We start from the raw sequence: 142,564 nt of genomic DNA on the forward strand, positions 1-142,564 counted from the left end.
TGTGAGAGAGTGAGTGTGTGAGACAGTGTGAGAGAGTGAGTGTGTGTGAGACAGTGTGAGAGTGTGAATGTGTGTGAGACAGTGTGAGAGAGTGAGTGTGTGTGAGACAGTATGAGAGAGTGAGAGCGTGTGAGAGAGTGAGTGTGTTTGAGGCAGTGCAAGAGAGTGAGTCTGTGTGAGACAGTGTGAGAGAGTGAATGTGTGAGAGAGAGTGAGTGTGTGTGAGACAGTGTGAGAGAGTGAATGTGTGTGAGACAGTGTGAGAGAGTGAGGGTGTGTGAGGCAGTGTGAGAGAGTGAGTGTGTGAGACAGTGTGAGAGAGTGAGTGTGTGTGAGGCAGTGTGAGAGAGTGAATGTGTGTGAGACAGTGTGAGAGAGTGAGTGTGTGTGAGACAGTGAGAGAGTGAATGTGTGTGAGAGTGAGAGAGTGAGTGTGTGTGAGGCAGTGTGAGAGAGTGAGTGTGTGTGAGACAGTGTGAGAGAGTGAGTGTGTGTGAGACAGTGTGAGAGAGTTTGTGTGTGTGTGAGTGTGAGAGAGTGAGTGTGTGTGAGACAGTGTGAGAGAGTGAGTGTGTGTGAGACACTATGAGAGAGTGAGTGTGTGTGAGGGAGTGAGTGTGTGTGAGACAGTGTGAGAGAGTGAGTGTGTGAGACAGTGTGAGAGAGTGAGTGTGTCTGTGGCAGTGAGAGAGAGTGAGTGTGTGTGAGACAGTGTCAGAGAGTGCGAGTGTGCGCGACAGCATGAGAGTGAGTGTGAGAGAGGTGAGTGTGCGAGACAGTGTGAGAGAGTGAGTGTGTGTGAGGCAGTGTGAGAGAGTGAGTGTGTGAGACAGTGTGAGAGAGTGAGTGTGCGTGAGGCAGTGTGAGAGAGTGAATGTGTGTGATACAGTGAGAGAGTGAGTGTGTGTCAGACAGTGTGAGAGTGAGTGTGTGTGAGACAGTGTGAGAGTGTGTGTGTGTTTGTGAGTGTGAGAGAGTGTGTGTGTCTGAGACAGTGTGAGAGAGTGAGTGTGTGTGAGACACTATGAGTGAGTGAGTGCGTGTGAGAGAGCGAGTGTGTGAGAGAAAGTGTGAGAGAGTGAGTGTGTCCGAGGCAGTGTGAGAGAGTGAGTGTGTGTGAGACAGTGTGAGAGACTGAGTGTGTGTGAGACAGTGTGAGAGAGTGAGAGTGTGAGACAGTGTGAGAGAGTGAGTGTGTGTGAGGCAGTGTGAGAGAGTGAGTGTGTGTGAGACTGTGTGAGAGAGTGAATGTGTGTGAGACAGTGAGAGAGTGAGTGTGTGTCAGACAGTGTGAGAGTGAGTGTGTGTGAGACAGTGTGAGAGTGTGTGTGTGTGTGTGAGTGTGAGAGAGTGAGTGTGTCTGAGACAGTGTGAGAGAGTGAGTGTGTGTGAGACACTATGAGTGAGTGAGTGCGTGTGAGAGAGCGAGTGTGTGAGAGACAGTGTGAGAGAGTGAGTGTGTCCGAGGCAGTGTGAGAGAGTGAGTGTGTGTGAGACAGTGTGAGAGACTGAGTGTGTGTGAGACAGTGTGAGAGAGTGAGAGTGTGAGACAGTGTGAGAGAGTGAGTGTGTGTGAGGCAGTGTGAGTGAGTGAGTGCGTGTGAGAGAGCGAGTGCGTGAGAGACAGTGTGAGAGAGTGAGTGTGTCCGAGGCAGTGTGAGAGAGTGAGTGTGTGAGACAGTGTGAGAGACTGAGTGTGTGTGAGACAGTGTGAGAGAGTGAGAGTGTGAGACAGTGTGAGAGAGTGAGTGTGTGTGAGGCAGTGTGAGAGAGTGAGTGTGTGTGAGACTGTGTGAGAGAGTGAATGTGTGTGAGACAGTGAGAGAGTGGGTGTGTGTGAGGCAGTGTGAGAGAGTGAGTGTGTGTGAGACAGTGTCAGAGAGGGAGAGTGTGTAAGGCAGTGTGACAGAGTGAATGTGTGTGAGACAGTGTGAGAGAGTGAGTGTGTGTGAGGCAGTGAGAGAGAGTGAGTGTGTGTGAGACAGTGTCAGAGAGTGAGAGAGTGCGCGACAGCATGGGAGTGTGTGAGAGGTGAGTGTGCGAGACAGTGTGAGAGAGTGAGTGTGTGTGAGGCAGTGTGAGAGAGTGAATGTGTGTGAGACAGTGTGAGAGTGAGTGTGTGTGAGACAGTGTGAGAGAGTGAGTGTGTGAGACAGTGTGAGAATGTGACTGTGTGTGAGATAGTCTGAGAGAGTGAGTATGTGAGACAGTGTGAGAGAGTGAGTGTGTGTGAGACAGTGTGAGAGAGTGAGTGTGTGAGACAGTGTGAGAGAGTGAGTGTGTGTGAGACAGTGTGAGAGTGTGAATGTGTGTGAGACAGTGTGAGAGAGTGAGTGTGTGTGAGACAGTATGAGAGAGTGAGAGCGTGTGAGAGAGTGAGTGTGTTTGAGGCAGTGTAAGAGAGTGAGTCTGTGTGAGACAGTGTGAGAGAGTGAATGTGTGAGAGAGAGTGAGTGTGTGTGAGACAGTGTGAGAGAGTGAATGTGTGTGAGACAGTGTGAGAGAGTGAGTGTGTGTGAGGCAGTGTGAGAGAGTGAATGTGTGTGAGACAGTGTGAGAGAGTGAGTGTGTGTGAGACAGTGAGAGAGTGAATGTGTGTGAGAGTGAGAGAGTGAGTGTGTGTGAGGCAGTGTGAGAGAGTGAGTGTGTGTGAGACAGTGTGAGAGAGTGAGTGTGTGTGAGACAGTGTGAGAGAGTTTGTGTGTGTGTGAGTGTGAGAGAGTGAGTGTGTGTGAGACAGTGTGAGAGAGTGAGTGTGTGTGAGACACTATGAGAGAGTGAGTGTGTGTGAGGGAGTGAGTGTGTGTGAGACAGTGTGAGAGAGTTTGTGTGTGTGTGAGTGTGAGAGAGTGAGTGTGTGTGAGACAGTGTGAGAGAGTGAGTGTGTGTGAGACATGATGAGAGAGTGAGTGTGTGTGAGGGAGTGAGTGTGTGTGAGACAGTGTGAGAGAGTGAGTGTGTGAGACAGTGTGAGAGAGTGAGTGTGTCTGTGGCAGTGAGAGAGAGTGAGTGTGTGTGAGACAGTGTCAGAGAGTGCGAGTGTGCGCGACAGCATGAGAGTGAGTGTGTGAGAGGAGAGTGTGCGAGACAGTGTGAGAGAGTGAGTGTGTGTGAGGCAGTGTGAGAGAGTGAGTGTGTGAGACAGTGTGAGAGAGTGAGTGTGCGTGAGGCAGTGTGAGAGAGTGAATGTGTGTGATACAGTGAGAGAGTGAGTGTGTGTCAGACAGTGTGAGAGTGAGTGTGTGTGAGACAGTGTGAGAGTGTGTGTGTGTGTGTGAGTGTGAGAGAGTGAGTGTGTCTGAGACAGTGTGAGAGAGTGAGTGTGTGTGAGACACTATGAGTGAGTGAGTGCGTGTGAGAGAGCGAGTGTGTGAGAGACAGTGTGAGAGAGTGAGTGTGTCCGAGGCAGTGTGAGAGAGTGAGTGTGTGTGAGACAGTGTGAGAGACTGAGTGTGGGTGAGACAGTGTGAGAGAGTGAGAGTGTGAGACAGTGTGAGAGAGTGAGTGTGTGTGAGACTGTGTGAGAGAGTGAATGTGTGTGAGACAGTGAGAGAGTGGGTGTGTGTGAGACAGTGTGAGAGAGTGAGTGTGTGTGAGGCAGTGTGAGAGAGTGAGTGTGTGTGAGAGAGTGAGTGTGTGAGAGACAGTGTGAGAGAGTGAGTGTGTCCGAGGCAGTGTGAGAGAGTGAGTGTGTGTGAGACAGTGTGAGAGACTGAGTGTGTGTGAGACAGTGTGAGAGAGTGAGAGTGTGAGACAGTGTGAGAGAGTGAGTGTGTGTGAGGCAGTGTGAGAGAGTGAGTGTGTGTGAGAATGTGTGAGAGAGTGAATGTGTGTGAGACAGTGAGAGAGTGGGTGTGTGTGAGACAGTGTGAGAGAGTGAGTGTGTGTGAGGCAGTGTGAGAGAGTGAGTGTGTGTGAGACAGTGTCAGAGAGTGAGAGTGTGCGCGACAGCATGGGAGTGTGTGAGAGGTGAGTGTGCGAGACAGTGTGAGAGAGTGAGTGTGTGTGAGGCAGTGTGAGAGTGTTTGTGCGTGTGTGAGTTTGAGAGAGTGAGTGTGTGTGAGACAGTGTGAGAGAGTGAATGTGTGTGAGACAGTGTGAGAGTGAGTGTGTGTGAGACAGTGTGAGAGAGTGAGTTTGTGAGACAGTGTGAGAATGTGACTGTGTGTGAGATAGTCTGAGAGAGTGAGTATGTGAGACAGTGTGAGAGAGTGAGTGTATGTGAGACAGTGTGAGAGAGTGAGTGTGTGAGACAGTGTGAGAGAGTGAGTGTGTGTGAGACAGTGTGAGAGTGTGAATGTGTGTGAGACAGTGTGAGAGAGTGAGTGTGTTTGAGGCAGTGTAAGAGAGTGAGTCTGTGTGAGACAGTGTGAGAGAGTGAATGTGTGAGAGAGAGTGAGTGTGTGTGAGAGTGTGAGAGAGTGAATGTGTGTGAGACAGTGTGAGAGAGTGAGGGTGTGTGAGGCAGTGTGAGAGAGTGAGTGTGTGAGACAGTGTGAGAGATTGAGTGTGTGTGAGGCAGTGTGAGAGAGTGAATGTGTGTGAGACAGTGTGAGAGAGTGAGTGTGTGTGTGACAGTGAGAGAGTGAATGTGTGTGAGAGTGAGAGAGTGATTGTGTGTGAGGCAGTGTGAGAGAGTGAGTGTGTGTGAGACAGTGTGAGAGAGTGAGTGTGTGTGAGACAGTGTGAGAGAGTTTGTGTGTGTGTGAGTGTGAGAGAGTGAGTGTGTGTGAGACAGTGTGAGAGAGTGAGTGTGTGTGAGACACTATGAGAGAGTGAGTGTGTGTGAGGGAGTGAGTGTGTGTGAGACAGTGTGAGAGAGTGAGTGTGTGAGACAGTGTGAGAGAGTGAGTGTGTCTGTGGCAGTGAGAGAGAGTGAGTGTGTGTGAGACAGTGTCAGAGAGTGCGAGTGTGCGCGACAGCATGAGAGTGAGTGTGTGAGAGGTGAGTGTGCGAGACAGTGTGAGAGAGTGAGTGTGTGTGAGGCAGTGTGAGAGATGAGTGTGTGAGACAGTGTGAGAGAGTGAGTGTGCGTGAGGCAGTGTGAGAGAGTGAATGTGTGTGATACAGTGAGAGAGTGAGTGTGTGTCAGACAGTGTGAGAGTGAGTGTGTGTGAGACAGTGTGAGAGTGTGTGTGTGTGTGTGAGTGTGAGAGAGTTAGTGTGTCTGAGACAGTGTGAGAGAGTGAGTGTGTGTGAGACACTATGAGTGAGTGAGTGCGTGTGAGAGAGCGAGTGTGTGAGAGACAGTGTGAGAGAGTGAGTGTGTCCGAGGCAGTGTGAGAGAGTGAGTGTGTGTGAGACAGTGTGAGAGACTGAGTGTGTGTGAGACAGTGTGAGAGAGTGAGAGTGTGAGACAGTGTGAGAGAGTGAGTGTGTGTGAGGCAGTGTGAGAGAGTGAGTGTGTGTGAGACTGTGTGAGAGAGTGAATGTGTGTGAGACAGTGAGAGAGTGGGTGTGTGTGAGACAGTGTGAGAGAGTGAGTGTGTGTGAGGCAGTGTGAGAGAGTGAGTGTGTGTGAGACAGTGTCAGAGAGGGAGAGTGTGTAAGGCAGTGTGACAGAGTGAATGTGTGTGAGACAGTGTGAGAGAGTGAGTGTGTGTGAGGCAGTGAGAGAGAGTGAGTGTGTGTGAGACAGTGTCAGAGAGTGAGAGTGTGCGCGACAGCATGGGAGTGTGTGAGAGGTGAGTGTGCGAGACAGTGTGAGAGAGTGACTGTGTGTGAGGCAGTGTGAGAGAGTGAGTGTGTGTGAGACAGTGTGAGAGAGTGACTGTGTGAGACAGTGTGAGAGAGTGAGTGTGTGTGAGACAGTGTGAGGGAGTGAATGTGTGTGAGACAGTGTGAGAGAGTGAGTGTGTGTGAGGCAGAGTGAGAGAGTGAATGTGTGTGAGACAGTGTGAGAGAGTGAGAGCGTGTGAGAGAGTGAGTGCGTGTGAGGCAGTGTGAGAGAGTGAGTCTGTGTGAGACAGTGTGAGAGAGTGAATGTGTGAGAGAGAGTGAGTGTGTGTGAGACAGTGTGAGAGAGTGAATGTGTGTGAGACAGTGTGAGAGAGTGAGGGTGTGTGAGGCAGTGTGAGAGAGTGAGTGTGTGAGACAATGTGAGAGAGTGAGTGTGTGTGAGGCAGTGTGAGAGAGTGAATGTGTGTGAGACAGTGTGAGAGAGTGAGTGTGTGAGACAGTGAGAGAGTGAATGTGTGTGAGAGTGAGAGAGTGAGTGTGTGTGAGGCAGTGTGAGAGAGTGAGTGTGTGTGAGACAGTGTGAGAGAGTGAATGTGTGTGAGACAGTGTGAGAGTGAGTGTGTGTGAGACAGTGTGAGAGAGTGAGTGTGTGAGACAGTGTGAGAATGTGACTGTGTGTGAGATAGTCTGAGAGAGTGAGATTGTGAGACAGTGTGAGAGAGTGAGTGTGTGTGAGACAGTGTGAGAGAGTGAGTGTGTGAGACAGTGTGAGAGAGTGAGTGTGTGTGAGACAGTGTGAGAGTGTGAATGTGTGTGAGACAGTGTGAGAGACTGAGTGTGTGTGAGACAGTGTGAGAGTGTGAATGTGTGTGAGACAGTGTGAGAGAGTGAGTGTGTGTGAGACAGTGTGAGAGAGTGAGTGTGTGAGACAGTGTGAGAGAGTGAGTGTGTGTGAGACAGTGTGAGAGTGTGAATGTGTGTGAGACAGTGTGAGAGAGTGAGTGTGTGTGAGACAGTATGAGAGAGTGAGAGAGTGTGAGAGAGTGAGTGTGTGTGAGGCAGTGTGAGAGAGTGAGTCTGTGTGAGACAGTGTGAGAGAGTGAATGTGTGAGAGAGTGTGAGTGTGTGTGAGACAGTGTGAGAGAGTGAATGTGTGTGAGACAGTGTGAGAGAGTGAGGGTGTGTGAGGCAGTGCGAGAGAGTGAGTGTGTGAGACAGTGTGAGAGAGTGAGTGTGTGTGAGGCAGTGTGAGAGAGTGAATGTGTGTGAGACAGTGTGAGAGAGTGAGTGTGTATGAGACAGTGAGAGAGTGAATGTGTGTGAGAGTGAGAGAGTGAGAGTGTGTGAGGCAGTGTGAGAGAGTGAGTGTGTGTGAGACAGTGTGAGAGAGTGACTGTGTGTGAGACAGTGTGAGAGAGTTTGTGTGTGTGTGAGTGTGAGAGAGTGAGTGTGTGTGAGACAGTGTGAGAGAGTGAGTGTGTGTGAGACACGATGAGAGAGTGAGTGTGTGTGAGGGAGTGAGTGTGTGTGAGACAGTGTGAGAGAGTGAGTGTGTGAGACAGTGTGAGAGAGTGAGTGTGTCTGTGGCAGTGAGAGAGAGTGAGTGTGTGTGAGACAGTGTCAGATAGTGCGAGTGTGCGCGACAGCATGAGAGTGAGTGTGTGAGAGGTGAGTGTGCGAGACAGTGTGAGAGAGTGAGTGTGTGTGAGGCAGTGTGAGAGAGTGAGTGTGTGAGACAGTGTGAGAGAGTGAGTGTGCGTGAGGCATTGTGAGAGAGTGAATGTGTGTAATACAGTGAGAGAGTGAGTGTGTGTGAGACAGTGTGAGAGTGTGTGTGTGTGTGTGTGAGAGAGTGAGTGTGTGTGAGACAGTGTGAGAGAGTGAGTGTGTGTGAGACACTATGAGTGAGTGAGTGCGTGTGAGAGAGCTAGTGTGTGAGAGACAGTGTGAGAGAGTGAGTGTGTCCGAGGCAGTGTGAGAGAGTGAGTGTGTGTGAGACAGTGTGAGAGACTGAGTGTGTGTGAGACAGTGTGAGAGAGTGAGAGTATGAGACAGTGTGAGAGAGTGAGTGTGTGTGAGGCAGTGTGAGAGAGTGAGTGTGTGTGAGACAGTGTGAGAGAGTGAATGTGTGTGAGACAGTGAGAGAGTGGGTGTGTGTGAGACAGTATGAGAGAGTGAGTGTGTGTGAGGCAGTGTGAGAGAGTGAGTGTGTGTGAGACAGTGTCAGAGAGGGAGAGTGTGTAAGGCAGTGTGACAGAGTGAATGTGTGTGAGACAGTGTGAGAGAGTGAGTGTGTGTGAGGCAGTGAGAGAGAGTGAGTGTGTGTGAGACAGTGTCAGAGAGTGAGAGTGTGCGCGACAGCATGGGAGTGTGTGAGAGGTGAGTGTGCGAGACAGTGTGAGAGAGTGCGTGTGTGTGAGGCAGTGTGAGAGAGTGAGTGTGTGTGAGACAGTGTGAGAGTGTGAGTGTGTGTGAGACAGTGAGAGAGACTGAGTGTGTGTGAGACAGTGTGAGAGTGTGAATGTGTGTGAGACAGTGAGAGAGACTGAGTGTGTGTGAGACAGTGTGAGAGTGTGAATGTGTGTGAGACAGTGTGAGAGAGTGAGTGTGTGTGAGACAGTGTGAGAGTGTGAATGTGTGTGAGACAGTGTGAGAGAGTGAGTGTGTGTGAGACAGTATGAGAGAGTGAGAGAGTGTGAGAGAGTGAGTGTGTGTGAGGCAGTGTGAGAGAGTGAGTCTGTGTGAGACAGTGTGAGAGAGTGAATGTGTGAGAGAGTGTGAGTGTGTGTGAGACAGTGTGAGAGAGTGAATGTGTGTGAGACAGTGTGAGAGAGTGAGGGTGTGTGAGGCAGTGCGAGAGAGTGAGTGTGTGAGACAGTGTGAGAGAGTGAGTGTGTGTGAGGCAGTGTGAGAGAGTGAATGTGTGTGAGACAGTGTGAGAGAGTGAGTGTGTGTGAGACAGTGAGAGAGTGAATGTGTGTGAGAGTGAGAGAGTGAGAGTGTGTGAGGCAGTGTGAGAGAGTGAGTGTGTGTGAGACAGTGTGAGAGAGTGACTGTGTGTGAGACAGTGTGAGAGAGTTTGTGTGTGTGTGAGTGTGAGAGAGTGAGTGTGTGTGAGACATTGTGAGAGAGTGAGTGTGTGTGAGACACGATGAGAGAGTGAGTGTGTGTGAGGGAGTGAGTGTGTGTGAGACAGTGTGAGAGAGTGAGTGTGTGAGACAGTGTGAGAGAGTGAGTGTGTCTGTGGCAGTGAGAGAGAGTGAGTGTGTGTGAGACAGTGTCAGATAGTGCGAGTGTGCGCGACAGCATGAGAGTGAGTGTGTGAGAGGTGAGTGTGCGAGACAGTGTGAGAGAGTGAGTGTGTGTGAGGCAGTGTGAGAGAGTGAGTGTGTGAGACAGTGTGAGAGAGTGAGTGTGCGTGAGGCATTGTGAGAGAGTGAATGTGTGTAATACAGTGAGAGAGTGAGTGTGTGTGAGACAGTGTGAGAGTGTGTGTGTGTGTGTGAGTGTGAGAGAGTGAGTGTGTGTGAGACAGTGTGAGAGAGTGAGTGTGTGTGAGACACTATGAGTGAGTGAGTGCGTGTGAGAGAGCTAGTGTGTGAGAGACAGTGTGAGAGAGTGAGTGTGTCCGAGGCAGTGTGAGAGAGTGAGTGTGTGTGAGACAGTGTGAGAGACTGAGTGTGTGTGAGACAGTGTGAGAGAGTGAGAGTGTGAGACAGTGTGAGAGAGTGAGTGTGTGTGAGGCAGTGTGAGAGAGTGAGTGTGTGTGAGACAGTGTGAGAGAGTGAATGTGTGTGAGACAGTGAGAGAGTGGGTGTGTGTGAGACAGTATGAGAGAGTGAGTGTGTGTGAGGCAGTGTGAGAGAGTGAGTGTGTGTGAGACAGTGTCAGAGAGGGAGAGTGTGTAAGGCAGTGTGACAGAGTGAATGTGTGTGAGACAGTGTGAGAGAGTGAGTGTGTGTGAGGCAGTGAGAGAGAGTGAGTGTGTGTGAGACAGTGTCAGAGAGTGAGAGTGTGCGCGACAGCATGGGAGTGTGTGAGAGGTGAGTGTGCGAGACAGTGTGAGAGAGTGCGTGTGTGTGAGGCAGTGTGAGAGAGTGAGTGTGTGTGAGACAGTGTGAGAGAGTGACCGTGAGAGACAGTGTGAGAGAGTGAATGTGTGTGAGACAGTGTGAGAGAGTGAGGGTGTCTGAGGCAGTGTGAGAGAGTGAGTGTGTGAGACAATGTGAGAGAGTGAGTGTGTGTGAGGCAGTGTGAGAGAGTGAATGTGTGTGAGACAGTGTGAGAGAGTGAGTGTGTGTGAGACAGTGAGAGAGTGAATGTGTGTGAGAGTGAGAGAGTGAATGTGTGTAAGACAGTGTGAGAATGTGACTGTGTGTGAGATAGTCTGAGAGAGTGAGTATGTGAGACAGTGTGAGAGAGTGAGTGTGTGTGAGACAGTGTGAGAGAGTGAGTGTGTGAGACAGTGTGAGAGAGTGAGTGTGTGTGAGACAGTGTGAGAGTGTGAATGTGTGTGAGACAGTGTGAGAGAGTGAGTGTGTGTGCGACAGTATGAGAGAGTGAGAGCGTGTGAGAGAGTGAGTGTGTGTGAGGCAGTGTGAGAGAGTGAGTCTGTGTGAGACAGTGTGAGAGAGTGAATGTGTGAGAGAGAGTGAGTGTGTGTGAGACAGTGTGAGAGAGTGAGTGTGTGTGAGGCAGTGTGAGAGAGTGAGTGTGTGAGACAGTGTGAGAGAGTGAGTGTGTGTGAGACAGTGTGAGGGAGTGAATGTGTGTGAGACAGTGTGAGAGAGTGAGTGTGTGTGAGGCAGTGTGAGAGAGTGAATGTGTGTGAGACAGTGTGAGAGAGTGAGAGCGTGTGAGAGAGTGAGTGTGTGTGAGGCAGTGTGTGAGAGTGAGTCTGTGTGAGACAGTGTGAGAGAGTGAATGTGTGAGAGAGAGTGAGTGTGTGTGAGACAGTGTGAGAGAGTGAATGTGTGTGAGACAGTGTGAGAGAGTGAGGGTGTGTGAGGCAGTGTGAGAGAGTGAGTGTGTGAGACAATGTGAGAGAGTGAGTGTGTGTGAGGCAGTGTGAGAGAGTGAATGTGTGTGAGACAGTGTGAGAGAGTGAGTGTGTGTGAGACAGTGAGAGAGTGAATGTGTGTGAGAGTGAGAGAGTGAGTGTGTGTGAGGCAGTGTGAGAGAGTGAGTGTGTGTAAGACAGTGTGAGAGAGTTTGTGCGTGTGTGAGTTTGAGAGAGTGAGTGTGTGTGAGACAGTGTGAGAGAGTGAATGTGTGTGAGACAGTGTGAGAGTGAGTGTGTGTGAGACAGTGTGAGAGAGTGAGTGTGTGAGAAAGTGTGAGAATGTGACTGTGTGTGAGATAGTCTGAGAGAGTGAGTATGTGAGACAGTGTGAGAGAGTGAGTGTGTGTGAGACAGTGTGAGAGAGTGAGTGTGTGAGACAGTGTGAGAGAGTGAGTGTGAGTGAGACAGTGTGAGAGTGTGAATGTGTGTGAGACAGTGTGAGAGAGTGAGTGTGTGTGAGACAGTATGAGAGAGTGAGAGAGTGTGAGAGAGTGAGTGTGTGTGAGGCAGTGTGAGAGAGTGAGTCTGTGTGAGACAGTGTGAGAGAGTGAATGTGTGAGAGAGAGTGAGTGTGTGTGAGACAGTGTGAGAGAGTGAATGTGTGTGAGACAGTGTGAGAGAGTGAGGGTGTGTGACGCAGTGCGAGAGAGTGAGTGTGTGAGACAGTGTGAGAGAGTGAGTGTGTGTGAGGCAGTGTGAGAGAGTGAATGTGTGTGAGACAGCTTGAGAGAGTGAGTCTGTGTGATACAGTGTGAGAGAGTGAATGTGTGAGAGAGAGTGAGTGTGTGTGAGACAGTGTGAGAGAGTGAATGTGTGTGAGACAGTGTGAGAGAGTGAGGGTGTGTGAGGCAGTGCGAGAGAGTGAGTGTGTGAGACAGTGTGAGAGAGTGAGTGTGTGTGAGGCAGTGTGAGAGAGTGAATGTGTGTGAGACAGTGTGAGAGAGTGAGTGTGTGTGAGACAGTGAGAGAGTGATTGTGTGTGAGAGTGAGAGAGTGAGAGTGTGTGAGGCAGTGTGAGAGAGTGAGTGTGTGTGAGACAGTGAGAGAGTGAATGTGTGTGAGAGTGAGAGAGTGAGAGTGTGTGAGGCAGTGTGAGAGAGTTTGTGTGTGTGTGAGTGTGAGAGAGTGAGTGTGTGTGAGACAGTGTGAGAGAGTGAGTGTGTGTGAGACACGATGAGAGAGTGAGTGTGTGTGAGGGAGTGAGTGTGTGTGAGACAGTGTGAGAGAGTGAGTGTGTGAGACAGTGTGAGAGAGTGAGTGTGTCTGTGGCAGTGAGAGAGAGTGAGTGTGTGTGAGACAGTGTCAGAGAGTGCGAGTGAGCGCGACAGCATGAGAGTGAGTGTGTGAGAGGTGAGTGTGTGAGACAGTGTGAGAGAGTGAGTGTGCGTGAGGCATTGTGAGAGAGTGAATGTGTGTAATAAAGTGAGAGAGTGAGTGTGTGTGAGACAGTGTGAGAGTGTGTGTGTGTGTGTGTGAGTGTGAGAGAGTGAGTGTGTGTGAGACAGTGTGAGAGAGTGAGTGTGTGTGAGACACTATGAGTGAGTGAGTGCATGTGAGAGAGCGAGTGTGTGAGAGACAGTGTGAGAGAGTGAGTGTGTCCGAGGCAGTGTGAGAGAGTGAGTGTGTGTGAGACAGTGTGAGAGACTGAGTGTGTGTGAGACAGTGTGAGAGAGTGAGAGTATGAGACAGTGTGAGAGAGTGAGTGTGTGTGAGGCAGTGTGAGAGAGTGAGTGTGTGTGAGACAGTGTGAGAGAGTGAATGTGTGTGAGACAGTGAGAGAGTGAATGTGTGTGAGAGTGAGAGAGTGAGTGTGTGTGAGGCGGTGTGAGAGAGTGAGTGTGTGTGAGACAGTGAGAGAGTGGGTGTGTGTGAGACAGTGTGAGAGAGTGAGTGTGTGTGAGGCAGTGTGAGAGAGTGAGTGTGTGTGAGACAGTGTCAGAGAGGGAGAGTGTGTAAGGCAGTGTGACAGAGTGAATGTGTGTGAGACAGTGTGAGAGAGTGAGTGTGTGTGAGGCAGTGAGAGAGAGTGAGTGTGTGTGAGAGAGTGTCAGAGAGTGAGAGTGTGCGCGACAGCATGGGAGTGTGTGAGAGGTGAGTGTGCGAGACAGTGTGAGAGAGTGAGTGTGTGTGAGGCAGTGTGAGTGAGTGAGTGTGTGTGAGACAGTGTGAGAGAGTGACCGTGAGAGACAGTGTGAGAGAGTGAATGTGTGTGAGACAGTGTGAGAGAGTGAGGGTGTCTGAGGCAGTGTGAGAGAGTGAGTGTGTGAGACAATGTGAGAGAGTGAGTGTGTGTGAGGCAGTGTGAGAGAGTGAATGTGTGTGAGACAGTGTGAGAGAGTGAGTGTGTGTGAGACAGTGAGAGAGTGAATGTGTGTGAGAGTGAGAGAGTGAATCTGTGTGAGACAGTGTGAGAGAGTGAATGTGTGTGAGAGTGAGAGAGTGAATGTGTGTGAGACAGTGTGAGAGAGTGAGTGTGTGTGAGACAGTGAGAGAGTGAATGTGTGTGAGAGTGAGAGAGTGAATGTGTGTGAGACAGTGTGAGAGAGTGAATGTGTGTGAGACAGTGTGAGAGTGAGTGTGTGTGAGACAGTGTGAGAGAGTGAGTGCGTGAGACAGTGTGAGAATGTGACTGTGTGTGAGATAGTCTGAGAGAGTGAGTATGTGAGACAGTGTGAGAGAGTGAGTGTGTGTGAGACAGTGTGAGAGAGTGAGTGTGTTAGACAGTGTGAGAGAGTGAGTGTGTGTGAGACAGTGTGAGAGTGTGAATGTGTGTGAGACAGTGTGAGAGGGTGAGTGTGTGTGCGACAGTATGAGAGAGTGAGAGCGTGTGAGAGAGTGAGTGTGTGTGAGGCAGTGTGAGAGAGTGAGTCTGTGTGAGACAGTGTGAGAGAGTGAATGTGTGAGAGAGAGTGAGTGAGTGTGAGACAGTGTGAGAGAGTGAATGTGTGTGAGACAGTGTGAGAGAGTGAGGGTGTGTGAGGCAGTGTGAGAGAGTGAGTGTGTGAGACAGTGTGAGAGAGTGAGTGTGTGTGAGACAGTGTGAGAGAGTGAGGGTGTGTGAGGCAGTGTGAGAGAGTGAGTGTGTGAGACAGTGTGAGAGAGTGAGTGTGTGTGAGGCAGTGTGAGAGAGTGAATGTGTGTGAGACAGTGTGAGAGAGTGAGTGTGTGTGAGACAGTGAGAGAGTGAATGTGTGTGAGTGTGAGAGAGTGAGTGTGTGCGAGACAGTGTGAGAGAGTGAGTGTGTGTGAGACACTATGAGAGAGTGAGTGTGTGTGAGGGAGTGAGTGTGTGTGAGACAGTGTGAGAGAGTGAGTGTGTGAGACAGTGTGAGAGAGTGAGTGTGTCTGTGGCAGTGAGAGAGAGTGAGTGTGTGTGAGACAGTGTCAGAGAGTGCGAGTGTGCGCGACAGCATGAGAGTGAGTGTGTGAGAGGTGAGTGTGCGAGACAGTGTGAGAGAGTGAGTGTGTGTGAGGCAGTGTGAGAGAGTGAGTGTGTGAGACAGTGTGAGAGAGTGAGTGTGCGTGAGGCAGTGTGAGAGAGTGAATGTGTGTGATACAGTGAGAGAGTGAGTGTGTGTGAGACAGTGTGAGAGTGAGTGTGTGTGAGACAGTGTGAGAGTGTGTGTGTGTGAGTGTGAGAGAGTGAGTGTCTGTGAGACAGTGTGAGAGAGTGAGTGTGTGTGAGACAGTGTGAGAGTGTGAATGTGTGTGAGACAGTGTGAGAGAGTGAGTGTGTGTGCGACAGTATGAGAGAGTGAGAGCGTGTGAGAGAGTGAGTGTGTGTGAGGCAGTGTGAGAGAGTGAGTCTGTGTGAGACAGTGTGAGAGTGTGTGTGTGTGTGTGTGAGTGTGAGAGAGTGAGTGTGTGTGAGACAGTGTGAGAGAGTGAGTGTGTGTGAGACACTATGAGTGAGTGAGTGCATGTGAGAGAGCGAGTGTGTGAGAGACAGTGTGAGAGAGTGAGTGTGTCCGAGGCAGTGTGAGAGAGTGAGTGTGTGTGAGACAGTGTGAGAGACTGAGTGTGTGTGAGACAGTGTGAGAGAGTGAGAGTATGAGACAGTGTGAGAGAGTGAGTGTGTGTGAGGCAGTGTGAGAGAGTGAGTGTGTGTGAGACAGTGTGAGAGAGTGAATGTGTGTGAGACAGTGAGAGAGTGAATGTGTGTGAGAGTGAGAGAGTGAGTGTGTGTGAGGCGGTGTGAGAGAGTGAGTGTGTGTGAGACAGTGAGAGAGTGGGTGTGTGTGAGACAGTGTGAGAGAGTGAGTGTGTGTGAGGCAGTGTGAGAGAGTGAGTGTGTGTGAGACAGTGTCAGAGAGGGAGAGTGTGTAAGGCAGTGTGACAGAGTGAATGTGTGTGAGACAGTGTGAGAGAGTGAGTGTGTGTGAGGCAGTGAGAGAGAGTGAGTGTGTGTGAGACAGTGTCAGAGAGTGAGAGTGTGCGCGACAGCATGGGAGTGTGTGAGAGGTGAGTGTGCGAGACAGTGTGAGAGAGTGAGTGTGTGTGAGGCAGTGTGAGTGAGTGAGTGTGTGTGAGACAGTGTGAGAGAGTGACCGTGAGAGACAGTGTGAGAGAGTGAATGTGTGTGAGACAGTGTGAGAGAGTGAGGGTGTCTGAGGCAGTGTGAGAGAGTGAGTGTGTGAGACAATGTGAGAGAGTGAGTGTGTGTGAGGCAGTGTGAGAGAGTGAATGTGTGTGAGACAGTGTGAGAGAGTGAGTGTGTGTGAGACAGTGAGAGAGTGAATGTGTGTGAGAGTGAGAGAGTGAATCTGTGTGAGACAGTGTGAGAGAGTGAATGTGTGTGAGAGTGAGAGAGTGAATGTGTGTGAGACAGTGTGAGAGAGTGAGTGTGTGTGAGACAGTGAGAGAGTGAATGTGTGTGAGAGTGAGAGAGTGAATGTGTGTGAGACAGTGTGAGAGAGTGAATGTGTGTGAGACAGTGTGAGAGTGAGTGTGTGTGAGACAGTGTGAGAGAGTGAGTGCGTGAGACAGTGTGAGAATGTGACTGTGTGTGAGATAGTCTGAGAGAGTGAGTATGTGAGACAGTGTGAGAGAGTGAGTGTGTGTGAGACAGTGTGAGAGAGTGAGTGTGTTAGACAGTGTGAGAGAGTGAGTGTGTGTGAGGCAGTGTGAGAGAGTGAATGTGTGTGAGACAGTGTGAGAGAGTGAGTGTGTGTGAGACAGTGAGAGAGTGAATGTGTGTGAGAGTGAGAGAGTGAGAGTGTGTGAGGCAGTGTGAGAGAGTGAGTGTGTGTGAGACAGTGTGAGAGAGTGACTGTGTGTGAGACAGTGTGAGAGAGTTTGTGTGTGTGTGAGTGTGAGAGAGTGAGTGTGTGTGAGACATTGTGAGAGAGTGAGTGTGTGTGAGACACGATGAGAGAGTGAGTGTGTGTGAGGGAGTGAGTGTGTGTGAGACAGTGTGAGAGAGTGAGTGTGTGAGACAGTGTGAGAGAGTGAGTGTGTCTGTGGCAGTGAGAGAGAGTGAGTGTGTGTGAGACAGTGTCAGATAGTGCGAGTGTGCGCGACAGCATGAGAGTGAGTGTGTGAGAGGTGAGTGTGCGAGACAGTGTGAGAGAGTGAGTGTGTGTGAGGCAGTGTGAGAGAGTGAGTGTGTGAGACAGTGTGAGAGAGTGAGTGTGCGTGAGGCATTGTGAGAGAGTGAATGTGTGTAATACAGTGAGAGAGTGAGTGTGTGTGAGACAGTGTGAGAGTGTGTGTGTGTGTGTGAGTGTGAGAGAGTGAGTGTGTGTGAGACAGTGTGAGAGAGTGAGTGTGTGTGAGACACTATGAGTGAGTGAGTGCGTGTGAGAGAGCTAGTGTGTGAGAGACAGTGTGAGAGAGTGAGTGTGTCCGAGGCAGTGTGAGAGAGTGAGTGTGTGTGAGACAGTGTGAGAGACTGAGTGTGTGTGAGACAGTGTGAGAGAGTGAGAGTGTGAGACAGTGTGAGAGAGTGAGTGTGTGTGAGGCAGTGTGAGAGAGTGAGTGTGTGTGAGACAGTGTGAGAGAGTGAATGTGTGTGAGACAGTGAGAGAGTGGGTGTGTGTGAGACAGTATGAGAGAGTGAGTGTGTGTGAGGCAGTGTGAGAGAGTGAGTGTGTGTGAGACAGTGTCAGAGAGGGAGAGTGTGTAAGGCAGTGTGACAGAGTGAATGTGTGTGAGACAGTGTGAGAGAGTGAGTGTGTGTGAGGCAGTGAGAGAGAGTGAGTGTGTGTGAGACAGTGTCAGAGAGTGAGAGTGTGCGCGACAGCATGGGAGTGTGTGAGAGGTGAGTGTGCGAGACAGTGTGAGAGAGTGCGTGTGTGTGAGGCAGTGTGAGAGAGTGAGTGTGTGTGAGACAGTGTGAGAGAGTGACCGTGAGAGACAGTGTGAGAGAGTGAATGTGTGTGAGACAGTGTGAGAGAGTGAGGGTGTCTGAGGCAGTGTGAGAGAGTGAGTGTGTGAGACAATGTGAGAGAGTGAGTGTGTGTGAGGCAGTGTGAGAGAGTGAATGTGTGTGAGACAGTGTGAGAGAGTGAGTGTGTGTGAGACAGTGAGAGAGTGAATGTGTGTGAGAGTGAGAGAGTGAATGTGTGTGAGACAGTGTGAGAATGTGACTGTGTGTGAGATAGTCTGAGAGAGTGAGTATGTGAGACAGTGTGAGAGAGTGAGTGTGTGTGAGACAGTGTGAGAGAGTGAGTGTGTGAGACAGTGTGAGAGAGTGAGTGTGTGTGAGACAGTGTGAGAGTGTGAATGTGTGTGAGACAGTGTGAGAGAGTGAGTGTGTGTGCGACAGTATGAGAGAGTGAGAGCGTGTGAGAGAGTGAGTGTGTGTGAGGCAGTGTGAGAGAGTGAGTCTGTGTGAGACAGTGTGAGAGAGTGAATGTGTGAGAGAGAGTGAGTGTGTGTGAGACAGTGTGAGAGAGTGAATGTGTGTGAGACAGTGTGAGAGAGTGAGGGTGTGTGAGGCAGTGTGAGAGAGTGAGTGTGTGAGACAGTGTGAGAGAGTGAGTGTGTGTGAGACAGTGTGAGGGAGTGAATGTGTGTGAGACAGTGTGAGAGAGTGAGTGTGTGTGAGGCAGTGTGAGAGAGTGAATGTGTGTGAGACAGTGTGAGAGAGTGAGAGCGTGTGAGAGAGTGAGTGTGTGTGAGGCAGTGTGTGAGAGTGAGTCTGTGTGAGACAGTGTGAGAGAGTGAATGTGTGAGAGAGAGTGAGTGTGTGTGAGACAGTGTGAGAGAGTGAATGTGTGTGAGACAGTGTGAGAGAGTGAGGGTGTGTGAGGCAGTGTGAGAGAGTGAGTGTGTGAGACAATGTGAGAGAGTGAGTGTGTGTGAGGCAGTGTGAGAGAGTGAATGTGTGTGAGACAGTGTGAGAGAGTGAGTGTGTGTGAGACAGTGAGAGAGTGAATGTGTGTGAGAGTGAGAGAGTGAGTGTGTGTGAGGCAGTGTGAGAGAGTGAGTGTGTGTAAGACAGTGTGAGAGAGTTTGTGCGTGTGTGAGTTTGAGAGAGTGAGTGTGTGTGAGACAGTGTGAGAGAGTGAATGTGTGTGAGACAGTGTGAGAGTGAGTGTGTGTGAGACAGTGTGAGAGAGTGAGTGTGTGAGAAAGTGTGAGAATGTGACTGTGTGTGAGATAGTCTGAGAGAGTGAGTATGTGAGACAGTGTGAGAGAGTGAGTGTGTGTGAGACAGTGTGAGAGAGTGAGTGTGTGAGACAGTGTGAGAGAGTGAGTGTGAGTGAGACAGTGTGAGAGTGTGAATGTGTGTGAGACAGTGTGAGAGAGTGAGTGTGTGTGAGACAGTATGAGAGAGTGAGAGAGTGTGAGAGAGTGAGTGTGTGTGAGGCAGTGTGAGAGAGTGAGTCTGTGTGAGACAGTGTGAGAGAGTGAATGTGTGAGAGAGAGTGAGTGTGTGTGAGACAGTGTGAGAGAGTGAATGTGTGTGAGACAGTGTGAGAGAGTGAGGGTGTGTGAGGCAGTGCGAGAGAGTGAGTGTGTGAGACAGTGTGAGAGAGTGAGTGTGTGTGAGGCAGTGTGAGAGAGTGAATGTGTGTGAGACAGCTTGAGAGAGTGAGTCTGTGTGATACAGTGTGAGAGAGTGAATGTGTGAGAGAGAGTGAGTGTGTGTGAGACAGTGTGAGAGAGTGAATGTGTGTGAGACAGTGTGAGAGAGTGAGGGTGTGTGAGGCAGTGCGAGAGAGTGAGTGTGTGAGACAGTGTGAGAGAGTGAGTGTGTGTGAGGCAGTGTGAGAGAGTGAATGTGTGTGAGACAGTGTGAGAGAGTGAGTGTGTGTAAGACAGTGAGAGAGTGATTGTGTGTGAGAGTGAGAGAGTGAGAGTGTGTGAGGCAGTGTGAGAGAGTGAGTGTGTGTGAGACAGTGAGAGAGTGAATGTGTGTGAGAGTGAGAGAGTGAGAGTGTGTGAGGCAGTGTGAGAGAGTTTGTGTGTGTGTGAGTGTGAGAGAGTGAGTGTGTGTGAGACAGTGTGAGAGAGTGAGTGTGTGTGAGACACGATGAGAGAGTGAGTGTGTGTGAGGGAGTGAGTGTGTGTGAGACAGTGTGAGAGAGTGAGTGTGTGAGACAGTGTGAGAGAGTGAGTGTGTCTGTGGCAGTGAGAGAGAGTGAGTGTGTGTGAGACAGTGTCAGAGAGTGCGAGTGAGCGCGACAGCATGAGAGTGAGTGTGTGAGAGGTGAGTGTGTGAGACAGTGTGAGAGAGTGAGTGTGCGTGAGGCATTGTGAGAGAGTGAATGTGTGTAATAAAGTGAGAGAGTGAGTGTGTGTGAGACAGTGTGAGAGTGTGTGTGTGTGTGTGTGAGTGTGAGAGAGTGAGTGTGTGTGAGACAGTGTGAGAGAGTGAGTGTGTGTGAGACACTATGAGTGAGTGAGTGCATGTGAGAGAGCGAGTGTGTGAGAGACAGTGTGAGAGAGTGAGTGTGTCCGAGGCAGTGTGAGAGAGTGAGTGTGTGTGAGACAGTGTGAGAGACTGAGTGTGTGTGAGACAGTGTGAGAGAGTGAGAGTATGAGACAGTGTGAGAGAGTGAGTGTGTGTGAGGCAGTGTGAGAGAGTGAGTGTGTGTGAGACAGTGTGAGAGAGTGAATGTGTGTGAGACAGTGAGAGAGTGAATGTGTGTGAGAGTGAGAGAGTGAGTGTGTGTGAGGCGGTGTGAGAGAGTGAGTGTGTGTGAGACAGTGAGAGAGTGGGTGTGTGTGAGACAGTGTGAGAGAGTGAGTGTGTGTGAGGCAGTGTGAGAGAGTGAGTGTGTGTGAGACAGTGTCAGAGAGGGAGAGTGTGTAAGGCAGTGTGACAGAGTGAATGTGTGTGAGACAGTGTGAGAGAGTGAGTGTGTGTGAGGCAGTGAGAGAGAGTGAGTGTGTGTGAGACAGTGTCAGAGAGTGAGAGTGTGCGCGACAGCATGGGAGTGTGTGAGAGGTGAGTGTGCGAGACAGTGTGAGAGAGTGAGTGTGTGTGAGGCAGTGTGAGTGAGTGAGTGTGTGTGAGACAGTGTGAGAGAGTGACCGTGAGAGACAGTGTGAGAGAGTGAATGTGTGTGAGACAGTGTGAGAGAGTGAGGGTGTCTGAGGCAGTGTGAGAGAGTGAGTGTGTGAGACAATGTGAGAGAGTGAGTGTGTGTGAGGCAGTGTGAGAGAGTGAATGTGTGTGAGACAGTGTGAGAGAGTGAGTGTGTGTGAGACAGTGAGAGAGTGAATGTGTGTGAGAGTGAGAGAGTGAATCTGTGTGAGACAGTGTGAGAGAGTGAATGTGTGTGAGAGTGAGAGAGTGAATGTGTGTGAGACAGTGTGAGAGAATGAGTGTGTGTGAGACAGTGAGAGAGTGAATGTGTGTGAGAGTGAGAGAGTGAATGTGTGTGAGACAGTGTGAGAGAGTGAATGTGTGTGAGACAGTGTGAGAGTGAGTGTGTGTGAGACAGTGTGAGAGAGTGAGTGCGTGAGACAGTGTGAGAATGTGACTGTGTGTGAGATAGTCTGAGAGAGTGAGTATGTGAGACAGTGTGAGAGAGTGAGTGTGTGTGAGACAGTGTGAGAGAGTGAGTGTGTTAGACAGTGTGAGAGAGTGAGTGTGTGTGAGACAGTGTGAGAGTGTGAATGTGTGTGAGACAGTGTGAGAGGGTGAGTGTGTGTGCGACAGTATGAGAGAGTGAGAGCGTGTGAGAGAGTGAGTGTGTGTGAGGCAGTGTGAGAGAGTGAGTCTGTGTGAGACAGTGTGAGAGAGTGAATGTGTGAGAGAGAGTGAGTGAGTGTGAGACAGTGTGAGAGAGTGAATGTGTGTGAGACAGTGTGAGAGAGTGAGGGTGTGTGAGGCAGTGTGAGAGAGTGAGTGTGTGAGACAGTGTGAGAGAGTGAGTGTGTGTGAGACAGTGTGAGAGAGTGAGGGTGTGTGAGGCAGTGTGAGAGAGTGAGTGTGTGAGACAGTGTGAGAGAGTGAGTGTGTGTGAGGCAGTGTGAGAGAGTGAATGTGTGTGAGACAGTGTGAGAGAGTGAGTGTGTGTGAGACAGTGAGAGAGTGAATGTGTGTGAGTGTGAGAGAGTGAGTGTGTGCGAGACAGTGTGAGAGAGTGAGTGTGTGTGAGACACTATGAGAGAGTGAGTGTGTGTGAGGGAGTGAGTGTGTGTGAGACAGTGTGAGAGAGTGAGTGTGTGAGACAGTGTGAGAGAGTGAGTGTGTCTGTGGCAGTGAGAGAGAGTGAGTGTGTGTGAGACAGTGTCAGAGAGTGCGAATGTGCGCGACAGCATGAGAGTGAGTGTGTGAGAGGTGAGTGTGCGAGACAGTGTGAGAGAGTGAGTGTGTGTGAGGCAGTGTGAGAGAGTGAGTGTGTGAGACAGTGTGAGAGAGTGAGTGTGCGTGAGGCAGTGTGAGAGAGTGAATGTGTGTGATACAGTGAGAGAGTGAGTGTGTGTGAGACAGTGTGAGAGTGAGTGTGTGTGAGACAGTGTGAGAGTGTGTGTGTGTGAGTGTGAGAGAGTGAGTGTCTGTGAGACAGTGTGAGAGAGTGAGTGTGTGTGAGACAGTGTGAGAGTGTGAATGTGTGTGAGACAGTGTGAGAGAGTGAGTGTGTGTGCGACAGTATGAGAGAGTGAGAGCGTGTGAGAGAGTGAGTGTGTGTGAGGCAGTGTGAGAGAGTGAGTCTGTGTGAGACAGTGTGAGAGTGTGTGTGTGTGTGTGTGTGAGTGTGAGAGAGTGAGTGTGTGTGAGACAGTGTGAGAGAGTGAGTGTGTGTGAGACACTATGAGTGAGTGAGTGCATGTGAGAGAGCGAGTGTGTGAGAGACAGTGTGAGAGAGTGAGTGTGTCCGAGGCAGTGTGTGAGAGTGAGTGTGTGTGAGACAGTGTGAGAGACTGAGTGTGTGTGAGACAGTGTGAGAGAGTGAGAGTATGAGACAGTGTGAGAGAGTGAGTGTGTGTGAGGCAGTGTGAGAGAGTGAGTGTGTGTGAGACAGTGTGAGAGAGTGAATGTGTGTGAGACAGTGAGAGAGTGAATGTGTGTGAGAGTGAGAGAGTGAGTGTGTGTGAGGCGGTGTGAGAGAGTGAGTTTGTGTGAGACAGTGAGAGAGTGGGTGTGTGTGAGACAGTGTGAGAGAGTGAGTGTGTGTGAGGCAGTGTGAGAGAGTGAGTGTGTGTGAGACAGTGTCAGAGAGGGAGAGTGTGTAAGGCAGTGTGACAGAGTGAATGTGTGTGAGACAGTGTGAGAGAGTGAGTGTGTGTGAGGCAGTGAGAGAGAGTGAGTGTGTGTGAGACAGTGTCAGAGAGTGAGAGTGTGCGCGACAGCATGGGAGTGTGTGAGAGGTGAGTGTGCGAGACAGTGTGAGAGAGTGAGTGTGTGTGAGGCAGTGTGAGTGAGTGAGTGTGTGTGAGACAGTGTGAGAGAGTGACCGTGAGAGACAGTGTGAGAGAGTGAATGTGTGTGAGACAGTGTGAGAGAGTGAGGGTGTCTGAGGCAGTGTGAGAGAGTGAGTGTGTGAGACAATGTGAGAGAGTGAGTGTGTGTGAGGCAGTGTGAGAGAGTGAATGTGTGTGAGACAGTGTGAGAGAGTGAGTGTGTGTGAGACAGTGAGAGAGTGAATGTGTGTGAGAGTGAGAGAGTGAATCTGTGTGAGACAGTGTGAGAGAGTGAATGTGTGTGAGAGTGAGAGAGTGAATGTGTGTGAGACAGTGTGAGAGAGTGAGTGTGTGTGAGACAGTGAGAGAGTGAATGTGTGTGAGAGTGAGAGAGTGAATGTGTGTGAGACAGTGTGAGAGAGTGAATGTGTGTGAGACAGTGTGAGAGAGTGAGTGCGTGAGACAGTGTGAGAATGTGACTGTGTGTGAGATAGTCTGAGAGAGTGAGTATGTGAGACAGTGTGAGAGAGTGAGTGTGTGTGAGACAGTGTGAGAGAGTGAGTGTGTTAGACAGTGTGAGAGAGTGAGTGTGTGTGAGACAGTGTGAGAGTGTGAATGTGTGTGAGACAGTGTGAGAGGGTGAGTGTGTGTGCGACAGTATGAGAGAGTGAGAGCGTGTGAGAGAGTGAGTGTGTGTGAGGCAGTGTGAGAGAGTGAGTCTGTGTGAGACAGTGTGAGAGAGTGAATGTGTGAGAGAGAGTGAGTGAGTGTGAGACAGTGTGAGAGAGTGAATGTGTGTGAGACAGTGTGAGAGAGTGAGGGTGTGTGAGGCAGTGTGAGAGAGTGAGTGTGTGAGACAGTGTGAGAGAGTGAGTGTGTGTGAGACAGTGTGAGAGAGTGAGGGTGTGTGAGGCAGTGTGAGAGAGTGAGTGTGTGAGACAGTGTGAGAGAGTGAGTGTGTGTGAGGCAGTGTGAGAGAGTGAATGTGTGTGAGACAGTGTGAGAGAGTGAGTGTGTGTGAGACAGTGAGAGAGTGAATGTGTGTGAGTGTGAGAGAGTGAGTGTGTGCGAGACAGTGTGAGAGAGTGAGTGTGTGTGAGACACTATGAGAGAGTGAGTGTGTGTGAGGGAGTGAGTGTGTGTGAGACAGTGTGAGAGAGTGTGTGTGTGAGACAGTGTGAGAGAGTGAGTGTGTCTGTGGCAGTGAGAGAGAGTGAGTGTGTGTGAGACAGTGTCAGAGAGTGCGAGTGTGCGCGACAGCATGAGAGTGAGTGTGTGAGAGGTGAGTGTGCGAGACAGTGTGAGAGAGTGAGAGTGTGTGAGGCAGTGTGAGAGAGTGAGTGTGTGAGACAGTGTGAGAGAGTGAGTGTGCGTGAGGCAGTGTGAGAGAGTGAATGTGTGTGATACAGTGAGAGAGTGAGTGTGTGTGAGACAGTGTGAGAGTGAGTGTGTGTGAGACAGTGTGAGAGTGTGTGTGTGTGAGTGTGAGAGAGTGAGTGTCTGTGAGACAGTGTGAGAGAGTGAGTGTGTGTGAGACAGTGTAAGGGTGTGAATGTGTGTGAGACAGTGTGAGAGAGTGAGTGTGTGTGCGACAGTATGAGAGAGTGAGAGCGTGTGAGAGAGTGAGTGTGTGTGAGGCAGTGTGAGAGAGTGAGTCTGTGTGAGACAGTGTGAGAGAGTGAGTGTGTGAGAGGTGAGTGTGCGAGACAGTGTGAGAGAGTGAGTGTGTGTGAGGCAGTGTGAGAGAGTGAGTGTGTGAGACAGTGTGAGAGAGTGAGTGTGCGTGAGGCAGTGTGAGAGAGTGAATGTGTGTGATACAGTGAGAGAGTGAGTGTGTGTGAGACAGTGTGAGAGTGAGTGTGTGTGAGACAGTGTGAGAGTGTGTGTGTGTGAGTGTGAAAGAGTGAGTGTCTGTGAGACAGTGTGAGAGAGTGAGTGTGTGTGAGACAGTGTGAGAGTGTGAATGTGTGTGAGACAGTGTGAGAGAGTGAGTGTGTGTGCGACAGTATGAGAGAGTGAGAGCGTGTGAGAGAGTGAGTGTGTGTGAGGCAGTGTGAGAGAGTGAGTCTGTGTGAGACAGTGTGAGAGTGTGTGTGTGTGTGTGTGAGTGTGAGAGAGTGAGTGTGTGTGAGACAGTGTGAGAGAGTGAGTGTGTGTGAGACACTATGAGTGAGTGAGTGCATGTGAGAGAGCGAGTGTGTGAGAGACAGTGTGAGAGAGTGAGTGTGTCCGAGGCAGTGTGAGAGAGTGAGTGTGTGTGAGACAGTGTGAGAGACTGAGTGTGTGTGAGACAGTGTGAGAGAGTGAGAGTATGAGACAGTGTGAGAGAGTGAGTGTGTGTGAGGCAGTGTGAGAGAGTGAGTGTGTGTGAGACAGTGTGAGAGAGTGAATGTGTGTGAGACAGTGAGAGAGTGAATGTGTGTGAGAGTGAGAGAGTGAGTGTGTGTGAGGCGGTGTGAGAGAGTGAGTGTGTGTGAGACAGTGAGAGAGTGGGTGTGTGTGAGACAGTGTGAGAGAGTGAGTGTGTGTGAGGCAGTGTGAGAGAGTGAGTGTGTGTGAGACAGTGTCAGAGAGGGAGAGTGTGTAAGGCAGTGTGACAGAGTGAATGTGTGTGAGACAGTGTGAGAGAGTGAGTGTGTGTGAGGCAGTGAGAGAGAGTGAGTGTGTGTGAGACAGTGTCAGAGAGTGAGAGTGTGCGCGACAGCATGGGAGTGTGTGAGAGGTGAGTGTGCGAGACAGTGTGAGAGAGTGAGTGTGTGTGAGGCAGTGTGAGTGAGTGAGTGTGTGTGAGACAGTGTGAGAGAGTGACCGTGAGAGACAGTGTGAGAGAGTGAATGTGTGTGAGACAGTGTGAGAGAGTGAGGGTGTCTGAGGCAGTGTGAGAGAGTGAGTGTGTGAGACAATGTGAGAGAGTGAGTGTGTGTGAGGCAGTGTGAGAGAGTGAATGTGTGTGAGACAGTGTGAGAGAGTGAGTGTGTGTGAGACAGTGAGAGAGTGAATGTGTGTGAGAGTGAGAGAGTGAATCTGTGTGAGACAGTGTGAGAGAGTGAATGTGTGTGAGAGTGAGAGAGTGAATGTGTGTGAGACAGTGTGAGAGAGTGAGTGTGTGTGAGACAGTGAGAGAGTGAATGTGTGTGAGAGTGAGAGAGTGAATGTGTGTGAGACAGTGTGAGAGAGTGAATGTGTGTGAGACAGTGTGAGAGTGAGTGTGTGTGAGACAGTGTGAGAGAGTGAGTGCGTGAGACAGTGTGAGAATGTGACTGTGTGTGAGATAGTCTGAGAGAGTGAGTATGTGAGACAGTGTGAGAGAGTGAGTGTGTGTGAGACAGTGTGAGAGAGTGAGTGTGTTAGACAGTGTGAGAGAGTGAGTGTGTGTGAGACAGTGTGAGAGTGTGAATGTGTGTGAGACAGTGTGAGAGGGTGAGTGTGTGTGCGACAGTATGAGAGAGTGAGAGCGTGTGAGAGAGTGAGTGTGTGTGAGGCAGTGTGAGAGAGTGAGTCTGTGTGAGACAGTGTGAGAGAGTGAATGTGTGAGAGAGAGTGAGTGAGTGTGAGACAGTGTGAGAGAGTGAATGTGTGTGAGACAGTGTGAGAGAGTGAGGGTGTGTGAGGCAGTGTGAGAGAGTGAGTGTGTGAGACAGTGTGAGAGAGTGAGTGTGTGTGAGACAGTGTGAGAGAGTGAGGGTGTGTGAGGCAGTGTGAGAGAGTGAGTGTGTGAGACAGTGTGAGAGAGTGAGTGTGTGTGAGGCAGTGTGAGAGAGTGAATGTGTGTGAGACAGTGTGAGAGAGTGAGTGTGTGTGAGACAGTGAGAGAGTGAATGTGTGTGAGTGTGAGAGAGTGTGTGTGCGAGACAGTGTGAGAGAGTGAGTGTGTGTGAGACACTATGAGAGAGTGAGTGTGTGTGAGGGAGTGAGTGTGTGTGAGACAGTGTGAGAGAGTGAGTGTGTGAGACAGTGTGAGAGAGTGAGTGTGTCTGTGGCAGTGAGAGAGAGTGAGTGTGTGTGAGACAGTGTCAGAGAGTGCGAGTGTGCGCGACAGCATGAGAGTGAGTGTGTGAGAGGTGAGTGTGCGAGACAGTGTGAGAGAGTGAGAGTGTGTGAGGCAGTGTGAGAGAGTGAGTGTGTGAGACAGTGTGAGAGAGTGAGTGTGCGTGAGGCAGTGTGAGAGAGTGAATGTGTGTGATACAGTGAGAGAGTGAGTGTGTGTGAGACAGTGTGAGAGTGAGTGTGTGTGAGACAGTGTGAGAGTGTGTGTGTGTGAGTGTGAGAGAGTGAGTGTCTGTGAGACAGTGTGAGAGAGTGAGTGTGTGTGAGACAGTGTGAGAGTGTGAATGTGTGTGAGACAGTGTGAGAGAGTGAGTGTGTGTGCGACAGTATGAGAGAGTGAGAGCGTGTGAGAGAGTGAGTGTGTGTGAGGCAGTGTGAGAGAGTGAGTCTGTGTGAGACAGTGTGAGAGAGTGAATGTGTGAGAGAAAGTGAGTGTGTGTGAGACAGTGTGAGAGAGTGAATGTGTGTGAGACAGTGTGAGAGAGTGAGGGTGTGTGAGGCAGTGTGAGAGAGTGAGTGTGTGAGACAGTGTGAGAGAGTGAGTGTGTGTGAGACAGTGTGAGGGAGTGAATGTGTGTGAGACAGTGTGAGAGAGTGAGTGTGTGTGAGGCAGTGTGAGAGAGTGAATGTGTGTGAGACAGTGTGAGAGAGTGAGAGCGTGTGAGAGAGTGAGTGTGTGTGAGGCAGTGTGTGAGAGTGAGTCTGTGTGAGACAGTGTGAGAGAGTGAATGTGTGAGAGAGAGTGAGTGTGTGTGAGACAGTGTGAGAGAGTGAATGTGTGTGAGACAGTGTGAGAGAGTGAGGGTGTGTGAGGCAGTGTGAGAGAGTGAGTGTGTGAGACAATGTGAGAGAGTGAGTGTGTGTGAGGCAGTGTGAGAGAGTGAATGTGTGTGAGACAGTGTGAGAGAGTGAGTGTGTGTGAGACAGTGAGAGAGTGAATGTGTGTGAGAGTGAGAGAGTGAGTGTGTGTGAGGCAGTGTGAGAGAGTGAGTGTGTGTAAGACAGTGTGAGATAGTTTGTGCGTGTGTGAGTTTGAGAGAGTGAGTGTGTGTGAGACAGTGTGAGAGAGTGAATGTGTGTGAGACAGTGTGAGAGTGAGTGTGTGTGAGACAGTGTGAGAGAGTGAGTGTGTGAGACAGTGTGAGAATGTGACTGTGTGTGAGATAGTCTGAGAGAGTGAGTATGTGAGACAGTGTGAGAGAGTGAGTGTGTGTGAGACAGTGTGAGAGAGTGAGTGTGTGAGACAGTGTGAGAGAGTGAGTGTGAGTGAGACAGTGTGAGAGTGTGAATGTGTGTGAGACAGTGTGAGAGAGTGAGTGTGTGTGAGACAGTATGAGAGAGTGAGAGAGTGTGAGAGAGTGAGTGTGTGTGAGGCAGTGTGAGAGAGTGAGTCTGTGTGAGACAGTGTGAGAGAGTGAATGTGTGAGAGAGAGTGAGTGTGTGTGAGACAGTGTGAGAGAGTGAATGTGTGTGAGACAGTGTGAGAGAGTGAGGGTGTGTGAGGCAGTGCGAGAGAGTGAGTGTGTGAGACAGTGTGAGAGAGTGAGTGTGTGTGAGGCAGTGTGAGAGAGTGAATGTGTGTGAGACAGTGTGAGAGAGTGAGTCTGTGTGAGACAGTGTGAGAGAGTGAATGTGTGAGAGAGAGTGAGTGTGTTTGAGATAGTGTGAGAGAGTGAATGTGTGTGAGACAGTGTGAGAGAGTGAGGGTGTGTGAGGCAGTGCGAGAGAGTGAGTGTGTGAGACAGTGTGAGAGAGTGAGTGTGTGTGAGGCAGTGTGAGAGAGTGAATGTGTGTGAGACAGTGTGAGAGAGTGAGTGTGTGTGAGACAGTGAGAGAGTGAATGTGTGTGAGAGTGAGAGAGTGAGAGTGTGTGAGGCAGTGTGAGAGAGTGAGTGTGTGTGAGACAGTGTGAGAGAGTTTGTGTGTGTGTGTGAGTGTGAGAGAGTGAGTGTGTGTGAGACAGTGTGAGAGATTGAGTGTGTGTGAGACACGATGAGAGAGTGAGTGTGTGTGAGGGAGTGAGTGTGTGTGAGACAGTGTGAGAGAGTGAGTGTGTGAGACAGTGTGAGAGAGTGAGTGTGTCTGTGGCAGTGAGAGAGAGTGAGTGTGTGTGAGACAGTGTCAGAGAGTGCGAGTGAGCGCGACAGCATGAGAGTGAGTGTGTGAGAGGTGAGTGTGTGAGACAGTGTGAGAGAGTGAGTGTGCGTGAGGCATTGTGAGAGAGTGAATGTGTGTAATAAAGTGAGAGAGTGAGTGTGTGTGAGACAGTGTGAGAGTGTGTGTGTGTGTGTGTGTGAGTGTGAGAGAGTGAGTGTGTGTGAGACAGTGTGAGAGAGTGAGTGTGTGTGAGACACTATGAGTGAGTGAGTGCGTGTGAGAGAGCGAGTGTGTGAGAGACAGTGTGAGAGAGTGAGTGTGTCCGAGGCAGTGTGAGAGAGTGAGTGTGTGTGAGACAGTGTGAGAGACTGAGTGTGTGTGAGACAGTGTGAGAGAGTGAGAGTGTGAGACAGTGTGTGAGAGTGAGTGTGTGTGAGGCAGTGTGAGAGAGTGAGTGTGTGTGAGACAGTGTGAGAGAGTGAATGTGTGTGAGACAGTGAGAGAGTGAATGTGTGTGAGAGTGAGAGAGTGAGTGTGTGTGAGGCAGTGTGAGAGAGTGAGTGTGTGTGAGACAGTGAGAGAGTGGGTGTGTGTGAGACAGTGTGAGAGAGTGAGTGTGTGTGAGGCAGTGTGAGAGAGTGAGTGTGTGTGAGACAGTGTCAGAGAGGGAGAGTGTGTAAGGCAGTGTGACAGAGTGAATGTGTGTGAGACAGTGTGAGAGAGTGAGTGTGTGTGAGGCAGTGAGAGAGAGTGAGTGTGTGTGAGGCAGTGTCAGAGAGTGAGAGTGTGCGCGACAGCATGGGAGTGTGTCAGAGGTGAGTGTGCGAGACAGTGTGAGAGAGTGAGTGTGTGTGAGGCAGTGTGAGTGAGTGAGTGTGTGTGAGACAGTGTGAGAGAGTGACCGTGAGAGACAGTGTGAGAGAGTGAATGTGTGTGAGACAGTGTGAGAGAGTGAGGGTGTCTGAGGCAGTGTGAGAGAGTGAGTGTGTGAGACAATGTGAGAGAGTGAGTGTGTGTGAGGCAGTGTGAGAGAGTGAATGTGTGTGAGACAGTGTGAGAGAGTGAGTGTGTGTGAGACAGTGAGAGAGTGAATGTGTGTGAGAGTGAGAGAGTGCATGTGTGTGAGACAGTGTGAGAGAGTGAATGTGTGTGAGAGTGAGAGAGAGAATGTGTGTGAGACAGTGTGAGAGAGTGAGTGTGTGTGAGACAGTGAGAGAGTGAATGTGTGTGAGAGTGAGAGAGTGAATGTGTGTGAGACAGTGTGAGAGAGTGAATGTGTGTGAGACAGTGTGAGAGTGAGTGTGTGTGAGACAGTGTGAGAGAGTGAGTGCGTGAGACAGTGTGAGAATGTGACTGTGTGTGAGATAGTCTGAGAGAGTGAGTATGTGAGACAGTGTGAGAGAGTGAGTGTGTGTGAGACAGTGTGAGAGAGTGAGTGTGTTAGACAGTGTGAGAGAGTGAGTGTGTGTGAGACAGTGTGAGAGTGTGAATGTGTGTGAGACAGTGTGAGAGAGTGAGTGTGTGTGCGACAGCATGAGAGAGTGAGAGCGTGTGAGAGAGTGAGTGTGTGTGAGGCAGTGTGAGAGAGTGAGTCTGTGTGAGACAGTGTGAGAGAGTGAATGTGTGAGAGAGAGTGAGTGAGTGTGAGACAGTGTGAGAGAGTGAATGTGTGTGAGACAGTGTGAGAGAGTGAGGATGTGTGAGGCAGTGTGAGAGAGTGAGTGTGTGAGACAGTGTGAGAGAGTGAGTGTGTGTGAGACAGTGTGAGAGAGTGAGGGTGTGTGAGGCAGTGTGAGAGAGTGAGTGTGTGTGAGGCAGTGTGAGAGAGTGAATGTATGTGAGACAGTGTGAGAGAGTGAGTGTGTGTAGACAGTGAGAGAGTGAATGTGTGTGAGTGTGAGAGAGTGAGTGTGTGTGAGACAGTGTGAGAGAGTGAGTGTGTGTGAGACACTATGAGTGAGTAGAGTGTGTGTGAGGGAGTGAGTGTGTGTGAGACAGTGTGAGAGAGTGAGTGTGTGAGACAGTGTGAGAGAGTGAGTGTGTCTGTGGCAGTGAGAGAGAGTGAGTGTGTGTGAGATAGTGTCAGAGAGTGCGAGTGTGCGCGACAGCATGAGAGTGAGTGTGTGAGAGGTGAGTGTGCGAGACAGTGTGAGAGAGTGAGTGTGTGTGAGGCAGTGTGAGAGAGTGAGTGTGTGAGACAGTGTGAGAGAGTGAGTGTGCGTGAGGCAGTGTGAGAGAGTGAATGTGTGTGATACAGTGAGAGAGTGAGTGTGTGAGACAGTGTGAGAGAGTGAGTGTGTGTGAGGCAGTGTGAGAGAGTGAATGTGTGTGAGACAGTGTGAGAGAGTGAGTGTGTGTGAGACAGTGAGAGAGTGAATGTGTGTGAGTGTGAGAGAGTGAGTGTGTGCGAGACAGTGTGAGAGAGTGAGTGTGTGTGAGACACTATGAGAGAGTGAGTGTGTGTGAGGGAGTGAGTGTGTGTGAGACAGTGTGAGAGAGTGAGTGTGTGAGACAGTGTGAGAGAGTGAGTGTGTCTGTGCGAGTGAGAGAGAGTGAGTGTGTGTGAGACAGTGTCAGAGAATGCGAGTGTGCGCGACAGCATGAGAGTGAGTGTGTGAGAGGTGAGTGTGCGAGACAGTGTGAGAGAGTGAGTGTGTGTGAGGCAGTGTGAGAGAGTGAGTGTGTGAGACAGTGTGAGAGAGTGAGGGTGCGTGAGGCAGTGTGAGAGAGTGAATGTGTGTGATACAGTGAGAGAGTGAGTGTGTGTGAGACAGTGTGAGAGTGAGTGTGTGTGAGACAGTGTGAGAGTGTGTGTGTGTGAGTGTGAGAGAGTGAGTGTCTGTGAGACAGTGTGAGAGAGTGAGTGTGTGTGAGACAGTGTGAGAGTGTGAATGTGTGTGAGACAGTGTGAGAGAGTGAGTGTGTGTGCGACAGTATGAGAGAGTGAGAGCGTGTGAGAGAGTGAGTGTGTGTGAGGCAGTGTGAGAGAGTGAGTCTGTGTGAGACAGTGTGAGAGTGTGTGTGTGTGTGTGTGAGTGTGAGAGAGTGAGTGTGTGTGAGACAGTGTGAGAGAGTGAGTGTGTGTGAGACACTATGAGTGAGTGAGTGCATGTGAGAGAGCGAGTGTGTGAGAGACAGTGTGAGAGAGTGAGTGTGTCCGAGGCAGTGTGAGAGAGTGAGTGTGTGTGAGACAGTGTGAGAGACTGAGTGTGTGTGAGACAGTGTGAGAGAGTGAGAGTATGAGACAGTGTGAGAGAGTGAGTGTGTGTGAGGCAGTGTGAGAGAGTGAGTGTGTGTGAGACAGTGTGAGAGAGTGAATGTGTGTGAGACAGTGAGAGAGTGAATGTGTGTGAGAGTGAGAGAGTGAGTGTGTGTGAGGCGGTGTGAGAGAGTGAGTGTGTGTGAGACAGTGAGAGAGTGGGTGTGTGTGAGACAGTGTGAGAGAGTGAGTGTGTGTGAGGCAGTGTGAGAGAGTGTGTGTGTGTGAGACAGTGTCAGAGAGGGAGAGTGTGTAAGGCAGTGTGACAGAGTGAATGTGTGTGAGACAGTGTGAGAGAGTGAGTGTGTGTGAGGCAGTGAGAGAGAGTGAGTGTGTGTGAGACAGTGTCAGAGAGTGAGAGTGTGCGCGACAGCATGGGAGTGTGTGAGAGGTGAGTGTGCGAGACAGTGTGAGAGAGTGAGTGTGTGTGAGGCAGTGTGAGTGAGTGAGTGTGTGTGAGACAGTGTGAGAGAGTGACCGTGAGAGACAGTGTGAGAGAGTGAATGTGTGTGAGACAGTGTGAGAGAGTGAGGGTGTCTGAGGCAGTGTGAGAGAGTGAGTGTGTGAGACAATGTGAGAGAGTGAGTGTGTGTGAGGCAGTGTGAGAGAGTGAATGTGTGTGAGACAGTGTGAGAGAGTGAGTGTGTGTGAGACAGTGAGAGAGTGAATGTGTGTGAGAGTGAGAGAGTGAATCTGTGTGAGACAGTGTGAGAGAGTGAATGTGTGTGAGAGTGAGAGAGTGAATGTGTGTGAGACAGTGTGAGAGAGTGAGTGTGTGTGAGACAGTGAGAGAGTGAATGTGTGTGAGAGTGAGAGAGTGAATGTGTGTGAGACAGTGTGAGAGAGTGAATGTGTGTGAGACAGTGTGAGAGTGAGTGTGTGTGAGACAGTGTGAGAGAGTGAGTGCGTGAGACAGTGTGAGAATGTGACTGTGTGTGAGATAGTCTGAGAGAGTGAGTATGTGAGACAGTGTGAGAGAGTGAGTGTGTGTGAGACAGTGTGAGAGAGTGAGTGTGTTAGACAGTGTGAGAGAGTGAGTGTGTGTGAGACAGTGTGAGAGTGTGAATGTGTGTGAGACAGTGTGAGAGGGTGAGTGTGTGTGCGACAGTATGAGAGAGTGAGAGCGTGTGAGAGAGTGAGTGTGTGTGAGGCAGTGTGAGAGAGTGAGTCTGTGTGAGACAGTGTGAGAGAGTGAATGTGTGAGAGAGAGTGAGTGAGTGTGAGACAGTGTGAGAGAGTGAATGTGTGTGAGACAGTGTGAGAGAGTGAGGGTGTGTGAGGCAGTGTGAGAGAGTGAGTGTGTGAGACAGTGTGAGAGAGTGAGGGTGTGTGAGGCAGTGTGAGAGAGTGAGTGTGTGAGACAGTGTGAGAGAGTGAGTGTGTGTGAGGCAGTGTGAGAGAGTGAATGTGTGTGAGACAGTGTGAGAGAGTGAGTGTGTGTGAGACAGTGAGAGAGTGAATGTGTGTGAGTGTGAGAGAGTGAGTGTGTGCGAGACAGTGTGAGAGAGTGAGTGTGTGTGAGACACTATGAGAGAGTGAGTGTGTGTGAGGGAGTGAGTGTGTGTGAGACAGTGTGAGAGAGTGAGTGTGTGAGACAGTGTGAGAGAGTGAGTGTGTCTGTGGCAGTGAGAGAGAGTGAGTGTGTGTGAGACAGTGTCAGAGAGTGCGAGTGTGCGCGACAGCATGAGAGTGAGTGTGTGAGAGGTGAGTGTGCGAGACAGTGTGAGAGAGTGAGTGTGTGTGAGGCAGTGTGAGAGAGTGAGTGTGTGAGACAGTGTGAGAGAGTGAGTGTGCGTGAGGCAGTGTGAGAGAGTGAATGTGTGTGATACAGTGAGAGAGTGAGTGTGTGTGAGACAGTGTGAGAGTGAGTGTGTGTGAGACAGTGTGAGAGTGTGTGTGTGTGAGTGTGAGAGAGTGAGTGTCTGTGAGACAGTGTGAGAGAGTGAGTGTGTGTGAGACAGTGTGAGAGTGTGAATGTGTGTGAGACAGTGTGAGAGAGTGAGTGTGTGTGCGACAGTATGAGAGAGTGAGAGCGTGTGAGAGAGTGAGTGTGTGTGAGGCAGTGTGAGAGAGTGAGTCTGTGTGAGACAGTGTGAGAGAGTGAATGTGTGAGAGAAAGTGAGTGTGTGTGAGACAGTGTGAGAGAGTGAATGTGTGTGAGACAGTGTGAGAGAGTGAGGGTGTGTGAGGCAGTGTGAGAGAGTAAGTGTGTGAGACAGTGTGAGAGAGTGAATGTGTGTGAGACAGTGTGAGAGAGTGAGAGCGTGTGAGAGAGTGAGTGTGTGTGAGGCAGTGTGTGAGAGTGAGTCTGTGTGAGACAGTGTGAGAGAGTGAATGTGTGAGAGAGAGTGAGTGTGTGTGAGACAGTGTGAGAGAGTGAATGTGTGTGAGACAGTGTGAGAGAGTGAGGGTGTGTGAGGCAGTGTGAGAGAGTGAGTGTGTGAGACAATGTGAGAGAGTGAGTGTGTGTGAGGCAGTGTGAGAGAGTGAATGTGTGTGAGACAGTGTGAGAGAGTGAGTGTGTGTGAGACAGTGAGAGAGTGAATGTGTGTGAGAGTGAGAGAGTGAGTGTGTGTGAGGCAGTGTGAGAGAGTGAGTGTGTGTAAGACAGTGTGAGATAGTTTGTGCGTGTGTGAGTTTGAGAGAGTGAGTGTGTGTGAGACAGTGTGAGAGAGTGAATGTGTGTGAGACAGTGTGAGAGTGAGTGTGTGTGAGACAGTGTGAGAGAGTGAGTGTGTGAGACAGTGTGAGAATGTGACTGTGTGTGAGATAGTCTGAGAGAGTGAGTATGTGAGACAGTGTGAGAGAGTGAGTGTGTGTGAGACAGTGTGAGAGAGTGAGTGTGTGAGACAGTGTGAGAGAGTGAGTGTGAGTGAGACAGTGTGAGAGTGTGAATGTGTGTGAGACAGTGTGAGAGAGTGAGTGTGTGTGAGACAGTATGAGAGAGTGAGAGAGTGTGAGAGAGTGAGTGTGTGTGAGGCAGTGTGAGAGAGTGAGTCTGTGTGAGACAGTGTGAGAGAGTGAATGTGTGAGAGAGAGTGAGTGTGTGTGAGACAGTGTGAGAGAGTGAATGTGTGTGAGACAGTGTGAGAGAGTGAGGGTGTGTGAGGCAGTGCGAGAGAGTGAGTGTGTGAGACAGTGTGAGAGAGTGAGTGTGTGTGAGGCAGTGTGAGAGAGTGAATGTGTGTGAGACAGTGTGAGAGAGTGAGTCTGTGTGAGACAGTGTGAGAGAGTGAATGTGTGAGAGAGAGTGAGTGTGTGTGAGATAGTGTGAGAGAGTGAATGTGTGTGAGACAGTGTGAGAGAGTGAGGGTGTGTGAGGCAGTGCGAGAGAGTGAGTGTGTGAGACAGTGTGAGAGAGTGAGTGTGTGTGAGGCAGTGTGAGAGAGTGAATGTGTGTGAGACAGTGTGAGAGAGTGAGTGTGTGTGAGACAGTGAGAGAGTGAATGTGTGTGAGAGTGAGAGAGTGAGAGTGTGTGAGGCAGTGTGAGAGAGTGAGTGTGTGTGAGACAGTGTGAGAGAGTTTGTGTGTGTGTGAGTGTGAGAGAGTGAGTGTGTGTGAGACAGTGTGAGAGAGTGAGTGTGTGTGAGACACGATGAGAGAGTGAGTGTGTGTGAGGGAGTGAGTGTGTGTGAGACAGTGTGAGAGAGTGAGTGTGTGAGACAGTGTGAGAGAGTGAGTGTGTCTGTGGCAGTGAGAGAGAGTGAGTGTGTGTGAGACAGTGTCAGAGAGTGCGAGTGAGCGCGACAGCATGAGAGTGAGTGTGTGAGAGGTGAGTGTGTGAGACATTGTGAGAGAGTGAGTGTGCGTGAGGCATTGTGAGAGAGTGAATGTGTGTAATAAAGTGAGAGAGTGAGTGTGTGTGAGACAGTGTGAGAGTGTGTGTGTGTGTGTGTGTGAGTGTGAGAGAGTGAGTGTGTGTGAGACAGTGTGAGAGAGTGAGTGTGTGTGAGACACTATGAGTGAGTGAGTGCGTGTGAGAGAGCGAGTGTGTGAGAGACAGTGTGAGAGAGTGAGTGTGTCCGAGGCAGTGTGAGAGAGTGAGTGTGTGTGAGACAGTGTGAGAGACTGAGTGTGTGTGAGACAGTGTGAGAGAGTGAGAGTGTGAGACAGTGTGAGAGAGTGAGTGTGTGTGAGGCAGTGTGAGAGAGTGAGTGTGTGTGAGACAGTGTGAGAGAGTGAATGTGTGTGAGACAGTGAGAGAGTGAATGTGTGTGAGAGTGAGAGAGTGAGTGTGTGTGAGGCAGTGTGAGAGAGTGAGTGTGTGTGAGACAGTGAGAGAGTGGGTGTGTGTGAGACAGTGTGAGAGAGTGAGTGTGTGTGAGGCAGTGTGAGAGAGTGAGTGTGTGTGAGACAGTGTCAGAGAGGGAGAGTGTGTAAGGCAGTGTGACAGAGTGAATGTGTGTGAGACAGTGTGAGAGAGTGAGTGTGTGTGAGGCAGTGAGAGAGAGTGAGTGTGTGTGAGACAGTGTCAGAGAGTGAGAGTGTGCGCGACAGCATGGGAGTGTGTCAGAGGTGAGTGTGCGAGACAGTGTGAGAGAGTGAGTGTGTGTGAGGCAGTGTGAGTGAGTGAGTGTGTGTGAGACAGTGTGAGAGAGTGACCGTGAGAGACAGTGTGAGAGAGTGAATGTGTGTGAGACAGTGTGAGAGAGTGAGGGTGTCTGAGGCAGTGTGAGAGAGTGAGTGTGTGAGACAATGTGAGAGAGTGAGTGTGTGTGAGGCAGTGTGAGAGAGTGAATGTGTGTGAGACAGTGTGAGAGAGTGAGTGTGTGTGAGACAGTGAGAGAGTGAATGTGTGTGAGAGTGAGAGAGTGCATGTGTGTGAGACAGTGTGAGAGAGTGAATGTGTGTGAGAGTGAGAGAGTGAATGTGTGTGAGACAGTGTGAGAGAGTGAGTGTGTGTGAGACAGTGAGAGAGTGAATGTGTGTGAGAGTGAGAGAGTGAATGTGTGTGAGACAGTGTGAGAGAGTGAATGTGTGTGAGACAGTGTGAGAGTGAGTGTGTGTGAGACAGTGTGAGAGAGTGAGTGCGTGAGACAGTGTGAGAATGTGACTGTGTGTGAGATAGTCTGAGAGAGTGAGTATGTGAGACAGTGTGAGAGAGTGAGTGTGTGTGAGACAGTGTGAGAGAGTGAGTGTGTTAGACAGTGTGAGAGAGTGAGTGTGTGTGAGACAGTGTGAGAGTGTGAATGTGTGTGAGACAGTGTGAGAGAGTGAGTGTGTGTGCGACAGCATGAGAGAGTGAGAGCGTGTGAGAGAGTGAGTGTGTGTGAGGCAGTGTGAGAGAGTGAGTCTGTGTGAGGCAGTGTGAGAGAGTGAATGTGTGAGAGAGAGTGAGTGAGTGTGAGACAGTGTGAGAGAGTGAATGTGTGTGAGACAGTGTGAGAGAGTGAGGATGTGTGAGGCAGTGTGAGAGAGTGAGTGTGTGAGACAGTGTGAGAGAGTGAGTGTGTGTGAGACAGTGTGAGAGAGTGAGGGTGTGTGAGGCAGTGTGAGAGAGTGAGTGTGTGTGAGGCAGTGTGAGAGAGTGAATGTGTGTGAAACAGTGTGAGAGAGTGAGTGTGTGTAGACAGTGAGAGAGTGAATGTGTGTGAGTGTGAGAGAGTGAGTGTGTGTGAGACAGTGTGAGAGAGTGAGTGTGTGTGAGACACTATGAGTGAGTGAGTGTGTGTGAGGGAGTGAGTGTGTGTGAGACAGTGTGAGAGAGTGAGTGTGTGAGACAGTGTGAGAGAGTGAGTGTGTCTGTGGCAGTGAGAGAGAGTGAGTGTGTGTGAGACAGTGTCAGAGAGTGCGAGTGTGCGCGACAGCATGAGAGTGAGTGTGTGAGAGGTGAGTGTGCGAGACAGTGTGAGAGAGTGAGTGTGTGTGAGGCAGTGTGAGAGAGTGAGTGTGTGAGACAGTGTGAGAGAGTGAGTGTGCGTGAGGCAGTGTGAGAGAGTGAATGTGTGTGATACAGTGAGAGAGTGAGTGTGTGTGAGACAGTGTGAGAGTGAGTGTGTGTGAGACAGTGTGAGAGTGTGTGTGTGTGAGTGTGAGAGAGTGAGTGTCTGTGAGAAAGTGTGAGAGAGTGAGTCTGTGTGAGACACTATGAGTGAGTGAGTGCGTGTGAGAGAGCGAGTGTGTGAGAGACAGTGTGAGAGAGTGAGTGTGTCCGAGGCAGTGTGAGAGAGTGAGTGTGTGTGGGACAGTGTGAGAGACTGAGTGTGTGTGAGACAGTGTGAGAGAGTGAGAGTGTGAGACAGTGTCAGAGAGGGCGAGTGTGTAAGGCAGTTTGACATAGTGAATGTGTGTGAGACAGTGTAAGAGAGTGAGTGTGTGTGAGGCAGTGAGAGAGAGTGAGTGTGTGTGAGACAGTGTCAGAGAGTGAGAGTGTGCGCGACAGCATGGGAGTGTGTGAGAGGTGAGTGTGCGAGACAGTGTGAGAGAGTGAGTGTGTGTGAGGCAGTGTGAGAGAGTGAGTGTGTGTGAGACAGTGTGAGAGAGTGACCGTGTGAGACAGTGTGAGAGAGTGAGTGTGTGCGAGACAGTTGTGAGGGAGTGAATGTGTGTGAGACAGTGTGAGAGAGTGAGTGTGTGTGAGGCAGTGTGAGAGAGTGAATGTGTGTGAGACAGTGTGAGAGTGTGACTGTGTGTGAGATAGTCTGAGAGAGTGAGTGTGTGAGACAGTGTGAGAGAGTGAGTGTGTGAGACAGTGTGAGAGAGTGAGTGTGTGTGAGATAGTGTGAGAGAGTGAGTGTGTGTGAGACACTATGAGAGAGTGAGTGCGTGTGAGACAGTATGAGAGAGTGAGAGAGTGAGAGAGTGTGAGAGAGTGAGTGTGTGTGAGGCAGTGAGAGAGAGTGAATGTGTGTGAGACAGTGTGAGAGAGTGAGGGTTTGTGAGGCAGTGTGAGAGAGTGAGTGTGTGAGACAATGTGAGAGAGTGAGTGTGTGTGAGGCAGTGTGAAAGAGTGAATGTGTGTGAGACACTATGAGAGAGTGAGTGTGTGTGAGACAGTGTGAGAGAGTGAGAGTGTGAGACAGTGTGAGAGAGTGAGTGTGTGTGAGGCAGTGTGAGAGAGTGAATGTGTGTGAGACAGTGTGAGAGTGTGACTGTGTGTGAGATAGTCTGAGAGAGTGAGTGTGTGAGACAGTGTGAGAGAGTGAGTGTGTGAGACAGTGTGAGAGAGTGAGTGTGTGTGAGACAGTGTGAGAGAGTGAGTGTGTGTGAGACACTATGAGAGAGTGAGTGTGTGTGAGACAGTGTGAGAGAGTGAGAGTGTGAGACAGTGTGAGAGAGTGAGTGTGTGTGAGGCAGTGTGAGAGAGTGAATGTGTGTGAGACAGTGAGAGAGTGGGTGTGTGTGAGACAGTGTGAGAGAGTGAGTGTGTGTGAGGCAGTATGAGAGAGTGAGTGTGTGTGAGACAGTGTCAGAGAGGGCGAGTGTGTAAGGCAGTGTGACAGAGTGAATGTGTGTGAGACAGTGTAAGAGAGTGAGTGTGTGAGAGGCAGTGAGAGAGAGTGAGTGTGTGTGAGACAGTGTCAGAGAGTGAGAGTGTGCGCGACAGCATGGGAGTGTGTGAGAGGTGAGTGTGCGAGACAGTGTGAGAGAGTGAGTGTGTGTGAGGCAGTGTGAGAGAGTGAGTGTGTGTGAGACAGTGTGAGAGAGTGACCGTGTGAGACAGTGTGAGAGAGTGAGTGTGTGTGAGACAGTTGTGAGGGAGTGAATGTGTGTGAGACAGTGTGAGAGAGTGAGTGTGTGTGAGGCAGTGTGAGAGAGTGAATGTGTGTGAGACAGTGTGAGAGTGTGACTGTGTGTGAGATAGTCTGAGAGAGTGAGTGTGTGAGACAGTGTGAGAGAGTGAGTGTGTGAGACAGTGTGAGAGAGTGAATGTGTGTGAGACAGTGTGAGAGAGTGAGTGTGTGTGAGACACTATGAGAGAGTGAGTGCGTGTGAGACAATATGAGAGAGTGAGAGAGTGAGAGAGTGTGAGAGAGTGAGTGTGTGTGAGGCAGTGTGAGAGAGTGAATGTGTGTGAGACAGTGTGAGAGAGTGAGGGTGTGTGAGGCAGTGTGAGAGAGTGAGTGTGTGAGACAATGTGAGAGAGTGAGTGTGTGTGAGGCAGTGTGAGAGAGTGAATGTGTGTGAGACAGTGTGAGAGAGTGAGTGTGTGTGAGACAGTGAGAGAGTGAATGTGTGTGAGAGTGAGAGAGTGAGTGTGTGTGAGGCAGTGTGAGAGAGTGAGTGTGTGTAAGACAGTGTGAGAGAGTTTGTGCGTGTGTGAGTTTGAGAGAGTGAGTGCGTGTGAGACAGTGTGAGAGAGTGAATGTGTGTGAGACAGTGTGAGAGTGAGTGTGTGTGAGACAGTGTGAGAGAGTGAGTGTGTGAGACAGTGTGAGAATGTGACTGTGTGTGAGATAGTCTGAGAGAGTGAGTATGTGAGACAGTGTGAGAGAGTGAGTGTGTGTGAGACAGTGTGAGAGAGTGAGTGTGTGAGACAGTGTGAGAGAGTGAGTGTGTGTGAGACAGTGTGAGAGTGTGAATGTGTGTGAGACAGTGTGAGAGAGTGAGTGTGTGTGAGACAGTATGAGAGAGTGAGAGAGTGTGAGAGAGTGAGTGTGTGTGAGGCAGTGTGAGAGAGTGAGTCTGTGTGAGACAGTGTGAGAGAGTGAATGTGTGAGAGAGAGTGAGTGTGTGTGAGACAGTGTGAGAGAGTGAATGTGTGTGAGACAGTGTGAGAGAGTGAGGGTGTGTGAGGCAGTGCGAGAGAGTGAGTGTGTGAGACAGTGTGAGAGAGTGAGTGTGTGTGAGGCAGTGTGAGAGAGTGAATGTGTGTGAGACAGTGTGAGAGAGTGAGTGTGTGTGAGACAGTGAGAGAGTGAATGTGTGTGAGAGTGAGAGAGTGAGAGTGTGTGAGGCAGTGTGAGAGAGTGAGTGTGTGTGAGACAGTGTGAGAGAGTTTGTGTGTGTGTGAGTGTGAGAGAGTGAGTGTGTGTGAGACAGTGTGAGAGAGTGAGTGTGTGTGAGACACGATGAGAGAGTGAGTGTGTGTGAGGGAGTGAGTGTGTGTGAGACAGTGTGAGAGAGTGAGTGTGTGAGACAGTGTGAGAGAGTGAGTGTGTCTGTGGCAGTGAGAGAGAGTGAGTGTGTGTGAGACAGTGTCAGAGAGTGCGAGTGAGCGCGACAGCATGAGAGTGAGTGTGTGAGAGGTGAGTGTGTGAGACAGTGTGAGAGAGTGAGTGTGCGTGAGGCATTGTGAGAGAGTGAATGTGTGTAATACAGTGAGAGAGTGAGTGTGTGTGAGACCGTGTGAGAGTGTGTGTGTGTGTGTGAGTGTGAGAGAGTGAGTGTGTGTGAGACAGTGTGAGAGAGTGAGTGTGTGTGAGACACTATGAGTGAGTGAGTGCGTGTGAGAGAGCGAGTGTGTGAGAGACAGTGTGAGAGAGTGAGTGTGTCCGAGGCAGTGTGAGAGAGTGAGTGTGTGTGAGACAGTGTGAGAGACTGAGTGTGTGTGAGACAGTGTGAGAGAGTGAGAGTGTGAGACAGTGTGAGAGAGTGAGTGTGTGTGAGGCAGTGTGAGAGAGTGAGTGTGTGTGAGACAGTGTGAGAGAGTGAATGTGTGTGAGACAGTGAGAGAGTGAATGTGTGTGAGAGTGAGAGAGTGAGTGTGTGTGAGGCAGTGTGAGAGAGTGAGTGTGTGTGAGACAGTGAGAGAGTGGGTGTGTGTGAGACAGTGTGAGAGAGTGAGTGTGTGTGAGGCAGTGTGAGAGAGTGAGTGTGTGTGAGACAGTGTCAGAGAGGGAGAGTGTGTAAGGCAGTGTGACAGAGTGAATGTGTGTGAGACAGTGTGAGAGAGTGAGTGTGTGTGAGGCAGTGAGAGAGAGTGAGTGTGTGTGAGACAGTGTCAGAGAGTGAGAGTGTGCGCGACAGCATGGGAGTGTGTGAGAGGTGAGTGTGCGAGACAGTGTGAGAGATTGAGTGTGTGTGAGGCAGTGTGAGAGAGTGAGTGTGTGTGAGACAGTGTGAGAGAGTGACCGTGAGAGACAGTGTGAGAGAGTGAATGTGTGTGAGACAGTGTGAGAGAGTGAGGGTGTCTGAGGCAGTGTGAGAGAGTGAGTGTGTGAGACAATGTGAGAGAGTGGGTGTGTGTGAGGCAGTGTGAGAGAGTGAATGTGTGTGAGACAGTGTGAGAGAGTGAGTGTGTGTGAGACAGTGAGAGAGTGAATGTGTGTGAGAGTGTGAGAGTGAATGTGTGTGAGACAGTGTGAGAGAGTGAATGTGTGTGAGAGTGAGAGAGTGAATGTGTGTGAGACAGTGTGAGAGAGTGAGTGTGTGTGAGACAGTGAGAGAGTGAATGTGTGTGAGAGTGAGAGAGTGAATGTGTGTGAGACAGTGTGAGAGAGTGAATGTGTGTGAGACAGTGTGAGAGTGAGTGTGTGTGAGACAGTGTGAGAGAGTGAGTGCGTGAGACAGTGTGAGAATGTGACTGTGTGTGAGATAGTCTGAGAGAGTGAGTATGTGAGACAGTGTGAGAGAGTGAGTGTGTGTGAGACAGTGTGAGAGAGTGAGTGTGTGAGACAGTGTGAGAGAGTGAGTGTGTGTGAGACAGTGTGAGAGTGTGAATGTGTGTGAGACAGTGTGAGAGAGTGAGTGTGTGTGCGACAGTATGAGAGAGTGAGAGCGTGTGAGAGAGTGAGTGTGTGTGAGGCAGTGTGAGAGAGTGAGTCTGTGTGAGACAGTGTGAGAGAGTGAATGTGTGAGAGAGAGTGAGTGAGTGTGAGACAGTGTGAGAGAGTGAATGTGTGTGAGACAGTGTGAGAGAGTGAGGGTGTGTGAGGCAGTGTGAGAGAGTGAGTGTGTGAGACAGTGTGAGAGAGTGAGTGTGTGTGAGGCAGTGTGAGAGAGTGAATGTGTGTGAGACAGTGTGAGAGAGTGAGTGTGTGTGAGACAGTGAGAGAGTGAATGTGTGTGAGAGTGAGAGAGTGAGTGTGTGTGAGGCAGTGTGAGAGAGTGAGTGTGTGTGAGACACTATGTGAGACTGAGTGTGTGTGAGGGAGTGAGTGTGTGTGAGACAGTGTGAGAGAGTGAGTGTGTGAGACAGTGTGAGAGAGTGAGTGTGTCTGTGGCAGTGAGAGAGTTTGTGTGTGTGTGAGTGTGAGAGAGTGAGTGTGTGTGAGACAGTGTGAGAGAGTGAGTGTGTGTGAGACACTATGAGAGAGTGAGTGTGTGTGAGGGAGTGAGTGTGTGTGAGACAGTGTGAGAGAGTGAGTGTGTGAGACAGTGTGAGAGAGTGAGTGTGTCTGTGGCAGTGAGAGAGAGTGAGTGTGTGTGAGACAGTGTCAGAGAGTGCGAGTGTGCGCGACAGCATGAGAGTGAGTGTGTGAGAGGTGAGTGTGCGAGACAGTGTGAGAGAGTGAGTGTGTGTGAGGCAGTGTGAGAGAGTGAGTGTGTGAGACAGTGTGAGAGAGTGAGTGTGCGTGAGGCAGTGTGAGAGAGTGAATGTGTGTGATACAGTGAGAGAATGAGTGTGTGTGAGACAGTGTGAGAGTGAGTGTGTGTGAGACAGTGTGAGAGTGTGTGTGTGTGAGTGTGAGAGAGTGAGTGTCTGTGAGACAGTGTGAGAGAGTGAGTGTGTGTGAGACACTATGAGTGAGTGAGTGCGTGTGAGAGAGCGAGTGTGTGAGAGACAGTGTGAGAGAGTGAGTGTGTGAGAGACAGTGTGAGAGACTGAGTGTGTGTGAGACAGTGTGAGAGAGTGAGAGTGTGAGACAGTGTGAGAGAGTGAGTGTGTGTGAGGCAGTGTGAGAGAGTGAATGTGTGTGAGACAGTGAGAGAGTGGGTGTGTGTGAGACAGTGTGAGAGAGTGAGTGTGTGTGAGGCAGTATGAGAGAGTGAGTGTGTGTGAGACAGTGTCAGAGAGGGCGAGTGTGTAAGGCAGTGTGACAGAGTGAATGTGTGTGAGACAGTGTAAGAGAGTGAGTGTGTGTGAGGCAGTGAGAGAGAGTGAGTGTGTGTGAGACAGTGTCAGAGAGTGAGAGTGTGCGCGACAGCATGGGAGTGTGTGAGAGGTGAGTGTGTGAGACAGTGTGAGAGAGTGAGTGTGTGTGAGGCAGTGTGAGAGAGTGAGTGTGTGAGACAGTGTGAGAGAGTGAGTGTGTGTGAGACAGTGTGAGAGAGTGAGTGTGTGAGACAGTGTGAGAGAGTGAGTGTGTGTGAGACAGTGTGAGAGTGTGAATGTGTGTGAGACAGTGTGAGAGAGTGAGTGTGTGTGAGACAGTATGAGAGAGTGAAAGCGTGTGAGAGAGTGAGTGTGTGTGAGGCAGTGTGAGAGAGTGAGTCTGTGTGAGACAGTGTGAGAGAGTGAATGTGTGAGAGAGAGTGAGTGTGTGTGAGACAGTGTGAGAGAGTGAATGTGTGTCAGACAGTGTGAGAGAGTGAGGGTGTGTGAGGCAGTGTGAGAGAGTGAGTGAGACAGTGTGAGAGAGTGAGTGTGTGTGAGGCAGTGTGAGAGAGTGAATGTGTGTGAGACAGTGTGAGAGAGTGAGTGTGTGTGAGACAGTGAGAGAGTGAATGTGTGTGAGAGTGAGAGAGTGAGTGTGTGTGAGGCAGTGTGAGAGAGTGAGTGTGTGTGAGACAGTGTGAGAGAGTGAGTGTGTGTGAGACAGTGTGAGAGAGCTTGTGTGTGTGTGAGTGTGAGAGAGTGAGTGTGTGTGAGACAGTGTGAGAGAGTGAGTGTGTGTGAGACACTATGAGAGAGTGAGTGTGTGTGAGAGAGTGAGTGTGTGTGAGACAGTGTGAGAGAGTGAGTGTGTGTGAGACAGTGTGAGAGAGTGTGTGTGTGTGAGACAGTGTGAGAGAGTGTGTGTGTATGTATGTGAGTGTGAGAGAGGGAGTGTGTGTGAGACAGTGTGAGAATGTGAGTGTGTGTGAGACAGTGTGAGAGAGTGAGTGTGTGAGACAGTGTGAGAGAGTGAGTGTGTGTGAGACAGTGTGAGAGTGTGAATGTGTGTGAGACAGTGTGAGAGAGTGAATGTGTGAGAGAGAGTGAGTGTGTGTGAGACAGTGTGAGAGAGTGAATGTGTGTGAGACAGTGTGAGAGAGTGAGGGTGTGTGAGGTAGTGTGAGAGAGTGAGTGTGTGAGACAGTGTGAGAGAGTGAGTGCATGTGAGGCAGTGTGAGAGAGTGAATGTGTGTGAGACAGTGTGAGAGAGTGAGTGTGTGTGTGAGTGTGAGAAAGTGAGTGTGTGTGAGGCCGTGTGAGAGTGAGTGTGTGTCAGACAGTGTGAGAGAGTGAATGTGTGTGAGACAGTGTGAGAGAGTGAGTGTGTTTGAGACAGTGAGCGAGTGAATGTGTATGAGTGTGAGAGAGTGAGTGTGTGTGAGACAGTGTGAGAGAGTGAGTATGTGTGAGACAGTGTGAGAGAGTGTGTGTGTCTGTGAGTGCAAGAGAGTGAGTGTGTGTGAGACAGTGTGAGAGAGTGTGTGTGTGTGAGACACTATGAGAGAGTGAGTGTGTGTGAGAGAGTGAGTGTGTGTGAGACAGTGTGAGAGAGTGAGTGTGTGTGAGACAGTGTGAGAGAGCTTGTGTGTGTGTGAGTGTGAGAGAGTGTGTGTGTGTGAGACAGTGTGAGAGAATGAGTGTGTGTGAGACACTATGAGAGAGTGAGTGTGTGTGAGAGAGTGAGTGTGTGTGAGACAGTGTGAGAGAGTGAGTGTGTGTGAGACAGTGTGAGAGAGTGTGTGTGTGTGAGACAGTGTGAGAGAGTGTGTGTGTATGTATGTGAGTGTGAGAGAGTGAGTGTGTGTGAGACAGTGTGAGAATGTGAGTGTGTGTGAGACAGTGTGAGAGAGTGAGTGTGTGAGACAGTGTGAGAGAGTGAGTGTGTGTGAGACAGTGTGAGAGTGTGAATGTGTGTGAGACAGTGTGAGAGAGTGAATGTGTGAGAGAGAGTGAGTGTGTGTGAGACAGTGTGAGAGAGTGACTGTGTGTGAGACAGTGTGAGAGAGTGAGTGTGTGTGAGGCAGTGTGAGAGAGTGAGTGTGTGAGACAGTGTGAGAGAGTGAGTGCATGTGAGGCAGTGTGAGAGAGTGAATGTGTGTGAGTCAGTGTGAGAGAGTGAGTGTGTGTGAGACAGTGAGAGAGTGAATGTGTGTGAGACAGTGTGAGAGAGTGAGTGTGTGTGAGACAGTGTGAGAGAGTGTGTGTGTGGGTGAGTGTGAGAAAGTGAGTGTGTGTGAGGCCGTGTGAGAGTGAGTGTGTGTCAGACAGTGTGAGAGAGTGAATGTGTGTGAGACAGTGTGAGAGAGTGAGTGTGTTTGAGACAGTGAGCGAGTGAATGTGTATGAGTGTGAGAGAGTGAGTGTGTGTGAGACAGTGTGAGAGAGTGAGTATGTGTGAGACAGTGTGAGAGAGTGTGTGTGTCTGTGAGTGCAAGAGAGTGAGTGTGTGTGAGACAGTGTGAGAGAGTGTGTGTGTGTGAGACACTATGAGAGAGTGAGTGTGTGTGAGAGAGTGAGTGTGTGTGAGACAGTGTGAGAGAGTGAGTGTGTGAGACAGTGTGAGAGAGTGAGTGTGTCTGTGGCAGTGTGAGAGAGTGAGTGTGTGTGAGACAGTGTGAGAGAGTGTATGTGTGTGAGACAGTGTGAGAGTGAGTGTGTGTGAGACAGTGTGAGAGAGTGAGTGTGTGAGACAGTGTGAGAGAGTGAGTGTGAGTGAGGCAGTGTGAGAGAGTGAATGTGTGTGATACAGTGAGAGAGTGAGTGTGTCTGAGACAGTGTGAGAGTGAGTGTGTGTGAGACAGTGTGAGAGTGTGAGAGCGTGTGAGAGAGTGAGTGTGTGTGAGGCAGTGTGAGAGAGTGAGTCTGTGTGAGACAGTGTGAGAGAGTGAATGTGTGAGAGAGAGTGAGTGTGTGTGAGACAGTGTGAGAGAGTGAATGTGTGTCAGACAGTGTGAGAGAGTGAGGGTGTGTGAGGCAGTGTGAGAGAGTGAGTGTGTGAGACAGTGTGAGAGAGTGAGTGTGTGTGAGGCAGTGTGAGAGAGTGAATGTGTGTGAGACAGTGTGAGAGAGTGAGTGTGTGTGAGACAGTGAGAGAGTGAATGTGTGTGAGACAGTGTGAGAGAGTGAGTGTGTGTGAGACAGTGTGAGAGAGCTTGTGTGTGTGTGAGTGTGAGAGAGTGAGTGTGTGTGAGACAGTGTGAGAGAGTGAGTGTGTGTGAGACACTATGAGAGAGTGAGTGTGTGTGAGAGAGTGAGTGTGTGTGAGACAGTGTGAGAGAGTGAGTGTGTGTGAGACAGTGTGAGAGAGTGTGTGTGTGTGAGACAGTGTGAGAGAGTGTGTGTGTATGTATGTGTGTGTGAGAGAGTGAGTGTGTGCGAGACAATGTGAGGCAGTGAGTGTGTGTGAGGCAGTGTGAGAGAGTGAGTGTGTGTGAGACAGTGTGAGAGAGTGAATGTGTGAGAGAGAGTGAGAGTGTGTGAGACAGTGTGAGAGAGTGAATGTGTGTGAGACAGTGTGAGAGAGTGAGGGTGTGTGAGGCAGTGTGAGAGAGTGAGTGTGTGAGACAGTGTGAGAGAGTGAGTGTGTGTGAGGCAGTGTGAGAGAGTGAATGTGTGTGAGACAGTGTGAGAGAGTGAGTGTGTGTGAGACAGTGAGAGAGTGAATGTGTGTGAGACAGTGTGAGAGAGTGAGTGTGTGTGAGACAGTGTGAGAGAATGTGTGTGTGTGAGGCAGTGTGAGAGAGTGAGTGTGTGTGAGACAGTGTGAGAGAGTGAGTGTGTGTGAGACAGTGTGAGAGAGCTTGTGTGTGTGTGAGTGTGAGAGAGTGAGTGTGTGTGAGACAGTGTGAGAGAGTGAGTGTGTGTGAGACACTATGAGAGAGTGAGTGTGTGTGAGAGAGTGAGTGTGTGTGAGACAGTGTGAGAGAGTGAGTGTGTGTGAGACAGTGTGAGAGAGTGTGTGTGTGTGAGACAGTGTGAGAGAGTGTGTGTGTATGTATGTGAGTGTGAGAGAGTGAGTGTGTGTGAGACAGTGTGAGAATGTGAGTGTGTGTGAGACAGTGTGAGAGAGTGAGTGTGTGAGACAGTGTGAGAGAGTGAGTGTGTGTGAGACAGTGTGAGAGTGTGAATGTGTGTGAGACAGTGTGAGAGAGTGAATGTGTGAGAGAGAGTGAGTGTGTGTGAGACAGTGTGAGAGAGTGAATGTGTGTGAGACAGTGTGAGAGAGTGTGGGTGTGTGAGGCAGTGTGAGAGAGTGAGTGTGTGAGACAGTGTGAGAGAGTGAGTGCATGTGAGGCAGTGTGAGAGAGTGAATGTGTGTGAGACAGTGTGAGAGAGTGAGTGTGTGTGAGACAGTGAGAGAGTGAATGTGTGTGAGACAGTGTGAGAGAGTGAGTGTGTGTGAGACAGTGTGAGAGAGTGTGTGTGTGTGTGAGTGTGAGAGAGTGAGTGTGTGTGAGGCAGTGTGAGAGTGAGTGTGTGTCAGACAGTGTGAGAGAGTGAGTGTGTGTGAGACAGTGTGAGAGAGTGAATGTGTGTGAGACAGTGTGAGAGAGTGAGGGTGTATGAGGCAGTGTGAGAGAGTGAGTGTGTGAGACAGTGTGAGAGAGTGAGTGTGTGTGAGGCAGTGTGAGAGAGTGAATGTGTGTGAGACAGTGTGAGAGAGTGAGTGTGTGTGAGACAGTGAGAGAGTGAATGTGTGTGAGACAGTGTGAGAGAGTGAGTGTGTGTGAGACAGTGTGAGAGAGTGTGTGTGTGTGAGGCAGTGTGAGAGTGAGTGTGTGTCAGACAGTGTGAGAGAGTGAATGTGTGTGAGACAGTGTGAGAGAGTGAGTGTGTTTGAGACAGTGAGAGAGTGAATGTGTATGAGTGTGAGAGAGTGAGTGTGTGTGAGACAGTGTGAGAGAGTGAGTATGTGTGAGACAGTGTGAGAGAGTGAGTGTGTGTGAGACAGTGTGAGAGAATGTGTGTGTGTGAGGCAGTGTGAGAGAGTGAGTGTGTGTGAGACAGTGTGAGAGAGTGAGTGTGTGTGAGACAGTGTGAGAGAGCTTGTGTGTGTGTGAGTGTGAGAGAGTGAGTGTGTGTGAGACAGTGTGAGAGAGTGAGTGTGTGTGAGACACTATGAGAGAGTGAGTGTGTGTGAGAGAGTGAGTGTGTGTGAGACAGTGTGAGAGAGTGAGTGTGTGTGAGACAGTGTGAGAGAGTGTGTGTGTGTGAGACAGTGTGAGAGAGTGTGTGTGTATGTATGTGAGTGTGAGAGAGTGAGTGTGTGTGAGACAGTGTGAGAATGTGAGTGTGTGTGAGACAGTGTGAGAGAGTGAGTGTGTGAGACAGTGTGAGAGAGTGAGTGTGTGTGAGACAGTGTGAGAGTGTGAATGTGTGTGAGACAGTGTGAGAGAGTGAATGTGTGAGAGAGAGTGAGTGTGTGTGAGACAGTGTGAGAGAGTGAATGTGTGTGAGACAGTGTGAGAGAGTGTGGGTGTGTGAGGCAGTGTGAGAGAGTGAGTGTGTGAGACAGTGTGAGAGAGTGAGTGCATGTGAGGCAGTGTGAGAGAGTGAATGTGTGTGAGACAGTGTGAGAGAGTGAGTGTGTGTGAGACAGTGAGAGAGTGAATGTGTGTGAGACAGTGTGAGAGAGTGAGTGTGTGTGAGACAGTGTGAGAGAGTGTGTGTGTGTGTGAGTGTGAGAGAGTGAGTGTGTGTGAGGCAGTGTGAGAGTGAGTGTGTGTCAGACAGTGTGAGAGAGTGAGTGTGTGTGAGACAGTGTGAGAGAGTGAATGTGTGTGAGACAGTGTGAGAGAGTGAGGGTGTATGAGGCAGTGTGAGAGAGTGAGTGTGTGAGACAGTGTGAGAGAGTGAGTGTGTGTGAGGCAGTGTGAGAGAGTGAATGTGTGTGAGACAGTGTGAGAGAGTGAGTGTGTGTGAGACAGTGAGAGAGTGAATGTGTGTGAGACAGTGTGAGAGAGTGAGTGTGTGTGAGACAGTGTGAGAGAGTGTGTGTGTGTGAGGCAGTGTGAGAGTGAGTGTGTGTCAGACAGTGTGAGAGAGTGAATGTGTGTGAGACAGTGTGAGAGAGTGAGTGTGTTTGAGACAGTGAGAGAGTGAATGTGTATGAGTGTGAGAGAGTGAGTGTGTGTGAGACAGTGTGAGAGAGTGAGTATGTGTGAGACAGTGTGAGAGAGTGTGTGTGTCTGTGAGTGCAAGAGAGTGAGTGTGTGTGAGACAGTGTGAGAGAGTGGGTGTGTGTGAGACACTATGAGAGAGTGAGTGTGTGTGAGAGAGTGAGTGTGTGTGAGACAGTGTGAGAGTGTGAGTGTGTGAGACAGTGTGAGAGAGTGAGTGTGTCTGTGGCAGTGTGAGAGAGTGAGTGTGTGTGAGACAGTGTGAGAGAGTGAATGTGTGTGAGACAGTGTGAGAGTGAGTGTGTGTGAGACAGTGTGAGAGAGTGAGTGTGTGAGACAGTGTGAGAGAGTGAGTGTGAGTGAGGCAGTGTGAGAGAGTGAATGTGTGTGATACAGTGAGAGAGTGAGTGTGTGTGAGACAGTGTGAGAGACTGAGTGTGTGTGAGACAGTGTGAGAGTGTGTGTGTGTGTGTGAGTGTGAGAGAGTGAGTGTGTGTGAGACAGTGTGAGAGAGTGAGTGTGTGTGAGACACTATGAGAGAGTGAGTGTGTGTGAGGCAGTGTGAGAGAGTGATTGTGTGTGAGACAGTGTGAGAGAGTGAGTGTGTGTGAGACACTATGAGTGAGTGAGTGCGTGTGAGATAGCGAGTGTGTGAGAGACAGTGTGAGAAAGTGAGTGTGTCCGAGGCAGTGTGAGAGAGTGAGTGTGTGTGAGACCGTGTGAGAGAGTGAATGTGTGTGAGACAGTGTGAGAGAGTGAGTGTGTGTGCGACAGTGTGAGAGAGTGAGAGTTTGAGACTGTGTGAGAGAGTGAGTGTGTGTGAGGCAGTGTGAGAGAGTTATTGTGTGTGAGACAGTGTGAGAGAGTGAATGTGTGTGAGACAGTGAGAGAGTGGGTGTGTGTGAGACAGTGTGAGAGAGTGAGTGTGTGTGAGGCAGTGTGAGAGAGTGAGTGTGTGTGAGACAGTGTCAGAGAGGGAGAGTTTGAGACAGTGTGAGAGAGTGAGTGTGTGTGAGGCAGTGTGACAGAGTGAATGTGTGTGAGACAGTGTGAGAGAGTGAGTGTGTGTGAGACAGTGTGAGAGAGTGATTGTGTGTGAGACAGTGTGAGAGAGTGAATGTGTGTGAGACAGTGAGAGAGCGAGTGTGTGAGAGACAGTGTGAGAGAGTGAGTGTGTGTGAGGCAGTGTGAGAGAGTGAGTGTGTGTGAGACCGTGTGAGAGAGTGAATGTGTGTGAGGCAGTGTGAGAGAGCTATTGTGTGTGAGACAGTGTGAGAGAGTGAATGTGTGTGAGACAGTGAGAGAGTGGGTGTGTGTGAGACAGTGTGAGAGAGTGAGTGTGTGTGAGGCAGTGTGAGAGAGTGAGTGTGTGTGAGACAGTGTCAGAGAGGGAGAGTTTGAGACAGTGTGAGAGAGTGAGTGTGTGTGAGGCAGTGTGACAGAGTGAATGTGTGTGAGACAGTGTGAGAGAGTGAGTGTGTGTGAGACAGTGTGAGAGAGTGATTGTGTGTGAGACAGTGTGAGAGAGTGAATGTGTGTGAGACAGTGAGAGAGCGAGTGTGTGAGAGACAGTGTGAGAGAGTGAGTGTGTGTGAGGCAGTGTGAGAGAGTGAGTGTGTGTGAGACCGTGTGAGAGAGTGAATGTGTGTGAGACAGTGTGAGAGACTGAGTGTGTGTGAGACAGTGTGAGAGAGTGAGAGTTTGAGACAGTGTGAGAGAGTGAGTGTGTGTGAGGCAGTGTGACAGAGTGAATGTGTGTGAGACAGTGTGAGAGAGTGAGTGTGTGTGAGGCAGTGAGAGAGAGTGAGTGAGTGTGTGACAGTGTGAGAGAGTGAGTGTGTGCGCGACAGCATGAGAGTGTGTGAGCGGTGAGTATGCGAGACAGTGTGAGAGAGTGAGTGTGTGTGAGGCAGTGTGACAGAGTGAATGTGTGTGAGACAGTGTGAGAGAGTGAGTGTGTGTGAGGCAGTGTGAGAGAGTGAGTGTGTGTGAGACAGTGTGAGGGAGTGAATGTGTGTGAGACAGTGTGAGAGTGAGTGTGTGTGAGGCAGTGTGAGAGAGAGAATGTGTGTGAGACAGTGTGAGAGTGTGACTGTGTGTGAGATAGTTTGAGAGAGTGAGTGTGTGAGACAGTGTGAGAGAGTGAGTGTGTGTGAGACAGTGTGAGAGAGTGAGTGTGTGAGACAGTGTGAGAGAGTGAGTGTGTGTGAGACAGTGTGAGAGTGTGAATGTGTGTGAGACAGTGTGAGGGAGTGAGTGTGTGTGAGGCAGTGTGAGAGAGTGAGTGTGTGTGAGACAGTGTGAGAGAGTGAATGTGTGAGAGAGAGTGAGTGTGTGTGAGACAGTGTGAGAGAGTGAATGTGTGTGAGACAGTGTGAGAGAGTGAGTGTGTGTGAGAAAGTATGAGAGAGTGAGAGCGTGTGAGAGAGTGAGTGTGTGTGAGGCAGTGTGAGAGAGTGAGTCTGTGTGAGACAGTGTGAGAGAGTGAATGTGTGAGAGAGAGTGAGTGTGTGTGAGACAGTGTGAGAGAGTGAATGTGTGTGAGACAGTGTGAGAGAGTGAGGGTGTGTGAGGCAGTGTGAGAGAGTTAGTGTGTGAGACAGTGTGAGAGAGTGAGTGTGTGTGAGGCAGTGTGAGAGAGTGAATGTGTGTGAGACAGTGTGAGAGAGTGAGTGTGTGTGAGACAGTGAGAGAGTGAATGTGTGTGAGAGTGAGAGAGTGAGTGTGTGTGAGGCAGTGTGAGAGAGTGAGTGTGTGTGAGACAGTGTGAGAGAGTGAGTGTGTGTGAGACAGTGTGAGAGAGTTTGTGTGTGTGTGAGTGTGAGAGAGTGAGTGTGTGTGAGACAGTGTGAGAGAGTGAGTGTGTGTGAGACACTATGAGAGAGTGAGTGAGTGTGAGAGAGTGAGTGTGTGTGAGACAGTGTGAGCGAGTGAGTGTGTGAGACAATGTCAGAGAGTGAGTGTGTCTGTGGCAGTGTGAGAGAGTGAGTGTGTGTGAGGCAGTGTGAGAGAGTGAGTGTGTGTGCGTGTGAAAGAGTGAGTGTGTGTGAGGCAGTGTGAGAGAGTGAGTGTGTGTCAGACAGTGTGAGAGAGTGAATGTGTGTGAGACAGTGTGAGAGAGTGAGTGTGTTTGAGACAGTGAGAGAGTGAATGTGTGTGAGTGTGAGAGAGTGAGTGTGTGTGAGACAGTGTGAGAGAGTGAGTGTGTGTGAGACAGGGTGAGAGAGTGTGTGTGTCTGTGAGTGTAAGAGAGTGAGTGTGTGAGACAGTGTGAGAGAGTGAGTGTGTATGAGACAGTGTGAGAGTGAATGTGTGTGAGAAAGTGTGAGAGTGAGTGTGTGTGAGACAGTGTGAGAGAGTGAGTGTGTGAGACAGTGTGAGAGTGTGACTGTGTGTGAGATAGTCTGAGAGAGTGAGTGTGTGAGACAGTGTGAGAGAGTGAGTGTGTGTGAGACAGTGTGAGAGAGTGAGTGTGTGTGAGAGAGTGAGTGTGTGTGAGACAGTGTGAGAGTGTGAGTGTGTGAGACAGTGTGAGAGAGTGAGTGTGTCTGTGGCAGTGTGAGAGAGTGAGTGTGTGTGAGACAGTGTGAGAGAGTGAATGTGTGTGAGACAGTGTGAGAGTGAGTGTGTGTGAGACAGTGTGAGAGAGTGAGTGTGTGAGACAGTGTGAGAGAGTGAGTGTGAGTGAGGCAGTGTGAGAGAGTGAATGTGTGTGATACAGTGAGAGAGTGAGTGTGTGTGAGACAGTGTGAGAGACTGAGTGTGTGTGAGACAGTGTGAGAGTGTGTGTGTGTGTGTGAGTGTGAGAGAGTGAGTGTGTGTGAGACAGTGTGAGAGAGTGAGTGTGTGTGAGACACTATGAGAGAGTGAGTGTGTGTGAGGCAGTGTGAGAGAGTGATTGTGTGTGAGACAGTGTGAGAGAGTGAGTGTGTGTGAGACACTATGAGTGAGTGAGTGCGTGTGAGATAGCGAGTGTGTGAGAGACAGTGTGAGAAAGTGAGTGTGTCCGAGGCAGTGTGAGAGAGTGAGTGTGTGTGAGACCGTGTGAGAGAGTGAATGTGTGTGAGACAGTGTGAGAGAGTGAGTGTGTGTGCGACAGTGTGAGAGAGTGAGAGTTTGAGACTGTGTGAGAGAGTGAGTGTGTGTGAGGCAGTGTGAGAGAGTTATTGTGTGTGAGACAGTGTGAGAGAGTGAATGTGTGTGAGACAGTGAGAGAGTGGGTGTGTGTGAGACAGTGTGAGAGAGTGAGTGTGTGTGAGGCAGTGTGAGAGAGTGAGTGTGTGTGAGACAGTGTCAGAGAGGGAGAGTTTGAGACAGTGTGAGAGAGTGAGTGTGTGTGAGGCAGTGTGACAGAGTGAATGTGTGTGAGACAGTGTGAGAGAGTGAGTGTGTGTGAGACAGTGTGAGAGAGTGATTGTGTGTGAGACAGTGTGAGAGAGTGAATGTGTGTGAGACAGTGAGAGAGCGAGTGTGTGAGAGACAGTGTGAGAGAGTGAGTGTGTGTGAGGCAGTGTGAGAGAGTGAGTGTGTGTGAGACCGTGTGAGAGAGTGAATGTGTGTGAGGCAGTGTGAGAGAGCTATTGTGTGTGAGACAGTGTGAGAGAGTGAATGTGTGTGAGACAGTGAGAGAGTGGGTGTGTGTGAGACAGTGTGAGAGAGTGAGTGTGTGTGAGGCAGTGTGAGAGAGTGAGTGTGTGTGAGACAGTGTCAGAGAGGGAGAGTTTGAGACAGTGTGAGAGAGTGAGTGTGTGTGAGGCAGTGTGACAGAGTGAATGTGTGTGAGACAGTGTGAGAGAGTGAGTGTGTGTGAGACAGTGTGAGAGAGTGATTGTGTGTGAGACAGTGTGAGAGAGTGAATGTGTGTGAGACAGTGAGAGAGCGAGTGTGTGAGAGACAGTGTGAGAGAGTGAGTGTGTGTGAGGCAGTGTGAGAGAGTGAGTGTGTGTGAGACCGTGTGAGAGAGTGAATGTGTGTGAGACAGTGTGAGAGACTGAGTGTGTGTGAGACAGTGTGAGAGAGTGAGAGTTTGAGACAGTGTGAGAGAGTGAGTGTGTGTGAGGCAGTGTGACAGAGTGAATGTGTGTGAGACAGTGTGAGAGAGTGAGTGTGTGTGAGGCAGTGAGAGAGAGTGAGTGAGTGTGTGACAGTGTGAGAGAGTGAGTGTGTGCGCGACAGCATGAGAGTGTGTGAGCGGTGAGTATGCGAGACAGTGTGAGAGAGTGAGTGTGTGTGAGGCAGTGTGACAGAGTGAATGTGTGTGAGACAGTGTGAGAGAGTGAGTGTGTGTGAGGCAGTGTGAGAGAGTGAGTGTGTGTGAGACAGTGTGAGGGAGTGAATGTGTGTGAGACAGTGTGAGAGTGAGTGTGTGTGAGGCAGTGTGAGAGAGAGAATGTGTGTGAGACAGTGTGAGAGTGTGACTGTGTGTGAGATAGTTTGAGAGAGTGAGTGTGTGAGACAGTGTGAGAGAGTGAGTGTGTGTGAGACAGTGTGAGAGAGTGAGTGTGTGAGACAGTGTGAGAGAGTGAGTGTGTGTGAGACAGTGTGAGAGTGTGAATGTGTGTGAGACAGTGTGAGGGAGTGAGTGTGTGTGAGGCAGTGTGAGAGAGTGAGTGTGTGTGAGACAGTGTGAGAGAGTGAATGTGTGAGAGAGAGTGAGTGTGTGTGAGACAGTGTGAGAGAGTGAATGTGTGTGAGACAGTGTGAGAGAGTGAGTGTGTGTGAGAAAGTATGAGAGAGTGAGAGCGTGTGAGAGAGTGAGTGTGTGTGAGGCAGTGTGAGAGAGTGAGTCTGTGTGAGACAGTGTGAGAGAGTGAATGTGTGAGAGAGAGTGAGTGTGTGTGAGACAGTGTGAGAGAGTGAATGTGTGTGAGACAGTGTGAGAGAGTGAGGGTGTGTGAGGCAGTGTGAGAGAGTTAGTGTGTGAGACAGTGTGAGAGAGTGAGTGTGTGTGAGGCAGTGTGAGAGAGTGAATGTGTGTGAGACAGTGTGAGAGAGTGAGTGTGTGTGAGACAGTGAGAGAGTGAATGTGTGTGAGAGTGAGAGAGTGAGTGTGTGTGAGGCAGTGTGAGAGAGTGAGTGTGTGTGAGACAGTGTGAGAGAGTGAGTGTGTGTGAGACAGTGTGAGAGAGTTTGTGTGTGTGTGAGTGTGAGAGAGTGAGTGTGTGTGAGACAGTGTGAGAGAGTGAGTGTGTGTGAGACACTATGAGAGAGTGAGTGAGTGTGAGAGAGTGAGTGTGTGTGAGACAGTGTGAGAGAGTGAGTGTGTGAGACAATGTCAGAGAGTGAGTGTGTCTGTGGCAGTGTGAGAGAGTGAGTGTGTGTGAGGCAGTGTGAGAGAGTGAGTGTGTGTGCGTGTGAAAGAGTGAGTGTGTGTGAGGCAGTGTGAGAGAGTGAGTGTGTGTCAGACAGTGTGAGAGAGTGAATGTGTGTGAGACAGTGTGAGAGAGTGAGTGTGTTTGAGACAGTGAGAGAGTGAATGTGTGTGAGTGTGAGAGAGTGAGTGTGTGTGAGACAGTGTGAGAGAGTGAGTGTGTGTGAGACAGGGTGAGAGAGTGTGTGTGTCTGTGAGTGTAAGAGAGTGAGTGTGTGAGACAGTGTGAGAGAGTGAGTGTGTATGAGACAGTGTGAGAGTGAATGTCTGTGAGAAAGTGTGAGAGTGAGTGTGTGTGAGACAGTGTGAGAGAGTGAGTGTGTGAGACAGTGTGAGAGTGTGACTGTGTGTGAGATAGTCTGAGAGAGTGAGTGTGTGAGACAGTGTGAGAGAGTGAGTGTGTGTGAGACAGTGTGAGAGAGTGAGTGTGTGAGACAGTGTGAGAGAGTGAGTGTGTGTGAGACAGTGTGAGAGTGTGAATGTGTGTGAGACAGTGTGAGAGAGTGAGTGTGTGTGAGACAGTATGAGATAGTGAGAGCATGTGAGAGAGTGAGTGTGTGTGAGGCAGTGTGAGAGAGTGAGTCTGTGTGAGACAGTGTGAGAGAGTGAATGTGTGAGAGAGAGTGAGTGTGTGTGAGACAGTGTGAGAGAGTGAATGTGTGTGAGACAGTGTGAGAGAGTGAGGGTGTGTGAGGCAGTGTGAGAGAGTGAGTGTGTGAGACAGTGTGAGAGAGTGTGCATGAGGCAGTGTGAGAGAGTGAATGTGTGTGAGACAGTGTGAGAGAGTGAGTGTGTGTGAGACAGTGAGAGAGTGAATGTGTGTGAGAGTGAGAGAGTGAGTGTGTGTGAGGCAGTGTGAGAGAGTGAGTGTGTGTGAGACAGTGTGAGAGAGTGAGTGTGTGTGAGACACTATGAGAGAGTGAGTGTGTGTGAGAGAGTGAGTGTGTGTGAGACCGTGTGAGAGAGTGAGTGTGTGAGACAGTGTGAGAGAGTGAGTGTGTCTGTGGCAGTGTGAGAGAGTGAGTGTGTGTGAGACAGTGTGAGAGAGTGAATGTGTGTGAGTGTGAGAGAGTGAGTGTGTGTGAGGCAGTGTGAGAGAGTGAGTGTGTGTGTGAGAGTGATAGACTGAGTGTGTGTGTGAGCGTGAGAGAGTGAGTGTGTGTGATGCAGTGTGAGAGAGTGAGTGTGTGTGAGGCAGTGTGAGAGAGTGGTTGTGTGTGAGACAGTGTGAGAGAGTGAATGTGTGTGAGACAGTGAGAGAGTGGGTGTGTGTGAGACAGTGTGAGAGAGTGAGTGTGTGTGAGGCAGTGTGAGAGAGTGAGTGCGTGTGAGACAGTGTCAGAGAGGGAGAGTTTGAGACAGTGTGAGAGAGTGAGTGTGTGTGAGACAGTGTGAGAGAGTGATTGTGTGTGAGACAGTGTGAGAGATTGAATGTGTGTGAGACAGTGAGAGAGCGAGTGTGTGTGAGACAGTGTGAGAGAGTGAGTGTGTGTGAGGCAGTGTGAGAGAGTGATTGTGTGTGAGACAGTGTGAGAGAGTGAATGTGTGTGAGACAGTGAGAGAGTGGGTGTGTGTGAGACAGTGTGAGAGAGTCAGTGTGTGTGAGGCAGTGTGAGAGAGTGAGTGTGTGTGAGACAGTGTGAGAGTGTGACTGTATGTGAGATAGTTTGAGAGAGTGAGTGTGTGAGACAGTGTGAGAGAGTGAGTGTGTGTGAGACAGTGTGAGAGAGTGAGTGTGTGAGACAGTGTGAGAGAGTGAGTGTGTGTGAGACAGTGTGAGAGTGTGAATGTGTGTGAGACAGTGTGAGGGAGTGAGTGTGTGTGAGAAAGTATGAGAGAGTGAGAGCGTGTGAGAGAGTGAGTGTGTGTGAGGCAGTGTGAGAGAGTGAGTCTGTGTGAGACAGTGTGAGAGAGTGAATGTGTGAGAGAGAGTGAGTGTGTGTGAGACAGTGTGAGAGAGTGAATGTGTGTGAGACAGTGTGAGAGAGTGAGGGTGTGTGAGGCAGTGTGAGAGAGTTAGTGTGTGAGACAGTGTGAGAGAGTGAGTGTGTGTGAGGCAGTGTGAGAGAGTGAATGTGTGTGAGACAGTGTGAGAGAGTGAGTGTGTGTGTGACAGTGAGAGAGTGAATGTGTGTGAGAGTGAGAGAGTGAGTGTGTGTGAGGCAGTGTGAGAGAGTGAGTGTGTGTGAGACAGTGTGAGAGAGTGAGTGTGTGTGAGACAGTGTGAGAGAGTTTGTGTGTGTGTGAGTGTGAGAGAGTGAGTGTGTGTGAGACAGTGTGAGAGAGTGAGTGTGTGTGAGACACTATGAGAGAGTGAGTGTGTGTGAGAGAGTGAGTGTGTGTGAGACAGTGTGAGAGAGTGAGTGTGTGAGAAAATGTCAGAGAGTGAGTGTGTCTGTGGCAGTGTGAGAGAGTGAGTGTGTGTGAAACAGTGTGAGAGAGTTAATGTGTGTGCGTGTGAGAGAGTGAGTGTGTGTGAGACAGTGTGAGAGAGTGAGTGTGTGTGAGACAGGGTGAGAGAGTGTGTGTGTCTGTGAGTGTAAGAGAGTGAGTGTGTGAGACAGTGTGAGAGAGTGAGTGTGGATGAGACAGTGTGAGAGTGAGTGTGTGTGAGACAGTGTGAGAGAGTGAGTGTGTCTGTGGCAGTGTGAGAGAGTGAGTGTGTGTGAGACAGTGTGAGAGAGTGAATGTGTGTGAGTGTGAGAGAGTGAGTGTGTGTGAGGCAGTGTGAGAGAGTGAGTGTGTGTCAGACAGTGTGAGAGAGTGAATGTGTGTGAGACAGTGTGAGAGAGTGAGTGTGTGAGACAGTGTGAGAGAGTGAATGTGTGTGAGTGTGAGAGATTGAGTGTTTGTGAGGCAGTGTGAGAGAGTGAATGTGTGTGAGACAGTGTGAGAGAGTGAATGTGTGTGAGACAGTGTGAGAGAGTGAGTGTGTGTGAGACAGTGTGTGAGAGTGAGAGTGTGCGCGACAGCGTGAGAGTGACTGTGTGAGAGAGTGAGTGTGCGTGTGTGTGTGAGAGAGTGAGTGCGTGTTTGAATGTGAGAGTCTGAGTGTGTGTGTGACAGTGTGAGTGAGTGAGTTTGTCTGAGACAGTGTGAGAGTGAGTGTCTGTTTGAGTGTGAGAGAGTGAGTGTGCGTGTGAGTGTGAGAGAGTGAGTGCGTGTTTGAGTGTGAGAGTCTGAGTGTGTGTGTGACAGTGTGAGTTAGTGCGTTTGTCTGAGACAGTGTGAGAGTGAGTGTCTGTTTGAGTGTGAGAGAGTGAGTGTGTGTGTGAGTGTGAGAGACTGAGTGTGTGTGTGAGTGTGAGAGAGTGAGTGTGTGTGATGCAGTGTGAGAGAGTGAGTGTGTGTGAGACAGTGTGAGAGAGTGAGTGTGTGTGAGACAGTGTGTGAGAGTGAGAGTGTGTGAGACATTGTGAGAGAGTGAGAGTGTACACGACAGCGTGAGAGTGACTGTGTGAGAGAGTGAGTGTGTGTGTGAGTGTGAGAGACTGAGTGTTTGTGTGACAGTGTGAGTGAGTGAGTTTGTGTGAGACAGTGTGTGAGAGTGAGAGTGTGTGAGACAGTGTGTGAGAGTGAGAGTGTGCGCGACAGCGTGAGAGTGACTGTGTGAGAGAGTGAGTGTGTGTTTGAGTGTGAGAGAGTGAGTGTGTGTGTGAGTGTGAGAGACTGAGTGTGTATGTGAGTGTGAGAGAGTGAGTGTGTGAGAGACAGTGTGAGAGAGTGAGTGTGTGTGTGAGTGTGAGAGACTGAGTGTGTGTGTGAGTGTGAGAGAGTGAGTGTGCATGAAAAAGTGTGTGAGAGTGAGTGTGTGTGTGAGTGTGAGAGACTGAGTGTGTGTGTGAGTGTGAGAGAGTGAGTGTGTGTGAGAGAGTGAGTGTGTGTGAGAAAGTGTGAGAGTGAGTGTCTGTGAGACAGTGTGAGAGAGTGTGTTTGAGTCAGTGTGAGAGTGAGTGTGTGTGAGACAGTGTGAGAGAGTGAGTGTGTGAGACAGTGTGAGAGTGAGTGTGTGGGTGAATGTGTGAGAGAGGCTATTGATAGAGATTGTGAGAGAGAGATAGTCTAATAGAGAGAGTATGTAAAACAGCCCCTAAACCATAGCCCAGCTCAGTCTGACCACTCTATTGACACGGGAAGCTGCAAATGAATTACTGCACTAAATAGCTGAAGTCACTCTTTCCAGATGGATTGAAACAAAATAGTGGATCAGTCTTGAAAGAAACCGGCAGAAATTTTAATCTAAAATAGAGCCATGTACTAAACACAGGAGCTGTGTCCTAAACACAGTGGCTGCTCTCACTGCTGGGAGCATTTTCAGATCCCCAATGATTTCTGGTGTCATTCAGTTAATGGAAGTCTGTGGATAATTATTACATTCACGGACTGGAGACACTGGGTCCCACCTCTCGTCTGCTCTCAGTTGTTTTGTTTATTAATTAATTGAATAATTGATGTAACCGGATATTCCACCGCACTCTTTACCTGCTCTCTGAACTTGGACTGAGTAGCTCCATAAATAAATGTGTTTGTGCAGCAACTTAAATTGAGCAGCACAGTTCCAAAATGTCCAAAGTAATATACAAAATCTCTGGAATTGTTGGGATCACTTCCTGCGATGTTATAATATAAGAAATATAGAACATATACTGACCACAGAAGTATAAAGTTGGCGGAGATAGTGAAGAGTAAAATCATAGACTTCCTTCTGCTCTCCATCTCTGGGTCACTGCGATTCTCTCCCTTGTTTTGACCCCTCAGTCCCTTACGGACCTGACTAGCCACTAAAATGTGTCTGACTGTCAGAATGTTGAGCAACAGAATTAAAGCAAATGGGAGCAATGGAGTTAAAACTGTATGAAACCATTTAAATCCCACCCATCTGGGATCAGTATAATAGATTGGCTTTGTAACACAGAGATAAGGTACATTGTCGATTCTCCCATAAGATTCATATCTAAAGTAGAAGGGGACATTTCTTAAACAGAGCAGAATGCAGGTTGTTGCTAGAACCACAGCCGCAGTTTTCTCGGTGCAATATTTAGTTTTCAGCTTCTGGGAACAAATGGCCACAAATCGATCAAAGGTGAAGGTGACGGTGAACCAGACAGAACAGTCTGTAGCTGCACAACTCAGGACATAGATAATACTACACACTGGGGTGATGTGCAGAAAACACAATGGGAAATAATAATTACTGATCTGTCTCAGTATGACCTCAGTGATAATGACCAGTAGATCTGCCGTTGCCATGGCCACCAGGTAACGAGTGGTGCAGGTGGAGAGTCCACAGTGTCCACGGGACAGGATCACAATCGTCACTAAATTAACTGTAAGGGAAAAGAGACTGGAAATTACTGATCAAACATTCTCCATGTCTGAGAAGAGACAATAAGTATCTGAGCAAAAATAAAATAATGAGACTGTGATAATGTTGAAAACACTCAGCAAGTCAGGCAGTATCTGTGGAGAGAGAAACTGAGTTAATGTTTTCGGCTGACAGTCTTTGAGCAGAACTGGAAGATATTAGAGATGAACAGTTTTAAAGCAATGACAGAGCCAGTGAAAAGTGAGCTGGAGGGAGAGGAAAGAACAAAGGGGAAGGTCTGTGATCGGGTGGAGGGCAGGAGGGATTCAATGACAAAAGGGATGATGGTGTAAGGAGAATGGGACAATTAAAGAAATAGAAGATGGGACTAGAGGAGGTGTAAATGGTTCCAGCAGAATAACAGAGAGAGAGGGAAGCATGGAAAATCTTCCCAAGAGCAGGAGGCTCCAGTGGTCTGGGAATATGATGGACCCCAGGGATGTGGACCAACTGATTGGCCATAGGGGATCCCCAGCCCAAGAACCAGCCCACACCTCCTCCACCCCAGTGGCATTGGTGTAGCCGTCCTCCGTTACCAGAACAGGCCGTCCCAGAAAATGAGAAATGTGGTTTTTTTCTGGTGCTTTTGACCCCAGAATTAAATTCAGAACGAAGGTGAACTGGATCATGGAAATGCACTGGGGCTCATTTCTAGAGGTAGAGAAATAAAACCAGAGAGGTGATATTAAATTTAGATAGGGGAGGCAGTAGTTTAGTGGCATTGTCACTGGGCTAGTAACCCAGAGACCCAGGGTATTGCTCTGGGGACATGGATACGAATCCTAGTACGGCAGAAGGTGGAATTTGAATTCAATTAATAAATCTGGAATGAACAGCTGGTCGAATGATGGCCATGCAACCATTGTTGATTGTCGTAAAAACCCATCTGGTTCATGAATGTCCTTTAGGGAAGGAAATCTGCTGTCCTGGTCTGGCCTATATGTAACTCCAGGCCCACAGCAATGTGGTTGAGTCTTATTACTCTCTGAGATGGCCTAACAAGATCACTCAGTTGTTTCAAACGGCTGCAAAGTCAATAAGTAATAAAACAGGACGGACCACCAGGCATCAGAAATGACAACGGCAAACCTGACCCTGCAAAGTCCTCCATACTAACATCTGGGGGCTTGTGCCCAAGTTGGGAGAGCTGTCCCATAGACTAGTCAAGTAACAGCCTGACATAGTCATACTCACAGAATCAGACCTTACAATGTCCCAGACACTGCCATCACCATATGTCCAACACATCGGCAGAACAGACAGACAGAGGTGGTGACACAGTGGGATACAGTCGCGAGGGAGTTTTCTTTTCTTTCATTTTTTATTTAGAGATACAGCACTAAAACAGGCCCTTCGGCCCACCGAGTCTGTGCCGACCAACAACGACCCATTTATACTAATCCTATATTAATCCCATTTTCCTACCACATCCCCACCATTCTCCTATCACATACCTCCACGAGGGGCAATTTACAATGGCCAATTTACCGACCAACAGTCTTTGGCTGTGGAAGGAGAATGGTGGGGATGTGGTAGGGAATATGGGATTAATATAGGATTAGTATAAATGGGTCGTTGTTGGTCGGCACAGACTCGGTGGGCCGAAGGGCCTGTTTTAGTGCTGTATCTCTAAATAAAAAATGAAAGAAATGAAAACTCCCTCGCGACTGTATACCACTGTGTCACCACCTCTGTCTGTCTGCTCTGTCGATGTGTTGGACAAATGGTGATGGCAGCGTCTGGGACATTGTAAGGTCTGATTCTGTGAGTATGACTATGTCAGGCTGTTGTTCACAGGGAGAACTTGCAAGCTCCGCACAGGCAGTACCCAGAACTGAACCCTGGACGCTGGAGCTGTGAGGCTGCGGTGCTCAGCACTGCGCCACTGTACCACCCAGTGTTGCCCTGAGTTTCCGCAACATCGTCTTCGGACCCCATGAAATCTCACTGCATCAGGTCAAGCATGTTTTTCGTCTCTTTTGAAAAGCGTGCAAGACAGCTGATGTGGCCAGCAGAGAGCTGGACACTGTTATTGCAAAGCAAGCAAACAGGAAAAACCCATGAGGTTGATTCACTGTTGTCTGATGAGAGCTCAGAATCAAGACATTGAGATGTTATCCTTGGGATACAAAATCCTGGTAACTCTCAGGCATTTTGCTGTGTTTTCCGGCACTCACATCAATAGGTCTGTTGGGTCTTACTGCCACAGTTAAAGTCACAAGCTGGTCTGCTGTACTTTCCATCAGGACCCCACCTCATCCCTTCTACTGGGAAAAGGCATGACCTTTCCCCCAGAGAGTTCACTGAATGCATATTTGTAAATGGTAGTGGAGGAAAGTATATGCCCATACCTTTATATCAGGTGCACCTGGAGTGTGACCTTGTTTCAGGACCGGTAGCCGTGGGAATTGTCCCGAATTTAACCGGGGAAAGAGTCGAACTGCTCCTGGGTTATGATCTGGCGGGGGTAAAGGTGGTAGCTTCCTCAGTGGTTTTAGACAGACTGAAAGAGATTAAGGAGACAGAGCAGTAGCAGGAGAAGGTCCCTGGCATTGTCTCTGATTGTGTGGTGACTCTATCCACAAGTTCCGACACAGGAGGCTGAAATGACACTGCAGACAGACGACCCTACTGTCTGCTTATCTGGAACCTTCTTTGGGAACTTAGAAGACCCAAAGGATGTGTCAAACAGGTCTTCCTTGGTCGAGGCTCAGCAAGCTGTCCCAGCATTCAGAAAGTTAGTACAGACTGCCCAAGCTGAAGCTAAACTAAAGGGAGTCCCAGAGTGTCAGAAGGAGGTGCTGATGAGAAAGTGGAGACCTCCTCATAGACCTGTGGATGAAGGGTGGACATTGGTTAACCAGATAGTGGTGCCACCGATGTACCATAAGGAAATACTAAGAATATCCCACGAACTTCCAATGACTGGACATGTCAATATACGAAAAACCCAAGTCCGCATAAAACGTCATTCTGCATGGTGGGGAGGTATCAGGAAAACATGCTATGCTGAATGAAGATTTTTAATTCATCAGTTGGAAACCGACATTAAACTTTAAAAAGCAATTTTAATAAAACTGGCAGCTAAGATGGCCACCACAATTTGCATTGAAATATCTCACATTCCAAGACATGGAAGTGGAGATGTGTGTCTAAAAACCTCCCATCCAGGACAGTGGCTTGAACAGTTGAATAAATTATCTAGTATCACCCTCATTAGCAAGACATTCAAAGCCATCTTGGAACATTCACTGTGGAGACATACATCCTGGGAGTAAATATTAAAACAATAAGACCGGCGAGAGATTTGGGATTCTTAGACTTTGCACCTCATTGAAGTAAAAAAAAACTGAGAGAACCATGTGACAGTCCCACCAGGCTGTGTGAATTTGGAATTTTTGTTGCACATAGCAGACAAGCTTTGAGAGCCAACAAGTGCAAGACCCCAGTGGGGCTATCCCTCTCTCTCTCTCCCTCTCTCCAGGTATTTTGCAAGCTTCGAATCCTGACCAAGCTTGTCATCATTACAGACAGAGACACCAGGGGGAAAAATCCATCCACATCATTGTCTCCAAGAAAACTTTAAACTAGGTGGACCAGCTGCAAGTGCACTCTACCAGCCAGAGATTTCAGAAACATGAATTCATCCGGAAGACAATTAAATTACTAGCCCCACAGACTATATATTATTTTTATTTGTTCTGGACTCTAATCCAAACAAATTATTTTTCATCAATCTGTAATCTATCTGTGTGTGTGATTCTCATGTGTGTGTGTGTGCATGTGTGTGTTTGTGTGGACATGTCTGTGTGTGAAAGTTGGAGTGTAGTTTATTATTTTATCTTCGATCGGGTTTTGATTTTCAGGACAATTAACTAACCTCTTTCTTGTTAAAACTCAAGAAAAACTGTCTTATAGCACACAAAGGGTTAAACACTCACTGACTTGGTCAGCACATCCACTGTTTCAAAATAAATAAGCCCTGTTGCGGTCAAACAAGGAGAGGGGCAAAAGGAAATCCCTTCGACCCTCCTCACCTGAATTTAATATCTACATATGATATTCCAATAAAAGCAGTAACTGGATAATTTAGAGAGCCTGTGAGTTACAAACAGAGATTTATTTTCAGTTGAGGCAATGGAATAAAACCACAGAGATAATTCAGGCCATTTAACTTAAGGAAGTGATATCACTGATCTGGTCTCTGTATAACAGTGAGCACCAGATCAGCAATGTAACATTATCAGTCACAGAGAAAAAAACAGAGACACAAATTAACACAATCTCGATGGTTAGAGTCACTTACCAGGAACACCAATTACTGCAAGGATCAGGTAATATATCTTAACGACACTCCAAAATGTTTTGTACATTTTCTGTGAAGTGATCTGTCCCTTCGTACTGCAGACAATCTCTCTCTGTATTAAACTCTGAGTCAGTACATTCCCTGATCCTTTAATTTATACCCTGTGGAATCTCCCTGGGGGATATTGAGGTTGCAACATTGTTCAAATTGTTTTCTTGAATTTGAACAAACCGATTTCGACATCGAGTTCAGTCTGTGTTGTGATCGAATATATTTAGTGCTGAGATTTATTTAGAAAACTTCAAAGACTGAACAATTCTGATCACATTATTTAATTAATGAAAATTAGAAACTCTATTCTCCCAGCAATGAGTTTGTTCTCTCAAACACCATCAGTCCCATCTCCAGATCTCACATTGTTTCAGTGATCTCCTTCACTCGACTGTGACCATTCAGATATTAAATTCCAACTGTTCGAGTGTCTCTCTCAGGACTGTTCCACTGCACTCTGGGATGCGGCCACCCTCTTTAACTGTGGACAATCAGTTAAGTGATTAAAGTGGGTTATTTGTGACTATACATTGCAGAATTCAACTGATCCAGAGTCTGAAACTAATTCAACACCGTAAACTGATACAACAACTCAATCTAATACAGCACCTCAAACTAATACAATGCTTTCAACCAACAGAAAACCTCATTCTTTTTCATTTTGTTGATGGAATGTGAGCATCGCTGAAAAGATCAGCATTTATTGCCCATCCCATAATATCCTTGAGAAGGTGGTGGTGAACCGCTGCCTGAAACCACTGCGGTCTGTGTGGTGTAGGTTACACCCACAGTGCTGTTTGAAAGAGTGTTGTGGATTTTGACTTAGTGTCAGTGAAGGAACGGTGATATATTTACAAGACAGGATGTTGTGTGATTTGGAGGGGAACTTGCAGCTGATGGTGTTGCCATGCGTCTGCTGTCCTTGTCCTTCCAGGTGGTCGAGGTTGCGGGTCTGGAAGGTGCCGTTGAAGGAGCCTTGGTGAGTTTCTGCAGTGCATCTTGTACATGGTACACACTGCTGCCACTACATTGGTTCTAAATTGAATGAATGTTGAAGATGGTAGGTGGGGTGCCAATCAAACGACTGCTTTGTCTTGGATGAGGTCGAGCTTCTTGAGTGTTGCTGGAGCTGTACTCATCCAGGCAAGTGGAGAGTATTCCATCACACTCCTGACTTGTGCCCTGTAGATGGTGGACAGGCTTTGATGAGACAGATGGTGAATTACTCGCTGCAGAATTCCCAGCCTCTGTCCTGCTCTTGTAGCCACAGCATTTAAGTGGCTGTTCCAGTTCAGTTTCTGGTCAATGGTAACCTCCAGGATGTTGATAATGGGGGATTCTGCGATGGCAATGCCACTGAACATCAAGGGGAGATAGCTAGATTCTCTCTTATTGGAGATGGTCATTGCCTGGCACTTGTGTGGCATGAATGTCACTTGCCACTTATCAGCCCAAGCCTAGATGTTGTCCAGGTCTCACTGCATCTGGACACGGGCTGCTTCAGTATCTGATGAGTTGCAAATGGTGCTGAACATTGTGCAATCATCAGCGAACATCCCCACTTCTGACCTTATGATGGAGGGAAGGTCATTGATGAAGCAACTGAAGATAGTTGGGCCCAGGACACTTCCCTTAGGAACTCATGCAGTGATGTCCTGGGACTGAGATGATTGACCTCCAACAACTACAACCATCCTCTTTTGTGTTACGAAAAACTCCAACCAGCGGAGAGTTTTCCCCCTGATTCCCATTGACTGCAGTTTTGCTAGGGCTCCTTGATGCCACACTCGTCAAATGATGACTTGATGTCAAGCGCAGTCACTCACACCTCACCTCTTGAGTTCAGCTCTTTTGTCCATGTTTGGACCAAGGCTGTAATGAGGTCAGGAGCTGAGTGGCTCTGGCTGAATCCAAATTGAACATCACTGAGCAGGTTATTGCTGCACAAGTGCCATTTGATAGCACTGTCGATGATCCCTTCCACAACTTTGTTGACGATCAAGAGACGACTGATGGGGCAGGAATTGACAGGGTTGAATTTGTGCTGCTTTTTCTGCACAGGGCATACTTCGGCAATTTTTCACATTTCACGGGTAGATGCCAGCGTTGCAGCAGTACTGGAACAGCTTGGCTTGGGGCACGATAATTTCTGGAGCACTTGTCTTCATAAGTAGGGAATAGGCAATTTTTGATCCAATGCAATGAAAAAAGGCTAATTAATAATCTTGTTGTCAAGGAGCCTTTGGGAAAGAGTGACCATAATATATAGAAATTTACATTAAATTTGAAAGTGATGTAGTTCAATCAGAAACGTGTGTCTTAAATCTAAGCAAAGGAAACTATGAAGGTATGAGGGGGAAATTGGCTGTGGTGCATTGGGAAACTACATTAATTGGTCTGACAGTAAACAGGCAATGGCTAACATTTAAAGAACAAATACATAGTTTACAAAAAAATATATATTTTAATGCACAATAACCCAGCAAGAAAAGTGTTTGATCTGTGGCTAACGAAAGAAATTAAGGATTGTATGAGATCAAAGGAAGAGGCGTATAAAGTTGCCAAAAAATGGTAAGCTTGAGGATTGGGAGCATTTTAGAATTCTGTAACGGAGGACTAAGAAAAGGATTAAGAAAGGGAAAATAGAATAAAAGAGTAAATTAGAAACATCAAAAATGGATTTTAGAAGCTGCGAGGGGTATGTAAAAAGCAAAAGATTAGCAAAACCAAATGTGGGTCCATTACAAGCAGAGTCAGGAGAATTTATAATGGGGAATAATGAAATGGCAGATAAATTAAACAAATAATTTGGGCTGAATTTTACCGGCCCCTCAATGCCATGGTTCAGGGTGCGGGGGCTGTTAAACTTCAGTGGAGAGAGACCAGCCTCGACCCGCGGTGTGAAGATGGGCCCACCACAAATTAACGGTGGCAGGGAGACCTCGGTGTGGCCCCCCCCGCCGCACGGCAGCAGCACCCCAATTAGAATATGTAAAACCATACTTACCTCTGCAGATCATAAAGCCCGTCTTTCCTGAACAATTCCAGATTTTAATTTGAACGGGCAGCCATCACGTGCCATCCCATTCATGAATAGAAAATCCGATGGGACATCAGAGGCAGAGGTTTCACGATGGAAGATAAGTTCCGTTTTCAGAGGTCTCAATCTGCATTGATAAAATGAGGATGGAGGAGGGATATTCAGGGATCTCACTCTGCATTTTGAAAGGGAGGAGGATATTCAGGAATCTCACTCTGGTTTCTGGGAGGGAGGAGGGAGCGGGGATATTCAGGGATCTCACTCTGCTTTCTGGATGGGAGGAGGGAGAGGGGATATTCAGGGATCTCACTCTGCATTTTGAAAGGGAGGAGGGAGGGGGGATATTCAGGGATCTCACTCTGCATTCTGGAAGGGAGGAGGGAGGGGGGATATTCAGGGATCTCACTCTGCATTTTGAAAGGGAGGAGGGAGGGGGGATATTCAGGGATCTCACTCTGCATTTTGAAAGGGAGGAGGGAGGAGGGTTATTCAGGGATCTCACTCTGCTTTCTGGAAGGGAGGAGGGAGAGGGGATATTCAGGGATCTCACTCTGCATTTTGAAAGGGAGGAGGGAGGGGGGATATTCAGGGATCTCACTCTGCATTTTGAAAGGGAGGAGGGAGGGGGTTATTCAGGGATCTCACTCTGCTTTCTGGAAGGGAGGAGGGAGGAGGGATATTCAGGGATCTCACTCTGCTTTCTGGAAGGGAGGAGGGAGGGGGGATATTCAGGGATCTCACTCTGCATTTTGAAAGGGAGGAGGGAGGGGGTTATTCAGGGATCTCACTCTGCTTTCTGGAAGGGAGGAGAGAGGAGGGATATTCAGGGATCTCACTCTGCATTCTGGTAGGGAGGAGGGAGGGGGGATATTCAGGGATCTCACTCTGCTTTCTGGAAGGGAGGAGGGAGGGGGGATATTCAAGGATCTCACTCTGCTTTCTGGAAGGGAGAAACTGTGTCCCCTCCCTCCATAAACACTGTACCCTCTGCATTTATTTGTGTCTGTGCAGGTGAAATGACACTCCAGTTACCCAGTGTTTGGGGTGCGTGCCAGAAAGGGTAGGAGTTTTAAGGTTATAAGGATGGTGGGGGCAATCGATGTAGCTGGTTGGATCTTGATGTGGTCATGCTGTGTCTCTCAGTGTTGACCAAGATGGGCAATACCATGGCACACCACATAGTTGATCCATGTTAGCACCTGATGTACCCGTCAACACCAATCCCTACCCTGTTCAGAACCTTCGAATAAATGAAGGATACAACTTCATTTATCACATGGAAATATTCTGGCTCATCCTACAGCAAGCAATCTGCTTCTCCTGAAGATACGTACACACTGGAGGCAAGATCAACAGGCAGGTGTGGTCCATGTAGAGGCCCCCAGTCGTGACCAGCAGCCCCCGAGGGGAGCTCGCCATTGTGGTTGCCGTGCATCTACAGGCTTCAGAGCACCAGTTTCAGAGGTGATTGTCAGGTAAAGGGAGTGATGACATGTCTCACTGCCCTACTCAACGATGACCTGCAGCCCATGGGGTTCAGTCGACATCCTGTGCCTGCCGTCCTCATAGTGTCAGCGGCTCTGAAGCTTGAGTCAATGCAGCATTTCAGGGGCCCACCGGAGACCTTTGTGGGGTCACACAGTCAGCAGTGCACCGCTGCATCAGGGAGGTCACCGTTGCCCTGCACCGGAGGGCCAGTGAGTATGTCCACTTCAGGACAGACCCTCATAGCCAGGCTCAGAGGACCATCGGTCTCAGCACCATTGCCAGAGAGCCATAGTCCTCAGAGTTCATCGTCTGCACCCATGTGGCCATCAGGCCTCTCACTGGGCTACCACCTACAATTAAAGGAATCATCTTAATTTAGATGCAGCTGGAATTTCATCACTGGAGATGCTTCATGCAAATCTGTAACCGCTTCTCAGGCAGCTGCCATGACACCTGTGCCAGTCCCAGCTGCCACTGCTGTTCACTGAACTGGCTCAGATGGAGGGGTGGCTTCTTGGAGATAAGGGCTATCCCTTGCAGACATGGCTCCTGACACCAGTGAGAGACCCCACCACTGCTGCATAGGAGAGATACAACACCATGCACTGGGTTGAAAGATCTGCCGTTGAGCGGGCGATCTGCATGTTCTAAATATGCTCCCGATGCCTGGATAGATCGGGTGGTGTCCTGTACTATGGGCCAAAAAGGGCATGACCTTTCTTTCCTGCTCGCTGTGCTCTGCACAAATACGCACCCAATAGGGGGCAGGCCTGGAATTATGAGGAGAGACATCAACTGAATTCATCCTCGGTCCAGGAGGTCAATGAGGTCTGATAACAGGAAGGTGCATGGGAGGGCAGATGCCACCCAGGCTCCACATGCAGGGCTAGTAGGGATCTAGGGATGAATGGCAGTGCCTTATCAGACAAAGGCTTTCTGCTCCATTGGAACCGACATGAGCTCTGGAAGCCACACATCACCCTCACTCACCTGCTGTTCACCAGTCTACATCCACAGCATCTCAATGTAAACCATTAGAGGCAGCAGCTGACTGAGCTAATTTCCACGTCACTGCATCCATTGGGAGGCTCATGAGTTATTGTGACATGGCAATGATTCGATTGCATACATTAGCTTTCCTGGAGGGCCATCGGAGCGAGGACCCCCACTCGGAATCAATTCACCCCTCGGTACTCCACTCCACGGGACTGTAAGTTCACCCCCCAACTCCCATCACCAGGACCTTCTGGAATGGCCCCGGCAACCTCACCTCACCTACCTCTGTTCTGGTTTTCCAGCACTGGGCCTGGGTCCGAGGCCTCTGCAGTACCAGCAGTGGCCACAGCTCCCAGTGAACTGCTGATCTGCCAGCCCTCTGATTGGCAGGCAGCTTGTGGAGTCAGGATCCCTGCATTTAAAGGGCCGGGAACCCTGCTTACTGAAACTTTGATTTAATAGACCAGAGGATCGCTGTGGGGTGGATGGCGGTGGTGAGGGGCGAAAAGGCCGATGCGGATTTTCCCCTGCAATTACAGCCCAGCACCGGGAGCTTTCCCTCCAGCATAAAATCCAGTCACTTCCCCTTCTATTCCACGGACTTTAAATTTGCTGTCATGTGGCAATTCATCAAATGACTTTTGGAAATCCATGTAAACCGCATCAACCACATCACCTTCATCAACCCTGTATATTACCTCATCAAGGAACTCAATCAAGTTAGTTAAACACAATTTGCCTTTCACAAATCCATGCTGCCTTTCCTTCGTTATTCCATATTTGTCCAAGTGGCTGTTAATTTTGACACAGATTATTGGTTTTAAATCTTTCCCATCACTGAGATTAAACTGATTGGCCTGTAATTGTGGGGCTTTTCCTTACATTCTTTTATGAGCAAGTGTCAACATTTACAATTCTCCAGTCCTCTGGCACCACCCCTGTATCTCAGGAGGTTTGGAAGATAATGGGCAGTGCCTCCGCAAGTTCCACCTTTACTTCCCTCAGTACAAGTCCTGGTGACGTATCAACTTTAAGTACAGCCAGCCATTCTAAAACTTCCTCTTTATCAACTTATAGCCTTAGATTGTCCCAATTCCCCCCTCTTTCACTCTGAGCTAGGCAGCATCTTCTTCCTTGATAAAAATAGATGCAAAGTATTCATTTAATATCTCAGCCCTACTCCCTGACTCCATGTATAAATCCCTTTCTTAGTCCCGAATTGGCACTACTCCTCCTTTTACAATAGCTTTGCTATTCATATGCCGATTGAAGACTTTTGGATTCTCCTTTCTGTTAGCTGCCAGTCTCTTCCCATGCTCTCTCTTTGCTTCTCTTATTCATTTTTAGATTTCCTTTCTGAACTTTCTCCATTGACCCTGGCTCGCAGTTGCATTATCAACCTGACAACAAGAATACACACTCTTTTTCTTGTTCACTGTACTCTGAACGGTCTCATCATCAGAGAGCTGTGGCTTTGTTCGTCCTCCCCTTGCTCCACTTGGGATCATACCTCGACTATATCCAAACCATCTGCATGTTAAAGGCTGCCCATTGTTCCATTACAATTTTGCCTGTCAGTCTTTGCTTCCAATTTACCTAGGCAAGGTCCGTTCTCACCTCACTGAAATTGGCCCTCCCCAATTAAATATTTTTACTCTGGATTGCTCCTTGTCCTTTTCTATAGTTAACCTAAACCTTATGATACTATGATCACTGTCCCCTCAATGTTCACTACTGACACTCGATCCACTGGACCCACCTCATTCCCCAGAACCTGATCCAGCAATGCCTCCTTCCTCAAGAGCTGGAAACATACTGATCTGGAAAAATCTTCTGCTCACACTCCATAAATTCTTTCCCCTCTATTTTAGGATAATTAAAGTCCCCCATTATAAATAGATTTTGCAAATCCCTGCAATCTCCTTGCCAATATTTCCTCTATATCTCTCCTATTATTTGGTAGTCAATAGATTAGTGTAGTGCAGTGGTACCTCTATTTTTCCTTAGCTTCAACCAAATAGATTCTGTCTTTCAACGCTCAAGGACTTCCTCTCTCTCCAGTACTGTAATATTCTCCTTAACCAATATTGTCACCCCTCCTCTTCTTTCCTTCCCTATCTTTCCTGAATACTTTGTCTCCAGGAATGGTTAGTCTGCCCTTGTTCACCTGCATCTCCATTATCACCACAACATTATATTCCCACTCTGTGGCTGGGAATCACTAACCTTACTGACCACACTCTGTATTTTCACAGACCTGCTTTGTCACCTAATTTAGACTGTTTTGCATTTCCTGTTACTAATTGGCCCAGCTAATATCTTCCTATTTCTCAAATTAGTGCTATCTGTCTCTCCCAATTCTTTGTACATCTTGTTTTTCTTCTCTAATTTTACATCCTTTCTCCCATCCCTCTGCTAACTTACTTTAAATATGTCCTTTAAACTAAGGTTCATTAATACAAATTTCTTACTAATAAATCCAACAAGGAATTCAGAAGAACATTCCTGACTCAAGACAGTGTTGAATATGTGGAATTCACTGCCAGATAGTGTATTTGAGGTGAAAAACATTGATGCATTAAAGTGAAGGTAGAAAAATACATGAGGGAGAAAGGAATAGAATGGTACGTTGATTGGATTAGAGGATGTAAATCAAGTGGCAGGATGTACATGAGGAACATTCACACAGATATAGAATAGCTGGGCTGAAGGGTTAGTTTCTGTGTTTTAAATTACATGTGAATAAGAGGAAATTGTTTCCACTGACAAATAGCTTGGATATCAGAGGGTGTAATTTTAATCTCAGTGAGAAAGGAACATAAGGGTAGGGGAGATATTGTTTTATGCATTATGGAAAGCATTGCCTGAAACGATGGTGGAAACTGATTCAATCGTAATTTTTGTCCAAGAATTGAACATAAAGTTGAAAAGGAAAAATGCAGTTCTATGGAGGAAGAGCAGGGCAGTTTGACTGATTATCTGAATCTTGTAAAGAGCCTGCAAATACACAATGGATCGAATGGCCTCCTTCTGTACTGTAAGATTCTATGACTGACTGTTGAGACCAAGTTGTTTCTGTTCACTGACAGTTGTATCAAGTCCACATCCTTCAGGTCTCTTCAGCTGCTTGGAGCAAATGGGTTTTAGCCCAGTAATTGGATGTCCTCAGTGGTGGAGCTCGTTCTCAACAGTGTCAAAGGCTGCAGTTAATTTAATAAAAATAAAGGGGAACCATGCACCATGGTCACAGACACACAGGAGGCAGTAGTTTACAAGATCAGCAAGTGTAGAATGTGGGTTTTTTGCTCATTTCTGATTCTGAGTAATTGTATTTTAAAAATCTCTTCGTAGGCATAAACTGAGAGGCCCGTGAACCAAAGCTGACAATAGAAATTGTGAGTACATAGATCATTGGGAAGCTGGTTGTTTCCAGAAAACAGAAAATACTCTTATGCCTGTTTGAATAAGTGGAACAATGGTAACTGAGTAATGAGATAACTTAATGGTTAATCACATGCTTTTTAGTTATTAAACAGTGGGCACGACACATGTAATTTCCAAAAGATACAGAATTTGAATTTGTATAAAGTTCTGAAAAGGTCCTCGTGCACTTTGCTTAACATTAAAACTAATAACCCACAAAATGTTCCTAACCTGCAAATCCAACCCTAAATGATGAACTCAGGAATCAGCACCATGGAAAGTGTACATGTGACTTCAATGGCTTGGAGATGCAGCACATCTTGGTTAAAGGATCTTTCAACATAAAATCCAATCAACAAAATGCTCTGAGTCCATCTTTTGTGAAACGAGACACAGTGACCTCTACACATCATGTTGCCTTCTCTGCAGTTCAAAGATTGGAATTATTCAGTCTACTGGAGCATAAATTAAAGCTCAGTGAAACTTTAGCAGACTTTAGGATGACTGTTTTGAAATGGAAGTTCCCCCTGAGGAGAGGGAACCATTGACAATGTCAGTTCACAAGGAGAAGGAAGAGAAACCGGTTTATAGAAGTGTCGTGTGAAAAGTCTCCAGAGAGCAGATGTTGGGTCCCACATACATGATAATCTCAGAAAGGGCACAGGACAAGTTACGAGAGGAAGGAGAGATGGACATCATATCAGAACTCAAGTAGGACTCAGGAGGAAGACTCGGAGTAGGTTTTATTCTGTGGGCAAGGAGGAGTATGTGCCAGAGACACATGAAAGGATGGTCCGAGAAACCTGAACTAGATGGTATGAAGCTCAAAGGTGAAACCAAATAATGGGCATTAGTAAAGATTTTACTGGGGGAAGTGAATCAAAGTTTGAGATGAGGAAACAACCAGGGACAAGGATGCGATGACTAAACAGAGTCAAATGTCACTTGTCATATAACAAATAGGAGTAGGAGTAAGACATACAAATACACAAGCCTGCTCCACCATTGAAGAGGATCATGGCTGATCTTCAAACTCAACTCCACTTTCCTGCCTGATCTTTATATCCCAAAGAGTCCAAAAATCTGTCAACCTCATTCTTTGAATATACTCAGTGACTGAGTATCCACAACCCTCTGCGATAGACATATCCAAAGATCCGCAAATATTTGAGTGAAGAAATGGCACACTTTATTCACAGTGCTAAGTCCTCCCACCATTTCTTCCTGTCATTTCAAAATATCAAGTATCTTGGAATATTTAGTTTCCAGCCTTGGTCACCATGCAACCACCTGCATCTTTGTAATGACAAACCATTTATTTCTATTGTGCCAGAACTTTGTCCACCTTGTTACCAGCACTTCATGCATTCACAACAAAAGCCTTTAATTTTAACATTTTACCATTTCTCCTGAGTTGACCTTATTCACTAATGCAGCAGTACTGCTCTATTCTCTGTCCCTTGCTGTCACACTCTGCATACCTTCACCCTCATTGCTACTCTGCTCTGTGTCCTTGACCTTTCTCTTTGAATTTACAAATTTACCCTCACCTGAACCTTCACCTGAACTTGACCTTCACTCCTCAGTGCGGAGCTTGTGTCTGTTGTGCTATCCATACAAATGGGGCCAAGAGTAACTACACAAACACCAGTAACATGCCAATATATGTCTGTGATCTGCAATGCATTTGTTCAGAAACTCAAAGCATACTATAACTGAACAGTTAAAAATAACATTATATTTATATAGCGTCCTTCACTACCTCAAGACATCCCAGAACACTCATCCAAAAGTCGGGTCTCCTCACGACTGCATTCGGAGCCAGCCTGGATTTTTGTGCTCAAGCTGGACTTCCAATCTTACTAGAAATGGGAGAGGTGTCAAAGGTTTGGAGATTGGCAAATGTGACATCCTTATAGAAAGTTTATCAGGATATTCCCAGTAACGACAGGCCAGTTAGTTTAACATCAGTGGTGGGTAAGGTATTAGAAACAATAATCAGGGGGAAAAAATTGACAGGCACTTGGAGAGGTTTGAATTTATTAAGGATAGCCAGCACAGATTTGTAAAAGGAAGATCATGCTTGACTAATTTAATTGTTTTTTTTGATGACGTAACAGCCTCGGTTGATGAAAGGAATGCAGTGGAGGTTGACTACATAGATTTTAAGAATTGTTTGATTAATTACCACATAAAAGGTTGGTAAACAAAATTGAGGCACATGGAAAAGGAGGGTCAGCACCCAATAAATATTAGCTTATTGACAGAAAACAAAAAGTCGTGGTAAATGACTGTTTTTCAGACTGGAGGATGGTGGACAGTGGTGTTCCCCAAGGGTCAATGTGGGCTGGATTTTACCCTCGGCGGACAGGAGCCATCCACTGACTGAAAGGTCGGTGGCGAACCCGCCTCCGCCTGTCCTGGGGATCTGATCTGCATTTTACAGTCCCCAGGCCTTTAATTAGTCTGAGGCGGGACTTCCACCTCATTGAGGCAGGAAGTCTCTCCTAATGAAGCGGACGGCCAATCAGTGGGCTAGCAGCTCTCTGTCCCAGCAGCGCCACCAGTTGCGGTGGCAACTGCTGGGACTGCAATTCAGCCATCAGACAGAAGATGAAGGACGGCCCAGGAATGAAGATAAGTTTTTGGGGCCTTGCCGGGTGTGATCGGTTGGGACCCAACTGGTCGATTGGGGGATGGAGGGGCGTGTTGGGTGTTGGGGGTAGTTGGGGCATCAGGGGCAGCTCTCCATCAGGCACAGGGTGCCTGCTCATGAGCACCACCACCCGCAACCCCCCCACCCCCCAAGCCATCAGAACACTACCTGCTTTTGACAGTTGGCTTTTCTCGGGCCTGGGTCACCCGACCCGGCCAAGAGTAAAATCCCCGTGGTGGTGGGTGGAGGCCGTTAAGTGGCCACTTAAGGGCCTTGATTGGCCTGAGATGGGCAGGCCATTTTTCCCCACCGCCACCCTGCGTAAAGTGGCGGCGGAGGCAGGAGCGGGTTGTGAAGGGCCCCCCGAGCCTCCCGCTCCATTTTACACCCCCGCCTCCTTCTTGGTTAGAGGTAGTGTGACTACCTCTCAGACATCATTCTGACACGGTAGGACACAGTGCCCTCTGGAGAATAGTATAGTATGTTTTACCCCAACGCTTCCCTCTAGGATAGGCCAGATGGAACTGGTGGACATACACAGGCAAGAGGTAGTGGTCCTCAATGCCACTGAAAGTTTGAGGGATGATCTGGAACTGTATGTTAGCCAATTGTCATACCCCAGACCCCCATTGCCAGAGCGTGTGGCAGAGGTGAGACAAGGGCAGGACTTAGTGCATTAGATTTATCACTTCCTCCAGCAAAGGATGGGATAGTGGAACGGGACATTGATGAAATACAGCTGACCACCTGGTGGGAGGATCTGTGGGACTGGGGAATGAATGTACAAGTTCACCCCTGGATCAGAATATTCTCACATGTTCTGATTGAAGCCCAGCTTGTAGTGTTGCTCTGCTTCCTCATCATCCTCTGTCAGCTAAGGCGACAAACTAAGAAACAGGAAAAGCAAACACTTGTACGCGAGGTTTTCCAAGAAGGGACTCCTCACGGGAGATTGGAGGATCACGAGTAGGAAGGTTTTATCTAAACCTAACTGGACCCTGAAGGGGACAGGTAAGGTTTAAAGGGTGAAGCTCTGGAGTGACCACCATCCACCATCCAACTGTATGTAACCTGGTATACGGGGAAGTAGTGTGTGCGGCTAACAGTGGTAAGCAAGTCGACAGCAGGGAAGTGGGATATGTGCTGAGACAGCAATGTGGTGTAACTGAACTGCTAAAGGGAAAGTGGATGTACTGAAACCTGCAAAGTCATGATGGAGGCATGACTAACCTGTTGCTAAATTTGTAACTGATGCGCTACGTGGGCTGTTTGCTTGGAGATGGGGGGGTCAGCGGAGTGAGTTAACACCTTGTTATCAGACAAGGGCTGGAGAACGGAGAACTAGCTATGCAATGTGGTCGAAACCTGAGGGATGAAGCTACCAAAAATAAGCAGATGTCAAAACCAGTGAAAGGTTAACCAACTGTGGCTGGCGTAGCATGCCCATGGCGTTAGCAACAGCTGGCCGACCAATCACTGTCCATCAGGTAGTCAGGTCCGGCCTATCCCGAGCTGATCACGCAAGTGGCATGCACGAAAAAGGCCATAAGAAAGTGTGCTCCGAAGTGCTAGCTAACTATCTCAGGACGAAGTAGTCTGATCAACCACTTGGAGAACCGGAAGGGGAGGACTGATCATCTGCTCCCTTCCGACTCTCGGATGAACCTAAGTAACCTAGCTTACATGGACGTGTGAGTATAATCTCTGTTGAATATAAGAGGTAAATCACATTGAAACATAAAATTCGTAAGTGGCTTGACAGGGAAGATGCTGAGAGAACATTTCCCCTGTAGAACACAAAGGCTGGGTCACAGTCTCAGAATAAGGACTGAAATGAGGAGAAATTCCTTCAGTCGGAGGGTTCTGAATCTTTGGAATTCTCCAACCCAGAGAGCTGTGGATGCTAGGTTGTTGAGTCAAGACTGAGATCGATCGATCTTAAGGGATTTGGGGATAGTGTGGGAAGGTGGGGGTGTACGTAGAAGATCGGCCATGATCTTGTTGAACGCCAAAGCAGGCTTGAGTGCCTCCGCTTGCTCCCGTTTCTGAATTACCAGGTGACCATCATGCTGGGTGGCATTACCAGGTGTCCATAATGCTGGGTGGCATTACTGGGTGGCCATAATACTGGAGGGCATTACTGGGTGGCCATACTGCTGGAGGGCATTACTGGGTGACCATACTACTGGGTGATCTGCATGGGTGACCATACTATCAGGTGAGAGAGTTGATTCTCAGCCAGGGTGGGAACTGAGGGTCAATAACGAGGAAGCTGAGAGGAATAGCAAAGGCAAAGCTGCCAAGGCAACTTCATCTTTACAAGGGCAGTGCTGTGGAGGCCTCCTGATCATCTGGCAATGGGTCCCATACACCCAACCCAACATTCATACCAAGAGGGCCATCAGATTTGGGGCCATCGCTGGATTCCCCTGGGTGCAAGATGTGATAGATTGCACACATGTGATCATCAAGGCTCCCACGGAGCAGCCAGCTGTTTTCATCAACAGGAAGGGCTTCCATTCAATCAACATCCAACTGGTCTGTGACCACTGAAACTGTTTCCTGCAGGTGTGCACCCACTTTCCGGGAATCAGCCACGATGCCGACATACTTCTACAGTCCCAGTTACCACAGCTTTTCAGTCCCCCTCTCACCTTCAGGGATGGATTCTTGGGGACAAGGGATACTTATTGAAGACATGGCTACTGACACCTGTGAGGAACCTTCACACTACAGCGGAGGAGAGGTACAATACTTACCACGGATCCACCTGAGTGACCAATGAGCAGGCCACTGAGCTGCTGAAGATGAGATTCTGTTTCCTGCATCGATCCACTGCAGCCCTGCAGTGTGTCCCAGCGAGGGTCTCACGTATCATGGTGGTCTGCTGTGCTCTGCACAATCTCACCCTGCAGTGGGGAGGCCTTGAATGAACAGGACATGATTGATCTCAAGTCCTGAATCGATGAGGAGGACACGGAGGAGGCGAATGAGTAGGCAGCACTGGATCTTGAACCCCTTACACCAGAGAACAGGTATATTGAGAGACAAGCCAAGGAGACAAGAGACAATCTCATACTTACCCACTTCCAGACACCATCACGGCCACACAAAGTGAACTCAATAAAGACTCACCTCAATGTATTCAGTCTGTCGCTTTCTTTCTGTTTGGGTTCCATGTCGAGAGCCCAGCTTAACCACCCGCTCTGGCACATCTGAGGCACTTACCAAAGGATGTCTGTGCCTACACTGGCCCAATGAGGCAACAAGGGTGAAAGCAGCAGCTCACAATCAAGGAATGAACGAATAAACATTTCCCACAATGAATGTTAACTTCAATAATGAGAAAACTGTATAACACAAAACAAATGGTAAATATCAAACACCTCTGAATCCCCTCGTGTGTCTCGGTGGTTTGGTTATATGTTTACGAGTGCTCCTGTGAGGTGTGATCCTGGCAGCAGCTGGGCTGGAGGCAGGCTGCTGATCAGGCTGCCCCTTGGCCTGGGATGACTTTAGCAGCCGTCCTCTGTCTGCCTGAGGCCCGGAAGGCCCCGGCTGCCTAGGGGTGTCCTGGACTGGTGCAGGACTCTCTTCAGGCATCGTGGCTGCTGGAGCTGGGCTCATTTGGCGGAGGGACTGAGGAGTCACGGTCCATGCTTGAAGTGTCCTGAGGGGAGCCCCCAGCTGTGGAGGGCAGCCTCTCCTCCTCTCTTGAGCTTTCTTGAGCCTCCCTGCTCACCGGAGAAGGACCAGGAGCTGCAGAAGGATCTGGGTTCCTATTCCTTCTCTCACCTTGTCACTGCTACATTGAGCTCATTGCTAAGACGATGGTGTACAGGTCAGTGCAGATTTGTAGGATCTGGCTCTCCATGAGGGTCACCAACCTCTCATTGGAGGAAGTCATGCACTCACACGCCTGTGACATGACAGCACTCATGAGCTGGATGGACTCCTCCATTGTCCGCTCAGGGCTGTGAATGACCTCTGGCAACTCTGTCAGTTGTTGCCTTCCCTCTCCCTGAAACTCCAGCATACCCTGCACTGTTAACACCAGAGTCTCATCATCATCCTGGGGCTCAGTTTGGACCTGGACACCCACAGTCCTCTGACTGTCAGAGACCTCGGCTGTCTCAGCCTGAGCCAGCTGCCCAGGTGTGTATATGGTGCTCTCACCAGCCTGTGACACTGATTCCAAAACCGAGTGTAAACTCACCGAGGTGAAAGTATCTGCGATGGCGGAGGGTGCAGGAGAGTCCTGTGATGGTGCATCCTCTGACTGCTCCTCCTCCTCTGAGGTTGATGGCTGCCCCCCTTCATCAGGAAAGTCTTGTGGACATCGAGCTGCATGAGACAGCACATACATTTCTGGGTTAGGCTGTGCAGATCTTGTCATGCCATCCATGTTTGTTGTGGGTCTCCAAATGTGTGGTGGATGTTGAATGAAGACAATCCTCACCCTCATGTGTGGAGACTCCAGTCTCACAATCCAGTATTGAGTGTCCGCCCTGGGTCCTCACTGTAAACCGTGGCACGGAGTCAACTCCCCCTTGTCCCCTTTATTCACTGCACCCAGTTGATCCTGGCCGTCACGTGGGACTAAGTCCTCTTAATTCTGGCTCAGGCTGAGTGTTTGGGATATCGGATTTCAAGAGAGCCACCCTCCAGCTTAATCCACAGCTACAGTTAATGGCTGAGTACAAAGAAGAGGAACTCAGTCCTTTCTTTAACTATCAATTTACTTTATTCACGTTGTTGTACAATGTAGCAATAAGGCTTATACACTTAGTTAGACAAAAACATACAACTCCCACTGAGTTATACAATTAATAACAAAACTAGCTAGAATTCATAAGCACCCATTAGGTTCCTCTGACCTTTCCCTGACTGAGTCACAGAAAACTTAAGGATAATACCCGAAAAAGGGGAGAGTTAACGCAGGCCAGGCATTCCGTTCTCTCTCTTTCGTCTACGTCGTCGCCGCGTTGCTCACGCAGGGTCTTCCGCTTCCACGATGGTTGATCTCCGGAGTTATCGCTGGCTCTATGCCCAAAAAGCTCTATTCTAATCCTCCCTCTTATCTCTCCAAATCTGAGCTGTATCATTCCGGTTGGTTTAGCCTTGCTCACCTCATTCACATCTTCTCTTAATTAGCCCAGGCCCAAAGACCCCGGTATCACACCATGTCCAAATAAGGCCCTTTTCCTGTGATCGATCCTTTGTCTTGTCTCATAAAGTAACTAGTTCAAACTGGTTTTTACCAGCACTGGCCAGTGTCCGAGTTCCAGGTTACTACAGGTCAAACAATCCCAGCGGTTTGTAACTGATTCTGTGTTTCTTGCAGCCCCTGGCCAACATCTCCCCTCTCATAATCCAAAGATACTTATCTTAGGATCATCAAGTTTCCCTGCCCTGTGAACCATTTCTGAGAATGTCATTGTCCCCCAATGGGTGTGCAATACAGTTACATATAAAAAGATATGTTATAACACTTAGTATATATAGCTTTCTTTCAGTTTTTGTTTATATTGATAACCGTTCCTTCTGTTTCATTATAGTCCCATCATCCAATCTTCGCGAAATTTCATTTTTCCACCTTCTGAGCTGATATACATTGAATATAACAATTATTAGCGCACATAGAATCACTATGACAGCAATATGTGATACAATTCTGACCCATGGATGTATTTGAACAAATAGATCCCCAATTCCAAAACTTACTCCAAAACCCCGGGTCACGCAACAGTTCATTTGCCTTGTCGGCATGAGTTCTAATTGTTTTAGTGTGTTTATTCCATTGATGAATTATCTCTTTTGCCTCTTCTGCTATTTGTGCCCAATCCGCTGTCAGGTGTGGGATGGGTGGTAATTCAGTGGCAATATATTCCCGTACCTCTTGATCTGTATCAGTACGCTGGACTGTGAGATTCTCCTTTAACACTATCCTCTTTATTGGCTTAGGCAGAACTTGTCCACCAACAACCAAGTCCGAGGTAACATTGTGAATGGCTACATTGTATCCCTCCAGAGGGCACTGTTGCCATCCCTTGTTGGAATTTATAGCAGCCGTGGCTATGTAATACGTTTGCCCCACAAGGGCATATTGTAAAAAGGTCTGGTTATTAAGAGGCAAACTGGACAATGAACAATTTTCATAGGTGCTGAGCCCGCAATTTGTAAGTTTCTGTCTCGTTGTCTCTTCCGGACAGGCCCAGTGATTCCCCCCTTGATGACATTTTGACAAATCTACCGCTTTTTCAACACCATCATTACAATGGCATGAGATGGTGGGTTACTTAAAGATATCTAAATACCCTCCTGGTACTTGCACACGTTATGGACTCTCTTTAAAGGGTAGGTCAAATTACTCCCGTGTCGGGGATTATGAAACACTGCCCCAACATAATATCTTCCTCTATCCTCATCACAGGTACCTAACACTCTATAAGTTAAAGTCAAACTTCTATTCCCTCCGGTATAACCAATGTCTTTCCCGCGCACGCCAATTCATCCACACCCGCATCATACAAATTTAAATCTTCTCGCTGTCCTTTGTTGGTTCGAACTATCTTGATCTGCGGAGCAAAGTTGTTTCTGGCCATGGGATAGTCTTCCCACGTCGACACTGCTTCAGGCGTGTTCATTCGTCGTGATAGCTCCGATGCGGGTTCACCTATAGTCCCAAATATGGTCAATCCAATTGCAATGCAATGTTTCACCCTCTTCATTGTGGGCTGGACCTGTAATATACAAGTGTAATTTCTGCTCTTATTTACAGTTTCTTTCTTATCCTATTTTAAGTCCAGTCTCTCCATACACTGAGCCAGACTGTCTGTATCTTGTTCCCAATTTGTTACTGATTCTAATCGTCCATTTCTTCTAGCCCACTTACTTCCCCTGTTTTCTTTATTTTTCTTTCGTATTTTCCCTCGATTTCTCTCTGTATATGGACGTAAAAAATCAGGTTGTCTTTCAAACACTTCCACTTGGATCTGCAGTTGATCCTGTTCTTGATCTCCCTGACCTTCGATTGGAACATCGGTAGCCTCAAGCATCACATGCCAACTGTGATTCTCTTGTTTTTCTCCTACTAACTTTAACTGATTAATGTGATACCAGCCACTCTTGTCTGGTGCCGTCAATACTTTGTATACAGATGGACTAGTTTTATCTACTATCTCATAGGGACCGGTGAACTTTGGACTCAAAAATGAGGTGGGCTTGTATATTCTGATCATTACCCTTTGTCCGGGGCTCAACTCTATCGGGCTGGCTTTTGCATTGAAATAAGCCTTACTTTGCTGTCTCTTCTTTCCCTGTTGGTGAGCTGCCACGTAATTTGCTTCCCTCACTGTTTCTATTAATTGTTGTACCCATTTTTCTGACATAATACTGTCCACCTCGGGTTCGGACAAGTCCAAACCTACCAAACCCTCCATTCTTCTCATGTCCCTTCCCGTCATGAGTTTATAGGGAGTATAACCTGTTGATGAAGCTGCGGTATTCCTGATTACCATCAACACATAGGGCAAAACAACCTGCCAGGTCACCTTGTGCTGCTGTACCATTTTAGCTATCATGTTTTTCAATGTCCGATTCATCCTTCCCACAATTCCACTAGACTGTGGTCTATAGAGTATGTGGAATTTCTGTTTCACCCCAAAGAGGGTCATTACATTTTGCATTATTTGGGCTGTAAAATGTGTTCCCTGATCTGATTCTATGCTTCGGGGTAAACCCCATCGAGTGAATACCCTTTCTAACAGAATTTTCACGGTGATTTTGGCTGTATTTGTTCTGGTTGGGAAAGCTTCCACCCATTTGGTAAACGTATCTACCATTACTAGAATGTATTTAAACCCTCCTGGAGTGGGGGGTAAGGGTCCTACATAGTCTATCTGTAAATTAGTCCAAGGCCCTTCTACTGGTCTAGTATGTTGGACGGCCCCTTTCTTGACATTCCTATCGGGGTTGTGTTGTGCACAGATCAAACAATTCTTGACGTAGTGTTCCACGTCACCTTTCATTCCAGGCCACCAGCACACCTCCTTTATCTTTTCCAGGGTACTCTCTGTCCCTTTATGTCCCCATAAGTCTTGGTATCAGTGGATTATTTGGTTTCGTCCCCCCTCTGGCACTACAAATTTTCCTTCACATAAAACCATTCCGTCCTGAATATAAATCCCCTTGTACTCTTTGTATGTGTCTGACTCTACTCCTTCTATCAGTTTTTTCAATTCTCCATCTTTCTTCTGCTCCTCTGTTAAATCCATGACCTTAACCTGTTTCCCTTTCTGTTCCCCAATGTCCTCAATCGGTGGCTGCCATTCCTGCCCACTAACAACACCTTGTTTGGCTAGCTCATCCGCTTTCCTGTTCCCTTCCGGAGTAAGTTTTGAATGAGCTTTTACCTTCAAAGAACAAAGAACAAAGAACAGTACAGTACAGGAACAGGCCATTCGGCCCTCCAAGCCTGCGCCCATCTTGATGCCTGCCTAAACTGACACCTTCTGCACTTCCGGGGCCCATATCCCTCTATTCCCTTCCTATTCATATATTTGTCAAGATGTCTCTTAAACGTCGTGATCCCATATCCTTTCCCCTGTGCTCCTACAAAGATGTATCTTAATAATGGGGCCGATGGAAGGGGCTTCCCATCGGCTGAGACAAAACCTCTCGCCTCCCATAAGGGCAAATATTCTGTGAGGGTATTACAGACATACATGCTCTCAGAATATATAACTGATCCAGGCGGGAAGTATTCCGGGTGGCCAACCACATATGCAACAGCTGCTAATTCTGCCACCTGCGCGCTCATGGTTTTAGGCAATTTTAAGGCTGCGCTAAACTTTTCCTGACCGTGTTTGTCTTCTACATATATCCCACACCCAGTCCTTCTCTCGCCATCCTGTACTGATGAGGAACCATCCACAAAAACTTTTAAGTGGATTTCTTCCTTTCCCTTTGCATCTTTACTTTCTGTCTCCATTGCTTTCTCCAATCCACTCCTACCCCCTCCTTTTTGTTTTGATACAAATGGTCCCTTGGGATCATTTGCTATCATGACTTGACACTCATGTTTCTCTCCTTGATATACTCGGTTGTCTGCCAACATAGTGGTAGTTTTTACCCCTTTTACGCTTATGTTTCTTCTTTGCAACAATAGTGTCCACCGAACAATTCGGTTCTGACTTACTGACCCATCTTTGATCCTTCCATCTAATAGTAACTGTACGGGGGTATGTTCTGTCAATATTGTAAGTGCGTTCAGTCCCACTATGTAAGTAAAATACTGTACTGCCCAAAAAACTGCTATCAAATGTTTCTCGCACGTCGTATACCCCTGCTCTACCGGTGAAAGCATACACGAGGCATACACAACTGGTCTCACTTTCCCGTGTCTCCTGTAACAGAACTGCTGAGAGGGTGGTGTCTGTGGTAGCTACCTCCAATGAAAATGGCTCAGTTGGATTTGGGGTTTTCAGAACAGGCGCAGCAGCTAGTGCCTGCTTTAAATCTGAAATGGCCTGTGTGTGTTTGGTTTTCCACTCCCACGCCACATTCTTTTTCAATAGTTCCATTAATGGGGCCGCTTTTGTAGCGAATCCATCAATGTGGTCCCTGCAATATCCCACCAAACCCAGGAAAGATCTCAACCCTCTTACATCACTCGGGACAGGGAGTCTGCCAACTACTACTACCCTTTGTTGGTCAATTTCTCTCTTTCCCGGTGTCAAGATCATTCCCAAGTAAGTAACCTTCTGTTTCATAACCTGCGCTTTTTTAGGGTTTACTTTTAGTCCCAATTCGTGTAACAATTGTAGTAATTCACTTAGTAACTGATAATGTTCCTGTTCCGTTTCAGTTTGTAGCAGTAAGTCATCTACATACTGCACCAGACATTCAGGCTGAGAGAACCTTTTTAACCCTTCTCTTAAACGTTGGTGAAATATAGATGGGGAATTATGAAATCCCTGTGGCAGGGCGGTCCATGTATATTGTTGTCCTTGAACGGTAAACGCAAATTTATATTGGCATTCTTTCTCCAGTGGAATAGACCAAAAACCGTTACTTATGTCTAAAACCGTGAACCACTGTGCATCCTCATTTTGTTTAACTACCGTCTCTGGGCTCGTTGCTACGGTAGGGGCCGTTAACGGGGTTACCTTATTTAATTCACGATAGTCTATCGTTAAGTCTCCAGCTACCGTCCGGTTTCCTCACCAGCCAAATAGGTGAGTTGTTAGTGGAGGCTACCTGTCTTAATATCCCTTGCAGCAACAAACTCTGTATCACCTTTCCTACCTCCTCTTCTGCCTGTTTCGGAAAACCATACTGCTTCTGTGGTTTGGGGTCTGGGCCCTGTAAACACACACTCCCGGTCATTTTCCCACAATCATGTTTCTGTCGAGCAAATACTACTGAATTCAGTGTGATAATTTGTTGTACTTCACTATCGCTACTCATTTCTTCAGGTCTTGTCCACAATTCCCCAAACGTACATATCCTATCCTGGTATTCCCCCACCGGGACGGATGTGTGATCTATACGACCCCTGCCCAAGGGCATTTGCCAAATCGCGCAATTAACAGGGTCAAAACAGAGTCCCGCTTTAGCCATGTAATCACACCCTAATATATGTTCTTGTTCTCTGGGTAACTCAATGAGAACCACTGAGTGCTCTATTGCTATGTCCCCCACACTGACTTCCAACGGTACGCTCACATATCCCACTTGTGAATGTCCTGTAAATCCACTTAAAACAAGTTTACTTTGAATTTTCCAATCTACTTTACAAACATTGGTGGTATTTACGGTGGTTCGGGAACCTCCAGTGTCCCAAAGGAACGTGACAGGGCGGCCTCCAACCCTACCATTCACTAGGGGTCTCCCTGTGTTATCCCACCGCGTGTCACACACCCATAACGGAGAGGCCTGCAACCGTCATTGTGGTTCAGGGTACAACCCCGAAGACAGTGCTATCTCTCGTATATTACATGAGGATTTGACCTATTCGGATCTTCCACGGGTAGGCTCTGGTGTTTGTTCTGGCCTCCTCCCCGACCTACATTTTCTCGGCTCAGGTTTGGCATTCTCTTTTGAAATGTCCCTCCTGACCACAGTTATAGCAGTAGGTCGGCCCGCCCGGAGTTCTCCCTGTTCCCGGGATGGATCCTCTCCCAATGCCTCTACCCCTTCCTCCTGTCTGAAAGGCTGAGTGGGGTGCCCCTTGTGCAGTTCCCCTCCCTTCATTTCTCCAGGTTATTGTCTGATCTTTTACAGGCATTGCCTTTCCCCCAGGGGCCTTGGAGAATTTTGTTGTTTCCTTCTCCCATGCTCTAACCATCCTCCTGAGTACCCAAGCCTCTGTGTGCGTGTTATCAGAGGGATCAAATTGATCTAGTGCCCTTCTTGACTCCTCAGTGCCATGTGACACCGGCGTTCTCAGCCATCGGTTTCTAATCTCTGGTGTTGGATTGGCTCCAGCTCGGTTCGCTCCATATACCCCTTGAAACACTGCCCAGATGCGAGCTGCAAACGCAACAGGGTGTTCACCTTTTCTTGGATAACATTTCGTTAGTGCCTCCACTGGATCCCCTCTATTAGCGCCCATGACATTTAATACTTGTTCTTTTAAATCCTCATTTGTGCCTCTACCGAGTTTTTATTCCTCCGGTAGGGCGGAGTGTCTGTGTGGGTGGAGGCACATTATAATTAATTTTCTTTCTTCAGCATCATCTAAGCCGTGTATTCCTCTCTGTTGACTGACTGCTTGGAACAGCTCCCTAGGATCATCACCGGGTGCGCACGTCCCAATATCCTTCACAATATCCCTCAATTGCTGTCCCCTCATTGGAGTGGAATATGTCATACGCGGGTCAGCTGACACCTGACCATCTGCCCCTATCGCTGCCCTAGTGGTCACAAGGGGGGCCATGGGGGCCGATGGCTCCTTTGGCTCTGGCTCATATGCTGGCGGAGGATCCACGGATAGAGGGTCTCTGTCATCATGGCCGTATCTAGTCGCTTCGTCTGCTAAATCATTCCAATCTATGTCCCCTTCACCATTCTCCTCACTTCCTTCGGGTGCAAAAGCACAGATTCTACCTCTCTGCGTGGCTAGCTGCTCTTGCAGTCTCGCTATGTATTTTTGATACTTTGTGTGATCACCTGAATTACTTCTCTTTTCCTGAGCTGCTCTCTGAATCACATTCATGGCAGTTTTTAAATCACTACATTGCTGCTTCCATCCTTCCACCTCAGCTTTAACTGCTTGGACTTCTCCCTCTCGCCTACTTTTTTCAGTAACTAGTTTTTCACACTGTAACTGATATTGGTTCATATGTATCAAATCCGCACTTCTCTGTCCCTGCAAATCAGTTACTTTTTCACTAAGGTGGGCTGCCTCCTCACGGAGTTTTTTATTCTCTTCCTCTCGTCTGTTCTGCTCATTTTTAGCCTGCTGTTGGCATTCTATCCATTCCTCAAGTAAGCAGCCGATAGCAACTGACTTCTGTATCTTTTTAATTTCCTAGCTGACGTCTTTGCTTGTGCAGTCTTTTTTTTTATTCATTCATGGGATGTGGGCGTCGCTGGCCAGGCCAGCATTTTATTGCCCATCCCTAATTGCCCTTGAGAAGGTGGTGCTGAGCTGCCTTCTTGAACCGCTGCTGTCCATGTGGGGTAGGTACACCCACAGTGCTGTTAGGAAGGGAGTTCCAGGATTTTGACCCAGTGACAGTGAAGGAACGGCGATATAGTTCCAAGTCAGGATGGTGTGTGACTTGGAGGGGAACTTGCAGGTGGTGGTGTTCCCATGTATTTGCTGCCCTTGTCCTTCTAGTTGGTAGAGGTCGTGGGTTTGGAAGGGCTTCCCCGACGGGTTTTCCCTTATCACTAGTGTGACCAGCATATTCTCCGTATTGCGGCCACTTCGCTATTACGTATTTTTGGAGGAATCCTTTCCAATCAAAACAATCCGAGTCTGCAAGATTTGGAGATTCCCTTTGTTTCGTCATCTTATGTTAGGAGCTGCAAATTAACCCCTAAGTTCCTGTTCTCTCTGTACTTTGCCAATTCGGTTCGGCTCGAGTCTCCCACTGATTCAGCGGAGAGATTTATCCTCGAGCCCACCCAGGGACGCCAATTATGTAAACCGTGGCGTGGAGTCAACTCCCCCTTCTCCCCTTTATTCCCGATACCCAGTTGATCCTGGCCGTCACGTGGGACTGAAGTCCTCTTAATTCAGGCTCAGGCTGGGTGTTTAGGATATCGGATTTCAAGGAAGCCACCCTCCAGCTTAATCCACAGCTACAGTTACTGGCTTAGTGCAAAGAGGGGGAACTCTTTTCTTTAACTATCAATTTACTTTATTCACGTTGTTGTACAATGTAAGAATAAGGCTTATACACTTAGTTAGACAAAAACATACAACTCCCACTGAGTTATACTGTTAATAACATAACTAGCTGGAATTCATAAGCACACCCACTAGGTTCCTCTGACCTTTCCCTGACCTAGACACAGAATACAAAGGATATTACCCGAAAAAGGGAGAGTTAACGCTGGCCAGGTGTTCCGTTCTCTCGCTCTCTTCTATGTTGTCGCCGCGTCGCTCACGCAGTGTCTTCCGCTTCCACGATGGTTGATCTCCGGAGTTTTCGCTGGCTCTGTGCCCAAAAAGCTCTATTCTTATCCTGTTGCTTATCTCTCCAAATCTAAGCTGTGTCTTTCCGGTTTGTTTAAGCCTGCTCACCTCGTTCACAGCTTCTCTTAATTGGCCCAGGCCCAAAGACCCCGGTATCACACCATGTCCAAATAAGGCCCTTTTCCTGTGTCCTGTTCTTTGTCTTGTCCCATAAAGTAACTAGTTCAAACTGGTTTTTACCAGCACAGGCCAGTGTCCAAGCTCCAGGTTACTGCAGGTCAAACAATCCCAGCAGTTTGTAACTGATTCTGTGTTTCTTACAGCCCCTGGCCAACAGCACAGAAAGAGGGAACTTGGCCCATCGCATCTGCGCTGGCCAAAAGTGAGCCACCAAACCTAATCCCACTTTGCAGCATTTGGTCCATAGCCCAGAAGGTTATGGCACTTGACGAACATATCCAGACAACCTTTATATGAGTTGAGTGTTTCTGCCTCTACTACCCTTACAAGCAGTGAGTTCCAGACCTCCACCACCCTCTGGGTGAAAAAGTTTTTCCTCATCTCCCCTCTCATCATTCTGCTATTCACTTTAAATCTATTCCTCTAGTCACTGACCCCTCTGCTAAAGTAAATAGGCCCTTCCCATCCACTCTACCCAGGCCCCTCACAATTTTGTCCATCTCAATAAAATCTCCTCTCAGTCTCCTCTGTTCCAAGGAGAACAAGCCCAGCCTGTCCAGCCTTTCATCATAGCTGCATTTTTCCAGTCCTGGCAACATCCTTGTAAATCTCTGTACCCTCTCCAGTGCAATTACATTCTTTGTGTAATAAGGTGACCAGAACTGCACACAGTAATCAAGTTGTGGCCTAACTATTGATACAGTTACAGCATAACCTCCCTGCTCTTATATTCTTTCCCTCAGCGAATAAAGAAAAGGATTCCAAATGCCTTCTTAACCACCTTATTGACTTGTCCTGCTACCTTCAGAGATCTGTGGACATTCACTCATCCAAGGTCCCTCACTTCCTCTACACATCTCAGTATTCTCCCATTAATTGTGTATTCCTTTGCCTTGTTCGACCTCCTCAAATGCATCACCTCACACTTCTCCTGGTTGAATTCCATTTGCTACTTTTCTGCCCACCTGACCAGTTGATTTTCCTGCTGAATACAGCTATCCACCTCTCGATCTACCACATGACCAATTTTTGTGTTGTCTGCAAAATTCTTGATCATTCACCTGACAATTACATCCAAATCATTATTATATACCACAAAAAGCAGGTGACCTGGTACTGAGCCCTGCAGAACACCACTGGAAACAACCCTCCAGTCACAAAAACACCTGTTAACAATTACATTTTGTTTCCTGTCACAGAGCCAATTTTGTATCCACATTATTATTCTGAAGAAACAGCTGGAAATCAAAATCCTTTCCCCCTGGTTAACATTTTTGTAATGTATGTGAGTGTGCATGAGGGATAAGGAACTAAGGAGCTTTTCATATATCTAGATTTATCTCATTATTAGTTAAGACTTATTATTGCTTTTCTAATAAATAGTTATTGTTGTTGTTAAAGAAACCTGGTTTGGTGTGTTTTATTCTGGGGGGTAAATAGAATGTCTAATGTTGTTATTCTTCAGTAGGTGGGAAACCTTATTGATATGCTGTGACCTATGGAGTGGTGGGACTTAATTAACATGATGTGGTAATGGAGAGGTAGAAATCGGTGTTGTTATGAAAATGATTCTGTTTTTGTTAAAAATATTTTTTGAAGGAATTTATAATTGAACTGAATAAATGTTGGACCAGATTTTTTTTAAAAAGGGACCTATCAAGGGAGCACTGAAGGAATTGGATTGGCAATAATATTACTGGTTGCCACTTGACTCAAGTTAAAGATAGAACAGAAACCCTGCTAACAGGGGCAGAGAAGTGGCAAGCGTCCCTTGATTGGACAAGTCCAGTAGCAGCAGAGAGCACCTGGGATGGGCAGAAAAATCACAAGCCTTTTGGTTGTGGGTTAGTGTGTGTGTTTTATCTTCTGGAGTGAGAGGCTGATAAAGTCAAGTCTGCTGAAGAAGTGTTAAAAAAAGAGAAGACCACAACCCAGCTTCGTTTTCTAGCAAATCTCTGAAGGATCCTGAGAACTCCACTGTGTCAATTCATCTTGTTTCCTGTCTTTGAAGAAAGCCTGCTAAATTACTTCTCAACACTGCCTGAAAAGAACTGTTCTAAAGGAACTCAGTGACCTGTCTTCATGTACTCAGAAATGAAACTGTATTCCAGTTTTGGAACAACATACCGCATAGAACACAGAAAAATACAGCACAGAAGGAGGCCATTCAGCTGTTTGTATCCGCGCCAGCCGAATAAGCTATCACACAAACTAATCCCACCTTTGAACACCCGGTCCGTAGCCTCGCAGGTGACATAAGAACATACGAAATAGGAGCAGAAGTAGGCCATTCAGCCGCTCAAGCCTGCCCCATCATTCAGTAAGATCATGGCTGATCTGTCCCAGGCCTCAACTGCTCTTTCGGGCCTGCTCCGCATACCCCTTGACTCCCTGAGATTTCAAAAATCTATCTACTTCCTCCTTAAATTCATTCAGTGACCTAGCCTCCACAACTTTCTGTGGTAGAGAATTTCAGAGATTCGCCACCCTCTGAGAGAAGAAATTCCTTCGCATCTCAGTTTTAAATGTGTGCCCCCTTATTCTGTAACTATGTCCCCTAGTTCGAGATTCCCCACCAATGGAAACATCTTCTCAAGATCTACCCTGTCAAGCCCCCTTACAATTTTATATGTTTCAATAAGATCACCTCTCATTCTTCTAAACTCCAATAAATAAAGGCCAAACCTCTCGAGTCGTTCTTGATAAGACAACCCCTTCATTCCAGGAATCAGCCTCGTGAACCTTTTCTGAACTGCCTCCAATGCTCGTATCTCCTTCCTTAAATATGGGGACCAAAATTGTATGCAGGACTCCAGGTGCAGCCTCACCAACACCCTGTACAGTTGTAACAAGACTTCCCTATTTTTAAACTCTAACCTCCGAGCAATAAAGGCCAAAATTTCATTTCCCTTCCTAATTACCTGCTGCACCTGCATGCTAACTTTTGTGTTTCAGGTACAAGAACACCCAGATCCCTCTGTACTGCAGTATTTTGTAGTCTTTCTCCATCTAAATAATAATAGAACAAAGAACAAACAAAGAACAAAGATACTTACAGCACAGGTACAGGCCCTTCGGCCCTCCAAGCCTGCGCCGATCCAGATCCTCTCTCTAAACATGTCGCCTATTTTCTAAGCTTCTGTATCTCTTTTCTTCCTGCCCATTCATGTATCTGTCTAGATACATCTTAAAAGACTCCATCGTGCCCGCATCTACCACCTCCGCTGGCAATGCGTTCCAGGTGCCCACCACCCTCTGCGTAAAGAACTTTCCACGCATATCCCCCCTAAACTTTTCCCCTTTCACTTTGAACTCGTGTCCTCTAGTAATTGAAACCCCCACTCTGGGAAAAAGCTTCTTGCTTTTTTATTCTTCCTACCAAAGTGGATGAACTCACACTTTCCCACATTGAACTCCATCTGCCAAGTTTTTGCCCACTCACTTAACCTATCTGTATCCCTGTGCAGATTCTTTGTGTTCTCATCACAACATGCCTTCCTACCCATTTTTGTATCATCAGCAAATTTGGATACATTACACTCTGTCCCTTCCTCCAAGTCATTGATGTAGATAGTAAATAATTGAGGCCCTAGGACCGATCCTTGTGGCACCCCACTAGTTACAGCTTTCCAACCTGAAAAAGACCCATTGATCCCGACTCTCTGCCTTCTGTGTGTTCGCCAATCTTCAATCCATGCCAACATTACCCCCAATACCCTGAGCTTTTATTTTGTGCAATAACCTTTTATGTGGCAGCTTATCGAACATCTTCTGAAAATCCAAATACACTACATCTTCTGGTTCCCCTTTATCCACTCTGCTTGTTATATCCTCAAAGAACTCTAATAAATTTGTCAAACATGATTTCCCTTTCATTAAACCATGTTGACTGTGTTTGATGGCATTATGTATTTCTTCCTTAATAATGGACTCCAGCATTTCCCCAATGACAGATGTTAAGCTAACTGGGCTATAGTTTCCTGCTTTCTGTCTCCCTCCTTTCTTGAATAAGGGTGTCACATTAGCGGTTTTCCAATCTGCTGGTACCCGACCGGAATCCAGTGAGTTTTGGTATATTGTGACTAATGCCTCCACTATCTCTGCAGCCACTTCTTTTAAACCCTTGAATGCATGCCATCAGGTCCTGGTGACTTGTCTGCCTTTAGTCCCATCAGTTTGTCTCGCACCTTTTCCCTTGTGATAGAGATTGTTACAAGTTCCTCCCTCCACTTACACCTTGATCATCTATTATTGTTGGGATGTTTATAGTGTCCTCCACCGTGAAAACCGGTGCAAAATATTGGTTTAAATTATCTGCCATTTCCCTGTTCCCTGTTATTAATTCCCCAGTCCCACATTTACTTTAGCTACTCTCTTCCGTTTTATATACCCGTAGAAGCTCTTATTGTTTGTTTTTATATTTCTTGCCAATTTATTCTCATAATCAATTTTCTCCTTCTTTATTAGTTTTTTAGTCATCCGCTGCTGGTTTCTAAAAAATGTCCAATCCTCTGGCCTGCCACGAGCTTTTGCCGATTTGTATACCTTTGTTTTTGATTTGATACTCTCCTTAACTTCCTTTGTTATTTACGATTGGTTCATCATTCTCATCGAGTCCTTCCTTCTGACTGGAATAAATGTTTGCTGAGTGTTATGAAATATCTGCTTAAAAGTCTGCCACTGCTCCTCTCCTGACTTCCCCTGCAGTCTGTTTTCCCAGCCTGCTTTAGATAACTCTTTCTTCATACCTCTGTAATCGCCCTTGTTTAAGTTGAAGACACTGGTTTGAGACCCGAGTTGCTCACCCTCAAACTGAATTTGAAATTCTACCATGTTCTAATCGCTTCCCCCTGGAGGATCTTTAACTACGAGATCTCTGACTAATCCTACCTCATTACACATTACCAAATCTAAAATAGCCTGTTCCCGGGTAGGTTCTGCAACATATTGTTCTAAGAAACAATCCCTGATCCACTCTACAAATTTGTCTTCCATGCTATCCTCACCAATTGGACTTGTCCAGTCTATATGCAGATTAAAATCACCCATGATAATTGCAGTGCCCTTCTTACACACCTCTATTATTTCCTGATTAATATTTTGTCCTACAGAGTGGCAACTCCTTGGGAGTCTATAGACCACACCCACCCGTGATTTCTTTCCCTTGCTATTCCTTATTTCCACCCAAACTGATTCTAGATCACAATCGATTACACCTATATCATTACTCACAACTGTACTGATCCATTCCTTTAATAACAAAGCTATCCCACCTCCTTTTCCTTTCTGCCTATTCTTCCTGAATGTCGTATATCCTTGAACATTGAATTTCCAGTCCTGGTCATCCTGTAACCACATCTCTGTGATTGCTATCAAATCATATTCATTTGTTTCGATCTGTGCCATCACAAATGCTATGTGCATTCAGATAAAGAGCCTTAAGCTTTGACTTTTTACTATTTTTACCTGCTCTGGTTCTAATTTCTGCTGTATTCTTATGCTTGTATTCTCTGTCCCTTCCTATCACACCCTGATTGATGTATGCCCCTTCACTACCCTACACCTCTGCTCTCTCATTACTTTTTGACTTTTTAAATTTCCTTTCAATTGAAACCTCCCCGCCCCCCCCCCCCCACTATTTATTTTAAAGTCTTATCTACAACCCTAGTTATACGATTCGCCAGGACACTGGTCCCAGCATGGTTTAAGTGAAGCCCATCCCAATGGAACAGCTCTCTCTTTCCCCAGTAGTGGTGACAGTGTCCCATGAATCGGAACCCATTTCTCCCACACCAATCGTCGAGCCAAGCATTTACCTCTCTAATCTTATTTACCCTATGGCAATTTGCACGTGGCTCGGGTAGTAATCCGGAGATTATTACCTTTGTGGTTCTGCTTTTTAATTTAGTCCCGAGCTGCTCATCATCCCTCAGCAGAATCTCTTTCCTAGTCCTACCTATGTCATAGAGTCATAGAGTCGTACATCATAGAAACAGACCCTTCGGCCCACCACGTCTATGCAGACCATAATGCCTATCTATACTAATCCCACCTGCCTATATTAATTCTCTATCCCTCTATGCCTTGCTCATTCAAGTACTGTCCAGATGCCTCTTAAATGTCGCTACTGTTCCTGCCTCCATCACCTCCTTCGGCAGTTCATTCCAGATACCCACTATTCTTTGTGTGAAAAATTTATCCCTTTGATCCCCTTTAAACCTCCTCCCTTTCACCTTAAATCTATGTCTTCTACTTTTAGTCACCCCTGCCATCAGAAACAGACTCTGGCTATCTACCTTATCTATAACTCTCATAATATTACATACCTCTATCATATCCCCTCTCAGCCTCCTTTGCTCCAGGGAAAACAGACCCAGCCTATCCAATCTCTCTTTATAACGCAATCCCTCCAAACCAGGCAACATCCTTGTGAATCTTTTCTGCACCCTCTCCAGCTTAATCACATCTTTCCTGTAGTGCGGCGACCAGAACTGCACACAGTATTCCAAGTGCAGCCTAACCAATGTTATATAGAACTGTAACATGATGTCCCAACTCTTGTACTCAATGCCTCGGCTGATGAAGGCAAGCATGCCATACGCCTTCTTCACCACCCTGTCTACCTGTGTTGCCACTTTCAGGGAACTATGTACTTGCACTCCAAGGTCTCTCTGCTCAACAACACTCCCAGGGCCCTGCCATTCACTGGATATGTCCCACCCTGGTTTAACTTCCCAAAATGCATCACTTCACACTTATGGTCTCACGCCTGGGGTCTCCACTCCTTATATCCTTGCTCCTCTCACCTGTTCCCGCTCTCACGACCACTGCTTCTGGTCTCGGGGCTGGGGTCTCCGCTATTTATATCCCAGCTCCTGTTGCCTGTTACTGCTCTCACCGCTGCCACTTCTCTTTGCACCTTAGGTACATGCCCAGGTACCTTTGAAAAGATTTGAGGGTCTCTGCCTCCACCACCATTCCTGGAAGTGAATTCCAGACACCCACCACCCTCTGGGTGAAAAGATTTCTCTTCATGTCCCTTCTAATCCTTCTATCAATCACCTTAAATCTGTGTCCTCTGGTAACCGACCTCCCGTCAGGGGAAACAGGTCCTTCCTGTCTACTCTGTATGGATTAGATTAGATTAGAGATACAGCACTGAAACAGGCCCTTCGGCCCACCGAGTCTGTGCCGAACATCAACCACCCATTTATACTAATCCTACACTAATCCCATATTCCTACCAAACATCCCCACCTGTCCCTATACTTCCCCACCACCTACCTATACTAGTGACAATTTATAATGGCCAATTTACCTATCAACCTGCAAGTCCTTTGGCTTGTGGGAGGAAACCGGAGCACCCGGAGAAAACCCATGCAGACACAGGGAGAACTTGCAAACTCCACACAGGCAGTACCAGGAATCGAACCCGGGTCCCTGAAGCTGTGAGACTGCGGTGCTAACCACTGCGCCACTGTGCCGCCCTATGGGTCTATCATAATGTTGTACACCTCAATCAAGGTCACCCCTCAACCTCCTTAATTCCAGGGAAAACAACCCCAGCTGATCCAATCTTTCCTCATAGCTGTAACCCTCAAGCCCATGCAACATTCTTATAAATCTCCACTGCACTCTCTCCAGAACAATTATGTCCTTTCTGTAATGTGGTGACCAGAACTGTACACAATACTCCAGCTGTGGCCTAACCAGCACTCTATACAATTCCAGCATCACATCCTGCTTTTGTACTCTATACCTCGGCCAACAAAAGAAAGCAATCCATATGCCTTCTTCACCACTCTATCTACCTGTCCTACCACCTTCTGGGACCTGTGGATATGCACTCCAGTGTCTCTCACTTCTTCTACCCCTCTCAATATCCTCCCATTTATTGTGTATTCCGTCACTTTATTTGCCCTCCCCAAATGCATCACCTCACACTTCTCAGGATTGAATTCCATTTGCCACTTTTCCACCCACTCAACCAAACCATTGATAGCATTCTGGAGTCCACAACCCTCCTCCTCACTATTAACTCCAAAGTTAATTTTTGTATCATCAACAAATTTCCCAAACATGCCTCCCACATTTAAGTCCAAATAATTAATATCTACCACAAACAGCAAAGGACCCAACACTGAGCCCTGGGAAACACCACTGGAAACCGCTTTCCATTCACAAAAACATCCATCGACTACTACCCTTTGTTTCCTGTCACTGAACCAATTCTGGATCCAACCTGCCACCTTCCCCTGTATCCCATGGGCTTTCATTTTACTGACCAGTCTGTCATGTGGGACCTTGTCAAATGCCTTGTAAAGTCCTTGTAGACACATCCACTGCACTATCCTCATCTTCCTTGTTACTTCTTCAAAAAAACTAGGGGGAGGCGGTGGCGTAGTGGTATTGTCACTGGACTAGTAACCCAGAGACCCAGGGAATTGCTCTGGGGAGATGGGTTCAAATCCCACCACAGCAGAATTTGAATTCAATTAATAAATCTGGAATTAAAAGCTAGTCTAATGATTGCCATGAAACCATTGTCGATTATTGTAAAAACCCATCTGGTTCACTAATGTCCTTTCGGGAAGGAAATCTGCTGTCCTTACCTGGTCTGGCCTACATGTGACTCCAGACCCACAGCAATGTGGTTGACTCTTACATGCCCACTGAAATTGCCTAGCAAGCCACTCAGTTGTACCACCACCTTCTCAAGGGCAATTCGGGATGGGCAATAAATGCTGGCCTGGCCAGCAACGCCCACATCCCATGAACGAATACAAAATTTTTTTTAAACTCCGTCAAGTTAGTAAGACATGACCTTCCATTAACAAATCCGTGCTGACTATCCCTGATTAATCCGTGCCTTTCTCAGTGACAGTTTATTCTGTCCCTCAGAATAGATTCTAACAATTTAACCACCACCAAGGTCAGACTGACCGGCCTATAATTACCTGGCTTATCCCTCGTACTTTTTTGAAACAATAGTACAATGTTTGCAGACCTCCAATCATCTGGTACCTCACCTGTATCTAGTGAGGATTTGAAGATGATCCTCAGCGCAGCCGTTATTTCCCCCCGGCTTCCTTTAACAACCTGGGATACAATCCATCTGGCCCTGGTGATTTATCCATTTTCAGGGATGTCAGACCCTCAAGCACTGCCTCTCTTATTATGCTTATCCTATCTAATATTTCACACTTCTCCTCTTTAATTACAACATCTACATCAACCCTCTCCTTTGTGAAGACAAACAAAAACTCATGAAGAATCCTGCCCACATCATCTGCATCCACACGTAAGTTCCCCTGTACATCTCTGATGCCCAACCCTTTCCTTAGTTATCCTCTTACTCTTAATGTACTGAAAAAACATCTTCGGGTTTTCCTTGATTTTACCTGCCAATAATTTTTCATGTCCTTTGCTTCTCTAATTTCCTTTTTTTACTTCACCCCTGCTCTTTCTATACTCCCCTAGGCTTTCTAAAGTATTAAGATATTTGTGATCATCATAAGTTTTCTTTTTTTGCTTTAACTTACCCTGTTAGCTTCTGGATAATCAGGGAGCTCTAGATTTGGCAGTAACACCCTTTACCTTAGTGGGGACATGTCTACACTGTGCTTGTAGTATCTTGGTCTTGAATATCACCCACTGGTTTGCCACTGATTTTCCTTCAAGTAGCTGTATTCAGTTCACTTTCGCCAGGTCACCTCTCAGTTTCGTAAAATTTGCCTTCCCCCAATTTAGAAACTTTGCTCCTGTTTTATCTTTGTCCTTTTCCATGATTATACTAAAACTAATTGTATTATGGTCACTATCTCCAAAATGGTCACCCACTGTTATTTCATCCACTTGCCTAGCTTCATTACTTAAAACTAAATCTAGAATGTGTCCCTCTCATTGGCTTGTTATGTGCTGGTTAAAAATAGTTCTCTTGAATGCAGTTCAAGAATGTTGTCCCCTCTGTCCTTCACACTGTTTGTATCCCAGTTGATATTGGGGTAGTTGAAATCCCCAACCATCACTGTCCTAAAGTCATTGCACTCAGAAATTTACCTCTATCTCCTTCTCACAATTTGGGGGTCTATAGTACACTCTCTTTTTATTTCTGAACTCCACCCAGATGGCCTCATTTGATGATTCATTTTGCATATCATCCCTCCTCGAAGCTATTATTGATTCCTTAACTAATAATGCTACACTGCGCCCCTTTTTTTTATCTCCCTCTCGATCATGCCTGAATACTCTAAATCCAGGGATGTTGAGCTGCCATTCTTGTCCCTCTTTAAGCCAAGTTTTCATTTTTGCAATGATATCATGTTGCCATGTAATGTCAACTCATCAGCTTTATTCACTATACACCTTACATTGAAATAAATACCCTTTAACACTGCCAAATTCCTGTGTTGCACACTTTTTAACCTCTTCTTCTTCTGTCTTTCAGAGTCATTTGTCAATTTTGCTAATTTTCTGCCTCCTGTTCCCTGCCCTGAAATTGTGCTCAGGTTCCCATCCCCCTACCGATCCAGTTTAAACCATCCCCAACAGCACTAGAAAACCTTCCTCATGGATATTTGCCCCAGTCCTGTTCAGGTGCAGACCATCCGGCTTATACAGGTCCCACCTACCCCAGAACTGGTCCCAATGCCCCAGAAATCTGAAGCCCTCCCTCCTGCACCATCTGTCCAGCCACGCATTCATCTGGTGTATTTTCCTATTTCAAAACTCACTAGCAGGTGGCCTTGGGAGTAATCCGGAGATTATTACCCTTGTTGTCCTGCTTGGTAATCTCATTCCCAACTCCCTAAACACAGCCTGCAGGACCCTATCCCTCTGTCTTGCTATATCTTTGGTATCAATGGGGACCACACACTTCGGCTGTGCACCCTCACCCTCCAGAATGCTCTGTAGCCACTCAGTGATATCCATGACCCTTGCACCAGGGAGGCAACATACCATCCTGGAATCACATCTGCTGCAACAAAAACACCTATCTGTTCCTCTAACCAGAGAATCCCCTACCACTATTGCTCTCTTGTCCTTTTCCCTCCCTCCCAGCACAACTAAGTCACTCCTGATGTTCTGGTCATGACTCTCACTGCACTCTACAGAGGAACCCTCCTTCCCATCGGAACTGACTGAATACCAGTTAGAAAGTGGGATGCCCTCCGGGGACTCCTGCACCACCTGCCCTGATCTTCTTGTCTGTCTGGCAGCTATCCAGTCCCTCTCTGACTGGGCTCTGTTAGGCACCGGGTTGACTACCTCCTGAAACGTGCTATCCACGTAGTCCTCCACCTCGCGGATGCACCACAGTGACTACATCCCTGCCCAAGCTCCGAAACCTGAACTCATCTGCTGTTTTCTTCAAAAAAGAGCAAGTAAACTTCCCACATTTTTTTTGTCTGTAACAGAGCTCTGAATTTACAAAATCCCTTGTTTTCGGTTAACCAGTGTATATGTGTTCGTGTGAGTTTGAAGAGCCAAAGGTTAAAAAAAAAGAATTTTAAAATTTCAGTCTGTGTCTTTCTGTTTTACTTCATTACTGGTGAAGACTTGTTTATAATAAACTGAAAATGTTGTTGTTCATTAAAGAAAACTGGATAGTGTGTTTTATTCTGGGAAAAATAGAGTATATTGACCGTGTTGGATAAGTGGGAAAAATTAACATAATATGTTGTGACCTGTAGAGAAGTGGGACTAGAATAAACAGTGCACACCTTGCTCCTCGGTCGTCAGTGTACAAGTGGAAGCTGACCCTGTGTGTACTGATAATATCTTCAAAGGGCAGCATGGAAATGGGAAAGAACAGCTGGAGGGCAAGAGTAGATCCTTGGAGGTTCCAAGGGAAAAAGTGAGGCTACTATTGGACAGCAGGGAAGAATAGAACCACATGAGGACAGTACCAGTTATCTGGTGAATGGATCAGAGGCATTGAAGGAGAATTGTGTGGTTAACCATGTCAAAGATTGCAGAGAGACTGAGGAGGTCTTGTGGAGGGATTGTACACCACAGTAACAGTCACAGAAGGTGTGATATTTCACTTTGTTTGGGGCCGTTTGATTATTGTGACAGGGGAGGAAACCTGATTGAAGAGATACTGATATTGTCAGAAGGATGCGCATGGATTTGGGAGACAACAACATGTTGAAGGGATTTGGAGAGGAAAGGGAGGTGTGAGATGGGATTGTAGTTTTTTTAAGAACAGAGAGGATGTGCCTTGACTTTTGAGGAAGGGATGACAATAGTGGTTTTGAAAGGGATGGGGAAGAAGGTGAGAAGAGGGACACATGTCAAATATCAACTAATATGAGTACCAGGAACAGAAGCAGTTATTATTCGAGTGGAAAGAAGCTCAAGACTGCAGGAGGTGGCTTTCATGGACTGGACAAATTTACATAGAGATTGAGGGGAGATGGGAGAGAGATTGGTGAAAGCAGTTGGTTCAGGACAGAAAGAGTTGGTTTGGTGGACAATCGAAGGCTGATTTCAACAGGAGCAGGTGAACAGTTACTCCCAATGTTAGAGGCAAAGAATCACTGAGTTTCTCACATGGTGTTGTAGGTGAGGGAGGAGGAGGTAAGGGAGAGGGGTTTGTAAAGTCTGATGGTAGTGAAGAAGAGACACAGGGGATATCTTTACATTCTAGGATGACCCTGGAGAAATGACCACATAGAGGACAGTGAGGCCACTTCATGTGGTCCAGCACAAACCAGTAGTGAAGCAGAAACACTCAAGAATCCACCCCATGGACTTCGGACAGCAAATATCAGGCCAGAACAGGACATTCTCTGAGTGAATGAGACAGTAAAGGTATCGGCAAAGACAGGATATTTCTCTAACATTTGAATCCATTTTGGCCTCTTTTTGAGGAACATTCTTTTCTGCATTTGTACCTTTCCTCACCAGAAGAGTTTGTTCTTGAAAAAACAAATAGTTTTCATGGATTGATCCAATGGTGAATTGTAATGAACGTCAGAACATCCTTGTCTGAGGTTGTTCTAAAGGCGCAGAATAAGCGATTTAGTGTTACTGCTCCTTTATTGGGAATTAATTTGATGTCTTTTGATGGAGTCCGGTTGCTGTAACTCCACAAATCCTACAGTTAAATTGACATCAGAATATTTCATATTCTCCTGTTTCATTTACCCACAATAAAATTCATCTTGAATATGATAATAATTAGACACTACTATCCAAATTCTTATTAAATATAATCAGACTTCTCATTGCCTTCACCTGCACACAAGGATTTCAGGAAAATAAATGCAAGTGATTTATAAACCTATAAGCCCTGCTCCAGATCGATGTTCGTTACTTGTTATTGACACAATTTCCCATTCAGTGTAAACAAATATTTCACCCCATTCTTCAGCTCCTCTCTGAATTTCCTCTGTGTCAGTCCATAGATACAAGTGTTTGTGCAGCAACTGAGAAGCTCCAGCATAAACCCAACTTGTTGGGTAATATATATCGGGTTACTGTAATATTTGTCTGTGTAATGAAAGTTTATCACTGGCCAGTATAGCGAATGGAGAACATGCGGCATCCATAATAGTATAAAATTGGCAGAAATAGTGAAAAGTAAAATCATGGATTTCCTCCGATTCTTCACCTCTGGATCATTCTGATTCTCACTGTTGCTCCGGAGTCCCCTGCGCACTCTATTTGCCATTATAATGTGTCTGACAGTCAGAGCATTGAACAATAGAATGAAAAGGATTGGTAATAGAGGGGTTATGATGCTGTCGATACACATGTATGCTCTCCACAAGGGGGAGGTGAGATAATCAGCTGTAGGAACACAATACCAAGGCACGTTGTCAATTATAACTGCAGCTTCACCTGAATAGTAAAAGGGAAAACTCCTGAGACAGCTCACCACAAACACAGTGGCAATAACCACTGTCGCTGTTTTCTCAGTGCAATATTTTGATTGTAGCTTCTGACAGCAAATTGTTACAAAGCGATCAAAAGTGAAGGCGACAGTAAACCAGACAGAACAGTCTATAGCTACAACGTATGCGACAAGGTTTACCAGACACACAGGAGCTATATACAGGAAGCTCATTGGAAAGTACATGATATTAATCCGGTGTAATATCACATGGATGATAACCACCATTAGATCCGCCACTGCCATGGCCACCAGGTAACGAGTGATCCATTTGGAGAGACCGCACTTTCCTCGAGACAAAATCACAATCGCCACCAAGTTAACTGTAAGAAACAGAAAACAGAAAATTTCCATCAACACTGTCCCAAAATATTTTTTAAATCATCATTTAAAGTTGAAGAAGACGGTATGGAAATATGAGATTTCCAGTTCCAAAGTAAATGTAATCGTTAATTTAATTAACTGTTTAATGAACTGACAATATTCTGGCAATAGTACTGAAGACCTGTGCTCCAGAACTTGCCGCGCCCCTAACCAAGCTGTTCCAATACAGCTACAACACTGGCATCGATCCTGCAATGTGGAAAATTGCCCAGGTGTGTCCTGCACACAAAAAGCAGGACTAGTCCAACCTGGCAAATTACCACCCCAACAGTCTACTCTCAATCATCAGTAAAGTGATGGAAGGTGTCATCAACAGTGCTATCACGCGGCCCTTGCTTAGCATTAACCTGTTCAGTGACGCTCAGTTTGGATTCTGCCAGGGCCACTCAGCTCCTGACCTCATTACAGCCTTGGTACAAACATGGACAAAAGAGCTGAACTCAAGAGGTGAGGTGAGAGTGACTGCCCTTGACATCAAGGCAGCATTTGACCCAGTATGGCATCAAGGAGTCCAAGCAAAACTGGTGTGATAGAGTGATACAGCACTGAAACAGGCCCTTTGGCCCGCTGAGTCTGTGCAGACCATCAACCACCCATTTATACTAATCCTATATTAATCCCATAGTCCCTACCTTCCCTCAATCCTCCTACCTGCACCAGGGGCAATTTACAATGGCCAATTTACCTATCAACTTGCAAGTCTTTGGCTGTTATAGGAAACCAGAGCACCCGGTCACAGGGAGAACTTGCAAACGCCACACAGACAGTACCCAGAACTGAACCTGGATCGCTGGAGCTGTGAGGCTGCGGTGCTAACCATTGCACCACTGTGCTGCCCCAGCCACTGCACCACTGTGCCACCCCATGGCCGAGTCAATGAGAATCAGGGGGAAAACTCTCAGCAGGTTGGAGTCATACCTAACGCAAAGGAAGATGGTTGTGGTTGTTGGAGGTAAATCATCTGAGCTCCAGGACATGACCTCAGGAGTTCCTCAGGGTCGTGCCCTAGGCCCAACCATCTTCAGCTGCTTCATCAATGACCTTCCTTCAATCATAAAGTCAGAAGTGGGGACGTTTGCTGATGATTGCACAATGTTCAGCACCATTCGCAATTCCTCAGATACTGAAGCAGTCCATGTAGAAATGCAACAGGACCTGGACAATATCCAGGCTTGGGCTGATAAGTGGCAAGTAACATTCACGCCACTCAAGTGCCAGGCAATGACCATCACAAACAAGACAGAATCTAACTATCTCCCCTTGACATTCAATGGCATTACCATCACTGAATCCCCCACTATCCACATCCTAGGGGCTATCATTGACCTGAAACTTATCTGGAGTCGATATATAAATACCGTAGCTACATGAGCAGGTCAGAGGCTAGGAATATCTGCAGCGAGTAACTCACCACCTGCCTCCCCAAATCCTGTCCACTATCTACAAGGCACAAGGAATGTGATGGAATACTCTCCACTTGCCTGGATGGGTGCAGCTCCAACAACACTAAAGAAGCTCGACACCATCCAGGACAAAGCAGCCCGTTTGATTGGCATCCCGTTCACAAACATTCACTCCCTCCACCACCAACACACGGTGGCATCAGTGTGTACCATCTGCAAGCTGCACTGCAGCAACGCACCAAGGCTCCTTCGACGGCACCTTCCAAACCTGCGACCTCTACCAACTGGAAGGACAAGGGCAGCAAATACATGTGAACGCCACCACCTGCAAATTTCCCTCCATGTCACACACCAACCTGACTTGGAACTATATCGCCGTTCCTTCACTGTCGCTGGGTCAAAATCCTGGAACTCCCTTCCGAACAGCACTGTGGGTACTACTACCCCACATGGACTGTCGCGGTTCAAGAAGGCAGCTCACCACCACCTTCTCGAAGGCAATTCTGGATGGGCAAAAAATGCTGGCCTTGCCAGCGATGCCACATCCCATGAATGAATAAAAAAAATGTTTATTGGCATCAGGGCAATTATTGGCAAAAGAAGGTAAGAGAAAGTTAAAATACAAAAATACTCGTTAACTTCAGATACAGAAAAAGATGCTGAGGTAAAAAAAAAGTACAGAAGTTTTGCTGGAGAATTCTAGTATTCAAAACACCAGAGTCCCCAAAAGTAAATAACTGCAGATCAGCTTCAGCCTGTTGGGTGGGGATTGCACTCTCACCCTGTTGGGTTATAGTCTGTGCAACAGGGAGAGTGAACTCCCACCCTCTTTTTAAACATTGGCCGGACAAAGTGCAGAATGGAAAAGTCTGGTGAGGTCGATCTTGCACCAGTAACAGAAATCGCCAGGTGTTCGATTCCACTTACATTCAGAAACAAAATCAAAGCTGAATTCAAATCCATGCAGACAAGAGAAACATCTGCAGTAACATCATATATCAACATGAGCTAATGTTACAACTCCTAGAATCTCCATATTACACTTGTAACCCACTGACAACATCAGATCATTTAAAACTGCTCATTTATTTCTGATCTGATGTCCATGAAGACTTTAGGGAAGAGCCTCTATTATAAATATTGAAGGAAATTGTTTTTACATTTTCTGTGGTGAAAATTCAAGAAGTTTGATCATTTTAAATAAGAAATCAGATTAATAAAGCAAGGCAATCACGTGGCACTTAACTTACAGCATCAAACAAGGAAAATATAACATGAACAATCAACATTGACATGCAATTGGAACAGTGTCATTTCACCATCTTACCAGGAATACTGACGGCTGCAAGAATCGGGTAGTAAATGACGTCTATCAGGTAAATTACAGCGTATCCCATTTCTTGTGTGAAACATCAATGCAGTGACCTCTTCAGAGGAGCCCTTATTAATATCACAGAGCAACCTCCATGGAGACAGTCATCTGGGGAATGTGAGCAGGGATATTAGTTACATTCCACTGAACAAACGGATTCAATGAACCGTTCTTAGTTGTGTGTCATAAAATATCATCATTAGAGGATATAAAAAACAAAATAATTTTATATTTCCTACAAATTTACTCAAACATGTTTTGCATATTATTTTGTTATGATCTTAGATTTTGATGTGGATGAACAGTCTCAGGAACAATCATCCTGGTGTTGATGTGGATGAACAGTCTCAGGAACAATAGCCCTGGTGTTGATGTGGATGAACAGTCTCAGGAACAATATTCCTGGTGTTGATGTGGATGAACAGTCTCAGGAACAATAGCCCTGGTGTTGATGTGGATGAACAGTCTCAGGAACAATAGCCCTGGTGTTGGTGTGGATGAACAGTCTCAGGAACAATATTCCTGGTGTTGATGTGGATGAACAGTCTCAGGAACAATAGCCCTGGTGTTGATGTGGATGAACAGTCTCAGGAACAATAGCCCTGATGTTGATGTGGATGAACAGTCTCAGGAACAATAGCCCTGATGTTGATGTGGATGAACAGTCTCAGGAACAATAGCCCTGATGTTGATGTGGATGAACAGTCTCAGGAACAATAGCCCTGGTGTTGATGTGGATGAACAGTCTCAGGAACAATAGCCCTGGTGTTGATGTGGATGAACAGTCTCAGGAATAATAGCCCTGGTGTTGATGTGGATGAACAGTCTCAGGAACAATAGCCCTGGTGTTGATGTAGATGAACAGTCTCAGGAACAATAGCCCTGGTGTTCATGTGGATGAACAGTCTCAGGAATAATAGGTCTGGTATTGATGTGGATGAACAGTCTCAGGAATAATAGGTCTGGTGTTGATGTGGATGAACAGTCTCAGGAACAATAGCCCTGGTGTTCATGTGGATGAACAGTCTCAGGAATAATAGGTCTGGTATTGATGTGGATGAACAGTCTCAGGAATAATGGACCTGGTGTTGATGTGGATGAACAGTCTCAGGAACAATAGCCCTGGTGTTGATGTGGATGAACAGTCTCAGGAACAATAGCCCTGGTGTTGATGTGGATGAACAGTCTCAGAAACAATAGCCCTGGTGTTGATGTGGATGAACAGACTCAGGAATAATAGCTCTGATGTTGATGTGGATGAACAGTCTCAGGAACAATAGCCCTGGTGTTGATGTGGATGAACAGTCTCAGGAACAATAGCCCTGGTGTTTTTGTGGATGAACAGTCTCAGGAACAATAGCCCTGGTGTTGATGTGGATGAACAGTCTCAGGAATAATGGACCTGGTGTTGATGTGGATGAACAGTCTCAGGAACAATAGCCCTGGTGTTGGTGTGGATGAACAGTCTCAGGAACAATATTCCTGGGGTTGATGTGGATGAACAGTCTCAGGAACAATAGCCCTGGTGTTGATGTGGATGAACAGTCTCAGGAACAATAGCCCTGGTGTTGATGTGGAGGAACAGTCTCAGGAACAATAGCCCTGGTGTTGATGTGGATGAACAGTCTCAGGAACAATAGCCCTGGTGTTGATGTGGATGAACAGTCTCAGGAACAATAGCCCTGGTGTTGATGTGGATGAACAGTCTCAGGAACAATAGTCCTGGTGTTGATGTGGATGAACAGTCTCAAGAACAATAGCCCTGGTGTTGATGTGGAGGAACAGTCTCAGGAACAATAGCCCTGGTGTTGATGTGGATGAACAGTCTCAGGAATAATAGGTCTGGTGTTGATGTGGATGAACAGTCTCAGGAACAATAGCCCTGGTGTTCATGTGGATGAACAGTCTCAGGAATAATAGGTCTGGTATTGATGTGGATGAACAGTCTCAGGAATAATGGACCTGGTGTTGATGTGGATGAACAGTCTCAGGAACAATAGCCCTGGTGTTGATGTGGATGAACAGTCTCAGGAATAATAGCCCTGGTGTTGATGTGGATGAACAGTCTCAGGAATAATGGACCTGGTGTTGATGTGGATGAACAGTCTCAGGAACAATAGCCCTGGTGTTGATGTGGATGAACAGACTCAGGAACAATAGCCCTGGTGTTGGTGTGGATGAACAGTCTCAGGAACAATAGCCCTGGTGTTGATGTGGATGAACAGTCTCAGGAACAATAGCCCTGGTGTTGATGTGGATGAACAGTCTCAGGAATAATGGACCTGGTGTTGATGTGGATGAACAGTCTCAGGAACAATAGCCCTGGTGTTGGTGTGGATGAACAGTCTCAGGAATAATGGACCTGGTGTTGATGTGGATGAACAGTCTCAGGAACAATAGCCCTGGTGTTGATGTGGATGAACAGTCTCAGGAATAATGGACCTGGTGTTGATGTGGATGAACAGTCTCAGGAACAATAGCCCTGGTGTTGATGTGGATGAACAGTCTCAGGAATAATGGACCTGGTGTTGATGTGGATGAACAGTCTCAGGAACAATAGCCCTGATGTTGATGTGGATGAACAGTCTCAGGAACAATAGCCCTGGTGTTGATGTGGATGAACAGTCTCAGGAACAATAGCCCTGATGTTGATGTGGATGAACAGTCTCAGGAACAATAGCCCTGGTGTTGATGTGGATGAACAGTCTCAGGAACAATAGCCCTGATGTTGATGTGGATGAACAGTCTCAGGAACAATAGCCCTGGTGTTGATGTGGATGAACAGTCTCAGGAACAATAGCCCTGGTGTTTTTGTGGATGAACAGTCTCAGGAACAATAGCCCTGGTGTTGATGTGGATGAACATTCTAAGGAACAATATTCCTGGTATTGATGTGGATGAACAGTCTCAGGAATAATGGACCTGGTGTGGATGTGGATGAACAGTCTCAGGAACAATAGCCCTGGTGTTGATGTGGATGAACAGTCTCAGGAACAATAGCCCTGGTGTTGATGTGGATGAACAGTCTCAGGAACAATAGCCCTGGTGTTGATGTGCATGAACAGTCTCAGGAATAATAGTCCTGGTGTTGATGTGCATGAACAGTCTCAGGAATAATAGCCCTGGTGTTGATGTGGATGAACAGTCTCAGGAATAATAACCCTGGTGTTGATGTGGATGAACAGTCTCAGGAACAATAGCCCTGGTGTTGATGTGGATGAACAGTCTCAGGAACAATAGCCCCGGTGTTGATGTGGATGAACAGTCTCAGGAACAATAGCCCTGGTGTTGATGTGGATGAACAGTCTCAGGAACAATAGCCCTGGTGTTGATGTGGATGAACAGTCTCAGGAACAATAGCCCTGGTGTTGATGTGCATGAACAGTCTCAGGAATAATAGTCCTGATGTTGATGTGCATGAACAGTCTCAGGAATAATAGCCCTGGTGTTGATGTGGATGAACAGTCTCAGGAATAATAACCCTGGTGTTGATGTGGATGAACAGTCTCAGGAACAATAGCCCTGGTGTTGATGTGGATGAACAGTCTCAGGAACAATAACCCTGGTGTTGATGTGCATGAAGAGTCTCAGGAATAATAGTCCTGGTGTTGATGTGCATGAACAGTCTCAGGAATAATAGCCCTGATGTTGATGTGGATGAACAGTCTCAGGAACAATAGCCCTGGTGTTGATGTGCATGAACAGTCTCAGGAATAATAGTCCTGGTGTTGAAGTGCATGAACAGTCTCAGGAATAATAGCCCTGATGTTGATGTGGATGAACAGTTTCAGGAACAATAGCCCTGGTGTTGATGTGGATGAACAGGCTCAGGAACAATAGCTCTGGTGTTGATCTGGATGAACAATCTCAGGAACAATATTCCTGGTATTGATGTGGATGAACAGTCTCAGGAACAATAGCCCTGGTGTTGATCTGGATGAACAATCTCAGGAACAATATTCCTGGTATTGATGTGGATGAACAGTCTCAGGAATAATAGCCCTGGTGTTGATGTGGATGAACAGGCTCAGGAACAATAGCCCTGGTGTTGATGTGGATGAACAGTCTCAGGAACAATAGCCCTGGTGTTGATGTGGATGAACAGGCTCAGGAACAATAGCCCTGGTGTTGATGTGGATGAACAGTCTCAGGAACAATAGCCCTGGTGTTGATGTGGATGAACATTCTAAGGAACAATATTCCTGGTATTGATGTGGATGAACAGTCTCAGGAATAATGGACCTGGTGTTGATGTGGATGAACAGTCTCAGGAACAATAGCCCTGGTGTTGATGTGGATGAACAGTCTCAGGAACAATAGCCCTGGTGTTGATGTGGATGAACAGGCTCAGGAACAATAGCCCTGGTGTTGATGTGGATGAACAGTCTCAGGAACAATAGCCCTGGTGTTGATGTGGATGAACATTCTAAGGAACAATATTCCTGGTATTGATGTGGATGAACAGTCTCAGGAACAATAGCCCTGGTGTTGATGTGGATGAACAGACTCAGGAACACTAGCCCTGGTGTTGATGTGGATGAACAGTCTCAGGAACAATAGCCCTGGTGTTGATGTGGATGAACAGGCTCAGGAACAATAGCCCTGGTGTTGATGTGGATGAACAGTCTCAGGAACAATAGCCCTGGTGTTGATGTGGATGAACAGTCTCAGGAACAATAGCCCTGGTGTTGATGTGCATGAACAGTCTCAGGAATAATAGTCCTGGTGTTGATGTGCATGAACAGTCTCAGGAATAATAGCCCTGATGTTGATGTGGATGAACAGTTTCAGGAACAATAGCCCTGGTGTTGATGTGGATGAACAGTCTCAGGAATAATAGGTCTGGTGTTGATGTGGATGAACAGTCTCAGGAACAATAGCCCTGGTGTTCATGTGGATGAACAGTCTCAGGAATAATAGGTCTGGTATTGATGTGGATGAACAGTCTCAGGAATAATGGACCTGGTGTTGATGTGGATGAACAGTCTCAGGAACAATAGCCCTGGTGTTGATGTGGATGAACAGTCTCAGGAATAATAGCCCTGGTGTTGATGTGGATGAACAGTCTCAGGAATAATGGACCTGGTGTTGATGTGGATGAACAGTCTCAGGAACAATAGCCCTGGTGTTGATGTGGATGAACAGACTCAGGAACAATAGCCCTGGTGTTGGTGTGGATGAACAGTCTCAGGAACAATAGCCCTGGTGTTGATGTGGATGAACAGTCTCAGGAACAATAGCCCTGGTGTTGATGTGGATGAACAGTCTCAGGAATAATGGACCTGGTGTTGATGTGGATGAACAGTCTCAGGAACAATAGCCCTGGTGTTGGTGTGGATGAACAGTCTCAGGAATAATGGACCTGGTGTTGATGTGGATGAACAGTCTCAGGAACAATAGCCCTGGTGTTGATGTGGATGAACAGTCTCAGGAATAATGGACCTGGTGTTGATGTGGATGAACAGTCTCAGGAACAATAGCCCTGGTGTTGATGTGGATGAACAGTCTCAGGAATAATGGACCTGGTGTTGATGTGGATGAACAGTCTCAGGAACAATAGCCCTGATGTTGATGTGGATGAACAGTCTCAGGAACAATAGCCCTGGTGTTGATGTGGATGAACAGTCTCAGGAACAATAGCCCTGATGTTGATGTGGATGAACAGTCTCAGGAACAATAGCCCTGGTGTTGATGTGGATGAACAGTCTCAGGAACAATAGCCCTGATGTTGATGTGGATGAACAGTCTCAGGAACAATAGCCCTGGTGTTTTTGTGGATGAACAGTCTCAGGAACAATAGCCCTGGTGTTGATGTGGATGAACATTCTAAGGAACAATATTCCTGGTATTGATGTGGATGAACAGTCTCAGGAATAATGGACCTGGTGTGGATGTGGATGAACAGTCTCAGGAACAATAGCCCTGGTGTTGATGTGGATGAACAGTCTCAGGAACAATAGCCCTGGTGTTGATGTGGATGAACAGTCTCAGGAACAATAGCCCTGGTGTTGATGTGCATGAACAGTCTCAGGAATAATAGTCCTGGTGTTGATGTGCATGAACAGTCTCAGGAATAATAGCCCTGGTGTTGATGTGGATGAACAGTCTCAGGAATAATAACCCTGGTGTTGATGTGGATGAACAGTCTCAGGAACAATAGCCCTGGTGTTGATGTGGATGAACAGTCTCAGGAACAATAGCCCCGGTGTTGATGTGGATGAACAGTCTCAGGAACAATAGCCCTGGTGTTGATGTGGATGAACAGTCTCAGGAACAATAGCCCTGGTGTTGATGTGGATGAACAGTCTCAGGAACAATAGCCCTGGTGTTGATGTGCATGAACAGTCTCAGGAATAATAGTCCTGATGTTGATGTGCATGAACAGTCTCAGGAATAATAGCCCTGGTGTTGATGTGGATGAACAGTCTCAGGAATAATAACCCTGGTGTTGATGTGGATGAACAGTCTCAGGAACAATAGCCCTGGTGTTGATGTGGATGAACAGTCTCAGGAACAATAACCCTGGTGTTGATGTGCATGAAGAGTCTCAGGAATAATAGTCCTGGTGTTGATGTGCATGAACAGTCTCAGGAATAATAGCCCTGATGTTGATGTGGATGAACAGTCTCAGGAACAATAGCCCTGGTGTTGATGTGCATGAACAGTCTCAGGAATAATAGTCCTGGTGTTGATGTGCATGAACAGTCTCAGGAATAATAGCCCTGATGTTGATGTGGATGAACAGTTTCAGGAACAATAGCCCTGGTGTTGATGTGGATGAACAGGCTCAGGAACAATAGCTCTGGTGTTGATCTGGATGAACAATCTCAGGAACAATATTCCTGGTATTGATGTGGATGAACAGTCTCAGGAACAATAGCCCTGGTGTTGATCTGGATGAACAATCTCAGGAACAATATTCCTGGTATTGATGTGGATGAACAGTCTCAGGAATAATAGCCCTGGTGTTGATGTGGATGAACAGGCTCAGGAACAATAGCCCTGGTGTTGATGTGGATGAACAGTCTCAGGAACAATAGCCCTGGTGTTGATGTGGATGAACAGGCTCAGGAACAATAGCCCTGGTGTTGATGTGGATGAACAGTCTCAGGAACAATAGCCCTGGTGTTGATGTGGATGAACATTCTAAGGAACAATATTCCTGGTATTGATGTGGATGAACAGTCTCAGGAATAATGGACCTGGTGTTGATGTGGATGAACAGTCTCAGGAACAATAGCCCTGGTGTTGATGTGGATGAACAGTCTCAGGAACAATAGCCCTGGTGTTGATGTGGATGAACAGGCTCAGGAACAATAGCCCTGGTGTTGATGTGGATGAACAGTCTCAGGAACAATAGCCCTGGTGTTGATGTGGATGAACATTCTAAGGAACAATATTCCTGGTATTGATGTGGATGAACAGTCTCAGGAACAATAGCCCTGGTGTTGATGTGGATGAACAGACTCAGGAACACTAGCCCTGGTGTTGATGTGGATGAACAGTCTCAGGAACAATAGCCCTGGTGTTGATGTGGATGAACAGGCTCAGGAACAATAGCCCTGGTGTTGATGTGGATGAACAGTCTCAGGAACAATAGCCCTGGTGTTGATGTGGATGAACATTCTAAGGAACAATATTCCTGGTATTGATGTGGATGAACAGTCTCAGGAACAATATTCCTGGTATTGATGTGGATGAACAGTCTCAGGAACAATAGCCCTGGTGTTGATGTGGATGAACAGTCTCAGGAACAATAGCCCTGGTGTTGATGTGGATGAACAGTCTCAGGAACAATAGCCCTGGTGTTCATGTGCATGAACAGTCTCAGGAATAATAGCCCTGGTGTTGATGTGGATGAACAGTCTCAGGAACAATAGCCCTGGTGTTGATGTGGATGAACATTCCAAGGACCAATATTCCTGGTATTGATGTGGATGAACAGTCTCAGGAACAATAGCCCTGGTGTTGATGTGGATGAACAGTCTCAGGAACAATAACCTGGTGTTGATGTGGATGAACATTCTAAGGAACAATATTCCTGGTATTGATGTGGATGAACAGTCTCAGGAATAATAGCCCTGGTGTTGATGTGGATGAACATTCCAAGGACCAATATTCCTGGTATTGATGTGGATGAACAGTCTCAGGAACAATAGCCCTGGTGTTGATGTGGATGAACATTCTAAGGAACAATATTCCTGGTATTGATGTGGATGAACAGTCTCAGGAATAATGGACCTGGTGTTGATGTGGATGAACAGACTCAGGAATAATAGCTCTGGTGTTGATCTGGATGAACAATCTCAGGAACAATATTCCTGGTATTGATGTGGATGAACAGTCTCAGGAACAATAGCCCTGGTGTTGATGTGGATGAACAGACTCAGGAATAATAGCTCTGGTGTTGATCTGGATGAACAATCTCAGAAACAATATTCCTGGTATTGATGTGGATGAACAGTCTCAGAAATAATGGACCTGGTGTTGATGTGGATGAACAGACTCAGGAATAATAGCTCTGGTGTTGATCTGGATGAACAATCTCAGAAACAATATTCCTGGTGTTGATGTGGATGAACAGTCTCAGGAACAATAGCCCTGGTGTTGATGTGGATGAACAGACTCAGGAATAATAGCTCTGGTGTTGATCTGGATGAACAATCTCAGAAACAATATTCCTGGTATTGATGTGGATGAACAGTCTCAGGAATAATGGACCTGGTGTTGATGTGGATGAACAGACTCAGGAATAATAGCTCTGGTGTTGATGTGGATGAACAATCTCAGAAACAATATTCCTGGTGTTGATGTGGATGAACAGTCTCAGGAATAATGGACCTGGTGTTGATGTGGATGAACAGTCTCAGGAATAATGGACCTGGTGTTGATGTGGATGAACAGTCTCAGGAACAATATTCCTGGTATTGATGTGGATGAACAGTCTCAGGAACAATATTCCTGGTATTGATGTGGATGAACAGTCTCAGGAATAATGGCCCTGGTGTTGATGTGGATGAACAGTCTCAGGAATAATGGACCTGGTGTTGATGTGGATGAACAGTCTCAGGAATAATGGACCTGGTATTGATGTGGATGAACAGTCTCAGGAACAATATTCCTGGTATTGATGTGGATGAACAGTCTCAGGAATAATGGCCCTGGTGTTGATGTGGATGAACAGTCTCAGGAATAATAGCTCTGGTGTTGATCTGGATGAACAATCTCAGGAACAATATTCCTGGTATTGATGTGGATGAACAGTCTCAGGAACAATATTCCTGGTATTGATGTGGATGAACAGTCTCAGGAATAATGGCCCTGGTGTTGATGTGGATGAACAGTCTCAGGAACAATATTCCTGGTATTGATGTGGATGAACAGTCTCAGGAACAATATTCCTGGTATTGATGTGGATGAACATTCTCAGGAACAATATTCCTGGTATTGATGTGGATGAACAGTCTCCGGAACAATAGCCCTGGTGTTGATGTGGATGAACAGTCTCAGGAATAATGGACCTGGTGTTGATGTGGATGAACAGACTCAGGAATAATAGCTCTGGTGTTGATCTGGATGAACAATCTCAGGAACAATATTCCTGGTATTGATGTGGATGAACAATCTCAGGAACAATATTCCTGGTGTTGATGTGGATGAACAGTCTCAGGAACAATATTCCTGGTATTGATGTGGATGAACAGTCTCAGGAATAATAGCCCTGGTGTTGATGTGGATGAACAGTCTCAGGAACAATATTCCTGGTATTGATGTGGATGAACAGTCTCAGGAATAATGGACCTGGTGTTGATGTGGATGAACAGTCTCAGGAACAATATTCCTGGTATTGATGTGGATGAACAGTCTCAGGAATAATGGACCTGGTGTTGATGTGGATGAACAGTCTCAGGAACAATATTCCTGGTATTGATGTGGATGAACAGTCTCAGGAACAATATTCCTGGTATTGATGTGGATGAACAGTCTCAGGAATAATGGACCTGGTGTTGATGTGGATGAACAGTCTCAGGATCAATATTCCTGGTATTGATGTGGATGAACAGTCTCAGGAATAATAGCCCTGGTGTTGATGTGGATGAACAGTCTCAGGAACAATATTCCTGGTATTGATGTGGATGAACAGTCTCAGGAACAATATTCCTGGTATTGATGTGGATGAACAGTCTCAGGAATAATGGACCTGGTGTTGATGTGGATGAACAGTCTCAGGAATAATAGCTCTGGTGTTGATGTGGATGAACAGTCTCAGGAATAATGGACCTGGTGTTGATGTGGATGAACATTCTCAGGAACAATAACCCTGGTATTGATGTGGATGAACAGTCTCAGGAATAATGGACCTGGTGTTGATGTGGATGAACAGTCTCAGGAACAATATTCCTGGTATTGATGTGGATGAACAGTCTCAGGAATAATAGCCCTGGTGTTGATGTGGATGAACAGTCTCAGGAATAATAGCTCTGGTGTTGATGTGGATGAACAGTCTCAGGAACAATATTCCTGGTATTGATGTGGATGAACAGTCTCAGGAACAATAGCCCTGGTGTTGATGTGGATGAACAGTCTCAGGAATAATAGCTCTGGTGTTGATGTGGATGAACAGTCTCAGGAATAATAGCTCTGGTGTTGATGTGGATGAACAGTCTCAGGAACAATAGCCCTGGTGTTGATGTGGATGAACAGTCTCAGGAATAATTGACCTGGTGTTGATGTGGATGAACAGTCTGAGGAACAATATTCCTGGTATTGATCTGGATGAACATTCTCAGGAATAATGGACCTGGTGTTGATGTGGATGAACAGTCTCAGGAATAATTGACCTGGTGTTGATGTGGATGAACAGTCTGAGGAACAATATTCCTGGTATTGGTCTGGATGAACAGTCTCAGGAATAATTGACCTGGTGTTGATGTGGATGAACAGTCTGAGGAACAATATTCCTGGTATTGATGTGGATGAACAGTCTGAGGAACAATATTCCTGTTATTGATGTGGATGAACATTCTCAGGAACAATATTCCTGGTATTGATGTGGATGAACAGTCTCAGGAATAATGGACCTGGTGTTGATGTGGATGAACATTCTCAGGAATAATAGCTCTGGTGTTGATGTGGATGAACAGTCTCAGGAACAATATTCCTGGTATTGATGTGGATGAACAGTCTGAGGAACAATATTCCTGGTATTGATCTGGATGAACAGTCTCAGGAATAATTGACCTGGTGTTGATGTGGATGAACAGTCTCAGGAACAATATTCCTGGTATTGATGTGGATGAACAGTCTGATTAACAATATTCCTGGTATTGATGTGGATGAACAGTCTGAGGAACAATATTCCTGGTGTTGATGTGAATGAACATTCTCAGGAACAATATTCCTGGTATTGATGTGGATGAACAGTCTGAGGAACAATATTCCTGGTATTGATGTGGATGAACAGTCTGAGGAACAATATTCCTGGTATTGATGTGGATGAACAGTCTGAGGAACAATATTCCTGGTATTGATGTGGATGAACAGTCTGAGGAACAATATTCCTGGTATTGATGTGGATGAACAGTCTGAGGAACAATATTCCTGGTATTGATGTGGATGAACAGTCTGAGGAACAATATTCCTGGTATTGATGTGGATGAACAGTCTGAGGAACAATATTCCTGGTATTGATGTGGATGAACAGTCTCAGGAATAATGGACCTGTTGTTGATGTGGATGAACAGTCTCAGGAATAATGGACCTGGTATTGATGTGGATGAACATTCTTAGGAACAATATTCCTGGTGTTGATGTGGATGAACAGTCTCAGGAACAATAGCCCTGGTGTTGATGTGGATGAACAGTCTCAGGAACAATAGCCCTGATGTTGATATGGATGGACAGTCTCATTTACAGTTGTCCTTGTGTTAGTTGTTTGGATTAAATTGGATTCAATCACATTATGTCCAAGCAGAGCTATCGGACAGAGCTGGTTAAGTGAGGGACAGGCTGGGAGGGAGATATTCAATATTGGATAGTTGCCCAGAATTTTGTCAGGGATTTTGGGAGTGTGAATTTCGAAAGGATTCCTTGTGACTTCTCCCTAAAAAGTTAATATAGCGAGGTTTCTGAAGACCAGCCTTGGATGCTCTGTTTCCTTAACTCCATGTCACCCAGATTATCTACGACTGAATCCACTTATCTGGAGTCTTGCCATGATGCAGAGCTACTTTACATCCTATGATCACACAGAGAGTGCAGGGGGAGATCTGATTGTTGAATGGTTTTGTTATGATTGAGTCTGGAGAAATGTACTGTCTTTCACTAGTTCTACTTCCCCAAGGGTCACAAAATATATTTAAATGTTTTACCCAGTTACCAATGCAGCCAATTATCTAATTTATCTATTTTAATTTCAGAATAAAATCCACCAAGGTTTCTTTAATATACAATAAAATTATGAATTATTATACAACAAGACTGATTCAATAAAGATGCAAAGCTTTAACACACAGTTTAAAATACGAAAGTTTAAATATATTTCCTTCTAAAATAGCCACACACACACACACACACACACACACACACACACACACACACACACACACACACACACACACACACACACACACACACACACACACACCTTTACAAAAAATCCAAAAATAATACTTTGGCCAAACACTTGTTAATTCTTGAAGAAAAACGATAAGATATGGAAGGTTCCAGATGACCCTATGGTCTGGCATCCAGCTAGACATAGACAGTTGTCACTGGGATCTTTCTGGAGCAGTTCTTTTCAGGTGATTTCGAGGATTTAGTCTGGCAGGCATTTCTGGAGAAACACTGCATCCGGGGATTCAGCTATCACACTGGATTCTCAGGGTTTCTCAAAGAGGTGGAAAAGGATGCGTTAGCTGCTTCTCTCAGCAGGCTGCAATTCCAATTGAACTCCAAAAAATATCCAATAATGAAACCAAAACTCCTGAGTCATAAACCCAGACCTGTGGCTTCTCTGTAAACAACTCAAATATCCTTATGTTTATTCAGCCTTCATTGTCTCTTCATTGTCTCTAAAGTGTTGGTCAAAAAAAATCCAAAGTGTCCTTCCAGTGACCATTTAAAAAAAAAATGCATCCATGAAATCTCTTCAGACTTCTTAATGAATCAATTTTCACAATCTTTTGATCATGAGCCCTCAAAAATATTAATAATGGAAACATCTTCATGGCAGTTTTCTTTCCCTGAAGTATAAATAGAGGACGGAGCTTGTTGTGCAGTGCAGATGAACAGTTGCTGCAGGAAAGGTCTTTCACTACCTATAAGGTCCCTGCTCTGCTCTCAGCCAGTGTAACTGCTTTTGTCTCAACTTATTTGGGAACGGCAAAGAGCCCTGTGAAGTGCAGCCAACACTGAATATTGTGAGCACAGCCTAATGGCTGAGTAGCTGCCTGTTACTGAGACAGGAAGAAATCCATGTGCATTGCTTGTTAACTCTAATCGTGGGTGTAACTCAGTGATACAGTGTCTACTTTGCCTGTCTAAGATCTTGGTTTAAAGCCCGGAAACATTAGAATCATTGAATCTTAAAGCACAGAACGAGTCTATTCAGCCCATGGAGACTATGCTGGGACTTCAAAAGATTAATGTAATTAATCCCACTTCCCCGCTGATCCCCCTTTGTCCTGTAAATGCTGAATTTTAATATATATATACAATTCCCTGCTGAAAGTTCCTATTTAATTGGCTGTCCCAGGACTTTTAGGGAGTTTATTCCAGATTGTAACAATGAACAATAGAGAGATGTTTAACTTTTATAAATCATTGGTTAGACCTTAGCTGAAACAATTTTGGGCAACACACTTTAGGACAGAGATGAAAGTCTGAGAGATTTACCAGAATTATACAAGATATTCGGAATTTCTGTTCTGGGATATTTGTGGAGCCACCCTTTTTTTTATTCATTCATGGGATGTGGGCTTCACTGGCCAGGCCAGCATTTATTACCCATCCTAATTGCCATTGAGAAGGTGATGGTGAGCTGCCTTCTTGAACCGCTGCAGTCCATTTGGGGTAGGTATACCCACAGTGCTGTTGGGAAGGGAGTTCCAGGATTTTGACCCAGTGACAGTGAAGGAACGGCGATATAGTTCCAAGTCAGGATGGTGTGTGACTTGGAGGGGAACTTGCAGGTGGTGGTGTTCCCATGTATTTGCTGCCCTTGTCCTTCAAGTTGGGAGATGTCGCGGGTTTCAACCCGCTTCTGTTAATTGTTTAATTGTCTACAAACATACACGACTGGATGTTGCAGGACTGCAGAGCTTTGATCTGATTTATTTTCTGTGGAATCACTGAGTTTTGTCTATTGCATGCTGCCTCTGCTGTTTAGCATGCATGTAGTCCTGTGTCATAGATTCACCAGGTTGGCAGCTCATTTTCACATATGCCTGGTGCAGCTCCTGGTATGCTCTCCTGCCCTCGTCATTGAACCAGGATTGGTCCTCTGGCTTGATGGTCATGGTAAAGTGAAGGAAGTACCAGACCATGAGATTAATGATTATGGTGGAAAACAATTTTCCTGCTGCTGATGGCCCACAGCATCTCATGGAGGCTCAGTTTTGAGCTGCTCGATCTGTTCTGAATTCTTTCCATTTAGCATGGTTGTGGTGCCACAGAACAGGATGGAGGGTATCCTCAATGTGAAGGCGGGACTTTGTTACCACAAGGACTGTGCGATGGTCACTCCTACCAATACTGTCAAGGACAGACGCATCTGCGACATGTAGGTTGTTGAGGACGAGGTCAAGTAGGTTCTTCCATCTTGTTGGTTCCCTCACCACCTTCTGCAGGGCTATTCTGAGAAATATGTCCTTAAAGACGTGGCTAGCAGTAGTAGAAGTGTTACCGATCCACTCTTGGTGATAGACATTGAGATCCCCCACCTTGAGTGCAGTCTGTACCCTTGCCACCCTGTGTTTCTTCCAAGTGGTTTTCAACATGGAGAAGCACTGATTCATCAGTCAAGGGGTGGCGGTGGTGGGGAATGGGGGTCAGTGGTCGGTGGTAATCAGTAGGAGGTTTCCGTGCCCATGTTTCACCTGATGCCATGAGCCTCATGGAGTCCGGAGTCAATGTTGAGGACTCCCAGGGCAACTCCCTCCCGACTGTATACCAGTGTGCCACCATCTCTGGTGGTTGTCTCCTGCCAGTGGGACAGGACATAACCAGGGATGATTATGGAGGACATTGACTATAAGGTATGATTCCGTGAGTATGCCTATGTCAGGCTGTTGCTTGACCAGTCTGTGGGACAGCTCCCCTAATTTTGGCACAAGTCCCCAGATGTGTTTTTTTCTTTTATTCATTCATGGGATGTGGGCATCGCTGTCTAGGAGAGCATTTATCGCCCATTCTTAATTGCCCTTGGTAAGCCACCTTCTTGAACTGCTGCAGTCCATGTGGGGTAGGTACACCCACAGTGCTGTTAGGAAGGGAGTTCCAGGATTTTGACCCAATGACAGTGAAGGAACGGTGATATAGTTCCACGTCAGGATGGTGTGTGGCTTGGAGGGGAACTTGTAGGTGTTGGTGTTCACATGCAACTGCTGCCATTGTCTTTCTAAGTGGTAGAGGTCACGGGTTTGGAAGGTGCTGTCTAAGGAGCCTTGACACAATGCTGCAGTGCATCTTGGAGATAGTACACACTGCTGCCACTGTACAGTGGTGGTGGAGGGAGTGAATGTTTGTGGATGGGGGTGCCAATCAAGCAGGCTGCTTTGTCCTGGATGGTGTCGAGCTTCTTGAGTGTTGTTGGAGCTGCACCCATCCAGGAAAGTGGAGACTATTCCATCACACTCCTGACTTGTGCCTGGTAAATGGTGGACAGACATTGAGGAGGTGAGTTACTCACTGCATAATTTCCAGCCTCTAATGTGCTCTTGTAGCCACGATATTTCTGTGGCTGGTCCAGTTAAGTTTTTGGTCAATGGTCACCCCCAGGATGTTGACACTGGGGGATGCAGTGATGGTAATGCTATTGAATGTCATGAGCAGAAGGTAATCTGGATGGCAGTTGCGAGTACATCTCAGCATTTTGTGCAGAGTGGACAATGTTGTTCTGGACAATCTCATTCAGTTGCCAATGGTGAAGGCAGTATGTGCTATACCATGCTGTGAAAGGACGATACATCAATGAAGACATCTGATGCCCAATTCATCAGCTCAGCCCAGATCAAAGGGATGTGGAAGTCCAACATATAAGACAACACTCATGAGGTTGTCGGTCGTACAGGATGCGCTGAGGCAGCAGAGCAGTCCATTTGGGAGTAATTTCAGAGTGCATTGTCCCAGTTCCAATGTCAGTCTGATGACTGGAGTGTGTCCCAGTTCCAATGTCAGTCTGATGACACGAGTGTGTCCCAGTTCCAATGTCAGTCTGATGACAGGAGTGTGTCCCAGTTCCAATGTCAGTCTGAGGACACGATACTGTCCCAGTTCCAATGTCAGGCTGATGACACGAGTGTATCCCAGTTCCAATGTCAGTCTGATGACAGGAGTGTGTCCCAGTTCCAATGTCAGTCTGATGACACGAGTGTGTCCCAGTTCCAATGTCAGTCTGATGACAGGAGTATGTCCCAGTTCCAATGTCAGTCTGATGACACGATTCTGTCCCAGTTCAAATGTCAGTCTGATGACAGGAGTGTGTCCCAGTTCCAATGTCAGTCTGATGACACGATTCTGTCCCAGTTCCAATGTCAGTCTGAGGACACGATACTGTCCCAGTTCCAATGTCAGTCTGATGACACGATTCTGTCCCAGTTCAAATGTCAGTCTGATGACAGGAGTGTGTCCCAGTTCCAATGTCAGTCTGATGACACGATTCTGTCCCAGTTCCAATGTCAGTCTGAGGACACGATACTGTCCCAGTTCCAATGTCAGTCTGATGACACGATACTGTCCCAGTTCCAATGTCAGTCTGAGGACACGATACTGTCCCAGTTCCAATGTCAGTCTGATGACACGATACTGTCCCAGTTCCAATGTCAGTCTGATGACACGAGTGTGTCCCAGTTCCAATGTCAGTCTGATGACACGAGTGTGTCCCAGTTCCAATGTCAGTCTGAGGACATGATACTGTCCCAGTTCCAATGTCAGTCTGATGACACGATACTGTCCCAGTTCCAATGTCAGTCTGATGACAGGAGTGTGTCCCAGTTCCAATGTCAGTCTGATGACAGGAGTGTGTCCCAGTTCCAATGTCAGTCTGATGACACGATTCTGTCCCAGTTCCAATGTCAGTCTGATGACAGGAGTGTGTCCCAGTTCCAATGTCAGTCTGATGACACGATACTGTCCCAGTTCCAATGTCAGTCTGATGACAGGAGTGTGTCCCAGTTCCAATGTCAGTCTGATGACACGATACTGTCCCAGTTCCAATGTCAGTCTGATGACAGGAGTGTGTCCCAGTTCCAATGTCAGTCTGATGACAGGAGTGTGTCCCAGTTCCAATGTCAGTCTGATGACACGATACTGTCCCAGTTCCAATGTCAGTCTGATGACAGGAGTGTGTCCCAGTTCCAATGTCAGTCTGATGACAGGAGTGTGTCCCAGTTCCAATGTCAGTCTGAGGACACGATACTGTCCCAGTTCCAATGTCAGTCTGATGACACGATACTGTCCCAGTTCCAATGTCAGTCTGATGACACAATACTGTCCCAGTTCTAATGTCAGTCTGATGGCACGAGTGTGTCCCAGTTCCAATGTCAGTCTGATGACAGGAGTGTGTCCCAGTTCCAATGTCAGTCTGAGGACACGATACTGTCCCAGTTCCAATGTCAGTCTGATGACACGATACTGTCCCAGTTCCAATGTCAGTCTGATGGCACGAGTGTGTCCCAGTTCCAATGTCAGTCTGATGACAGGAGTGTGTCCCAGTTCCAATGTCAGTCTGATGACAGGAGTGTATCCCAGTTCCAATGTCAGTCTGATGACAGGAGTGTGTCCCAGTTCCACTGTCAGTCTGATGACACTAGTGTGTCCCAGTTCCAATGTCAGTCTAATGACAGGAGTGTATCCCAGTTCCAATGTCAGTCTGATGACAGGAGTGTGTCCCAGTTCCAATGTCAGTCTGATGACACGATTCTGTCCCAGTTCCAATGTCAGTCTGATGACAGGAGTGTGTCCCAGTTCCAATGTCAGTCTGATGACAGGAGTGTATCCCAGTTCCACTGTCAGTCTGATGACACTAGTGTGTCCCAGTTCCAATGTCAGTCTAATGACAGGAGTGTATCCCAGTTCCAATGTCAGTCTGATGACAGGAGTGTGTCCCAGTTCCAATGTCAGTCTGATGACACGATTCTGTCCCAGTTCCAATGTCAGTCTGATGACAGGAGTGTGTCCCAGTTCCAATGTCAGTCTGATGATAGGAGTGTGCCCCAGTTCCAATGTCAGTCTGATGATAGGAGTGTGTGCCCATTTGAAGCAGCGGGCAGTATGTGGGCTGTACTTTGTCACCCTGTTGAAACCTGTGACAGTGAAGTATTTGATGGACCAGAACGTGGCTAACAAGTGTCTGCCAGGCACAGTAAGTCAGTTCAGTCCCCCTCAGCATTTCAGAGGAATTTGCAATGGAAAAGAGTCTCCCCTGATATTCTTGGCAGTGGATGGCAGCCAAACCTTTCTCCATGGCCCCCTCTTCCATGTGGAAGGCTTTGTTCGGATTAGGTAGGATAAGCCATGTTGCCTGGATAACAGCTTTTTCACCTGTTTGACAGTTTCCGTACACTCTTCAGCCCAATCAGGCTGAACCTGGTCACCATGGCCTTTAAGTAGTTCATCCAGTCATTCTGCAGTTTCCGCAATTCGAGGAAAAAGGTCCATTGATACCTCACCAGCCCAAGGAAAGAACACAGAGCAGTCTTTGAGATGGGCAGGGTCAGGCACTGAATGGTTCATCACCTTGTGTTGATCAGGGCTGATGCTAGATGACGGTTCTTTCACATTTCTTTCCCAATGGGGATGAAAAGCCGATACAGTCTGTGTTAAGAGTGTTATCAAAGACTGAGTGGAAATACCCTCAGATAGAGTGTGAAGCATTAGCCATCGCTTTTGCACTGAAGAACATGCATGTGTACGGACAAAAGTTCACAGTTATTATGGATAATATACTGTCAGCTGCTTTGCTCAGTGCACACAAGGAGTAACCAGTACTTTCAGCAAGGAGAATGCAAAGATGGGCAATGTATCTCGCAGGATTTGATTATGAGATTAAATACTGCAGCTCAAAGGAGAACGCCAGTGTGGATTGCTTGTCAGTGTTGCCTGATACTACCACAGATCAGATGACAGGCGAATCAGATGTGTTTGGTTTGCCGTGTTGATATGTTGCCATGCACTCGGGAAGAAATACACAAACAAATGCACAAGGACACCATCCTTTCTAAAGTCATGAGTTATATCTTAGATGGATGGTCAAACAAGCTCTCCGAAGAAGGGAATTTGAAACCTTTCACAATGGTAAGCAAGAGATCACTATTGAGCACGGAATTCTCATGTGGAGATTGGTAATTATCATTCCACCCAAGCTGCACAGTGCTGTTTGAACTGAGCTACATGACGGTCACCTGGGAGTCGTGAAGATGAAAACCATCGCACCACATTATGTATGGTGGTCCCAGATTGATGACCAGATTGAACTGTGTACAAAAGCATGTGGATCATGTAAAGTCAGACAGAACAGTCCTACACAGGAATTCTTACACCATTGGATCCCTGACTTTAAACCTTGGGAACATCTCCATGTTGATTTTTGCGGGTTCGTTGAAGGTGTCACCTACATGGTACTGGTGGATGATTTTTCAAAGTGGCTACAAGTGTTTATCATGCAGAGCTTGATATCAGAATGTACCAGTGTTACGTTACATAGTCTGTTCAGTAGATGTGGATTACCTCAGATTTTAGTGTCTGACAATGTAGTCAATTCACGTTGGAAGAATGTCAACAATTCATGCACATGAATGGTATAAAAGACAAGTTCAGTGCGCCATTCCATCCAAGCACAAATGGACAAGCAGAGCATTTTGTTCAAACATTGAAGCAGGTGATGTGAGCAGCTGGTCAGGACAGAGGTCCAATTCAGATGAGGACAGACACGTGTTCCTGTTAGTGTACAGAAACACAACTCATTCTGTTACAGGGGAATCTCCATCCACCTTGTTCATGGACAGATCTCTACACAGTCACCGAGACAACATCCGCCCAAACACTGATGTTCAATATAAAGAGCAATTGTACAAACAGACATGTAATCGAGATAAGCATAGCAGGGATTGCAAACTGAGAAGATTCTCAGAAGGAGGGATGGTTCTTGTTCGAAATTACATTGCTAAGCTGAAGTGGATCCCAGGAATCAGAGTAGGCAGGGAAGGTCCACTCAATTATAAACTTCAAGTACAAACAGGAATCTGGAAACGCCATGTAGAGCAATTCTTACCGAGGGTATCGGAAATGTCAGAAAAGTCAGTGTTCAGACCAATAAATGAACCTGAAGTTTCACTTTCCCAGACTAATGATACACCCAGTAAGAGTTAGAGGTTTGATAGGCTCAGAGAGATCCTGATTGTTCCTACACACACTTTCATTCCTCAGAGGAGTCTAGTTACTGATACTCGTGATTCAACACAAGAGGGGCTCGAGGTAGAGTTGTTAGGAAATCCAGAGGGACAGGATAGGTCAGAGATGTGACAGGGTTCACCCATCACTGGGTCTCCTCGAAGGGTGAGAAGATCTCAAAGGAAAAGAAAACCTCCTGATAGACATTGTTTTTAAACTCAGGTGAGATGCAGAATGTTTTGTTATTATCAGTTTTGGGGATTATTGGTGTTAAGGTGATCTAGGTAAGAAAGCAGAAAGATATTTCAGTTAATTATAGTGTATATAAGACAGCATATAGTGTATTCAAAAATTATACATCCTGTACTTTAAACCAAGACAATGTTAAAGGTATTAAAGTAAACATGCATTAAATAGACAGATTTGTTATAAAGCTAATATAGGGGAGAATTGCTGTGCATATGGGGATCTGGCAGGGGAGTGGGACTGACTGCAAAACTCATAGAGGGCCGACATGGACTCGATGGGATGAATGGCCTCCTTCTGTGCCGCAAGTCACTCTATGAATCTATATAAATATCACTTTAAGAGTCTATGCTGTGTGGTTAACAGTTCCCCACATTGCAGCAGTGTGTGTATTTAGCAGAGCACCGTTCTTGCTCTGGGGGATTTTTGTGATTGTGTCCAGTTGCAGCTGGTTATGGTTTTAGTTTTATGGTTCTCACAGTAAACTGTCCTGGAAGCCACGTACAACCAGTGTCCTCTGTCATTCTTGTTAAGAGACAAACCCATCAAAGACAGTGACATTTAATTGTTTAATTGGGCCTGAGAACTAATGCACAGGGGAATAACGTTACAGTTAACTATTAAATTGGACATGATAACCAATACACATGTGTAAAGTAAATGCAGAAAATGCTGGAAAGATTCAGCAGATCTGGTAGCATCTGTGGAGAGAGAGAGAGAGAGACAGTCGTAGAGTCACAGGGCCAGATTTTCCCCTCCCAATAGCACCAAACTCTGAGATTTCACTGCTATTGATGGTTGTAACAGCACTGTAACTTCTGGTGTGTGCACATCCGCACACTGGTGTTGAAAACTGGAAGTTACAGTGTGTGAGAATGTGCTCCGGAGGAGTCTGCACTGATGGTCCCACAGAGCCACTCTGTAAAGCAGCAGGGACCCCTGTATGTCATCAATTTGGGCTGATTGCCCACAAGTAACGGCAGATTTCATCTGGATTTGTTTAGAGCTGGTGTTCGCAGGTGAAGAGTCTGCTCGGGAGGGGATCGATCATTCCAGGATGGCAGGACAGTAGGAGGGAACTTTCAGAGGTCGGAGTGCAGACATTTTAAATGTTGAGTTTTATTTGTTAAATGTAACTTGTTAGCAAGGCTTATCAGACTTCTTAAATGGATTTCATTTATCTGACATTTTAACAAGATTTATGTGACTTTTAAAAGATCTTTAAATCTATATGACTTTTTATAAATATTTAACTGACTTCTTTGTTGTTTCAAAGTAAAATCCTCTTTAGCAAGATTGAAATGACTTTTAAAATATGTATCTGATCTTTTAACCTCCCGCTGATATGCATATGACCAGGGCCTGACCAAATTCACGGCTGTGAAAGATGCATTACTGACCGTGAAATCTCGGGTCCTCTGTGAAATTAGCCATTTGGTGAACATCACGCGTGTTAGTGATTGGCACAAGGCTGATCTCACTGATTGGTAGATGAGGGAGGATTTCTGGTGCAGTTTTGAGAGAAGCAGTCTCAAGTATTAGCAGACAAGTGAGAATGTCAGAACGAGCAAATTGAAAACAGTCACAACCATTATTGTAGCACATCAAGTGAAAGAATTTGGAGGTTTTGTACAAGCTGCAATGTTTCATTGGATCACACAGGGTGGGCAATGATTCAGTGCCACTTAGAGTCCGAAAGCCATCACAATAGAAAGGGAGCATGTGACGCCGCACTGCCAGATAACGGACACACAAAAAACAAGCAATGATTTCATCTCTTTTTAAGAATTCGACAGAGAGCACAGAAAACCAGCAGTTGGTGACAATGGAAGATTGTTACGACCGACCGCTCCTGTCAAAGCCCCCAATCAAAATATACGATTCTGATTGTGGTGGGACTAACGCACTGTTAATTCAATCCCGTCGTTCCACAGATCGCCTAACATATCATTTAAAAACCTTCCAAATTAAAGAAAGACCCAACCGAATTGTCACATCTATTAACGCCCAAATGTGGCAAACCAAACCAGGTGTCTTTAAATCAACAAATTAGCTCTTTAATTAGAAGAACAAAATATTTAAACACGATGAACATTTAAAAATAGAAAAAATAGAATCCTTGCAAATTTACAGTCCAATGTTGTTCGAAGTCCTTGTAGAATGTTGTTTGAAGTCCTCACCGATTGTTGTTCGAAGACCAACGAATTTCAACAATTAATGACTTGCAAACACTTTCAACAGAATCAATCTGACTTTAGAGCTTTTGAGGGATTAAAGATCGTCACAGTCTAACTTCCTTTCTTTCAATTTAAATGACCAGAGATCTCTGTCTTGGCTTGACTTTTTAAAATTTTGATAGATAGTAATTAAACAGACAAAACTCCTATTTCCTTCAGTTTAAATGGTTGAGAGCTCTTTTTCAGTGTTGACACCACAGCTGTCTGTGTCTTCTGTCTGTGTGTTCAAACTGTCTTACTAACTGCCAGTTCAAAACTGAATTGAAACAAATGTATCATATCAGGCTCACTGCCAGTGGCTGTTTCCATGGTATTGAGAATGCACCCTTTGAATCACAGTCTCCAAATGGCTTTTTCTAAGTTAAAGAAAATGCACCTTCTTATAATTCCTAAGGCTTGCCGGCTCTTAAAGCAATACTGATCCCTTGCAAGCCTTAAAGGCAAACAGCAAATTGCCCAAAAAAAACAGCAGGACCATGACACCGCCACCCCAAGCAGAACGAAACGTCATTTCTGAAATGTGTTTCATTACAATGGGTAAAAAAAAATACAAATTGAAAACAATGTTAACTTTTTTTTCCATGCATTTACGGATATACACATTTCTAAAAAAAAATGTTTAGACTCTACCGCAACAAATTCCACCAGAACATTTCTGCTTGAAATTTTCAAAAGGTTGTTCCAATTAACCTATTTCAAATTTACAAGCATAGCCTTCCAATTGTTTTGTGTTCTTCTTTCAAATGTCCCTATTGTCCATCATCTCAGCCAGGTGAGCTGCACAGTTAGGAGCACGGACCACTACTGGGTTCACTATTCTCTGAGAAGTTTCTCGAGTGTCCCTTAGCCTATGTGGCATCACTTGACACTGTCTGGTGTAACAGAAGCTGATTTTATCTTACCCTGGGGTGTCAAAGGAATTTGACAGTATCCTTCCAACACATCTGTCTCTTTCAGACACATTGTGTTGCCCACTCTGTCCTTGCAGTCCTTTAAATGAGAATTTGGGGCAGAATCTGCCTTCTTTGCCACAGTGACTTTTCTCGAGTCTATGCAAGTCTGAGCCGTCGCACCAGGTTTAGTCATCAAGACCATCTGCGAATTCCAGCTGTCCTGACTAGGTTTATCTAAGCTGCCCTTCAGCATTCATTGTACCTCTGCTTCCACTGAGGCCTGTCTGTCTGGACTGAAGCGACAAGGATGTTGTTTTAAAGGAATGGCTCCCCCTACACCCACATCCTGTGTGGTTAAAGTTGTGCATCCTGGCTTATCCCTACAAACTTTTTGAAACATTGTGAAAACCCTGGTTAGGACTTCACACTATTTTGCCTCTAAAGGTAAAAGCCTATTGTTTAATTTTCCTAGTCATTCTGTATTCGCTAATTGGATAGTTGGAGGTTCAATCTGATCATTTCCTCGGCCTACATCTGCCTCATCCTCACTATCCTTTCCCTTCTCCACAGTCCCGTTTACCTGACATACCTGTACTGGCTTATCCTCCTCCCTGTGGTAATATGGTTTGAGCATATTAATGTGACACAACCGGTTCTTCATCTGATGATCAGGGGTGTCAATCAATTAATCTACCTTACCCACTCTTTTGATCACTCTATATTGGCCACTGAACCATGTGTTCACTGGTTCTCCCTGGAACGGTAACAACAATAATAGCTCATCCCCTGGTTTTATGATAGGTTGTGGTTTTCCCACCATTTGAAAGGTGTGGCATGCCCTTCAAAATTGTCTCACATCCTTTGTAAGACCTGGCCAGTAATAATGTTTGCTTATGTGTGATTTGGTCTTCCGAATTCCACTATGTCCTGCAAAAGGAATGTTGTGTGTTAACCTTGTCGATATTTAGGTGGTACCACTATCTGTTCAACAACTGTCCAGTCTTTGTTGGCAGGTCTATGAGACAGTCTCTCTTACCTCCTCAAAACCCTGTTTGCCATATAATAGTTTTCCAGAACTTCTTTCACCTTAGCTTCTGACAGAGCCATCTGTACTATTTTGTAGATCTCTGGATCAGCTTGCTGTGCTGCAATGATAGATGATCTGCTAAACATCTCATTTGGATTATCTAAATCCCCAAATAAGGTTTCAGATGCCTGATTATCTATTTGTGGTGCTCCTTTTACCTCTGACAATGGCTCCTGTTTCGCCATTGCTCAGGTAAATACACATGCAGGAAATATTCCCAGAACTTGCTCCTGTAATTCCTCCATTTTCTTACTTTCACATGGTTCCTCTGTAACTATAAGAGAAAGTGATATTTTTGATCCTGTCAAATCATTTCCTAGGAGTAGGTCAATTCCCTTTACTGGTAAACTGTGGACAACACCTACAGTTACTACCCAGATATTAAGTCACTCTCTCGGCGTACTTTATACAAAGGGATGGGTATACACACCGCGCCAATTCCATTAACTAAAACTGTAGTGTTCACGGTGCTCTCTGGTGGAAACCTCATATCCTTCCCCAGCAAGAGTGTTTGGGTAGCTCCTGTATCCCTGGGTATAATGATAGGTTTTCCTGCCTCATTTACAGGATACTCTTCCCTTTGACAAAAAATCATTATAACTCTCAGGTATTTTATTCTTAACCTGTACACTCCTCTTAGTTTTAGTATCTGATTTCACATTCACAGCTGTCGTTAAAGCTATAAACTGGTCTGCTATTCTCTCAGTCAGAGTCTTTTCCTCTGCACTAACTTTGCGTACCCCAATAAGTCCTATGGGTTTACCTCGCAATTTCCAGCACTCTGAACGAAGCTGACCCATTTTGTTGCAATGATAACACTTTGGTTTGCGAACCTCACTTCTACCCTCAGCACCTTCTTTTCTGACCTGAGGAGGTGCTCCTGGGGCATTCCCAGCTGTTCCTTCTTGTCCCCGGCTACTTACCTTCCTTTCACTCTCCCACTTTTTATCCTTCTCGGGTTTATGGGGGTGACGGACAAAGTAGTTTGGCTTATTCCCAATCTCAAAATCATCAGCAATCTCTGCTGTTTGCCTAGCTTTCAAAACTGTCAGGCTATCTATATGAGTTCTCAGTACTGAAGGAATGGAGTTTTTAAACTCTTCTAAGAGAATCAATTCTCGAAGGTTCTCATACATGGTTTCTATCTTTCATGCCCATATCCAACGGTCAAAATTCATTTGCTTCACCCTCTCAAAGACTAAATATGTCTGCCCAGTCAATCTCCATAAATTCCTAAACTTCTGTCTGTAAGCTTCAGGGACTAACTCATACACAGCGAGAATAGCCTTTTTTGCCATCTGATAATCTGCAGAAGCCTCTTCAGAAAGTATGGCATAAGCTTCATGAGCTCTGCCTACCAGCCTGCCCTACATGAGCAATGTCCAGCTTTCTTTTGGCCTTTTCATCTGTTTAGCTATTTTTTCAAAAGATATGAAAAATGCCTCTATGTTCCTTTCCTCAAACATAAGAAGAGCGTGTATAAATTTAAACAACTTTTCGCTGGGTCCTGATCTAAATTCAGATTCTCCCTGACTTGAATTTTCCCTGGATTGAAGACTACTCCTTTGTCTTAGTTCCACCTCTTTTAATTTAAATTCCCTCTCTTCTCTTTCACATTCTTTCTGAAATGCTCTCTCCTACTCCATTTCCTCCAATTCAAGTTTTCTTATTGTTATTGCTTTTTCTTTTTCCCTTTCCTCTTTTTCCAATTCACGTTTTCTTAATTCTTTTCCTGCCTCAAGTTTTTTTGTTTCTTTTACCTGCTGAAGCTCCAGTTTTTTTCATTTCTAACTGAATCCTAGTCAATTCCATTGCATCACTCTCAGACCTACGACCCTCGTCTTTCGTGTTCGCTTTTTTGTTCCTCGTATTGCCCTTCGTCTGTATCATCATCATCATCTTCTCCTACTAATTCCAGATGTTCGGTTATTGTGTCAATTATCCCTGCTTTTTTAGCACCTGATTTCAATTCCAACCCCATCACTGCCAATTCTTTTAATTTGTTCTTAGTTAAAGTTATCCAGTCACTCAGGGAAACATTCTGCTTTCCCAAAAACTCTGCTACAACCAGTAATGCCATAACAATGGTATAGACTGTACTTTATTATACAAGAGACCTGGTTCTTTTAATTTCTTTGTAATTGGTGTCATATTTAGATCCCAACAATCAAGCTCCCAATTGATCAGATCCCAGATTCGAGAGCAATTAATCTGATGCCAAACACAGGAGCCCAATTTAAATATGTTATCCCAGAGATGAGTAATGATTATGAATCCATAATGTAAGCACTCCAGATTAGTCTGATTCTGATCGCAGACGCGAGCCACTGAATTAAATATGATTCATGTGCGAGCGAGCCCCCAATTAAGAAATGATTCAAATCCAGAAACCCAATTAATATGTGATTCAAATCTCAGGACGAGTCCCCCAATAAATATGTTACGACCGACTGCTCCTGTCAAAGCCACAATCAAAATATACGATTCTGATTGTGGTGGGACCAACGCACTGTTAATTCAATCCCGTCGATCCACAGTTCGGATAACACATCATTTAAAATCATTCCAAATTAAAGACCCAACTGAATCGAACCAGTTATTAAACTCCGAATGAGGCTCACCAAACCAGGTGTCTTTAAATCAACAAATTAACTCTTTAATTAGAAGAACTAAATTCTTAAACACTATGAACATTTAAAAATAGAAAAATTAGAGTCCTTGCAACATTTACAGTCCAATGTTGTTCCAAGTCCTCGCAGAATGTTGCTCGAAGTCCTCGCAGAATGTTGTTCAAAGTCCAGCAAATTTCAACAATTAACAACTTGCAAACACTTTCAACAGAATCAATCTGACTTTGGAGTTTTTGAGGGATAAAAGATTGTCACAGTCGAACCTCCCTTTCTTCAATTTAAATCACCAGAGATCTCTGTCTTGGCTTGACTTTTTAAAATTTTGATAGATAATAGGTAAACAGACAAAAATCCTATTTCCTTCAGTTAAAATGGTTGAGAGCTCTTTTTCAGTGCTGACGCCACAGCTGTCTGCGTCTTCTGTCTGTGTGTTCAAACTGTCTTACTAACTGCCAGTTCAAAACTGAATTGAAACAAATTTATCGCGTCAGGCTCACTCCCAGTGGCTGTTTCCATGGTATGGAGAATGCATCCTTTGAATCGCAGTCTCCAAATGGCTTTTTCTAAGTTAACGAAAATGCATCTTCTTATAACTCTGAAGTCCTCCCGGCTCTTAAAGCAAGACTTATCCCTTGCAAACCTGAAAGGCAAATCGCATATTCTGAAAAAAAAACTGCAGGTCCATGACAAGATGCTTTTGCAAATGCCAACATACCATTGAAAAACTTGATCACCCAAAGCTGCAGGTATTCATTCAATGTAATGGGAAACATGGTGGTTCCTTGCCAAGTGCAAACAAACTATGACAGGACTACCTACCGAAGGTTTTAGCTAAACATAATGAGGAGATGAAGTCTCAGATTAACACATGTGAAACTTGATGCTCACATTCAATAACTGAGTAAACGAATGTGACTTGTTTCTAGTCAGCTTTCTACAATAGTTTTTGAGTATACAATAAATGCCATTTGAAACCAAAAACTTCCCTTGTTTTGTTTTTGTTTTAAATTGATCATTTTCATGGTTTCTTGTGACCATGTTGCCATGACCATGAAATTTGTAAAATCCGACTGTGAATTTGTTAGGACCCGACATGTGACACATCAAGTGGTGGAGATGACAATTGGGGTGCTGAAATCCCATTTCCGGTGCCTGGACAGGTCAGGGGTCACTTTACAGAACTCTCCTGTTAAAGTGTTGAGGATTGTGGTGACCTGTTGAACATTGCACAACGTTACCCTGGAGGAAGGACTAACCTTTCACCCTGCAGACCAGATTGTACCAGAAATGGATGTAGTGGAGGATCCCAACATGGATGGCACTGGAGCCGTGCCTCATGGACCACCGGAGGAAACCCTGGCTACAGTCGCCAGGGCAGCAAGACAGCAGCTGGTGTCTGAAACATCTGGATATTGAGAAAGGCAAATTATTGCTGAATAAGATCAACTTCAGCTGCTTAGAGCAAGACTTTTCATATCGTTTGTGTTAATGAGCTCATTTCCTACTTGTTAATCTGTTGCAACTTGAACATGTTTCATCTTAATAAAATTATTGTGAACAGTTTCAAATGACTACCGGTATTTGCATAACAACAACTGACCGAAATAAAACATAAACAGTAAATTAGAAACATGACGCTCAATAATTCAGAAAAAAAATATTTCCTCAAAAAAACCCCAAAACTCCCTGTCATCACTGCCTGAGGGTCACTATCACAAAGTGGGTGAGGAAAAGAAGCCCACTCTGCAAGAGCTGGCACCCGACTGCCTCCTGTGTCTTTCCCGTACCCGTGACGTGACACTTCTTGTGCCAAAGACATGCCCAGCAGCTGATAACCCATCGCTGGGAAGCTGCTGGTCAGAAGCTGCATCCATTCGAGGTGCAGCTGCTGTCTCCTGGTCCTGCACGGTTTCTGTACTTGTAGCTGTCAGGAGCGGTTCGATTGGGTTTATTTGTATTACTGATGTACCAGCTGCACACAATTCATGTTTCTATTGGTGTCTGGTTAAGGGGACTTGCAGAATCCTGATTGAGATGGATCAGAGTTGTAGCAACAAATCCATCAGTAAGATTAAAAATTAGAAAGGGCCAACTGCTGATAAAGACTCGTCTTCAACTCCCTCACCTCCTGACAAAGACTCGTCTTCAACTCCCTCACCTCCTGACAAAGACTCGTCTTCAACTCCCTCACCTCCCCTGACAAAGACTCGTCTTCAACTCCCTCACCTCCTGACAAAGACTCGTCTTCAACTCCCTCACCTCCTGACAAAGACTCGTCTTCAACTCCCTCACCTCCTGACAAAGACTCGTCTTCAACTCCCTCACCTCCCCTGACAAAGACTCGTCTTCAACTCCCTCACCTCCTGACAAAGACTCGTCTTCAACTCCCTCACCTCCGAGCAAAGACTCGTCTTCAACTCCCTCACCTCTTGACAAAGACTCGTCTTCAACTCCCTCACCTCCTGACAAAGACTCGTCTTCAACTCCCTCACCTCCTGACAAAGACTCGTCTTCAACTCCCTCACCTCCTGACAAAGAATGGTCCTCAACTCCCTCACCTCCTGACAAAGACTCATCTTCAAATCCCTCACCTCCTGACAAAGACTCATCTTCAAATCCCTCACCTCCTGACAAAGACTTGTCTTCAACTCCCTCACCTCCTGACAAAGACTCGTCTTCAACTCCCTCACCTCCTGACAAAGACTCGTCTTCAACTCCCTCACCTCCTGACAAAGACTCGTCTTCAACTCCCTCACCTCCTGACAAAGACTCGTCTTCAACTCCCTCACCTCCTGACAAAGACTCGTCTTCAACTCCCTCACCTCCCCTGACAAAGACTCGTCTTCAACTCCCTCACCTCCTGACAAAGACTCGTCTTCAACTCCCTCACCTCCGAGCAAAGACTCGTCTTCAACTCCCTCACCTCCTGACAAAGACTCGTCTTCACCTTTGGACCAGTTCATCACACATCCTCCCTGTGACCTCACAGCCTCAGCTTCATGGCTGTCTGGAGGACATCTCTCTCTGGCTCACTCAGAGTAAGAGAGATCAGGAGATCGAGAGGTGGTGATTTGACTATCGTCCCCGGGTCATTAACCGAAACAAACCCTCCCCCCTCGATATCGGCATCCCGAAGGTACTATGTGGAGACAGGAATGACAAGGCAACTGCACCTGCGATGCCACCCACGGTGCCTACCCACCTGCTCGTCAGGATCCCACTGCTCTTCAACCTCCGACTCAGTTACTGTCTCAATTCCCTCTGTGAACGACAGCTCACTGCTTTCTCCAGACCCCCTTTCAACATCCTCAGCTGCAGTTACTGACTCACTGCCATCTCCAGACCCCCTTTCAACATCCTCAGCTGCTGTTACTGACTCACTGCCTTCTCCTGACCCCCTTTCAACATCCGCAGCTGCTGTTACTGACTCACTGCCTTCTCCAGACCCCCTTTCAACATCCTCAGCTGCTGTTACTGACTCACTGCCATCTCCAGACCCCCTTTCAACATCCTCAGCTGCTGTTACTGACTCACTGCCATCTCCAGACCCTCTTTCAACATCCTCAGCTGCTGTTACTGACTCACTGCCATCTCCAGACCCCCTTTCAACATCCTCAGCTGCTGTTACTGACTCACTGCCTTCTCCCGACCCCCTTTCAACATCCTCAGCTGCTGTTACTGACTCACTGCCTTCTCCAGACCCCCTTTCAACATCCGCAGCTGCTGTTACTGACTCACTGCCTTCTCCAGGTCGCCTTTCAACATCCTCAGCTGCTGTTCCTGACTCATTGCCTTCTCCAGACCCCCTTTCAACATCCTCAGCTGCTGTAACTGACTCACTGCCTTCTCCAGACCCCCTTTCAACATCCTCAGCTGCTGTTACTGACTCACTGCCTTCTCCAGACCCCCTTTCAACATCCTCAGCTGCTGTTACTGACTCACTGCCTTCTCCAGACCCCCTTTCAACATCCTCAGCTGCTGTTACTGACTCACTGCCTTCTCCAGACCCCCTTTCAACATCCTCAGCTGCTGTTACTGACTCACTGCCTTCTCCAGACCCCCTTTCAGCATCCTCAGCTGCTGTTACTGACTCACTGCCTTCTCCAGACCCCCTTTCAACATCCTCAGCTGCTGTTACTGACTCACTGCCTTCTCCAGACCCCCTTTCAACATCTTCAGCTGCTGTTACTGACTCACAGCCTTCTCCAGACCCCCTTTCAACATCTTCAGCTGCTGTTACTGACTCACTGCCTTCTCCAGACCCCCTTTCAACATCTTCAGCTGCTGTTACTGACTCACTGCCTTCTCCAGACCCCCTTTCAACATCCTCAGCTGCTGTTACTGACTCACTGCCTTCTCCAGACCCCCTTTCAACATCCTCAGCTGCTGTTACTGACTCACTGCCTTCTCCAGACCCCCTTTCAACATCCTCAGCTGCTGTTACTGACTCACTGCCTTCTCCAGACCCCCTTTCAACATCCTCAGCTGCTGTTACTGACTCACTGCCTTCTCCAGACCCCCTTTCAACATCCTCAGCTGCTGTTACTGACTCACTGCCTTCTCCAGACCCCCTTTCAACATCCTCAGCTGCTGTTACTGACTCACTACATTCTCCAGACCCCCTTTCAACATCCTCAGCTGCTGTTACTGACTCACTACATTCTCCAGACCCCCTTTCAACACCCTCAGATGCTGTTACTGACTCACTACATTCTCCAGACCCCCTTTCAACATCCTCAGCTGCTGTTACTGACTCACTGCCTTCTCCAGACCCCCTTTCAACATCCTCAGCTGCTGTTACTGACTCACTGCCTTCTCCAGACCCCCTTTCAACATCCTCAGTTGCTGTTACTGACTCACTACCTTCTCCAGACCCCCTTTCAACATCCTCAGCTGCTGTTACTGACTCACTGCCTTCTCCAGACCCCCTTTCAACATCCTCAGCTGCTGTTACTGACACTGCCTTCTCCAGACCCCCTTTCAACATCCTCAGCTGCTGTTACTGACTCACTGCCATCTCCAGACCCCCTTTCAACATCCTCAGCTGCTGTTACTGACACTGCCTTCTCCAGACCCCCTTTCAACATCCTCAGCTGCTGTTACTGACTCACTGCCATCTCCAGACCCCCTTTCAACATCCTCAGCTGCTGTTACTGACTCACTGCCTTCTCCAGACCCCCTTTCACCATCCTCAGCTGCTGTTACTGACTCACTGCCATCTCCAGACCCCCTTTCAACATCCTCAGCTGCTGTTACTGACTCACTGCCTTCTCCAGACCCCCTTTCAACATCCTCAGTTGCTGTTACTGACAGCCTCTCTAGCCAGTTTGTCCAAAGACAGTGGTTCACCTGTCAGGATTAAACATTCCCAATACTGATGCATGTTCATTGGTCACATCACAGAAGCTGATATTCTCAAACATGGTTTAAACATTCAGCTGCTGACACTCACCTTTCCTCATTCCAGTGTCTGATTGGTTACCAGTCACTGAAGTATTACTGATTCCCACCAGCTCACTGGGTCTGTCTTCATCCTCAATCAGACCCTTCAGAAAGACCAAACCCTCCTGGTCAATGACAGCTCCTGGGCAGAATGAACCAGCTTACTCTAAACAGAAACATTCCAATAAATATCACTTTGTGCTTCTTTATTGGTTTGTGTTTGACATTTCAGGAGGTTTGGAGACATGGTCTCATTCACTGCCGTAGTTTGTAGAATGCTGAGCTGTAACAGCTGATCCAGTGTTGCATTTCCTGGTCCTCATCCTCTGGATTCATTGGGAGGACCGTCGAACAAACACTATTATCCTTCTTGAAGGCAGCTCCTCAAGCATTCCGTCAAAACTCCTGCAAAACCTATTTCAATGGACTGGACACTGTGTCCAGACGGCCGAAAACTATCTCCCCCACCAGGTCCTCTTTTCTCAAACTCTCAAATGGCCAGTGTTCCGGGGGAGACAAAGAAAACGCTTGAAAGACTCTCTGAAGCTCTCTTTGAAGTGCAGCAACATTGACATTGATGACTGGGAGGAACTTGCTACCAATCGGTGAAAATGATGACAAGTTGTCCATCAAGCTGCAACGTGTTTCAGGTTCAAACACCTTAACGATGAGGCAGAGCAGCAGCAGAGAAGGAAAGAAAAGGAAGTAAATCCTGCTCTCCAGATCCCACTACCTCGTGAGACATCCTGCCCCATGTGCCCAGATATCTGCGGATTGAGAATCGGCCTG

This window comes from Heterodontus francisci, chromosome 5, assembly GCF_036365525.1.
Source record: "Heterodontus francisci isolate sHetFra1 chromosome 5, sHetFra1.hap1, whole genome shotgun sequence".
Lineage (NCBI taxonomy): Eukaryota > Metazoa > Chordata > Chondrichthyes > Heterodontiformes > Heterodontidae > Heterodontus > Heterodontus francisci.